This window comes from Chiloscyllium plagiosum, chromosome 6, assembly GCF_004010195.1.
Source record: "Chiloscyllium plagiosum isolate BGI_BamShark_2017 chromosome 6, ASM401019v2, whole genome shotgun sequence".
Taxonomy (NCBI): Eukaryota; Metazoa; Chordata; class Chondrichthyes; order Orectolobiformes; family Hemiscylliidae; genus Chiloscyllium; species Chiloscyllium plagiosum.
Window position 1 is genome coordinate 65677615 of NC_057715.1, and position 115143 is coordinate 65792757.

The 115143-nt window shown below is 41.9% G+C and overlaps 1 protein-coding gene across 1 annotated transcript; it reads left to right on the forward strand.

The window, feature by feature from the left end:
• Positions 1-26139: 26139 nt before the first annotated feature.
• Positions 26140-90247, forward strand: LOC122550660 (transmembrane protein 182-like). The gene is made up of 6 exons (XM_043691742.1): positions 26140-26353; positions 45772-45942; positions 58698-58794; positions 73320-73415; positions 82913-83050; positions 89186-90247. Exons 1-6 carry the CDS (start codon positions 26213-26215, stop codon positions 89425-89427), a joined length of 885 nt encoding a protein of 294 aa, XP_043547677.1. The 5' UTR covers positions 26140-26212; the 3' UTR covers positions 89428-90247.
• Positions 90248-115143: the final 24896 nt, after the last annotated feature.

A 115143-nucleotide genomic window follows, 5' to 3' on the forward strand; every position in this document is an offset into this window, starting at 1 on the left:
AATGACGGCGGATGATACGTTGTACATGGCGGTTGGTGGGGTGGTAGGGGGGGACCAGTGGGGTTCTGTCCTGGTGGCGGTTGGAGGGGCGGGGCTCAAGGGCGGAGGAGCGGGAAGTGGAAGAGATGCGGTGGAGGGCATCGTTGACTACGTCTGGCGGGAAATTGCGGTCCTTGAAGAAGGAGGCCATCTGGGTTGTACGGTTTTGGAACTTATTTATTAAGTTCATCAGGTATTTCCTTATCTCCCATCACTAGCCTTCCTGCATCAATTTGGAGCGGCCCAATTTCTACTTTTGCCTCTCGTTTGTTTCTTATGTATTGAAAGAAACTTTTACTATCATTTCTAATATTACTGGCCAGTCATAATTGATTCTCTCCTTCCTTATTTCTCTCTTTGTTATCCTCTGTTTGTTTTTGTAGTCTTCCCAATCTTCTGATTTCCTAGTGCTCTTGGCCACTTTATAGGCTCTCTCTTTTTCTTTGATACATTTTCTGACTTCCTTTGTCAGCCATGGCTGTCTAATTCCATAAGCCCTCCCCTCCCTGTCGCCCCCATCCCCCCACAAGATTTTGCCTTCTCTCTTTCAAACTGCAGACTGAACTCTACTATATTGTGATCGCTGCCTCCTAAGTGTTGCCTTACTTTAAGATTGCTTATAAAGTCCAGAATAGCCTGCTCCCTTGTGGACTCAATCACAAAATGTTCCAAAAAGCCATCCTGTAAGCATTCCATGAATTCCTTTTTTTGGATCCACTGGCAACATTATTCACCCAGTCCACCTGCACATTGAAGTCCCCCATAACCACCATGACCTTACCTTTCTGGCATGCCCAAGCTCTTTCCTGGTATATCTTACACTCCTGGTCCTGACCACTGTTGGGAGGTCTCTACATAACTCCCATTATGTTTTTTTTGCCTTTGTGGTTCCTCAACTCCACCCACAAAGACTCCACATCATCTGACCCTATATCATTCAGCGCCATAGATTTAATTTCATTCTCAACTAACAAGACAACCCTGCTCCCTCTGCCCACCTCCCTGTCATTTTGACAACTTGTAAATCCTTGGATGTTTAACTGCCAGTCCTGAACTCCCTGCAACCATGTCTTTATGATTCCAACCACATCATAATCTTTCCCGATGATTTCTGCCGTTAATTCATCTACTTTGTTACGAATACTATGACCATTCAGGTAAAGCACTTTAATGCTAATTTTCTTATCCTCAGGATTTCCATCATCTCCACTAGTATGTCCTAAGTTACCCTTCCTTTTTCCTTCAGTCCTAGCCTGTCTTGAACTTAAACTCTGCACAAATGCCAACCTGCTGCTTATCTTTCTACTTTGACTCCATACTCCCTGATGTTTTCCTTTTCCCTTCTCCCCAACTCACAAGTTTAAAGTTCTAGTGATGACCCTATTTATCCTTTTCACCAGAACACTGGTTCCAGATCGGTTCAGGTGGAGGCTGTCCCATCGGTACAGATTGCCCTGGTTCCAAAACTGATGCCAATGCCCCATGAAATGGAATCCCACTTTCCCATCAATATCTTAGCCACATGTTTGCTTCCCTAGTTTTCTAATCCCTATGCCAATCAGCACCTGGCTCAGGCAGTAATTCAGACATTATGACCCTCGAGTACCTCTTCTTCAATTTCCTTCCTAGTGCTTGATACTCCCCAAACAGGTGCTCCTTCCTAGCCTTGCCTATGTTGTTAGTGCCAACGTAGACCACAACAACTGGCTCTTCTCCCTTTCGCTCCAATATCCTTTCAAGCCGGTCGGAGATGTCCTGCACCCTGACATTGGGCAGGTAATACACCATGCGGGACTCCGAATCTGGCTCACAAAGGATACTATCTGTCCCCCTAATTATAGAAGCCCCTACAACAACTACTTGTCTTTTTGCTCCCTCCTCTTGAATAGCCTTCTGCACCATGGTGCCGTGGTCAGCTGGCTCATCCTGTCCACAGCCCTTTCCCTCATCCATACAGGGAGCAAACATCTCATACCTGTTGGACAAGGACAAGGGCTGAGGCTCCTCCACTCCTGAACTCAGAATCCCCCTACCTGTCTCACTTACAGTCACGCACTGTTGTTCCTGATCACTAACTAAATTTGAATTACTTAATCTACTGGGTGTGACTGCCTCCTGAAAGAAAGCGTCCAGGTAACCCTCCCCCTCACAGATGTGCCTCCCGAATGATTAGATAGGGTGGGCAGTGAGAGTCTTTTTCAGAGGATAATGATGTTGGCTTGTATGAGGGGGCATAGCTTCAAATTGAGGGGTAATAGATTTAAGACAGATGCCAGAGGCAGGTTCTCAGAGAATGCTAAGGGTGTGGAATGCCCTGCCTGCAAGTATAGTTAACTCAGCCACATTAGGGGCATTTAAACAGTCCTTGGTTAAGCATATGGATGATGATGGGATAGTGTAGGAAGATGGGCCTAGATTAGTTCACAGGACAGCGTAACATCGAGGGCCGAAGGGCCTGTTCTGCGTTGTATTGTTCTATGTTCCATGTTCAAACATTTCTCAAGTAACTATTCAGGTACATATGTAGGAATGTCCAAAGTCTCTAAATAATAGTACAGGAATAACAGGATGTGAAATAATATGAACCCATGCAGCAGTGTATACAGCAGATACTCCCATGAGTAATAAACAAACAGAATAAACATACTCTGGAATCATGGCCAGGGTAATTGCTAAATTGAATTGAGAGGCTGAACTTGCTTACATGTAAACTGTAACTCAGAGCTGGAAACTTTTTCAGAAGGTTCTAGGGAACAAAGGAATTGTCTAGTGGAAGTTCATACTTCACAGCTAATACCTACCATCTCTGTAGGTCCAGAATTGCAAAGGTCCCAACATGTATCCTGGGTTGTATGATGATCTGGGATAACGTCTAAGGATGGAGGAGTTAGGGGTGATCACTTCCAACAGGTTGTGCTCTGTTTCTTCTTGTTGGAGATTGTACCAGCAGCACCTTCTTTCAGAGAGAGTGCATGGGTCAGTGTTGTACATCTACTTCCCTTGCCTGTACCTCACTTCCTAATGATATCTCTGTGAACAAAAATCCTTTACAATGGATTCAGGTAAAGAGAAGTGATTTGAGAAAGATGTTTCAAAATAGTTTGTTGTCAGACTCTACCATCACTTCCTCTCTCCCGAACTGGTACTGGTACTGGTTTAATAGAATCACAGAATTGAATCCCTATAGCGTGGAAACAGGCCCTTTGGCCCTACAAGTCCACAATGACCCTGCAAGGAGTATCCCACCCAAACCTATTCTCCATTACTCTACATTTACCCCTAACCTACACATCCATGCACACAATGGATAATTTAGTATGGCCAATTCACCTAACCTGCACATCTTTGGATTCTGGAAGGAAATCGTAGCATCCGGAGGAAACCCTCGCAGACACGGGGAGGAAGTGCAAACTCCACTCAGACAATTGCCCAAGGCTGGAATCAAGCCCAGGTTCCTAGTGCTGTGAGGCTGCAGTGCTAACTACTGAGCCACGGTGCCGCCCTGAACAGTTGAAAAGTTCACAAGCAAACATAATATCTGGAGTCGCTCTCTCAATCTGTGTACAATGTTATTCAGTCTGTGTTAAATTTCTGATTACAAATCACAAGTTAACTTTAATTTGGCTACTTAAGAAATCTCATAGACATACAAGTATTGAAACAATGGTTTAAACTTTATTGAACATAGCAACCAAAATAAGAACCCTCAAGTGAACAAGTTAAGCCTCACAACACAACTTGGCGATTACCTAATTAATGGTGGAATTTAGCTATGATTCCAACCAACAGTGTCTGTCTTTGGGTGTGTCCTTGGTTCAAACCTTATGGAGTATTGTTCTCCAGAGTTATGCTAAAGGTGGAGTTCTGGTGTTTGATTATTATGCAGGGTTTTTTTTTGTTTATGTAACCTCCACTCCTTATTTTCCCGGATATTGTTATTTGTTTTTAATCCCTATGTAACAACTTGTCTTTGTCCTTGAATAGTTTATTCCAGGCAGAGTTACTGCTACAGCTTTCTATATCTAACAGTCTATCTTTGTTGACTGAAGAATTATTAAAGTTCCGAAGTCTATAATATCACAGGATCTCCTCTTTGTTCATTACTTTTAATATGATGAACAAATACTAGCAATTAGCCATATCCCACCATATTGATTCATATTCCAAGCTGAGTTACTGCACTATACACTTTAAAAATGCACCATTTCATTTTACAGTACAGTTAAACGCAAATCAATAATCAATCAATGAATTACAGAATAATGATCAGTAAATAAATCACGAGTAATAAACATACACAAAACAAAAATAGAGTAACAAATATGCATATTCTCCATCCATTGCAGCTTTAAGATTCTCATTCTTAAGAACACTAATTCCCATTCCAACTGCTACATGTGTTACTGACACCAATGTTGAATCAAGTGTAGAAACAAGTTTCAGCTTTGATCTCCAGCGTCTGCAGACCTCACTTTCTCCTAGAAACAAGATAGACACAAGTAAACAAAATAATAATAAGATAGGGGTCACCTAATAAAGGTTTATGAAATTATGAGGGGCATGGATTGGGGTAAATAGACAAGGTGTTTCCCCTGGGTTAGGTGAGTCCAGGTATGGAGGGTATAGGTTTAGGGTGAGAGGGAAAAATTTAAAGGAGACCTAAGGGGCAGATTTTTCATGCAAAGGGTGGTGGAGGCTGGTACAATTACAATATTTAAAAGGCATCTCTATGAGTATATAAATAGGAAGGGTTTAGAGGGTTGTGGCAAATGGGACTAGATTAATTTAGAATATCTGATCAGCATGGACAAGTTGGACTGAAGGATCTGTTTCCATGCTGTACATTTCTGTAACTCTATGATTCTAAGTCCCCAACGTCACAGATATCAGTTTTCAGCCAATGCAATTAAATTCATATGACACCCAAGAAAGAGCCAAAGACTCTGAACACTACAAAGACGATGGGCCCTGACAACATTCTGGCAATGACAATAAAGACCTGTTCTCTGGAATTAGTCTTGCCCTCGCAAAGCTATTCCAGTACAACTACAATACTGGCAACAACCAGGCAATGGGGAAGATTTCTCAGGCATGTCCTCCCCAGAGAAAGCAGGGCAAAGCAAGCCAAGTAATTACTGCCCCATCAGTCTACTTCAATCATCCAAAAAGTGATGGAAAACCTCATCAACATACAATTTGTGGTTAGCACTGCTGTCTCACTGCTCCAGGGTCCCAGGTTTGATTCCAGATTCAGGTGACTGTGTGGAGTTTACACATTCTCCCTGTGTCTGTGTGGGTTTCCTCTGGGTGTTCTGGCTTCCTCTCACAGTCCAAAGATGTGCAGGTTAGGTCGGGTTACCTATGGTAATAGGAAAGTTACAGGGACAGGGTTGGGGGGGGGGAAAGCTCTGTGTGGGATGCTCTTCAGAGCATCGGTCCAGACCAATGGGCTGAATGGCCTCTTTCTGTAGGTATTCTATGATTCCTTCACCTTAGTGGGTAGAGTAAGACTGCGCTCATATTCTGGTGAGTACGGGCCGATAGCCAGAGGAGGAAGAAACGCCCGGGTCTTTGATGCTCAAGGGCTGCTACAAAACGGTCCCAATAATAAGCTGATGGAGCTGCATAGGTAATCAGAAGGGATCTAGCAGAGTCAGGCAAAATGTCTGTCTGGTATTGTTGCTATAGATTGCAATCCCATGGTTGCCTCCACTGAATCTGTATTAGTTACTTTGGACAGCTAGATCCAGTTGGCATTTGCAGGACAGACATGGGAATACTCATTCCATCGCTTAAACCAAGGATTCCTTTACTCATTGGCTTTGTGAGGGGGGGCTGTTAAACCCAGAGACCCAAGTAATGTTCTAGTGGTTGGTGGAAATAATCCAAGATGGAGGATGGGAAAATTTCAGGCTGTAACAGCTCCTCCTTTTTTGAGGTATTTTAGGTGTTGGAGGTGATTTCCTTGAATTCCAGGAGCAGCAATTACTGTTTTATATGCTGTTGCATTGTTTTGGAACTTCGGGGAAAAAAAAAGTCAAAACAACAGCAGTTTTAAAAGGGAAAAGAACAGACAAAGGAAGCACATGGTGAGGTCAGTGCAGGAGAGAGAGAGAAAGAAAGAAACTGATAGAGCAGTGAACCTGCACAGTTACTACTGCCTTTGCTGTTTGAATTCATGTATCGCTGGACATCAGAGTACGGCTGGGAAAATTAAAAAAACAGTGAAATTCACAACTGATCTTGGAGGAACCTGTCTGGGACAGGTAACAGCACAGAAGCAGAAAAGTAGATTTTAAGCGCGGCCTTACAATAAGTCTGCTGTCGTGCGTAGAGTGGGTTCTTTCTTGATTATATGTTTTATTGAACTATGTCTCTTGATTAAACTTAATATATAAGCCATTAGTACTAATTTAATCTGGAGCAATGTTTTGTAGAGGAATAAGACAGTGCTATTTTCTGGGTCTGTAGATTGAAAGAAGCAAAAATGGGCCTTAGTAGACTGATATGCTCTTCTTGTCAGATGCGGGAGGTTAGGGAGAATTTATGAGTTACTGAGGATTATGTCGGCAGTAAATGCCGTTGGTTGTGAATCCTATCAGATCGAATGGATCAGTTGGAGAGGCAGTTAGAGGCAATGAGAAATTTACAAGAGCAAGGGGATGTGATGGATAGCAGTCATAGGAGGGGGTGAAAGTCTCAGATACAGTCACATAGATGGGTTAACTCCAGGAAAAGCAAGCGAGGTAGGCAGGTAGTACAGGGGTCTTCCGTGGCTATCCCCATTTCAAGCAAGTATGCTGATTTGGAAAATGTAGGGGGTGATGGATTTTCAGGGGAATGTAGCATGAACAGCCAAGTATTGAGACCGGCTCTAATGTAATGAGAGGTACATTGGGTTCCAAGCGATTGACTGTGTTAGGGGAGTCTCTAATCTGAAGTACAGACAGACCTTTCTGTGGCCAGCAGCGGAAAATCAGAATCGTGTGTTGCTTCCCTGGTGCCAGGATCCTGGATGTCACAGAGAGGGTGCAGAATGTTCTCAAGAGCGAGAGGGGGCAGCAGGAGATCATTGTCCACATTGGAACCAATGACATAGGAAGGGAAAAGTTTGAGATTCTGAAGGGAGATTACAGAGAGTTAGGCAGGAATTTAAAAAGGAGGTCCTCGAGAGTAGTAATATCTGGATTACTCCCGATGCTATGAGCCAGTGAAGGCAGGAATAGGAAGATAGAGCAGATGAATGCATGGCTGAGGAGCTGGTGTACAGGAGAAGGATTCACATTTTTGGATCATTGGAAGCTGTTTTGGGGTAGAAGTGACCTGTACAGGAAGGGCAGATTGCACCTAAATTGGAAAGGGACTAATATACTGGCAAGGAGATTTGCTAGAGCTACTCAGGAGGATTTAAACTAGTAAGGTGGGGGGGAGGATGTGGTGGGACCCAGGGAGATAGTGAGGAAAGATTTCAATCTGAGACTGAGAACAAAGGCCAGTCAAACTGTCAGGGCAGGCAGGGACAAGGCAGAGAACAAGGTAGGATTAATAAATTAAACTGCATTTATTTCAATGCAAGAGGCCTAACATGGAAGGCAGTTGAAGTCAGGGAATGGTTAGGAATATGGGACTGGGATATCATAGCAATTACAGAAATGTGGCTCAGGGATGGACAGAACTGGCAGCTTTATGTTCCAGGATACAAATGCTACAGGAAGGATAGAAAGGGAGGCAAGAGAGGAGGTTGCATGGCGTTTTTGATAAGGGATAGCATTACAGCTGTAATTAGGGAGGATATTTTTGGAAATACATCCAGGGAAGCTGTTTGGGTGGAACTGAGAAATACGAAAGGGATGATCACCTTATTGGGATTGCATTCAGAGTCAGAGGGAAATTGAGAAATAAATTTGTAAGGAGATCTCAGTTATCTGGAAGAATAATAAGGTGGTTATGGTAGGGAATTTTAACTTCTCAAACATAGACTGAGACTGCCATAGTGTTAAGGGTTTAGATGGAGAGGAATTTGTTAAGTGCATACAAGAAAATGTTCTAATTCAGTATGTGGATGTACCTACTAGAGAAGGTGCAAAACTTTGCCTACTCTTGGGAAATAAGGCAGGGTAGGCAACTGAGGTGTCAGTGGAGGAGCACTTTGGGGCCAACAGCCATAATTCTTTTAGATTTAAAATAGTGATGAAAAAGGATAGACCAGATCTAAAACTTGAAGTTCTAAATAGGAGAAAAGTCAATTTTGACGGTATTAGGCAAGAACTTTCAAAAGCTGATTGGGGGCAGATGTACGGAGGTAAAAGAGACGGCTGGAAAATGGGAAGCCTTCAGAAATGAGATAACGAGAAAGTATGTTCCTGTTAAAGAGAAAGGGAAGGCTAGTAGGTATAGGGAATGCTGGATGACTAAAGAAATTGAGGGTTTGGTTAAGAAAAAGAAGGAAGCATATGTCAGGTACAGACAGGATAGATCAGGTAAATCCTTAGAAGAGTATAAAGGCAGTAGGAGTATATTTAAGAGAGAAATCTGGAGGGAAAAAAGGGGACATGACATAGCTTTGGTAAATGGAATTCACGAGAATCCAAAGGGTTTTTACAAATACATTAAGGTCAAAATGGGAAATAGGGAGAGAATAGGGCCCCTCAAAGATCAGCAAGACTGCCTTTGTGTGGAGCTGCAGGAAATGGGGCAGATACCACACGAGCATTTTGTATCAGTATTTACTGTGGAAAAGAACATGGAAGGTATAGAATGTAGGGACATAGATGGTGATATCTTAAAAAATGTCCATATTACAGAAGAGGAAATGCTGGATAAAATGCATAGGGAAGTGATTGCTGGGCCTCTTAGTAAGATATTTGTATCATCAGTAGTCACAGGTGAGGTGCCAGAAGACTGGAGGTTGACTAATGTGGTGCCACTGTTTAAGAAGGGCGGTAAGGACAAGCTAGGGAACTATAGACCAGTGAGCCCGACGCTGTGGTGGGCAAGCTGTTGGAGGGAATACTAAGGGACAAGGATGTACATGTATTTGGAAAGGCAAGGACTGATTAGGGATAGTCAACATGGCTTTGTGCGTGGTAAATCATGTCTCACAAACTTGATTGAATTTTTCAAAGAAGTAACATAGAAGATTGATGAGGGCAGAGTGGTAGATGTGATCTATATGGACTTCAGTAAGGCGTTCGACAAGGTTCGCAATGGTAGACTGGCCAGCAAGGTTAGGTCTCATGGAATAGAGGGAAACCTAGCCATTTGGATACAGAATTGGCTCAAAGGTAGAAGACAGGGTGGTGGTGGATAGTTGTTTTTCAGACTGGAGGCCTGTGACTAGTGGAGTGCCACAAGCATCAGTGCTGGGTCCTCTACTTTTCATCATTTATATAAATGACTTGGATGGGAGCATAAGAGGTATAGTTAGTAAGTTTGCAGATGACATCAAAATTTGAAGTGTAGTGAACAGTGAAGAAGGTTACCTCAGATTACAACAGGATCTTGAACAGATTGGCCAATGGGCTGAGAAGTGGTAGATGGAGTTTAATTCAGATAAATGCGAGGTGCTGCATTTTGGGAAAGTAAATCTTAGCAGGACATATACATTTAATGGTATGGTCCTAGGGAGTGTTGCTGAACAAAGAGACCTTGGAGTGCAGGTTCATAGTTCCTTCAAAGTGGAGTCGCAGGTAGATAGGATATGAAGAAGGCGTTTGGTGTGCTTTCCTTTATTGGTCAGAGTATTGAGTACAGCAGTTGGGAGGTCATGTTGTGGCTGTACAGGACATTATTTAGGCCACTATTGGAATATTGCTTGCAATTCTGGTGTCCTTCCTATTGAAAAGATGTTGTGAAACTTGAAAGGGTTCAGAAAAGATTTACAAGGATGTTGCCAGGGCTGGAGGATCTGAGCTATAGGGAGAGGCTGAACAGGCTGGGGCTATTTTCCCTGGAGCATCGGAGGCTGAGAGGTGACCTTATAGAAGTTTACAAAATTATGAGGGGCATGGTTAGGATAAATAGGCAAAGTCTTTTCCCTAGGGTCGGGGAGTCCAAAACTAGAAGGTATAGGTTTAGGGTGAGAGGGGAAAGATATAAAAGAGACCTAAGGGGCAACTTTTTCACGCAGAGGGTGGTGCGTGTATGGAATGAGCTGCCAGAGGATGTGGTGGAGGTTGGTACAATTGCAACATTTAAAAGGCATTTGGATGGGTATATAAATAGGAAGGATTTGGAGGGATATGGGCTGGGTACTGGCAGGTGGGACTAGATTGGGTTGGGATATCCGGTCAGCATGGATGGGTTGGACCGAAGCGTCTGTTTCCATGCTGTACATCTCTATGACTCTACGACTCTAACTTAACAGTTAAAAATGCCATCCTGTTTTTCCAACCCATTGTCATAACAAGTTTTTGCTCTCCTGCATTTATTAATGACCTTCTATAATTTCTTGCAGCCCTCCAATTCAACTGGAACTAACCAGCAATACATCAGTGGAGAAAGGAATTCAGTTGGATCAAATCAAGATTATTTCACTGGGATGGAGAATTCAACCAGAACAAATCAACCACCTGACCATAAACAATTTTCAAATGGCAGAAGAGTATTCAAAAACACAGAGTCTTAACTGTGGTAAGTTGTACATTCAGACAACTTAAAATTTCCTTTTATTACTTACCCTTGAATGTACTCAACTTTGGTCTCCTAGACTGCGTGTTAGTACTGAACATCTAAAATTTCCATAAGTTATGATGAGTTGAAATTGTTGGTACGTATGCATGAATGTGCCAGGTAAAGGCTCCATTTCCTCATTGGCTTCCTACTTGTGATCATGTTCCTTGGTTCCATGTTGCCCAAAAGCATCAGCACAATCAAGCAGGTGGGACTAGATTGGGCTAGGATATCTGGTCAGCATGGACGAGTTGGACCGAAGGGTCTGTTTCCGTGCTGTACATCTCTATGACTCTTTGACTCTATAAGTGTCTAATGATGACCATGAAGCGAGGTCGCTTGTTGGCAATGACCTATCTACTTCACCAACATCCTTTAGGGAAGGAAACTGTCATCCTTACCTGGTCTGGCCGACATGTGACTCTAGACTCTTAACTCCTCTCTGGGCAATTTGGGATAGGTAATAAATACTGGTCTAGCCAGCAACTCCATCATCCCATGAATGAATAAAAAAATTTGATGAAAGGATCTAGCATTTTAAGAGGTTTTTGGTATTCTAATAAATCGTGTGATTCTCCTATGATTTAGGGATTAAAAGGTTAACTGTTGTGTTCATCTTGGCAAGGAAATGACTGGAAATAAGCCCATTTCCTATCTACTGTGATACATTTTATTCATATTGTTCTTTAATTCCTTAATATAACGTAGCTTGCTTTGAAACAGAAATTTGCTTTTGAAAATTTTCAATACTCAGTAGATCCCCGGTGGGAAACAATATTATTTACTATTTATTCCTCTCCAGGGCAAGTTTGCAAACAGAATAATGGCAGAACCCATGACTTATGAGGAAGGTTAGAGGTAGTATTTAATGCAAAAAAAAAACAAATTAGTAAGAATAAAGAATAGACCTAAGAATTGGGAATACTTATAAGTTAGTAAAAGAAAGCCAAGGAATTGATTAAGAAGAAAAATAATAGGAAACATAACTGGCTGTAAAAGTTTCTCTAGGCATGTGAAGAGAAACAGATTGTTGAAAGTTAATGTAGATCTCTTACAGTCAGAAATGGGGAGGTTCATAATGGGAAGCAAAGAATTGGCTGATGAACTAAATGCATACTTCCCTTCTGTCTTAACATAGGAAGACACAATAATGTTCTAGAAGTGATGGGGAACATGGAGATTTACGAGAGGTAAGAGCTGAAGCGAAACTGAGTAGTAGAGAAATGCTTTTGGAGAAATTGATAGAATTGAAGGCTGATAAATCTCCATGGCCTGATAATCTACATGTCAGATTCCTTAAGTAAGTGGCCTTAGAGATAGTAGGTGCTTTGGTGATCATCTTCCAAGATTCTTTGGATTCTCGGACAGTTCCTACGGATTGAATGCTCGCTAATGTAACTCCAGTATTTGAAAAGGGAACTAGAAGGTGAACAAGAAATTATAGACCAGTGAGTCTGACACTAGTAGTGGGGAAGATGCTACGATCAAGGATGTTATAGCAGAAGACTTAGAAACTAGTGGTAAAATCAGATACAGCCTGTATTTATTTATAAAGGGAAATTATACTTGACAAACTACTGGAATCTTTCAAGGATGTTACAAATAAAGTTGATCAGAGAGAGCCGGTGGATGGCGATTTATATAGACTTTAAAAGTTTTGCGACAGTACCACCTAAGAATAATGTGTAAAATTAAAGCACAGGGGACGGGAGGTAATGAACTGAGGTGCTTAGAATATTGGTTTGCACTCAGGAAACAAAGAATAGAAATAAATGGATCTTTTTATGAATGGCTGGCAGTGACTAGTAGAGCACCTCAGGAATTGGCACTAGGACTCCAGCTATTCCCAACATATGTTAATGATTTAGATGAGGGAACTAAGTGTAATATCTACAATCCACAGATGACACAAAGCTGGATGGAAGGGTGAGCTGTGAGCCAGTTGCAGAAATATTGCAGTGTGATTTGGACAGGCTGAGTGGGCAACTGCAAAGTAGGTACAGCATAATGTGGATATATGTGAGAGAATAGGAAGGTTGTTTATGAGTTGAATGGCTGTAAATTGAGAGAGGGAGATGTTCAATGAGATCTAGGAGTCTTTGTGCACCAATCTCTGAAAGTAAATAAGTGCAGCAGGCTGCAAAGAAGGCAAGTGATGTACAGTATTGACCTTCAATTTGAGAGGCTTCGAGTACAGGAACAAAAATACTTTACTGAAAATATACAAGACATTTGTGAAACCCACCTGTAATATTACGTGTAGTTTTGGTTTCTTTATTTGAAGGATGATGATCTTGCTATGGAAGGACTACAGTGAAGGATTAACAGGTTGATTCCTGGGATGGCAGGACTGAAGTATTGAGTTGGTTAGGATTATATTCACTGGAATTTCAAAGAATGGGGCGGGATGGGGGGGAATCTCATAAAACCTATAAACTTTGAACAAGATTAAATAAGTTAGATGGAGGAAGGAAGTTCCCAATAGTGGTGGAGTCCAGAAGCTGAGGGGCCATAATTTAAGGATAAGGGGTATATATTTTGGACTAAGATGAGGAGATTTTTTTTTACCTAAGAGTGGTGAATCTATGGAATCCATGCTGCAGAAAGAGATTGAGATCAAAACATAATGTGCTTGCAAGAAGGAAGTAGGGGTGGCTCTTCTGACTGAATGGATCAACCATCATAGGAAGGGCAGGATTAGGGCATTGAACTTGATGATCAGCCATGATTGTACTGAATGGTGGAGAAACCCAAGGCCTACTCCCACTCCTATCATCTGTGTTTCTATGTTTATATAGGCCCAAAACAGATGAGCAATTCTACTTTCCAAAAACATTCTTCTAAATCACTTAATCTAGACAGCTGAGTCCTAATCAAAGAGTGTGTTGCTGGAAAAGCACAGCCGGTCAGGCAGCATCTGAGGAGCAACAAAATCGACATTTTGAGCATAGGGCCTTCATCAGGAATGAGGCTTGTGGTCCAAGGGGGTTGAGAGATAAATGGGAGGTGGGGGGCTGGAGGGAAGGTAACTGGGAATGCAATAGATAGATGAAGGTGGGGGTGAAGGTGATAGGTAGGAGAGGAGAGTGGAGCAGATAGGTAGGAAGGGACTCTGGACAGGTAGGACAGTTCAAGAAGGTGGTGCTGAGTTGGAATATTGTATCTGGGATAATGTGGGGGGAGGGGAAATGAGGAAACTGGTGAAATCCACATTGATCCCACATGGTTGGAGGGTCCTAAGGCAGAAGATGACGCGTTCTTCCTCTAGGCATCAAATGGTTAGGGTTTGGCTGTGGGGAGGCCTAGGACTTGCATATCCTTGGTGGTGTGGGAGGAGAGTTAACATGTTCAGCCGCACTTGGGGTGGGGTTGTTTTGTGTGTCTATCCTGGAGATGATGCCTGAAATGTTCCGCAAGTTGTTGTCCTGTTTCCCCAATGTAGAGGGAACCACATCAGGAGCAATAGACACAGTAGATGACGCGTTTGGAAGTACAGGTCTCCTCTACATTAGGAAGACAGGACACCAACTTGCGGAACATTTCAGAGAACACCTCTGGGACACACGCAATGAACATCCCCACCACCCTGTGGCCAAACACTTTAACTCCCCTTCCCACTCCACCAAGGACATGCCAATGCTGGGCCTCCTCCACTGCCAAATCCTTGCCACCTGATACCTGGAGGAAGAATGCCTCATCTTGCACCTTGGAACCCTCCAACCACATGTGATTTCACTAGTTTCCGCAATTCCTCTCACCTCACCTTATCCCAGATCCAACCTTCCAACTTGGAACCACCCTCTTGAATTGTCCTACCTATCCGTCTTCCTTCCCGCTTTTCCATGCCATCTCAGCCCCCTTGGGTCACAAGCCTCATTCATGACGACAAGCTTATGCTCGAAATGTCGATTCTCCTGCACTTCAGATGCTGCCTGACCAGCAGAACCATACCTTTCCAACACCATACTCTTCGACTCTGATCTTCAGCATCTGCAATCCTCAGTTTCTCCTAACTGAGTCCTAATGTTAAGTGACGATTCTCTAACAAAGAAGTCACCACTAGATTCATCTCTTTGTCATCTGTTCGTTCAGATCATGTTGACTAGCACACATGATATTAGGTTTCTTGCTGGTTCAGCTATTCTACTAGAATACATATTGGAATCACATCAGGGATTGTGGAATTCACTGGATTCACTCCATCATCTTTTATGGTTAAAGAACTGTTACAGTGGTGTACAACCGTTAGATCTCCCCTTGACCGAAAGATTTCTTACTAAATTCTGTAGCTGTCTACTCAGAGACTTAAAATAAATTCTGCTGTCTCAAATAACTCTTTTGTATATTAAGTTAGTTTGGATTCTCTGTTAGAAAGAATAATTAATGTTCTTTTCCTGGAACAAATGGGGTTGTGACTGACTTGTTACCCACCATAATTTAAATGTTTGGTTCTTTAATAAACTGCTAGGTAATTTGAAAATGTAGCTTTTGTAAGCAAACTCAGGGACCCATCTCCCTGCACACTTCAATGGTGGATAAATTGTTGAGATGCTGGGAACCTTACGAAATCTGAGTTATTACAATCTGGCTAACATTCACCAAAAAGGCTATCTGGAGCAAGGCAATCTTCTTTGCTGGTTCCTTTCTTTCAACAAGAAGTAGAATCTATTCTTCAGAATGATTCAAGCATCAGTAAGGTCTGTTATTCGGAACCTTAAGTGAGAGGGATCACCCATCGGGCATATACGCATAATCCTGAATAGTATCAATAAAAGGGCTAAAGTTATTGTTCGCTTTATGTCAAGTGGATCAAGTGCCATTGAAGGGACAGTGTTCAGAATCTTATAAATTTTAGATTATCAATGGAAAAGAATAAGGTAAAAATCTAGAATAAAAATATTTAATTGGAGGCTAAACTGTAATGGAATTGGGATATGCTTTTGAAACAAAATATGGTTCAATAGCAGTTCATGAATGTATAGTTCAGCAAGGGGAAAATATTATGGTATATAAAGCCAGAACTATTTAGATGACAGTAAAGATAGTATTGTGAAGCAGAAAAAGATGCATACAACAGATATCAGTGAAATGAGTCGAATCGGAGGGGACCTGTCGACAAGTTAGTGCAAAGCAGATCTTCGAGATAACAGAGTAAGCCCCTATGTTAGGTTGTAAGTCATCTCCAAGATGTCTTTGATGCATGGTAATGTGGCTAGAGTTTCTGGGTGTGTTGCAGCTACTTGTTTGGGCTTGGTGTTAAGGAATCAGCGGATTGTGTTTATCGGGTACCCGTTATTCTTGAATATGCTGTATAGGTATTTTTCTTCTGCTGCTCGTAGTTCCTGGGTGCTGCAGTGTGATATAGCCTGTTTAAACAATGTCCTGATGCAGCTCTGTATTGAGGTATTGGGATGATTGCTCCTATAGTTGAGTATCTGGTCTGTGAGTGTTGCTTTCCTATAGACGCTGGTCTGCAGCTCTCCATTAACTGTTCGTTCCACTGTGACACCTGGGAAGGGGAGTGTTGTTATTCTCCTCCTCTTTTGTGAATTTTATGCCAGTAAGGATGTTGTTGATGATGTTGTAGGTTTTCTCTAATTTGTTCCATTTTGTGATGACAAAGGTATCATCCATGTAATGGACCCAAAGTTTGGGTTGGATCATGGGGAGGTTTGGTTGTTTGAGTCTCTGCATTACTACTTCTGCTAAGGAGCCTGATATTGGTGATTCCGTTGAAGAATGGATACCCGATAAATACAATCCGTCGATTCTTAAACAATAAACCTAAACAAGTCAACACAACATGCCCAAAAACTCTAAACACACTACGATACATCAAAGATATGTTGGAGATAAATACCAGACTACTCTGACTCCTTGGCATCATGGTAGCCCACAAACCTACCACCACACTGAAACAGCAGCTATTGAACCTAAAGCATCCTATACCAACAACCAGCAAAATGAATGTCATTCACAAAATGCCATGCAAAGATTGTAACAAACACTATATCGGACAGACAGGTAGAAAACTAGCCACCAAGATACATGAATACCAACTAGCCACCAAAAGGAATAACCCTCTCTCACTAATATCTTTACACAGAGACAATGAAGGACACCACTTCGACTGGGATAACACATCCATCCTTGGCGCGCATGGGAATACCTAGAGGCCTGGCATTCAAACCGAAACTCCATCAAGAAAAATGTCGATTTGGACACAATTTACCAACCTCTCAGAAAAAGAACTGCAAGTCATATCACCCACTACAACAGATCAAGACAGATAAATAGCAAATGGGACAGAACACCAGCCCTTCACTGGAGACTCACTGATGATGCTACCGAGCACGGTGACGAAACATCTGAAAACAAACCTGCCAGCTCAATGAGCAAACTTACAACCTGAACCTCAGCCTGAGCTACAAATCTTCTCAAAAATCACAAGCCCTTATATTACTTGATTCACCTACAAACCTGCTCTATCTTAAGAAAACATTAAAATGCAGTGAAGCAGTATATATGTAAAATATGTTCTTTCAAATTGGTTAAACCTTACAATGGCTTGCATTGTACAGTAAAAGACATTGAAAAAGTTTTGGGAGTCAGCTCTGGAAAGAAAAACGTTTTTCTCTGCTTTGAATGCTGTTTTCAGAGAAGTGATAACAGTCCACTTCGTTGTTAATGCAGTCATGCATGATATGTTTTCGTGCTGCAATGTGAACTCTTTCCACTGTCTTTGTGACTTCAGCTGAAGTTCACCATGGCATGAAGTCAGTTAAATATTTGCAGACAGTCGTGTTGTCCAAGAATGTGTTTGCTGGTGGGCAAGATTTTTCATGCTGGCTCACCATACTGGTACAGCTGCTAACTTAGCGGCCTGAGTGCTCAGTTTGTTGGAGAGCTTTAGTGTTAATTCTATTAAGAGTAACCATTGTGGTTCCATCAACAAATATTCAGCCAGGAGATCTCTCTGCCACTTCCCAGGCTCCCTTGGGTCTTCACCCATTTTGGTTTTAGCATAAATTGTCCATAAGGACTTTTGTTGCCATCCAACTGACCCTCATGAGGTTCCCTTCTATAGCTCAAATTGTCAGCAAGGAAAGTAAGTACTTTGAATCATTTGACCATACTTTCACAGCCCATAAACATTAACACCAAGCGAGCTGTGCCATTTGGCTGACTATACAGTCTTTAATCCTGCAATCCCGTAACAGCTGAATGAGGGAGTGTTCATCATAATGGTTCGGGGTTCAGGCTAATAATGTGGCGAAAGCACTGTAGGACTAACAAGTGCTTCTCACACACAGAGATGTCCTGCTCTAATGGTGAAAGAATCTGGGAGGCATAAGCTACTGGTCTGAGTTGATTGTGCTAATCTTGGAGAGGTACTTATGGCTGCAACTCCCAAGGTGAAGGGACGTTCTGGTTCAGGAACCTCAGGCTGGAGGCCTGCACTAGGACAGCAGTATCCATGTACTGCTCTGTCCACTTCCACAGGACATCCTTTTTAAGGGGTTTTAAGGTTAGCCAAAATAGGTACTGTACTGTGAAGAAGGTTATCTTAGAGTACAACAGGACTTTGATCAGCTGGGTCGAAGAGTGTGTTGCTGGAAAAGCACAGCCAGTCAGACAACATCTGAGGTGTAGGAGAATCAATGTTTTGGGCATAGGCCCTGCATCAGGAATGGCCATTCCCAATGAAGAACTTATGCCCAAAACGTCGACTCTCTTGCTTCTCGCATGCTGCCTGACTGGCTGTGCTTTCCCAGCACCACACTCTTCAACTCTGATATCCAGCGTCTGCAGTCCTCACTTTCTCCTACTTGATCAGAAGGGCCAATGGGCCGAGAAGTGGCCAATGGAGTTTAATTTAGATAAAGGCAAGGTGCTGCATTTTGGAAAAGACAAACCAGGGCAGGACTTATATACTTAATGGTCGGGTCCTGGGGCGTGCTGCCAAACAAAGAGACATAGGGATGCAGGTTCATCGTTCCTTGACAGTGGAGTTGCATTAAACAGGGTGATGAAGAAGGCACTTGGCACCCTCGCCTTTACTCATCAGTGCATTGAGTATAGGAGTTGAGATGTCATGTTGTGCCTATACAGGACATTGGTTAGGCCATTTTTAGAATACAGCCTACAATTCAGGTTGCCTTTCTATAGGAAGGATGTTGTGAAACCTGAAAGGATGCAGAAAGAATTTACAAGCATGTTGCCTGGACTGGAGAGTTTGAGCTACAGAGAAAGGCTAAAAAGGCTGGGGTTTTTTCCTGGAGCATCGGAGACTGGGGTTAAGGGGGGGGGGGGGGGGGGTGTTCAAGGTCCTGTTGTACTCTAAGATAACCTTCTTCACTGTACAGTACCTATTTTGGCTAACCTTAAAACCCCTTAAAAAGGATGTCCTGTGGAAATGGACAGAGCAGTACATGGATACAGCTGTCCTAGTGCAGGCCTCCAGCCTGAGGTTCCTGAACCAGAACGTCCCTTCACCTTGGGAGTTGCAGCCATAAGAAGTTATAGAAGTTTATAAAATCATGAGGGGCATTGATAGGATGATTGGCCAAAGTCTTTTTCCTAGGTTGGGGAGTCCAAAACTTTAGGGCATAGGTTTAAGGTGAGAAGGATAAAATTTAAAAAGGACTTGAGAGGTAACATTTTCACATAGAAGGTGATGCACATATGGAAACGAGCTGCTAGAGGAAGTGATGGAGACAGGTACAATTAGAAAAGTTAAAAGGCATCTGGATGGGTAAATGAATAGGAAAGGTTTGGAGGGATATGGGCCAAATGCTGGCTAATGGGACAAGGTCAGATTGAGATGTCTGGTCATTGTGGATGAGGTGAACCAAAGTGTGTGTTTCCTTGCTGAGTGACTCTATGATGCTTTGGCTATAAGTTGGAGAGTGGGGTGGCTGTAATGGAGAAACCATCAATGTAGTTCTGTTAGTATCCCACTAAACTCGGACAGAATCACCTGAGCTCACCATCTGGGGTGAGGCAAACTGGCTCTGGCCACGATGTTGTTCTCTTCTTTATTATGTTACCCTGAGTTCTCCCAAGTTTGAGACTCTTCTTGGTGTTAACTTCCAGTCCTAGCATGGTAAGGAGAGATAACAGCTCCTTCAACTGTGTCAAATATTCAGTCCTTGTCTCTTTCTGCAGGAGGAGGTTGTCCACATACCATACCAAGCAGTCCGGTTCAGAAAATCTCTCCAGTTCTTTAGCCAGCTTCTGCAGAAGTATTGATGGAGAATTGTGAAGACACTGGGTCAAGCAAGTCCATGTGTATTGCTGACCCTGAAATGTGAGGGTGAATTTATATTGGCAGTGTCAGTGGAGGGGCATGGACCAAAGTCCATTGCTACTTTATGGGTAGCATGGTGGCACAGTGGCACAGTGGTTAGCACTGCTGCCTCACAGCACCAGGGACCCGGGTTCAATTCCCACCTCAGGCAACTGTCTGTGTGGAGTTTGCACATTCTCTGCATGTCTGCGTGGGTTTCCTCCAGGTGCTCTGGTTTCCTCCCAAGTCTAATAATGTGCAGGTTAGGTGAATTGGCCATGCTAAATTGCTCACAGTGTTCGGTGAAGGGGTAAATGTAGTGTGGGTTGCTCTTCGGAGGGTTGGTGTGGACTTGTTGGGCTGAAGGGCCTGTTTCCACACTGTAAGTAATTTAATCTAAAAAAAACTACTGCCCAATACAGTGAATACATTTTGCTCATGGCCTGTCTTGACATGGTTTCAGGGCTAGTCACTGCCATTAGTGCCGTGATTCAGATAATTTTATTTGGTTTCCTGCAATCGATGATGGGCTGCCATCCAGTTTCTTAATAGACCATGTTGGTGAGTTATTGATAGATGCTACGGGACGTAGGACTCCTGCTAATGATCTTGGCCCACCTTGCTCTTCGCCTTATTTGGGAAAGTCGATTGTCTTTGTGGATTTGGCTCTGGTTGTTTATCACTGCCACTAATCATCTGCAGTCAATCTTGTGACTGAGTGAATGCACGCTTGTGCTCCACCAGGATTCCTTGCGCTTCTGGTTTCTCAGTCATTTCGGTGGGTCTCATCCACAATTCCCCCATGGACACACTCCCTGTGTATATGTGCCTGTCACAATCTCTGTTGGGGCCTCAATGAGGTCGGGCATTTGCCAATTGTTATTTGCCAGTAACAACAATTGACCAAGTCAAATGTTTCCCTCATAAAGAACCAAGCTTAAAATGTGCATAGTTTCTGTCTGGAGAACGACTCAGACTGCTGGGTGATGACAGACTAGGTTCCCGGTTTAGATTCCATAGGGTCTGCTGTCCCATCCTGTGAAACTGCCCAGGACAATCTTCCTACAGGTGCACCATGTATTATCTAAATGGTGGGATGCATTAAGAGAAGTTCTGGATCCCCCTCAGTCCTACAGGAACATGATGGGACAACCTCTGACCTCGCCTTGCCCTTGGATTACCCTTCACTATCCCACTTGGCACAGCACACTCACTGTGGAGGGGCCTGGTACCACCACGCTCTGGACTGAGTGTCTAATTGAGGATACATGGGGCTGGAGTGAGCCACCTCCCCCAATATATTTACGGCCCTTACTTTGTCAGTCCCTCTAGTAGCAAGGGTTAGGGTGGCATTTGCTGACGGGGTTGCCCTACAATATTGAACAAAGTGGCCTGTGTGCACACAATTAGAACACTTGCCTTGCAACATCGATGGCTGCTGCCTTGAACCTCCCTGCTGCTGATGCCTGTCTTTCACTGTGAGGTGGAGGGGCTCACTCAGATAATAACTCCTTTGCTTCGGTCACCCTCCTTGTTTGTCTGCACAGGACTGGGGTTTGGGACTTTTATGGGTGGTCAGTGCCTTGCCTGATTTGGAGTGCTCTGATTCATGAATCTCTTTCTCCCAAGCCTGCACCATCCTCCTTATCACCCAGTTTTCTGTGTAGGTGCTGTCCATGGGATCAAATTTTGCAGAAGCTTTCCCCACTGCCTCAGTGACATATAAGACAAGCATTTAGGTCAAATTTGCCCTGCTGTGCAGTGACTACTCAGTCCGAGGTAGATTATCACATACTTGTGTGAACCATGTCCACAGGCTCCTGGTAAATAGTCGGGTGCTCTCCCTCTTACTACTTTCACTTATTTAATCCCATCATGAGCTCTCCCCTGTTGTAGCCTACAGAGCTAGCATTGCTGTTTTCATGTCCTGCAGCTCCCCTCCTCCCACATTTTGAGGATTCGGGAAGGCAGAGTGGATCACGCGGCTCAGGCACATTGACAATAATTTTACCTCCACAACATTGTGGGGCCTGTGGAGAGGCCTTTGTTGGTGTGTGCTATGGAAAAGATACATGAGTCAGCTGTGGGATCAAATTTGGGGATTTTTTTTGCTAGCTCTGCCAATTGGGCCACTGCAAGTGGGGTTGTACAAGTAATTGGATTATTGTTCTGGCCATTCTGATGGGTTGTGGTCACTGGGTTCATTGGGCCAGGGTAAGATGGAGTGCCGAAGGATCTACTGCCATCAAAATGGGAGTTGGAATTCCCCAGTCCTCACCACTCTCAGCGTTTCTACAGGCTTGTTTTTTCATTTCCTCCCAGTCTGTCGCGTAAACACTGCCCTCATCTGATTCTATTACCCTAAATGCATATATTTCCTAATTAAAGTTAGGGCTTTAATTCTTCAATCTTGTCCTGGCATTTTGAGACACCTGCAGTGTGGGCTCTGTTTTTGTAGCCTGTTGGGTGTAGAACTGTGGGAAAAGATCTGCCGCCCTGCTTACCCATACTAAGCCCACACAGAACATAGGAAAGCAAACTTGGCCAAACTATACCAGAAAAACCCAGAATGCCTCAGCAGTGACCAAACAGGCTGACAAGTGACACCAGACAGCACTCACAGACAAGGGAATACACTTCCTAAAACACACTAACAATAGCAGATCAACACAGCTGTCCCAAAGTCCCAAGGGCAGTCTCATAACACAGCAATAGCAAAGCCACACAAAGAATAGGTCAGACGGAGAGACACCACCAAGAACTTCACTCCCAGGACAGGCACATTCTCACCTACCCGCAAAGAGAACTGGAATTCCCTGATCCCTTTGATACTGTCAGGATGTATCAAAAATCAGGACAATTATCCAATAACTGTTTCTCAATTATTATCAGTGTAAATGGATTACTCCATTTCCAGATACATTGTATCTTTCCCCATTTCTAATTAACCTTATGATACAAGATTCCTACAAAACCTGGCTTCTTCCTCACCTCGGGGATGAGAACCCTTGATCTACCTGTACAGATTGTCAGTCCTGTGTCAGCCTAGTCAATTTCTCTTCCAGTTTGTCAATTTCATCCGATCTGGTTTGTATGATCTCTGCTTTATTGGGCTAATTTCTCTGATAAGAACTCTAAATATAATCTTTGCATTTCTCAATCTGATCGTCCACGGCTTCTTTGGGCTGTGTCTCGATCACTGACTGCACGCTATGGCTCCTGGTATGTTTTCTAGCAGTGAGTCTGAAACTGTTCTCTGTGTATCACATTCACCTGGATCCTCTACTCCTACTCTGCTGCTTTGAATCTTACTTTCTCCAGTTCCTATTTCATGTCCCCCAGCTTCTTACTGAACTTCACTTTCTCCCATTCTCTACCTCTCAGTTTCTCCAGCCAGCTGGCTATTACTGTAGCCTGTTGCTGAATTTCCCTTCAGCTTTCCATCCCGCCACCAGCAGGTCAGTGCTGTGGGTTCCAATACCAATATTTACTCACTCTAATGGTTGACCCATTTGGGCCACTTGTTATTGAGGTTCTTTCTACTTTGAGCACTGTGCCATTTCTCCTGTTGTTTCCTTTCAACTTACTGCTGTCACTCTCTCTCATGGGCACCTGACATAACATTAACTGCTTTTCACCTCTCTGTGATGCTGACCTGGATCCTTTTCACTATTACCTTGTGGGTCCCTGAACCTACTTGCACTTCTCTGTATTCTCATGGGTCACTAACCCTGTATGCGGCTTCCTTGCTTCTGTTTTCTGCATGTCCCTGACCCTGTACTAGCCTATGCTAGATGTTGTTATGATAAGTCACTCTGGTTCAGTCTGCTCACTCTCTGTCTCCCATGAGGATTCACCCCGGGTCAAAGAATGGGTCCTGTGTTCTTGCTAAATTCCCTCCTGATGGCACCTGCTCTCTGGACTATCCGAGGTCTGAAGACTAACTGTTTGACTGCCTCACGTTACAAGTACTTGGTTTATGGCCCAATCACTGGTCAGAAACCTTCATTCTCTTTCACCCACTCCAACCCTGGCCATCATGTGGGGCAGCTCTCACATAATCCAGGCTCAGGCTGGACGTCTGAGAATTCAAGGTTGGTGGGAATTGACATTGGTAGGTATACAAGCACTTCTCACCAATGCCCACTCAGGGAGGCCAATGTTGTCCATGTTTCCCACATCTTGACCAGTTTATGTATGAACAAATTCTTACCCTTGTTGGCGAGGCAGGCAAAGGGACTCATAATATGGTTTTTGGTTCAACTTAATTTTATTGACAATATATTCCTTATTAAGAACATCATGTGAGCATTTCCCAATTTCCCACAATATTTACTCCCTGTCTGCCTACCTCAACTCAATTTTTTTAAGATCATGACATAGGAGTGGAAGTAAGGCCATTCGGCCCATCAGGTCCACTCCGCCATTCAATCATAGCAGATGGACTTTCACCTCCACTTACTACACTCTCTCCATAGTCTTATTTCCTAGCAAGATCAAGAATTTATCAATCTCTGCCTTGAAGACATTTAACATCCTGGCCTCCACTGCGCTCTGTGGCAATGAATTCCACAGGCCCACCACTCTCTGGCTGAAGAAATGTCTCCTCATTTCCATTCTAATTTGAATCCCTCTAATTTTAAGGCTGTGCCCACGGGTCCTAGTCTCCCTGCCAAACGGAAACAACTTCCCAGCATCCATCCTTTCTAAGCCATGCATTATCTTGTACGTTTCTATTCGATCTCCCCATAATCTTCTAAACTCTAATGAATACAATCTCATGATCCTCAGCTATTCATCGTATGTTAGGTCTACCATTCCAGGGATCATCCGTGTGAATCTCCACTGGACACGCTGGCCAGATGAAAGGCTTAACAGACAATCAATTTTTCAATGTATAATTTCAGTTACATCACACTGCAAATTTTTGCTATAAATTCTGTGTTACGATCAAGCCCTTCACTATCACCTGATGAAGGAGCATCGCTCCGAAAGCTAGTGTGCTTCCAATTAAACCTGTTGGACTATAACCTGATGTTGTGTGATTTTTAACTTTGTACACCCCAGTCCAACACCGGCATCTCCAAATTATGCCAAATAAACGTGTTGGATTATAACATGGTGTTGTGTGATTTTTAACTTTGCCTGGAAACAGAGATGGTTTGTGTTCTGGAAGGTGCAGCAGGGCATGCTCACCCTCCCTGACCACCTTTTTGTTTCCAAAAATAAATCTTTGTATATGTACATAGTCACAAACGCAGTTTGGTTCTGTGCAGTAGCTTATCAGGGAAACAAACATTGGAGTTTGTCTCAATCCAAACAAATCAAAGGCACATCTTATTTGAACCATGCTCTATTTACATGCATTTGAGGCACTAGAATGATCTGATAACTGAATGTACCCCCATTTAGCTTCACTTCTCTTTCAATTTTGAGAGGATGGTGTCTATGGGCATGCAGTGGGGATGTTGGGGTTGGGGAGTGAGGGGGAGAGAATGTGGTGAAGGTGGGAGTTGGCTGAAGGCCCAGATCAGTAAGTGTAGGGGTTGCTGTTGCCAGGTAACTCGCCTGACTCTCATGTTGGAAATGTGTTGCTGGAAAAGCGCAGCAGGTCAGGCAGCATCCAAGGAGCAGGAGAATCGACGTTTCGGGCATGAGCCTTTCTTCAGGAATGCTCATGCCCGAAACGTCGACCGTCCTGCTCCTTGAATGCTGCCTGACCTGCTGCGCTTTTCCAGCAACACATTTTCAGCTCTGATCTCCAGCATCTGCAGTCCTCACTTTCTCATATTGGAAATGACACGTGTCCAGTCTCTGAGGGGAGGAGTGAAGTGGAAAACAGTGCACAAATGAGGTGATTTGAAGGAGCCCTATAATTCCACCCACATTTTCTCTTGAATAATTTCTAACTATCTAACATTCTGGTCTTAGATCCTCATACCTGTAGGAGGATGGTTTATTTTGGGAATCTTAGAGATAATGTACATATTTCCTTTGAGGCAAAAATACAGTTGTGTGGTTTATAGCACACTCGTGTTGAGGCTTTTCAAATGAAACTTATTCCGGACTGAATGCGGAAGCGAAGGATTTTCAGGAATTTCCCACGCAGATTGGGTTTGGGCGGAACACGTTGTCGGTGAGGTCCAGAGTGTTTGAGGGGGGGGGGGGAAGCTCAGACACACACAGACATACAGCAGCAGTATCTCTTCCACCATGAACAACCTTCGAGTGAGACTGAACTGTGCAAGGCTCTTCGCTGCCGGGGGCTTGTTTCTCTTCTTTGTAACTTCGTGCACCAACTATTGGCTGCATGCTGTGACCTACCCGAGTCTGAACACCAGTGAGCTGGAGCAGGTTAGTGTCAGTGCTCCTCAGGGAGCCCACAGCTTCCAGCACGCTGCCCGATTCCCTATCGCTCGCAGGGGGGTGGGCTCTCTCTGACTGAGGGTGGGCTGGTATGGTTGCTGCCTCTTTCTGCCCCTTCTTGCCTCTTCCCCCATCCCTTTCTGCCCCCTCTCCTCAATTTACCCGTTGTTTCGCTTCCCCCCTGCCCCGCTTTGCCTCCTGTCCCCCCCTCTGCGTTGCGCCCACCCTCATGTTTTCCTTCACAAATAAAACTTTCGAACATGGGAATGGACGGCGAGGATTTAACTAACGAGTCATTTTGTGAGTTTTCGGGAGGTTTATTTTGAGTTTCAGAACCGTGGGTTTTTTTTTCTGATTTACGTGGCGTCGCCCTGGAGACTGAGGTGATTTGTATCCTGGAAGGTGTAGGACAAACTCACCGTCCCCGCTCACCTTTTTTAAAAAAAAACCAAAAGAAATGTTTGTTCCGTACATAGTCAGTTCGGTTCAGGGCAGTAGCATATCAGGGAAACAAACAAACATTGGAGTTTGTATCCAAACCAACCAAAGTCACCTCTTATTTGAACCAGACTCTATTTATATGCATTTGAGGCACTAGGATGATCTGATAAGTGAATGGACCTCCATTTAGCTTCACGCTGTCTCACCATTAGCGGGTCTGTGAGTGTGCACAGCCCCGATGTGCGTATTGCTTCTCCCGGAAACTGCTCTCCCACCCACACCCACACCCACAGGATCATTGCCAAAGAGATCGCGATTCGACGCCACAGAACGTGTCAGTGACCGAGAGTTTTTTCAGACAGCGGAATGTCCTAAGAAATAGTACAATGGGGCAATTTGTTAAAAGCCCTTAACTGTGTGAAGAGAAAGTGAGGTCTGCAGATGCTGGAGATCAGAGCTGAAAATGTGTTGCTGGAAAAGCGCAACAGGTCAGGCAGCATCCAGGGAACAGGAGAATCAACGTTTCAGGCATAAGCCTGAAGAAGGGTTTATGCCCGAAACGTCGATTCTCCTGTTCCCTGGATGCTGCCTGACCTGCTGCGCTTTTCCACCATAACTGTATGAAACAATGCAACTACCAAACTTAGGGCAAGGGCACAATAACACATAGCTCTCAGCTAAAAATCACACAACATCAGGATGTAGTCCAAAAGGCTAATTTGGAGACACTAGCTTTCGAAGTGCTGCTTCTTCATCAGGTGCTCTCAGAAATCCTAAAATCAGTAGACTCCACCAGGAGGGTTGTAGGAAAACCTACAGGAAAGATGGTCAACCCCCCCTTCCCCCCCATCCCCATTGTCCACACCGATCAGATCAGCACACAAAGTGTCTGATTGTGTGCTTACTTTTATCCATTATATTGTTTATTACTCATTTATTTTTATTTCAAAAATATACCCTATTCATGAAAAAATCTAGAAGTACACACAAATGTTCAAAATCTGTTTTGTACTGTTTGTGAAAACATTGAAATGTTGCCATTTCTCAAATCTCCGATTCCTGAAGAAGGGCTTATGCCCAAAATGTCGATTCTCCTGCTCCTCGGATGCTGCCTGGCCTGCTGTGTTTTTCCAGCACCACATTTTTCAACTTATTTCTCAGATCTCCTCTATCATTGCAAAAATCAAAGACATTTTCATCTTATGCTGTAAACTATGTGCATTTGGAGGCACTGGGAGGATCTGACAACTGAACAGATCCTCATGTACTTTGGCAGAGAGATATTAGATTGTGGACTTTGCTCATTGCTCCTTGCCAGCAGCTGTCCCAGGCTTCATTGTGTCCCTCAGCACATAGTCCTGGACCTTGGAATGTGCCAGTCTGCAACACTTGGTCAAGGTCAACTATTTACATTGGAAGTCCAACACATTTTGGGCAGACCAAAGAGCATCTTTTGCTGAGTTTGATGGTTCTTCAGGTGCAGTCAATATTTGTCTCGGTATCTCTGCCAGGGAACAGACAGTAGAATAGAGTCCTGTGTCAAGGAGCCGCTCAGGATAAACCTCACCAAAACCACTGCAACTCTCTGTAGACCTCCTTTACAAAGACACATTCCAGATGGAGATGTGCGACAGTCTTTGCTGTCACCCCCGCAGCTGCTTCAAGGACAACAGGCAGTGGTGGTCAGAGTCCAGGCGTACATGAAGGATCTGATGGGTCAATGCCCTTCTCACAACCAGCCAAGCGACATCTTGGTGCTTGTTGGAAAGTCTGGCAAAGAGGCATTCTGCCAAATAACTTTGACATTCTGCTCAGGGAACCGCCTGACAGGATCCGCCCTCTCCTTTCCCCACAGGGTCTTGAGAAGGTTATGTGCTGATCACTTCCTGATGGACTTGTATTCAAAGGTGTTTTTCTTTATAAATTTCTCCATGAAGTACAGGTAATACTGAATGGTCAAACTGCTTGGAGCGTCCTGTGGCAAAGAGGCCAGTCCATCCTTCGCAACACTGGGGACAGGTAGAAGATCAGTAAATAATGACACTTGGTATTTACATACTGAGGACCTACACACAGCTTGATGCAGCCACACACAAAGGAGGTGATCAGGTTGAGGGCAGTGTTGGGTATACTCTTTCCCCTCCCCTTATCTAGGGCTTTGCACATGGTGCCCCTGCAGACACAGAACATTTTTTTCTTCCAGATGAAGAGGAGGATTAGATTACTTACAGTGTGGAAACAGGCCCTTCGGCCCAACAAGTCCAAACCCACCCGCCGAAGCGCAACCCACCCAGACCCATTCCCCTACATTTACCCCTTCACCTAACACTACGGGCAATTTAGCATGGCCAATTCACCTAACCTGCACATTTTTGGATTGTGGGAGGAAACTGGAGCACCCGGAAGAAACCCACGTAGACACTGGGAGAATGTGCAAACTCCACACAAGAGTCACCTGAGGCGGGAATTGAACCCTGGTCTCTGGCGCTGTGAGGCAGCAGTGCTAACCACTGGCTCGGGTGACTGCAGTGTTAAATGGTTCTGGGAATGGGCCAGAATGCACCATGTACAACAACTCCAAGAGTACCTCACACCTGATGACCAGAGTTTTCCCTGCAGCGGAGAGGCCCAGGTTCTGCCTCCCCTTGGTGATATGCTCCTCTCAAATTCTGGTACACAGTCTAGCTCCTTTGAACCATATTCCCAGCACCTTCAGATAATCTGCTCTGATGGTGAAGGGGATAAAGGATCAGTCGGCCAGTTCCCAAAGAACATGGCCACACTCTCATCTTGATTTTTCCTGGCTGCCCAAGGCCAGTTTGAATTGGTTGCAGATGCTCATGAGACTGATCAGTGACAGTGGATCGGAGCAGAAAACACTAATCCCATTTATGTATGGGAGGATTTGACCTACAGGCCTTCGCTGCCTGGAAATTGTCACCCCTCTCAGGATCGTATTCTTCCTGATGGACTCAGCAAATGCTTCTGTACAACAACAAACAAGGCAGGTGAGAGTGGGCAGCTCTGCTTGAGTCCAGATCTGATCAAGAAGCTTTCTGATACCCTCCCATTGAATGAGACTGCGCTAACGAAGTAAAGCAGTTGGATCCAATTATGGATTCCCTCCCCAAAGCCCATTCTGGACAGTACATCCCACATGTAGATGTGTAATATCCCATCAAAGATCTTCTCCTGGTCCAAGCTGAAGAGGCACGTGTCCACCCCCCTGTCCTGTACGTAGGCAACCATATCCTTGAGGAGGGTGAGGCTCTCAGAGATTGTCTTGCCTGGTACAGCACAGGTTTGGTCAGGGTGAATCACAGATTGGTGATGATCTTACACAGGATTTTGTAATCTGCATTCAACAGAGAAATTGCTCTCCAATTTCTAATTTCTTCCTTCTTCCCCTTCTGCTTGTAGATGAGGATGATAAATATTTTTCCTCATGGATTCACACATATTCTCTGCTAGAAATATACCGGTGTACTCCTCCTGCAGGTCCTGGCCTATCAAGTCCCATACTTGCTGAAATAAAAGGATTTGCTGAGATGACGTTACCAAGCCATCTTCCTCCTTCAGGCTGCGGATTGCAGAGCTTTCTTTGTGTACCTTCTGGAAGAAGAAACACGATCACATCTCTGCCTGCTCCGAGGGGGTAAGATTATCTCTGAGGCCCCTTAGGCAAAGAGTGAGGCTTGCTGGCTCTTCACATCCCAGAAATCCTCATTGATGTCAACCCTCATTGTGTGCAGCAGGTGCATGTTCTGAATGTCTTTTTTCTGGAGTTTGGACAGTTTTGCCTGTCTCTTTGTCTCTCTGAACATCTTTGAGGATGAAAAGTGTCTCGATGTTCCCTTTGTCTGTTTCCTACCAGTTTCATAGTTCTCCAACCACTGTAATCCCTTTTGAGTTCCTCAGTGTTTTCTGGGGTCAAAAGTTTCTCATTCAGCCTCCACCTTTGCTTGCCGGCCTACTGGTTGTCCCCTGTAGTTAACAGTCAGCCAGCAGGAGGCAGTGGACCGAGAACACGACCAGCACAATGTTACTGGATTTGACTGAGACCATTCGAGACGCAAACAGAAAGTTTATTCTTGAGTGGATAGACCTACCTGGCAGTGACCAGGTCTGTGGTCCATCTGTAGGTGTGCTGACGCATTCTGCAGCTTGCCAATTTTTAACTGGCTTCCGTCAGGAATCCGGACATGGTGTCCAGTTTGCTGTCAGCCACTCCGGATCATCCATCCGTGTCGATGATGCTGCTGGGAGCTGCTGCTGGACAGCCAGTCGCTCATTCTTTACCTTTGGGGCATACACGTTAATTAGTCTCTGGAGTATTTCCGTACCTAATGCCTGCTGTGAGGATGCACCTGCCCACCACCACGTTAACCTCTGAGATGGCTAAGTTGCCTTGCCACAGAAAAATACCCAAGCTGTGGAACGGCCACCATTGCTACCCAATCAAATCGAAGGCCCATTGGCTCAACGCCCTTGACCACTTCCTGTAGCTATTGAGGTGTGGTATCCCACACACTTGCAGAAAAAGGAAGTCGACTTTGATATTGGCTAGGTAAGCCGACGTAGAAACTCATATGCGTATCAGCTTTTACGCTGCATGTTTTTATGTTAGCAAATTTCAAATCCATTTCAACGCAACTTGGTGCCAGGTACGGCATTGTTGCTTGAATAAATTGCATAGCAGTGGGTTCCTTGTTTACTCTGCTTGAGGTTGCTTGTTGGTTGTGGTGTATATCAATATTTATACTTGAATGCAAAGGATTAGGAAGTTTCTGGGTGACAGAAAAATTGGTTGTCTGGTTGTAAGGGAGGATAAACCTGTAGCTTTCGACAGAAGATCTAAGTGTCTCTGGTTCAATCCCATATTTCGAAAAAAAGAGCGCTTCCTGACAGCTCAACCTTTGTTTCATGGGTGGCCCCATGGCTCAGTGGTTAGCACTGCTGCCTCATAGCACCAGGGACCTGGGTTCGATTCCAGCCTCTGTCTGTATGGAGTTTACACATTCTCTCCATGTCTATGTGAGTTTCCTTCCACAATCCAAAGATGTACGGGTTAAATGAGTTGGCTATGCTAAATTGCCCATAGTGTTCAGGAATGTATAGATTAGGTGCATTATTCGGGGGTAAATGTGGAGAAATAGGGTAGGAGAATGGGTCTGGGTGGGTTACTTTTTGGAAGTTCGGTGTGGATTTGTTGAGCCAAAAAGCCTGTTTCCACATGGTAGGGATTCTATTTTATGACTACAGGAAGATATCAATGGACTAGACAGCTGGGTGGAACAGTAGAAAATGGTTCAAAATTTGAAGGGGAAATCATATTAAGTGTCTGGAGGCTTGCCTATTTCTCTACATTTCTCAGCATCTAGACATTTAATATGTAGAGAAATAGGTAACCTTGAGTGTTTTTTGATAGATCCTTGAAGTTGATTGGTGTAATTATATGTACGCTCTAAGAATAACAACTGAGCATAAGCCATAGGAGCAGAAGTAAGCCATTCAGTCTATCAAGCCTGCTCTGCTGTTCAGTGAGATCATAGCTGATCTGACACTTCTCAACTCAATTTTCCTGCCTTTTCCTTTGAATTCGTGATTCTCTTCCTGATTCAGAATTAAACCTTGAATGTGCTTAATGATCCAATCTTGACAGCGGTAAAGAATTCCACAGATTTTCTACCTCCATGGAAGCAGAAATTCCTCCTCATTTCTGTCTTAAATATTCTCTGTCCTTAACTCCCACAAGGGGAAACTAGCTTTCCATATCTAAGTCCCCAAAAATTTCAATAAGGTTGCCTCTCATTCTGTTCAATTCCAATGAGTACAAGCAAACTACTCTTCTTAAGAAAATGCTTCTCTACCTGGTGTTAGCCTACTGAGCCTTCTTTGGACTGCCTCCAATGCCAATATATCTTCACTGAGAATAGGAGTCCAAAACCATTCAAGTGCCTTGTATAATTTTCGCAAATCCTCCCTACTTTCATACTTATTTCCCTTTGAAATGAAGCCAAATTTTTATCAGCTTTCTTGTTGAACTTGAACTTGCTGAATTGACTGCTTTTGTGATTAATAAATGAGGACTCCCAAATCCTTTTGATCTATAGCTTTCCTTCTCCAATTAAATAGTACTCAACTCTTCTTCCTGCTGCAGTTCGGAACATCTCATACTCCCACATGCTGCCTGCCAAGTACTTTGCCCATTCGCTTAATCTGTCTATATCTCTGCAGAATCTTTGTGTCATCTCACCATTTGCCTTCCCACTGTTAATTTTTGTGTCATCCACAAACTTGGCTATAGTCCAATTACTTTTCCTTATCCAAGTCATTATATTATGAATAACTGGCAGCAGCACTGAATTTTATGGCACTTCATTAGTTTTAGGTTGCTAAGGTAAAAATGCCCCTTTACCCAGCTCTGTTGGGAATCTGTTGGTGCAAAGTAATGTCCTTATTTCTGAATCAGGAGACCTTGATTCAAGTCCAACCTACTTCAGAGATGTGCAATAACATCTCCGAGCAGGTTGATCAGAAACGTACCTAACCTAACTCTGCTTTCTATTAGTTAGCCAATCTTCTATCCATTCTGATATACTGCCTTCAAGACTGTGGGCTCGTTCATTATTAAGTGGCCTAATGTGTGGTACTTAACCAAATGCCTTTGATCAAGTTTTATAACATCTGAGGCTTCACCTTTATATATCCTGGTGTTACCTTGTCAAATAATTCTAGAACATTTTTCAGGCATGACTTACCATTCATGAAGTCAATACTGACTGTGCTTGACCATTATTATATACTTCTAAGTGCTTTGCTATCACATCCTTCATATTAAAGGATAACATTCTCCCAGTAACAGTTGTTTAGTTATTTTGCTTATTTGTTTCCTTCCCATTTAAATAAAGGTGTTACGTTGGTAGTTTACTGATCATCTGGGACTTTCCCAGAATCTAACGATAAAATAAGTGTTTTGGATGAAAAGGTAAGTGGTCTGATTAGTAATTTTGCAGACAACACAAAAACTGGTAGAGTTGTGGAAAACAAGGAAGGTTATCAAAGGATACACAGGATATAGATCAGTTATGTTGTGTGCAAGTTACCACAAGTTACCTATAATTCAGCTACTTGTAAAGAATTCTCACAACTAATGAAATACTAACATAATTATTTAAACTTTACTGCATGTAGCAGCTAAAATAAGACCCTCAAGTAAGCATGTTAAGCCTCACAACACGTGAGCTGATTGGAATTTAAACGACTCCAATCAACAGCTTTTGTCTCTGGGTATGTCCAGGTTGAGATCCTTGTGCAGTGTTGTTCTCCAGAGATCAGCATATCCAAATCTATTTATGTTTTTCTGAGTGGTGCTTGACATTTTGAAAATGCAGTTAACTGTTGCATTACCATTAGAATCAAAACCATATTTGGCTTCTCCCATTGTATAGATGGGATAGGACAAGCAAAATTTGATCAGTCTGTTGGCATTCCTGACGTGCTGCCTCTTCAAGAAATGACAGATTTGGTTTAATCTGGAAAAGTGTGAGGCGATCCATTTTGGGAAGTCCAGAGCAAGAGGAAATTATATAGTAAATAGCAGGACCCTTAGGAGCACTGATATAGAGAGAGATCTTGGGGTCTTAGTTCATAGCTCCCTGCAAGTGGTAACATAAGTGATAAGGTGGTAAAGAAGGTAGGTAGAAGGTGGTATGCACACTTGCATTCATCAGTTGGGGAAACAAGTATAAAAGTTGGGAAGTCACGTTGCAGCTTTATGAAACATTAGTTTGGCCTCATTTAGAGTGTTGTGTGCACTTGTGGTCCCCACACTGCAGGAAGGATGTGGAGGCTTTGGAGAGGGTGCAAAAGAGGTTTGCCATGTTGTTGCCTGGATTGAAGTGTATTAACTATAAGAAGAGATTAGACAAACTTGGACTGTTTTCGATAGAGTGTCGGAGGCTATACTTGTTATATAGAAATATATAAAATGATGAGAAGCATGGATAGAGAGGATAGTTGGAGTCTTCTTCCTAGGGTGGAAACGTCAAATCCTAATGGGCATAGGTTTAAGGTAAGAGGGGGAAAGGAGATGGTTGCGGACTGCCACGGGAGATGGTAGAAGTAGATACTAAAGTAATGTTTAAGACGCATTCAGACATGAGCAGGCAGGGAACAGAGGAATATGGTCCATGTGCCGACAGATGGAACTAGTTTAGAATTGTAGACTTGAAGGTCTGATGAGCCTGTTCCTGCGCTGTACTGTTTTATGTTCTATGTTGCTGCAAGATTACACCAGTGCGGCCGCTATCTTTCTGGCTACTTTCTTTAATATTGTACGATGCAACCTTTCCGGTCCAGGGGATTTATTAGTCATTACCCTTAGTAGTTTCCCTCACACTTTTTCTCTAGTGACAGTTATTGTAGATATTTACTCTCCCCCTATTGTTCCTTGACCATTTACAAAATTTGAAATGTTATTAGTATTTTCTACTGTGAAGATTCCCAATATCATTTCTCCAGCCTCATTCTCTAAATGACGTATGTTCACTTTGGCATTTCTCTTCCTTTTTGTATATTTAATGACTTTGCTGCTGTGCATTTTGATGTTATTTACAAGCTTATTTTTGTTATTAATGTTTATTTTCTCCCTCTTTAATTATTTTGGATAATCTTTTGTTGATTTATAAAATTTTCTCAATTCTCATCTTTGATATATTTTCTGTTTGTTTTCTTCCAATGTGTTGCTTTATTTAATTTCTCTGTTTAATCCTGTTTGGGTTATCCCTTGAACATATCTTTGCTATGATCAATCAACTATTTTCTTAAATAGTTGCTATTTTCCCTAAACCATCTTTGTTACTTAACTGCTTTCCCAGTCCACTCCAGCTAGCTCTGCCTTCATTTCTTTATCAGAAAAACTCATCTTGTTCACTAATGTCCTTTAAAGAAGGATTCTGCTATCCTTAACTATTCTGGCATACATGTGACTGCAGACCCACAACAATGTGGTTGACTTTCAGCTGCCTTGTGGGTAATTAGAGATGGACAATAGAAACTGGCCTGGCAACCATGTCTATGTCCTGTGAATGAATTAAAAAAACTAAAGTTAGCACAGCTGTGTTTGACCCAAGTTCCTCCTTCACAAACTGAAAGCTAAATTCTACCATGTTGTGTTCACTGTTTTTTGAGGAGATTAGATTAGATTACTTACAGTGTGGAAACAGGCCCTTCGGCCCAACAAGTCCACACCGACCCGCCGAAGCGCAACCCACCCATACCCCTACATTTACCCCTTATCTAACACTACGGGCAATTTAGCATGGCCAATTCACCTGACCTGCACATCTTTGGACTATGGGAGGAAACCAGAGCACCCGGAGGAAACCCACGCAGACACGGGGAGAATGTGCAAATTCCACACAGTCAGTCGCCTGAGGTGGGAATTGAACCCAGGTCTCTGGCGCTGTGAGGCAGCAGTGCTAACCACTGTGCCACCGTGCCGCCCAATCTTTTAATCCATCATCTAACAGATCCAAAAGAGCCTGAACCCTAACCCTAATCTGTTCCGAATACATTCTGTGAATTCTTTCTCTTTTTCTTTTATTTTCTCCTTTTCTGGAGTGTTTTGCCAAACTTTTAACTTTAAAATTACTCGGAGGGGAATGGAGGAGGCGAGTCCCGGACCAGAGGGCATCACAGGCGAATCCTGGACCTGTCCAGTGCGGGAGACAAATCCCTGACCAGAGACTGGGGCAGGAGGTGAGTCCTGGATGTGAGTTCCGGAGCAGAGGCCATCGCAGGCGAGTCCCAGACAAAGCCGGTGCAGGAGGAGAACCTTGGAGGCGAGAGGCGAATCCCGGACCAGATGTCAGTGCGGGGAGGCAAGTGCTGGTCGTGAGTCCTAGACCAGAGACTGATGCAGGAGGTGAGTCGTGGACCACGGGCCAGCTAGGGGAGGCCCATCCTGGTTGTGAGTCCTAGACTGGAGACCAATGTGGGAGGTGAGTCCTGGACTGGAGGCCGTCACTGGGAGGCATGGCTCTTGCAGACTGGAAGCTCGACGCTGACACAGATTTGGGTGAAAAGGACTGAAATTTGAGTACTTCTTTTTTCCTTTTCATTCTTACGCTGGACTTCTATTTGTTATTCTTTTAATTTTGTACCAAATGCTTAAGTATCTGTGCCTAGGTATAAGTGGCATCATTGCAAACCTTTCACTGCACTCACTCCAGTGCATGTGACAATAAAGCTAATTCAGTTCAGTTCCATCTACATGAAGCTACAGCCACTATGATTAATGTCTTGCCTTTGTTACATGCCATTCTCTGTCCCACTGTGTAATTACTTTTGCGGGGCCTATAAAACATTCCTCCTAGTGTCCATGATCCCTTTTTTTTAAACCCACCTCCACCCATATGGACATCTTCCAAACCAAATAATTTCTTACTGTAATAATTAGTCTGTATCCCATTGATAATGCATCACATCACCTTTTGCTTCCTGACTGACCTTCCGTATTTTGGAACATCTAACCATATCTTCATTATGATGCAAAATCCTACTCGTTAACTGTTTTTGTGCTATTGATTTATTTCTCTTATTCCAAATACTATACTCATTCAAATAAAGAGCCATTAATTTTGACTTTTCCCATCTTTGCTGCTTCAAACTGTATTTACTGCTGTTTTTCAATGTTGTATACTCTTGTGAATTATTTTCCCTGCTTGACTATTATTATGCAAATAGCTGTTCCGTCATGCTGCCATATTCTCTTGCTTTGTAAGCCTACATTTCACCTCTCCCAAAAGCTCTCCTCTCTAATTTAGTTTGAAGCCCTCTCTACAGCTCTAGTATTTGACCAGGATATTGGTCCCAGCAGAGTTCAAATAAAGCCCAACCCACCCTTCTCTCCCAGTACTGATGTCAGTACCCCACACAGTGAAAGCCATTCCTCCCACACAAATCTTCCAGCCACTCATTTAACTCCTTGACTTTATTTACCTATTTGCCTGTGGCTCAGGAAGCAACCCAGAGATTATAATATTGGAAGTTTGGATTCATAATTTAGTTTCAAACCTCTCCAAATCTTCCAGTGAAAGCTTTTATCCGGTCCGACCAATGTCGTTGGTACTGATGTGGACAGTGACAAGTGGATCCCTCATCTCCATCTCCAAGTTCTCCTTCAGCTCTAAGGACATGTTCTTAACTGTGGCACCGGGCAGGCAATGTAGCCTCTGGGACTCTTGCGCATGACTGCAGAGAAGAGCATCTATCTCCTTAATTGTATTGTTTCCCACCAACCCTTCATTCCTAATTCCTCTTCTCCCCAATCTCCATTTGAATGTCTCCCTGTACCAAGGTGCCATGATCAGTTTGCTCATCTGCTGTACAGTCCCCATTCTTAGCCACACAACTTGCAAAAAGCTTGAAACCTTTGCCAATTGTTTAATAGAAGGCTCACATCATTGTGATGTCAGAGCTCTTGGATCTGGACCGTGAGGCTGCAAGAGCATGTTCCCTCTCACCATCCCTTGCAAATAGTTATATTAATCACAGGACTGTAAGATGCATCTTTCACAGTGGTGGCAAAGATGATTAGATCCATGTAATTGGAGGAAAGTGGTTTAAGGTTCTATCGTGACATAGGTGAACAGTTTAAGGACGGTTCAGTGATTCAACTCCAAGAGTGGAGAAAATGATGAAAAGATCTGCAGCAAAAGTGACCAGTAAGCAACAGGCTTCAAGATCGATCTAGGCACTAAAGCACAGGGAAGAAAGGTCCTTTGCAAAATCTGAAAGATGCCTAACAACAGAGAAAAGGCAAAATGAAGTAACAAAATGCTAAAAAAAATTATCAGCCACAGTTAATAAAATACTTTTGAATTTCTTTATTTTACAAGAAACAAATACTCAGAACGTTTACCAGCGGCAAGTGTGTAAGGTAACAGGGCACGGTTCGTGTCATGAAAATAACTCCCTGTTCATGAACCCAAACCAGGCAGTTTTACTGAGACTAGGTCAAGCTGCAATAGCAGAACAGAAAATTATGACGCTACACGCTGCTGCAATTGAGCGTTGATGGCGGGAATGAATAGTTTGGATATGGTGCCAACCAAGCAGGATGCTTTGCACTTGATGGTGTCAAACTTCTTGAGTGTTGTTGGAGCTTTACTGTAACGCTAACTGCACTCTTCCCAGACTGCTTCATTGTGTCATCATTTATGTTGATATCAATCATGATTTGGAGATGCCGGTGTTGGACTGGGGTGTACAAAGTTAAAAATCACCTGATGAAGGAGCGTCGCTCCGAAAGCTAGTGTGCTTCCAATTAAACCTGTTGGACTATAACCTGGTGTTGTGTGATTTTTAACATTGATATCAATGATATTGCAAGGACTAGAACTGCTGAAAAAAATTCAAACAATGAGGAGCTAATTTAAAAAGCAGAACCTCCAAGGTGGTAACCTTACGATTATTACCTGAACAATAGGCTACATGGCATGGGGAAATAGAGTCAGGAAATAAATGCCTGACTCAAAGATTGTGGATAGAATGGTTTCCAGATCAAGAGGCTTTTGTTTAAAAGAGAGGTTGCAGTGTGATGACTTCAATTGTACTGTTTTCTGGCGGATTGAATAACTAGGGCTGTAACAAGGGCTTTATATGAGTGGAGAGGTGAAGGATGGGCGAGGAGAAATATAGGCTTCTGGAAAATAATTGACAAACTGCCAATGTTATACTCTTATTCAAAAAAGGGAAAGAAACAAAAAACAGATAACTACAGGCCAGTTAGTTTAATATCTTCCATTGGGACATATTAAAATTTATGATAAAGCACATAGAATTCCTCTAGTGTGGAATCAGGTTATTCGGCCCTTCGAGTCCAGAGCAACTCTGAAAAGCATCCCAACCAAACCCACCCCCTACCCTGACCCTGTAACCCTGCATTTCCCATGGCTAATCCACATATCCTGCACAACCCTGGACACTATGGGAATTAACCATGACCAATCCACCTAACCTGCACGTCATTGGACTGAGAGACGAAACCCACGCAGACGCAGTGAAAATGTGCAAACTCCACACAGTCACTTGAAGGTAGAATCAAACACTGGTCCCTGGCACTGTGATGCAGCAGTGCTAACCACTTAGTGAGTAAGGCATCCATATGATAACAGAGCATTTAGAAAAACATAATCAGCTTCATGAAGGGGAAATCATGCCTGAAAAACTTAATAAAATTCATTGAGAAGGTGACAAGGAGTATGGATGTAAAAGAAAATTGGAATTCTAAAACGCTCAGAGATCAGTTTTATATGGAGCAGATGACAAATATAGTTTCACAGCAGTCAGACTAAGAAATTGCACAATGGCTCTGGAGATTAGGTTTCACTAAAATAACAAACAAGCAGTACAGTTTGTCACTGGAGTGGGAGGTCTAATTTCCAGCTTCATGTGCATCTACAGAGATATGGTAAAAAAAATCATTGCTTGAAATGCCAAGTGAAGAGGACATCTTTGGTTTTTGAGCCGTATTTGGTGTTAAGACTAATACAACTTCTAAAGGTTAATACATTTAAAAGACACCTGGATGAGTATATGAATAGGAAGGGTTTAGAGGAATATGGGCCAAATGCTGGCAAATAGGACTAGGTCAGATTGGGGTGTCTGGTCAGCGTGGTTGAGTTGGACCGAAGGGTCTGTTTCCATGCTGTATAACTCTATGACTTTGAGAAAGGAACAAACATCCGGCAACTTAATGACATAAGGACTTATGATGTTGGGGTGGCAAATGAGCATGGAGAGAGGATTGGCCAACTAATACAAGACACATGGTTGGATTAAGGGAGGCATTCTCTGAATGGCACCCTGAAACCATTGAAGTGCCTGGGATCAGTGCTGGGGCCACAATAATTTATAATATACAGTCTATTGATGGCTTGGGTGAGCTATATGTAGTAAAGCCAGGTTTGCAGATTACACAAAAAAAAGGTAACAAGGCAAGATATGAAAGCTAAATAGGCAGGTTAAGTGAGTAGGCAAAACCTGGCAGCTGGAATATAATGTGGGGAGTTGGTGTTATGCACGTAGGTAGGAAGAATAGATGAGTTGAATACTGTTTCGCTAAGAAAGGACTGCAGAAAGCTTGGGAGGAGTCCTGTATAATTCACACAATGTTAGCATATATCAAGCAAGTATTAAGGAAGGTGAATAGAATGTTGGCATTTGTTTCATTGGGGATGAAGTATGAAAATATGGACATTTTTCTAAAATTATACAAAGTACATGTTAGACCACAGCTAGAACCCTGTGAACATTTTTCCTCCCAAGGAAAGATATAGTGGCATTGCAGGCAGTTCACAGAGGGTTCATTAGGTTGGTCCTGGGTATTGAAGGATTTTATTCTGAGAAGAGGTCGAGTAGATTGGGCTTGCACTTTAGAAGAGTTGAGAGGAATGAAAGGCAATTAGATTACTTACAGTGTGGAAACAGGCCCTTCGGCCCAACAAGTCCACACCGACCCGCCGAAGCACAACCCACCCAGACCCATTACCCTGCACTTATCCCTTCACTTAACACTACGGGCAATTTAGCACGGCCAATTCACCTAACCTGCACATTTTTGGACTGTGGGAGGAAACCGGAGCAAACCCACAGAGACATGGGGAGAATGTGCAAACTCCACACAGTCAGTCGCCTGAGGCAGGAATTGAACCTGGGTTTCTTACATTGTGAGGCAGCAGTGCTAACCACTGTGCCACCGTGCCGCCCAAACTTCCTTGAAACCCACAAGATTCCTAGTGTGCATGGCAAGTAGATGCTGAGGTGTTGTTACCCTTTGTGGGTGAGTCTAGCATCAGAGGACATAATCTCGGAGTAAGTAGTCATACAGTTACGATAAAAGAAGAGGAATTTCGTCTTAAGGATTGTGAATCTGTGGAATTATATACTGCAGAGAGCTGTAGAGATTGTGTCATTAAGTGTATTCAAGGCTCATATAAGCAAATATTTAGTCAATAAAGGAATTGAGAGTTTTGGGGATGAGGCAGGAAAGTGAAGTTGAGAATTATCAGACCAGGTACGATCACACTAAATGGCGGAGCAGACTTGATGGGCCACATCACTTACTTCTGCTCCGATGTCTCATGGTCTGTTTCATGAGCAGAAAATAAATCTATGTAAGAATAGACTTATTTTTTAAATTTCCAATAATACTACCAACAGCTTGCTGATCTTTTCAACCTGGAATTTCACTGCCATTAGGCATCTTTCCCTCCATTTTTCCTACTGGCTCTGACACCCTCTGAGGCTTGTGTGTGACAACAACTTCCAGAATTGCTCAGAGACACACATTCAGTTCATGGAGTGGGCAGGCTACATCTCCAGTCTGTTTGCTTGCTGGCATAGTGTTCATTCACTGTGAGGATCCCTGGCATGTCTGATCCTTTTGCAATTTTCCCCCTCAGTTAGACTCACAAGGCTCACATTGTTTCTGTCTTGCATTGCCATTTCAAGCAGAGACAAAGCCAGGGAGCATGTCATGGTTGTCTGTGTTCCGCATTCAAATTGAGAGAGTCCCTTCAGTCAAGGCCCCTGGCCCAGTAAATCAAGGGCAGCCTCTGATATCAGCCTAAGATCCTGGACACAGTGAAGTCAGGATGCTCTCCATGGAGATGAGCTGGAATGTTGGGCAGCCCATTGCCTGTCTTAACTATTTCTGCCCTGCAGAGGGGCAATTTCTCCCATGGAACGAGAGAGAGAGGCAGTTATTAGACAGACAAGTGTAGGTAGCATAAACTTCTAACTTTAGTACAGGCAGCACCGAGTAACGCAAAGTTAGTAATGTCAAAGACTTGGGTGGATGGGTGACAGAGGGAGGACATTGCAGCAAGATGGGGAAGATTTTGCAGTAAGTGTGAGCTGTTGGAGAGAAGGCAGTGGTATATATGCTTGCAGGGTGGAGAAGGTCCTTGATCTTTTTCCTATACTGCTGTGCATTCTTCCAGACGGCTGAGAATGCACTGACGCAGTTGACAAAGCTTGGTCTGAGCTGGCATTGCCTAGTGTCATAGCTTCCACTACTGGTCCTGGAGGACAAAGACATCCCATTTGTGCATCACCCATCCAATGGGACTTCCAAGTGCCTGCCCACGAAGAAGGGTGCTAATTTCTCCTTGTTTGCATGTTCAATGCATTTGTCAGGAACAGTGCAGGGCAGAACAGTGATGGGGCTAGACCAGATGCATAATGGGTTTCTAAAGTAGTCTTAGTGCCAGGGATATCGGCCAATTATGGGATACCCGGTAAGTGGCAAGTTATTTTAGGACCAGTGCATGGTAAAATGGAGCTAAAATTAGACCGGGGATGCCAAAACAGTGGACAGGTGTGTTTGGTAAGATATGGCAAGAGGGCTTGCACAAACCCATGATTTAAAATCCTGCAGAAAACATGATTCAACTTGCACTTAGCAGAAAAATTATCAAGATTCAGCCCATTATCATGATTTACATGAATCTCATTATACCATACTTGCTTCATATTCACAAAGGACGCACTCTAACAATTGGCAATGCCTGGCTGGACTTCAACTTCTAAGTCTTGTTTGAAGAAGCTATTTCTTAGTCTTGTGAACATTTGCACATTTTTCTAAACTACTGTAACTTGTCTGTCAAAACCGTCTATTTTCCACGTCAAGACCAGAATAAGGAATGGAACATTTAATAATCTCAGGTATGAGTTCCCAAATTACATTCAATAATAATTGTAAGTGAATGTGTAAATTTCAAATAGATTAAATCCAGATTTCTTTTTTAGGAATGCTTAAATAAGATACAAAACTAATTGGATTATATTGGATATACGACACTGAAACAAACTAATTGTTTCTATGTTACATTTATGCACTATCGAATTTCCTATGTCCATAATATATTTTCCTGAGTCTCAAAGAAATGGTTGTCTAAAACCCTCTTAAATGCAGCTATACTATAGAGTCTATCCATATTATTAGACTCAACCACTCCCTCTGGTAACTAGTTATATTTTTACTTTTCTTTGGAAAGAAGTTTTTTCAGAATTCCTGATCTGGTTCCTTGGTGACTGCCCTATATTAATGGCTGCTACCTATGTTCTTCCTTACAAGTGGAAACATTCTCTTTCGATCCACTGTATCGAAGTCTTCCATAATTTTGAAGACCTCCACTAAATTACCGCTCAGTTTGTTTCTTTAAAGGGACAAATGATCTATTCTGTCAATCTTACCCTATAAATATATTTCTGATACCATCCTGATAAATCTTCTCAGCATTTCTCTGGTGCTACTTTATTCTTTTAAATGATAGCAAAAAGAATTACATGCATATCTTTTAATTGTGGACTAATCTGGGTTCCATACAGGTTTAATTGAACTTCCTTTCTTTCCAATTCTAGCACTTTAGAAATAAAGCTCAGTGCTTAGTTAGTTTTCATTTGACCTTGCTAAACTCAGACACAGAATTTAATGAGTTCACAAAATATGAGTTTATTCATTACAAATCATGAGAAAACTTATTTTATTACTTTCTTTGTGACCAAACATGACAAGATGTATACTGATAACAAGTGACTAAAAAATGAAAACATTTCCAAATAGTTACACGGACAATTTCTGAAGAGCAGATAAGATGATATTATGGTTATTATGGAGTTGTCCCAGTACCTTTGCCAGTGGCATAGGGTCATAGAGATGTACAGCATGGCAACAGGTCCAACTTGTCCATGCTGACCAGATATCGTAAATTAAACTGGTCCCATTTGCTAGCACTTGGCTTAGATCTGTCTTAACCCTTCCTATTCATCTATCCATCCATATGCCTTTTGAATGGTATAACTGTAGTAGCCTTCACCACTTCTTCTGACACCTCATTCCATACACACATCACCCTGTCTGTGAAAAAGTTGTCCCTTTTATATCTTTCCCCTCTCCCCTTAAATTTATTCCCCTCTAGGTTTGATCTCAGGTATGAGTTCCCAAATTACATTCAATAATAATTGTAAGTGTATGTGTAAATTTCAAATAGATTAAATCCAGGTTTCTTTTTTAGGAATGCTTAAATAAGATACAAAACTAATTGGATTATATTGGACTCCCCTATCCTGGAAAAGGACCCTGGCTATTCATCCTATCCATGTCCCTCATGATTTTATAAACCTCCGTAAGGTCACCCCCTCAGTCTCTGATGCTCCAGGGAAAATAGCCCCAGCCTATTCAACCTCTCCCTGTAGTTCAAACCCTCCAACCCTTGCAACATCCTTGTAAATAATTTCTGAACACTTTCAAGTTTCACAACATCAGGCAGTTGAACAATTTTTTGAGATTCTTGGCTTTATAGGCTTATGAAAGTTTTTTAGTTCTGACTCCCTTTTTAACTGGTTTGCAGTATTTCACATGAGATAGGGGCTTTATCTGAAGCACATTGATAACTAAGAGAGAGTTATGTGAACTTTTCAGCAGGCCAGCACTCAAACTGAGTGTGGTACACACAACAGCCTTCAGTTCCACTAATCCACTCCAGTAGAGTTGAAACTAACATTTTAATCTTTGCCTTCTTCTGTTTTCCCTTGGAAGAATACATAATGTATCTGTACTTCAGGCATAATCCACCTCAACAGTAAATCAGTGATTTGCTGTTGAGCAGGGAATGGTCAACTCCCCTTTATCTTTGTAGTCACCAGAGATCACAGTCCAGTTTGTTTGAAGATTGTTGACCCTTTAGGTGTTGTTGACCCTTTAGTTCTTCAGGGTGTCTCTATAGATTATCACTTAATTTATATCTGTAGCCATTTCTGGCTGTATTAGCTGTCTTTTAAAAAATGCATTTTAAATTTAACAACTAAAAATGCCATCCTGTTTTTCCAACCCATCGTCATAACAATGTTTTGCCCTCCTGCATTTATTATTCGCCTTCTGTAATTTCTTGCAGCCCTCCTATTCAAATGGAACTAACCAGCAAAACACCAATGGAGAAAGGAATTCAGTTGGATCAAATGAAAACTATTTCACTGGGAATTCAACCAGAACAAATCAACCACTTGTCCTTAAACATTCTTCAAACAGCCGAAAACGATTCAATAAATACAGAATCTTAGCTGTGGTGAGTTCTACATTCAGACAACTTAAAATTTCCTTTATTACTGACACTTTAGTGTATGCACATTTGCTCTCCCAGACTGTGTGTTAGTACTGAACATCTAAAATTTCCATAAGTTACAATGAGTTGAGATTTTTGGTATGTAGCATGAATGTGCCAGGTAAAGGCTCCATTTCCTCATTGGCTTCCTACTTGTGATCATGTTCCCTGGCTCCAAGTTGCCCGAAAGCATCAGCATAATTAACAATCTAGTAGCAAGAGACCTTAAGACCACTTCCTCTGACTACTTGCACCTTGTTTTAGAGGCATAGAGCTGAACAGCATGGAAACAGACCAAATGGTTCATCCTGTCCATGCCAACTGAATATTCTAAATTAATCTAGTCCCATTTGCCAGCATTTGGCCCAAATCCCTCTGAACCCTTCCTATTCATATACCATTCAGGTGTCTTTTAAATGTTGTTATTATACCAGCATTCACCACTAGCTCGAGCCATACGCATGTCACCCTCTGTGTGAAAATGTTACCCCTTAGGTCTATTTTAAATCTTTCCCCTCTCATCTTAAAGCTATGCCCTCTAGTTTTGGATTCCCCTATCCTGGAGAAATATGTATCTTCACTATTCACCCTATCCATGCTCCTCGTGGATTATAAACTTCCAGAAGGTCACCGCAGAGCCTTCAATGCTTGAGGGAAAATAGCCCCAGCCTATTCAGCCTCTCCTTATAGCGCAAGCCCTCCTAACCCTGGCAACATCCTTGTAAGTCTTTTCTGAATATTCTCAAGATTTGCAACACCTTTCCTGTGGCGGAATTGAACACAATATTGTAAAAGTGGCCTAACAGATGTCATTTACAGCCATAACTTGACCTCCTAACCCCTGTACTCAATGCACTGACCAATGAATAGCAGTTGCTTCACCTGTGCAATTTTGTCCTACACCACCTTGAAAGTGGTTAAGAACATAGATAAGAGCAAGAGTAGATTATATGGCCCAGAATCAGCTTCACCATTCAATACAGTCATTGCCCATCATTGGCCTTAACTTCACTTTCCTGACTGCCCTCCATACCTGTTCATTACCTGAGAATCCAAATATCTGTCTCATCATTTAATATACCCTTTAAAATAATTAATACACAATCCTTTGGATCAGAAAAGACTCATAACCCTTTGATTGAAGTACTTTCCTAATCTTACTCCTAAATGATGTACCCTTTATCATGAGATCTTGTTTTAGATCCTGCAGACAGAGTAAACAACCTCTTGTATTTATGCTAGTTTGTGTCCTATCAAAATCTTCTAAATTCTACAGAGTAAGGCTTGATTTACATAGGTTCTCATCTTGGGACATTCCTTCCAACTCCATGAACAAACTAGTAGACCTTCACTGCATTATCTCTGATACAGATTTATCATTCCTTAAATATGGAGACCAAAACTGCATAATTTTCCAGGTATGGTTTTGTCACAATCCTGTACAGTTTAAGGAAAAAACTTCCTTATTCTTATACTCCAGGCCTCTTGCAATAAAATCAAAATGCCATTTCCTTCCTAGTTGCTTACTGTAGCCGCATGTAAACTTTGAGTTCCGCAAACAAACGGTACTCCTGAGTGAAGAAATTTCTCTTCATCTTGGTCCTCAATAATTAGTTCTTGTCCTCAGACTCTGAACAGTCTTTGTTCTACATTTCACAGCTTGGGAAATCAACTTCGCCATATCTGTGAGTACACTCAAGTCCATCTGATCATTAGCATTTGTAAGCTTTTGCTAGTTAATACAGAACTTGAGTATTGCTGAAGGAAAAAAAGAGACATGCCGTTAAACCTTTTCATCTTGCACTCATTCGGACTAACATAAAATCTAAATCTAAAGGGAACACCAATTTACATTGTATGATGAAAGGTTGAAGCTTGTTTGGAAAGTGAACTTTGGTAAGACATTGCAATGAAGAATACAACAGGGAATAACTGTTCCTGGAGCTTTTGTCTAATTAAAAATACATTTTCAACAGCGTTTTAGAAATACAGATGTAATATACCCACTGTTCACTCCCCTGTATCTACCCAGGCAGTTAAACTTTAGAAAAATCTCTAATAAATTTGTCAAGCATGATCTATCTTTAGTAAGTTGACTTTATCTGATCATACTATGGTTTGAAGCTAACTTGCCAATATATCGCTGTTTTTTTCTCCCTCCCTCTCCTGTCTTGAATAGCAGAGTCACATTTGCTAACTTCCAATCTGTTGGGCTCATCTGGACTGTAGAATGTGTTAGAAAATTATAATAGTTATATTTAAGGCTTTGAGGAATTCTTGATCAGTAGCGGAATCAAGATATGTGGGAAATGAGCTGGAAAGTGGACCTGAGGAGCATTGGGTCAATCATGATTCTATTGAATAGTGGAAAAGGCTTGAGGGGCCGAACAGCATACTCTTGGTCCTATTTCTTATGTTCTAATGGCATCCATTATCTCAGTCAATCAAAACCAAAGGGCAGAGGTGAGGCAAGAGAGAAAGGTATTAATATAGGAAATGATAAACCGACTTTGTCAGTAAGGGATACTGAGCACACATCTAAGTCTCTTTTGTTCATGGCATGTGGGAGTCATTGGCTGGGCTAGCAGTTATTTCCAATCGCTAATTGTGTCTGGAGTCAAGTGACTCACTACCATTTCAGGGGGTAGTTATGAGTCAACCTCATATCTGTGGATCTGGAGTTACAAGTTATGGGAAGGATACTATTAAGTTGGAGAGGGTTCAGAAGAGATTTATCAGGTTGTTGCCAGGTAAAGAAGGTCTGAGTTATAAAGAAAGGCTGGATAGACTGGGACTTTTTTTCACTGGAGCATTGAAGGTTGTAAGGTGACCTTCTAGAGGTTTATAAAATCATGAGGGGTTTAGATAGGGTTAATGGTGGATTTCTTTTCCCTAGGATGGGAGATTTCATCAGTAAGGGGAGATTCTTAAGGTGAGAGGAGAGAGATTTAAAAAAAAAGACATGAGGTGAAAATGTTTTACACAGAGGGTGGTTCGTGTTTGGAATGAACTGGTTGAGGGATGGGGGCACAGTTACAACATTTGAAAGACTTTTGGAGAAGTACATGAATAGGAAAAGTTTGGAGCAGGAGCAGCCAGATGAGACTAGTTTAGTTTGGGATCATGTTTGGCATGGACTAGTTGGACTGAAGGGTCTGTTTCTGATTTGCATGACGCCCCGTAGACCAGACCAGGTATGGAAAGCGGACTCCCTTTCCTAGAAGACAGTAGTGAACCTGACGGATTTATTTTTATGACAATTGACAGTGGTAACGTGATTGCCATTAGACTAGCTTCCAATCCCATATTTCTATTGAATTAGCCCATGTCCCAGACCATTTGTATAGTGACATTACCACTTGCCATGAGATCTCCATTAACAAATACAGAGGTAAGCAGATAATGCTAAAATAATAATTAGTAAATAAAGTAACAAAAATATTAAAAGAGTTTAAAAAGGCTCTGTATCTAAACAGCCGATTTTCAATACAAAATATGAACTGATAAGAGAAAATAGAAGCAAATGGGTGGCACGGTGGCACAGTGGTTAGCACTGCTGCCTCACAGCGCCAGAGACCCGGGTTCAATTCCCACCTCAGGCGACTGACTGTGTGGAGTTTGCACGTTCTCCCCGTGTCTGCGTGGGGTTCCTCCGGGTGCTTCGGTTTCCTCCCACAGTTCCAAAGATGTGCGGGTCAGGTGAATTGGCCATGCTAAATTCCCCGTAGTGTTAGGTTAAAGGGGTAAATGTAGGGGTATGGGTGGGTTGCGCTTCGGCGGGTCGGTGTGGACTTGTTGGGCCGAAGGGCCTGTTTCCACACTGTAAGTAATCTAATCAAATAAAAAGAGTCTGATGATAATTATAGAGGCATAGTGGCACAATTGCATAGCGTGGGACGTAACTAGTGAAGGGTATGTTACATTTAGGAAAGATCAGAAGCTATGAAAGGGTGGAGAGGTTCGTGTTAATTAATGATGGTATCAGCAGAGTAGAGAGGGATCACAACTTTAGGAAACCAGGAAGCAGTGAAAAATGGTAAAGGCAAGAATTCCCTTGTGGGAGTGGTTTGTGGATCCCTCAACTGTAAGCATGTGCTAGAATAAACTATAAAGGAGGAATTTATTAGATAAGAAAAACTAAATGCTGAAGAAACTCAGCGGTTCTGTGGTGAGAGAAACAAAGTCAATATTTCAAGTTCAATATATTTGCCGTACCTGCTGAGTTTCTCCAGCACTTTGTCTTTTTACTTCAGAGCTCCAGTATCCACTACACCTTGTTTTTATTTTAGTAAGACATTTGTCAGAAAGGCATAGTGATAATCATGGGGGATTTTATATGACATTATAAAATGTTTTCAGGATACTTAGACCAGCAGTGAGGGAGACAGAAAGCAAGAAACGAGAGCGGTTAGGTTAACATTTGTCATGGAAAGGGTGGACAGACATCAGAGGTTCTTGCATTCATTTTCCAATCCTCGCTGGCGACAGAGGGAGTGCCGGAGTACTGGAAGAAGCTAACATTTTCCTTTTAGTAAAGTGTGGAGGATGGGATAGACCGGGAAATCATTCGGTTTAACCTCAGTGATGGAGACATTATTATAAATCATTTCGAGGGTCAGAATATATCTAGATTAGAGAAACACTGGTTAATCATGGATTGTGTAAGGTGTGGTCACATTTGAAAATATTTATCAACTGTTTTGAGGAGTGGTAGTGAGGCTAATGTATTTTATATGGTCTACAGTGACTTTAGGAAGGCTTTTTATAATGTCCCTCATGGTAGAATGATTAAATAAAAAGCCTATGTGGCATATTGGATTCAAACTTGACTGAAAGGCAGAGGATGTGTGGAGGCTGGTACAGTTACGCACTTAAAAGACATTTGGACAGGTACATGAATAGGAAAAGTTTGGGTGGATATGGGCCAAGTGCAGGCTAGTTTAGATTGGGATACCTGGTCAGCACGGATGAGTTGGACCAAAGGGTCTGTTTCTGTGGCCTATGACTATGTGCCATCCTAGTATGCAGGTACAGCAGATAATAAGGAAGGCAAATGGAATTTTGGCATTTATTTCTAAAGGAATAGAGTATAAAAGTGGGGAAGTGTTGTTGCAATTGTACAAGGCAGTAGTGACACTGCACTGGGAGTATTTGTGTACAGTTTTGGTGGGATTTTCTGTACATATTAACTGAAACACTATATGGTTTTGAGTGCTGGCCCATTGACTGTAATTTAGGGAGCTATTATGATGGATGATCACACGATTTCCAGAACTGCTCGATGACATTTCTATTTGGAAGTCTATGGTAAACTTTCTACTTATAAGTCTGAAACATGGTGATGGTAGATGGATATTGTTGCAATTGGACATTGGTTGCAAGTGGGGTTTCACAGGGTTCAGTGCTGGAGCCATTTTTTGTCACTATATATTTAAGTTCAGATCATTAATGTAGCAGTATGATCAAGTTTGCAGATGACAAAAATTTGTAACATAAATGGTGAGGAAGATGACCATAAACTGCAGGAGGATAGCAATGGACTGGTAAGGTGGGCAAAGCAGTGATGCATTTGGGGTAGATTGGCAAGAAAAGAGATTTCACTATAATGGTAGGATCTTGGAAAGTACAGAGGAATCTTGGTGTGTCTATCCACAGCTTCCTGAAGGTGGTTAAGGCATTTGGAATCCTTGCCTTCATTAGCAGAGGGATAGAATACAAGAGTCGGAATGTTCAGCTGAAACTATATAAAATACTGGTTAGGCCTCAACTGGAGTACTTCATGTAGTTCTGGTCCCTAACCTAATAGGAGGGATGTGGTTTTACGAGAGAGAGTCCAGAGAAGCTTTACCATAATGCTGTCTGGGGTGAAGGGTCCGCCTTGTGTGGAGATGTGCTGTGGTTGGTGTCCTTGGAGCAGTGAAGCTTGAGAAAGGACCTGATAATGTGTGTAAGATTATGCGGGACATAGCTGAGTGGATAGGAAGGCACCTATTTTGGGAGGAGAGTAGTCAGTCACCAGGGGGCAAAGATTTAGGGTAATAACAGAGTTAAATATGGACGTTTTCATGCAGAGGGTTGTGAGGATCTGGAACTGAACAGGGAAAGTGGTGTTGAGTATTATCAGATCATCTATGATCTCATTGAATGGTGGAGCAGACTCAATGGATTTCTGCTCCTCTGTCTTATGATCAAGTCTGAAACTTTTGTAACACTTGAAGTGGTATTTAGATATTCAATTGTGTTGTCATATCCCATAGGACTAGGAACCAAGAGCTGGAAATTGGATCAGTGTAGTCTGATCTTTGAAGAGAAAATGAGGTCTGCAGATGCTGGAGATCAGAGATGGAAATGTGTTGCTGGAGAAGCGCAGCAGGTCAGGCAGCATCTAGGGAACAGGAGAATCGACGTTTCGGGCATTAGAAGAAGGGCTACACATTTCCATCCGTAGTCTGATCTTTGTTGGCTGACAGACACGATGGGTCAAAAGGCTTCCTACTGTGATGTCAACATTGGAGTCCAAAACAAACTATGCACAGACAATACTGAGAGGCCAATGGAAATGAACTGTGACCATTGCATTGTACATATTATGTAGCGTGATGTTAACTGAAACATTATATGGTTTTGAATGACTGTAATTTAGGGAGCTGTTATGATTATCTGTCACATGATTTCCAGATATGCTCGATGACGTTTCTACTTGGAAGTCTGGAGTATGCTTTCTACTTAGAAGTTCTAGATACGTGAAGAGATGATGTTCAGTAATAGTAATGTTGACTGACAACCAGAGCTCCTCCCATCTTAATCAAATCACTGCAGAATGTAACTAAAAATCAATCACAGATAATAACACATTAATTGCATATCCTTGGTGAAAGTACCAGTTTTTTCTATGTCCATTATTCGAAGCCAACGTTTCCTCTAGCCTAACCTTTGGCAGTATTTTATTTTGCTTTTTACCCCTCAACATCACTGCCTTTCTGTTCAATGAGATTCCCTGCTTTCCAGGGCAGCCTTTTCCCCACTTGGAATGTTTTACTACATTAAAGAAATCAGGTAACTTGTATGTTGCAGAAGATGTAAGATATTGAAATAGGTCTCACAGTCCCATGATCTTGGCTGCAGCATTTAGTAAAGTCACAGTTGAAACTGAAACAAGAACTGCACTTTTCTGCCCTATCCCCACATTGTACAAATGTTCTTACAGTCTACAAATCCGATGACCTCAGCTTCAAATATGCTATTGACTGAGCAGATAATTGTAAAGATTCACATTCCCTCAATTAAACAAATTTATTCTCCGCTCAGTCCTTTATTGAATATGGCATTTAGTTCTGGACTCCATAAGCTGGGGAAAACAGATTTTCAGAATCGGTCCTGCCAAGCCACCAAAACACTCAAGGTCACTCTTCATTCTTGCCAACTCCAGAGAATATGGGAAAGAGAAGAAATACAAAATAATTATATCCTTGTTAGACTCATGCTGTACCATTGCATTCAGGTCTAGCTATTGCAGCTCAGAAACATGCCCCTTGTAGGGTGCAGTGAAAAGTAAGAAGAATGTGGTTGGGTGTCACAGATTTAAAGCATAGGACAGCTTACATAAACTTGTAATGTGCAAATAAAATGGACAAATGTTCTTTTTGAGGCATTTAAAATGTTAAACAGAGTTTATTTCCATTAACTTAGATCAGGAGGGCATAATCTTAAACAGTAGTCAAATTGTTCAAAAGTAACTTCAGAAGTACTTTGGTCTCAAAAGGCAGCAACATTCTGGAACTCCAATCTGCCAGCTCCTATTCTTCCAACATGTTGTGGATGCTATCTCATATAGAAGAGAGGGATCAATAGGTAAGAGCTAGAATGAGTCTGCATGTTGAGGCACGGACAAATCTTGATTGAACTGAGTATTGGAACACGCTTGAAGGACTGAAACGTCTGCAGTATCTAACCTCTGGAATGTTTCATGTGACTGAGTGAGTGAAAGTGAGAAAAACATAACAGGAAGAGGAAGGAGCATTCCATTCCTAGTTCCCCAGTAACCTCCTCAACCACCCATAACATGCCTTTCCTTTCCCAGGGCAAACTCTTGTACATTACCTATTTTTTCATTGTCCCTGGCCCCAATTCCTCCTTCAAAGTATAATCTGGATTGGATCTTATCATGTCAAATTGCTAAACTGAAAATTTGTTTTGCTCTGCTGTACATTGAGAAGATTGAACAGATATTGGATAATTGCTTTGTGGAATAGTGTTGTGCATTCAGTCTGCAAATGTGACCCTAAGATTTCAAAGGCCTGCCATTTGAATTCTTCATCTTGCTCCCAACTTGTCCTTTATGTTTGTCACAATGATCCAGTGAACTGCAGTACAAGTTTGAGGAACAATATTTCAGTTGCTGATTAAGTAATTTACAGATCTAGACTCAAGAAAACAGACTGTGACCTTTTGCCCTTTTTTTCCTTCCTTTTACTTCTTTGGTTTTGAATTCACTATCATTTTATTATCTTTATTTGCTTTTAAATAACAGCTTTTTATTGTTCTGCTATTTGCACCTCTTCCAGCAATATTTTTGTTTATTCGCTTTGTTCTATCAATGCTTTGCCATTTAATCTCTCTACTCTTTCCCACAGCAGACCTTTTTCCTTTTTCCCATTTTCTTTTTCACTCACTTAAACCCCATTACAATTTATTACAAAGCTAAAACATTTGCCAGTTCTGATTTTGCCTGAAACGTCGATTTCGAAGCTCCTTGGATGCTGCCTGAACTGCTGTGCTCTTCCAGCACCACTAATTCAGATACCAGCCGTAGCTGTTGTACCAGATTTTTGAGGGAAATGCAGTCTGCACTCAGAAGTCTGGAATGCATCCAACATCGCAAATTTATTTTTAGTTAATAAGACTTTGAGATTTTTGTTCTGGATAGGCAGAGGCTGGATGGACTTGCTGCCAAGTGGACTGGTTCAAGGCAACAATCGAGACAGGAGCAGTTTGGAGAATTTGCCTCCATTTACTGGATCTTGACCCAGTTGCAATGACGAATATCAGCCCTTCAAACCCACACCTCCTCATTCCCTCACTCGCCTCTCCATGCACCTTCATAATCTCCATGCCTCTGTTATGCCCTTCATGAACCTTACATTCTAACTTTTCCAGGAGTCACAATGTACTAAATCAATGAGCCATTGACAAGGTCCCACATGAGAAACTGTTAAAAAAGGTAAAGCTCATTAGATCCAGGGTAACTCGACAAGATGGATTCAAAATGAGCTTAATGACAGGAGACAGTGGGTGTTGGTAGAAGGCTGTTGGGTGACTGGAGCCTGGTGTGCATTAGTGTATCACAGTGATCAGGGCTGGATTCCTTATTGTTTGTGATAATCATAAATTATGAGGATGAGAATGTACAAGGGATGATAAGTAAGTTTTTGGATGACACAAAGATTTGCTGAGTGGTTGACAATGAGAAGGAAGATGCAAGGTTACAGGAAAATATAAAACAGATTGACAGATGGAATTTAAACCTGATATGTGAGGTGATGCACTTTGGAAGAAGGAATAAGGCAAGGGAGTACTCGATGAGTGGCAGCACCCTAGAAAGCTCAGTGGAACAGAGGGATCTTAGAGTGCTTGTGGACAAGTCCCCGATTGTGGCAGGACAGGTTAATCGGACAATTAAGAAGGCATACAGTATGCTTACCTTTATCAGATTATAATAGTAGGCAGATCATGTTGGAGCTGTACAGGACTTTGGTTAGGCCACTAGGTAAAAGCTGCAGATGCTGGAAACCAGATTCTGGATTAGAGTGGTGCTGGAAAAGCACAGCAGTTCAGGCAGCATCCGAGGAGCAGGAAAATCGACGTTTCGGGCAAAAGCCCTTCATCCTGAAACGTCGATTTTCCTGCTCCTTGGATGTTGCCTGGACTGCTTTGCTTTTCCAGCACCACTCTAATCCAGAATTTGGTTAGGCCACAGTTGGAGTACTGTGTGCAGTTCTGGTCACAATACTATCGGAAGGATGTGCTTGCATTGTAGGGGGTACAGAGGAGATTTACTAGGATGTTGCCTGGAATGGAACATTTCAGCTATGAATAGAGGCTGGATAAGTTCAGACTGTTTTCTTTGGAGCAGAGAGGGTTGTAGGGGAGACCTGATAGATGTGTATAAAATAATGAGGGATATGGACAGGGTGAATAGAAAGAAGCTGTTCTCCTTAATTGAGGTTTACAAAATTATGAGGGGCATGGATAGGATAATTAGACAAAGTCTTTTCCCTGGGATCAGGGAGTCCAGAACTCGAGGGCATAGGTTTAGGGTGAGAAGGGAAAGATATAAAAGAGACCTAAGGGGCAACTTTTTCATGCAGAAGGTGGTACATGTATGGATTGAGCTGCCAGAGGAAGTGGTAGAGGCTGGTATAATTGCAACATTTAAGAGGCATTTGGATGGTTATATGAAGAGGAAGGGTTTGGAGGGATATGGGCCAGGTGCTGGCAGGTGGGACTAGATTGGGTTGGGATATCTGGTCGGTGTGGACAGGTTGGACCAAAGGGTCTGTTTCCACGCTGTACATCTCTATGACTCTATGAGGACTTAAACACCAGAGAGAATTCCCTTCTCCCTCATATCTACGAGGCTTCGCTTAATAGATGTTTCAACTCGATAATTTTTGCGTATGTGATAGCCTCTTCCCTGAGTTTCATTATGAATGTCTGGCAAAGCTCCAAGATTGAATCATGTATTTATCACTCAACATGCAGTGCTAATACAGCTGTAGAAAGGAGCAAAAGCATTGTTTCATTTACAACTCTGCTATCTTGCAACAACCTACATTTTATTGAAAGATGTTTTAAAATTGCACAATTTCTTTTGCTTTTATCTATGTAAGATTAATAGGTCTGAAGTGGATACAAACTTCTAGAATCTCGAAGGAGAGGTCATAGCTTCAGAATAAGGGGTAGCATATTTAAAACTGAGATGAGAAAAATTACTTCTCTCAGAGAATCTGTGGAATTCACTACCCCAGAGCGTGGTGGATGTTAGGACATTGAGTAAATTTAAGGAGGAGGTAACCAGACTTTAATTATGAGTGGTTTGGCTGCTTATGGAGAGCAAGCAGGAAAGTAGAGTTGAAGCCAAGTTGCGATCAGCTGTGATCATATTAAACGCCTGAGCTGGCTCAAGGGGCGAAATTGCCTCCTCCTGCTCTGACTTCTTATTACATGTGATGTTCTAAAATTGATAATATGTATCTATGTAATTAATTGACAACATTTAAAAAAGGCAGGAGCACCAGTTTATTTAAAGAGGATTTGTTGTGTTTTTGTATTGATGACTTGAGACTGGATTTCCCCTGCAGTTCAATGGAATGCAATTGATTCTCAGAAATCTGAAAGGAAGGCTAGACCCTCCCAAGTCTGCAATGGAGCCAGCAAGGCTAGAAACGCTCTTATCCAGAGCTGGGGCAAATTGCGGGAGATTTGAATAGGGGTGGCAGAGTGGCTTGATGGTTAGCACTGCTTCCTCACAGCGCCACAGACCTGGGTTCAATCCCTTGGGTGATTGTCTGAGTAGAGTTTGCATATTCTACCTGTGTCTGTGTGGGTTTCCTCTGGGTGCCCAGGTTTCCTCCCACAGTCCAAACATGTGCAGCTTTGGTGGATTGGCCATGGTAAAATTGTCCTGGGATGTGTAGGCTAGGTGGGTTAGCCATGGTAAATGTGGGATTCGCCAGGTCTGGCTGGAATGCTGTTCGGAGGGTTGGTGTGGTCTTGATGGGCTGAATAGTCTCTTTGCACTGTAGGGATTCTATGGAATGAGAGTGGGATTCCCAGAATGTGGTCTCGTCTGCTAGCTTTTCAAGTCAGCCTGACTCAGCAAAATTCATTTCACTCTGCACACCTGCTGTTTAATCTGAGTACTCCAGTTTGTTTTTTCTTTCAAGTATTGGGAATATTTTCCTTTCGTAGAAAAAAGGATAGTTCTTGCTGTGAAACTGAAGAGACCTATTGCTTCATATGATTATGCACTGCTGTCTGATAGCTAAGTTCATAGAATGTTATTTTCAAAAAGTGAAGTTCTAAAATTGAAGAGACATCTCTTCTGAGGATTTTCTTTTTTCTATTATTTAGCTTCCTGCTCTAAACCCATTACATTAATGTGTCGCGCAAAGTACCCCTCAACCCTTGCTCCCTAGCTCCTGGCCACATCTTTCCATAACTCCGACCACAAGAAATCCTACCTGCCTAGAAACACTAATTATCTTTCTCAGCATTTCTGGACTCCAGGTATTGCTGTTCCCAAAGTAGCCATAGCCTCCATTGATGCTGTGTTATGTCGGTCACGGTGTTGCTAGTCTCAGATTGCCTGTGGTAGACAGGAACTTTGCCGTTTGGGTCTTGATTTCTGAGGAAGGCTCACTGGTGGCCTCACACCTGCCTGCTTGGGGGAAGATCCAGTGAGAATTTCTGGGGAAGGACAGTGTGAATGTTTTACTAACACTTCAGCCAGCAGGCAAGGTCCTTGCTGCCACCAGCAGAAGATTCCATCCTGGATGTGTACTGACCTAAACTTTACAATTATAATGGTAACCTTCAAAAAATGAATCAATCATTATGAATAAAATAATCAATATATATAATGTAATTGCCTCATAAATTTGAGTTCTGAGTTTTGATCTAGTAAATAATGTTTTATTTTCTTCTGGATGCATTTACAGAAACAACCGACTCTGATTTATTATCATGAAGGGTTCTTCTGGAAATGCTGGTTTACTGACCAATGGACAGAAGATACAATTTTAAAATTTATCTTCAGTAAGTGAGAACTCATTTTTTGATGTTATAATACTCTTCCTTCAGTTGTGGATGAACTGTGTCAAATTTGTACTTGTGTTACCTCGCTTGTTATATGTGATAATGACTTTTCATTATTATCTGAGTTTTATTTCCAGCACATAGCATGTGGAGGACTGGGAGTATCATGCAGGCTGGTATGTCAAGTGACAAGTTGTTGTTATGTTGCCATAAATTGCTATTGGCCCATGGCTATCTGCCTGGGTATTGTTGTGTCCAGCTGTGCTCAGGGTGCAATTTGAATGGAGTCCACCTGCCAGATGGTAGTTCTGGGTATAATCTGTGTCCTCAGAAATTCTTCCCATTTTTGGTGACCAGGTAAATTCTAGTGGGGCTGAGGGTGTATCTTCTGTCTGTTACTTCTTCCATACCAAAGTCAGGCTGACTTGAAAAGCTAGCAGACTGGGAAGTAATATGATTGACTACACTGACAATTCTGTGCAATGTACCCACTAAAGCCTAAACAGACCTGTTTCTGTGGAACTTTGGAAGAGGGTCCAAACTTGTAACTGTTCCAGAAGGGAAAGAGTTATTATCTTTAATCAATCTTCTGTGGTGAAAAGCACGTTGCAAACTGCTTCTGTTCCCTGACACTTCAACCAATTCTTATTCCGTCAGATTGGCTTGGATGCGCTCTGAGTTTGTGCATTATTATGAGGATGTTTTGAGGTGATGTTATGGGTTCTGTCAAGCAACTCTTGACCACTAGCAGACTCATAAGGGGCCTTTCACTGAGTGTTCACATATGCAGCTTGAATATCTTCATTCTGGTAGGGACTGTCCACAGAAGATTGAGGACCTAAGGATCCCTTCCTCAATGTGACCGTCAAAGGGTAACGATAATGGATAATGTTCTGAATTTGGAATTAGGTCATTCAAAAACAAAAAATATCTCTCTGTAGATTTCCAGAATTCATTACTTTAAATGTGCTTAGCATCTGGAGTGTCACAAGGTCTGAATGAGTCTTATACATATATCGTTATCTGACCCTGTTATGTTGGCTAGTCATGTTGTGTGCGCAAAGTGCTTTGCGCCTGTGTTGTGACTTGACCTGCAAGTCTTAATGCCATCATCTCACACTCCTTAATGTAACATGTCTAGATAATCATATTATTGCCCTCCTGTATGTTTTTCTTTATGTAATGTAAATGTGACTTTCCTTAAATATGGAGTCCAAAATTACACAAAGCACACAGGGTACAGTGTAACTAATAACCTGCTCAGTTGTGAAGATTTTTTGTCAAGATTTTTACTCAATATCTCTTGCAATAAAGTCCAATATTCCATTTGCGTTCTGAATTATTTATAGTACTTGCCATTAACTTTGTGTGATTCACACAGGCCCTTCACCACAATAGCATTCTGGAGTGTTTCTCCATGTTTTTTTCCATATGTTTATTGAAAAATCTTTCACTCTTTTACAAAAAAGCCAAAATGTTATGAAAGTACAAAAGTACAGAAAAGTAGAAATAACATTGTACAATTATATAACAGTAACGTTAACAATAAACTGCCTACTACTCTTCAAGATACAGTTGTCTCATATTTACTTTACTTAACCCAAATTAGAATAAGCTCAAATAAAATGGCATTAAATTAAATTATAATGCACTAAAATTAAATTAAACTACATTACATTACTCCACTTGCAGCACCTCCATCGAAGCTCCAGTTCACGGGAGCAATAGTTATTATGCCCGTATTTACTAGGCCACCCCGTCACCCCCTCCCGGGGGCCCCCGGACCACCATATATGACCCTCGTGGCTGTACAAAGGCCCTAATCTGTACTGCCGACAGATTCACGTCTGTGTAATTTAGAAAGGGCCGCCCTGTCTTATAAAATTGCTCTGTTCTGTGACGCACCATTCTGGTCAGATAATCATGAGAGGTGCTCCATCACAAGTCTGTGCTATCCTGCAAGACCTGGAGGCTTTTCTGATATCCAATTCATTAAGATGTTCTTCCTCACACGGTGTGTAAGAATATTGAATAACCTCTTCCTGTGCTTACCCAAAGAGCCCAGATTTGGTAGTCACAAAAGGAGGAACACTGGATCTCCCTTAACTTCCATGCCCAGGATCTTCTCCAGCTCATTCACTATGACACCCCAATATCCACAGATCTTGTAACAGGACCGAAAGCAATGTGTAAGGGTGCTTTATGCTGATTTTACATTTGGGACATTTCAGAGAAGATCCTTTAAATTTTACTAACCTCTCTGGCGGCATATGGGGCCTGTGGAGGATCATCAATTGCATCGCTTGTGCCTTATTGTAAATCAACATTTTCTTTACATTCCCCCATATATCCTCCCATGTTTCTGATGAGATTTTTTTGCCCTAACTCCTGATTCCAAATGTCATGGAGTCTCTCCATATCCCTAAGGTGTTCCCTCTCAGCAGATGATATATGGTACTAACTGAGAGAGCACCCCCACATCGGAGCACTCTTTGTTCTATATCTGACTTGTAGGGCTGGGCCAAAAGCATGGTCACCTTCGTATATGATCCCTAACCTGAAAATATCGGAAAAGGTCCCTATTAGGTATTTCGTATTTCTGACCGAGTCAAGACCCCTCTCTCTAATGAATCTTCCAGACAGAAGGTTCCCTTACCTACCCAAGCTCTGAAGCCAGAGTTCATTGACCCCTGTCCAAATCCTGGGGCTCCCACTAATGGGGTGAACAGCGAAGTCTTAAGCAAATTGCCCTTACCCTACCACATTATCCTCCATGCTTTCACCATATTTATAATAATCAGACTGTCACAGTGCTCAACCACAGATCTCATCTTATCCATAAACAGTAAGTTTATGAGGTGACTTCTCGCCTGCGAGGCCTCAACATCAAGCCATATCGACTTCGAATCATTGCGCACACATTTGCCTACATATGAAAACATGGCACCTATTTGGTATCTCTTGAGATCTGGGAGGTCCACCCTTCCCCCCATATCCTGCGGAAGTTGCAGCTTGGTGAATTTAATTAGGGGCACCTAAAGCGCCAAATAAATGATCCAAACCACCCAGCAAACCTCCCCAGTGCTTGTATGGGTAATAACGATGGGAGTATCTTCATGGGATATAACAACCGACAAAGAACATTCATTTTAATCAAGGCTATACAGCCTAACCATGATATGAGTAGTCCCTCCCACCACTGCAAGTCCTGCTTTTTTCTCTCAAACAACTGTACAAAGTTAGCTCCGTACAGTTGCCAGAAGATAGGGATAATAAAAATTCCCAGATGGAGGAAACCTTTCTGTGACCATCTAAAAAGAAATTCCATTCCGTGCTCCAGCTTCGGTACTTCCAGCGACTCCGGAATCCACCTCCCGAGAAATTCGAGTATGAAATAATCAGACCCCTTAAGAATGCTTTCGTGGTCTTTCAGAGCACTGACGGATTACTGGCCGTACCCCGATTGATGTCCCAAAAAGCCTTGAACTCCCTTGTGATATATTGAACAAAGTTGTCATCCTCCATAAATAGGGCGGCACGGTGGCACAGTGGTTAGCACTGTGTTAGCACTGTTGCCTCACAGCACCAGAGACCCGGGTTCAATTCCCGCCTCAGGCGACTGACTGTGTGGAGTTTGCACATTCTCCCCGTGTCTGCGTGGGTTTCCTCCGGGTACTCCGGTTTCCTCCCACAGTCCAAAAAGAAATGTGCAGGTCAGGTGAATTGGCCATGCTAAATTGCCCGTAGTGTTAGGTGCAGGGGTAAATGTAGGGGAATGGGTCTGGGTGGGTTGCGCTTCGGCGGGTCGGTGTGGACTTGTTGGGCCGAAGGGCCTGTTTCCACACTGTAAGTAATCTAATCTAATCTAATCTAATCTAATCTAATCTAATCTTCAACAGAAATGGAACCATGTGCCACTGCCGCATGCCTCCTCCACTACCTTTGGTCTTAATATCTAAACATGCTGCCACATGGTCCAAAATAGTTAGTCTCCCAGTTCTGCAGGCTAACACAAAGTCCAAACAAACTGATGGAACAAAGAATATATCAATTCTCATGTGTAACTTTTGGGGGTTGGAATAGAAGGTAATGTCCCCCCCATTGGATGGGGGCACCTCCACACATTCACTAGCCCCAGCTCCTCACACAAGTTCACTAACTGTCTGGACTGCCGTGGTGTACCTGACAGCCCTCTTGGCATCCTGTCTACCCCAGGGTCCATGAGACAAAAAAGGCTCCTTCTATAATCGTATGGTGCATCCCAAAAGCTATTAACTTAGAGACTGCATCAACCAAAAATTTGAGAGGATGCACTGGGGGACAGTAAATAGTCAGCATGCTATACTCTTCTCCGTGCATCAGCCCCTTGAGAATAATGAACCGTCCGTACTCACCCTGAAATAAACGGTTCCTTTGTACCAGTGTGGGCACTCCTCTGTTTTTGGAATTAAAGGGGGAAAGGAATACCCTATCATAACCCCCATGCTGTAACTTTTGGTGTTCCCTATAGGTTAAGTGTGTCTCTTGCAACACAGCGATGTCAACCCTTCTTAAGATTTGAAAGCACCTTTTTCCTCTTAATGGAGGAATGGCTCCCCTTTATATTCTAGGTGCATCACCTGAACAGATCGCTAGCCATGACCGCACACTACAGCCCACAGTTCCCTGAGAAGGTGAAGCCCAATCAATGTGCAGCGAGTGGAGAAAATACAGACTTCATCAAATCTAAAGACTATTCCTACAAACACTACTAAAACCACAAAAACTATTAAAACTAAGAAACTAACCACTACTCCTAACTTGAGCAAATAAGTACAAAAAGCCCAAAACTCCAGAGATCTCCCCCCTCACCCATAGGCGCACTCACTTCCATCCTTACAGCCATCCTGGCTCCTTCCAGTTAAGGCAGTGGAAAAAAACATGTTATTTATACTCCTGCAAATTAACCCCACCCCTCCCCTCCACATCTCAACCTCACACATCTTTACATCAAAGAAGTAACCACCCCTCAGCCAAAAAAAAACAGAACACTGGAAGAATAGATAACTACCAAATGGATATAATATAAAACATAGCGGATTTTACACCAAAGCAATACCAAGCCTATAAGGCCTGAGACCCCAAAAGAGAAGAGAATAAAGAGAGAGAAGATAAAAAAAATTATACCATTGTTTGCACACATCTTTTCCTCTTTCCCCTCAGTCAAAGTCTATTATTTCAGCGAGTTCAAAAATTCTTTTACTTTTGAATGTTTAAATCTTTTAATTTCTTTCTTTACATCATCAAAGCTCTTCCTTTTCTTAAGTATGGCCCCAGAAATATCATGAAACAACATTATCCTCAAACCTTTATAAACCAAAACCTGTGAATCTTCTCCCAGTCTTCTGGCTGTTTCTACTATTAATTGCTTTTCTTTATAATGCTGGGACCAGGCGGGGGCGCGGAGCTAGCCCGGACCTCTGCATTGCGATCCAGGTGGGTCCGCTTCACACCCACCTGGCCAGACTCGATCTCCAACCCCAGCAACTCCGGAATCCATCTGTCGAGGAATTCAGCAAGGGTTTCGACCGCGTCATGCTCCGGAAGGCCCATGTTCTGTAAATTTTTTTCTCCGTCTTCCGTTTTCGAGGTCGTCTACTAGTTCCTTCAGGGCCTGAATTTGGCCTTCCAAGGTTCAAACCCACCCCTTGGAGCTCTACATCGCAGCCTCTGAGGCTGCACTTCTTTGTTCAACCCCTTCTACGCGCCGATCAAAAGCCCAGGGCTTTAAGTGCTCTACCTATTTTACACTACAAACCCTCCTTGGGGTGACTAATGGAAGGTGCACAGGAGCCCAGCTTGCCTGGGGTATGGCACAGAGCCCAATACAGCAGACTGTACAGACTGCCGCCATCTTGAATCTCTGTGTTTCTCCATTTAAATAATATTCTGGTTTCTTCTTCCTGTCGAAGTGGATAACCTCACATTTATCCACATTATATTTCATTGACAACTATTTGCCCACTCATTTAACCTATTTATATCACCTTCCAGACTCTTTGATCATTCTTATTTATTGCTTTCCTATGCTTCTATTTATAAGAGAAGCAGAGGGACCTTGAAGTCTGTGTCACAGGTTTCTAAGTCTGCATAATAATTGAGACGGAATATGAAGTACATTACTCTGTACGCTAGAATGTAACAGCATCATAACAATTAAAGTAGAACTTCATGAAACACTAGTTTAGTCATAGGTAGAGAATAGTGTATAGTTCTGGTCATGATATCATATGAAGGATGTGATTGCCTTTCAGCTGGAGTAAAGGAAATTTATGGAAATTGGACCAGGAATGTTTTAGTTATGAAGAAAGACTGGATAGACTGGAGATGTTTTCTTTTGACCAGATAGACTTAAGGCAGATTTAATTGAGGTGTAAAAAATTGAGGAGCTTTAGAGTGGGTAGGATTGTACTTCTGAATTTGAATACTAAGAATATTTTATTTTCTCCTGAAGAGAGAGACCTGAGAAGCCATATGTCCTTTTGCTAATTCGATAACATTCAGAAAAACATCATTCCTTACAGCAAACAAAAATATTTCTTTCATATGTAGAAGATAGATACTGCAGAACACTTGGCCAAAATTGTTAAATGTTTTTGGCACATCTTACTTGAAACATTATTATTGTATATAATAATGCTTTGTCACTTGAGTCTAATAATCTGAATCTTATGTTGGACATTGGAGTACATACAATATTCCCTGAATTAAGGAGACTAATAGCAGAAAGCGTATTAATTTGAAGTAATTGGTAGAAGGCTTAGAGAGTGGATTAGGATATGGAGCACTGCTACAAAGAAAGGTAGAAATCCACAGCCCATTTAAAACATATGCAGATATGCACTTAAGGTGTTGTTAATTGCATTCAGATTGCATTCTCTTTCACTGGCTCCTGTGTAAAGAGCTGGATGACTGTCTCCTGTGTCATAAATTTCCACAAACCTAGTAAATATCAGATTTTTCCCCCCAGTTAACTTCATGCAAGACTCACAATGTTCTATCCCCGCCATCACTCTGGTAGGGTAGAAACATTCCATCTTGTGCAATCACAATGAATTGTAGATGTTTTGATGCCGTGCTGTCAAATCTTTGAGACAATAAAAAGTCACAAAGAAATTGGATGTATTCCAATTTCCAGAATGATACTTATCCAGATTTATTTGACTCAAGTGACAGAGCACCATTAAATAGGCCAACAAATATTTGAAGTAGGATGTGCCAGAAGGATTTGAAATTTTTTGGCTTGTGTGTTCTGTGATATCTATCTTCCGTGCATGAAAAGAAATACTTTTATTTGCTGTAAGAAATTATATTTGTATGAATATTATAGAATTAGGACTGTTATGAACACTTAGCAGAAGGAGCCTTTCTCAGGATTCTCACTTCAGGGGAAAATAAAATATTCTTAGCATCCGGGTTCAGATATAGACAAACACAATAGCTGAAGAGAAAAGTGCTCTCAGGGGATCTTACGTTGAGGTTGCCTGGTTCATGCTTCAATAGGGTGTAGGTTTGCTCGCTGAGCTGTAGGTTTGATATCCAGATGTTTAGTTACCTGGCTAGGTAACAGCATCAGTGGCCACCTCCAAGTGAAGCGAAGCTGTTGTCTCCTGCTTTCTATTTATATCTTTCTCCTGGGTGGGGTTCCTGGGGTTTGTGGTGATGTCATTTCCTGTTCGTTTTCTGAGGGGTAGATAGATGGCATCTAGATCTATGTGTTTGTTTATGGCATTATGGTTGGAGTCCCAGGCCTCTAGGAATTTTCTGGCATGTCATGCTTCAATGTTGACATTTCTAATTGATTCGAGCAGCATCTTGTCGTGACCCCCTAATTTGCACAAGTCTCTAACAAGAATTACCAATTGACACTGAGCATAAGACTAGCTAAAGAACTATCTTTGACCAAGTGGTGAAAAGAAGAAGGTTGTATATTGGGTAATAGTCATTTTATCATTAGCAAGACCTACCCAAAAACATGATTGAGGTAGTACTGCTGAAGAAGATACAATTTATGAAAGATTTTCATCTTGCATTCTTCAGGATATTTCTATGGAAATAAATTCAACTGGAAAAACACAATTTCTACTGTATGATTGGTTGATATGCAAATTCCAATGGAATCATCATGGAGAATACACCCATTAGTGCTGAATGACAGTTAATATCAGGCTGTCTTCAAATCAAAGACTGGCAGATCATATCAAGCAGCGTGTCCCTAGGCTATTCTCAACAAGCAAAGCAGTGACTGTACTCAACCAGGCAACCCTTACAAAACTTGAAATGCAGTATTCAGCATTGAATGTGATTCTGCAATTGTCAGCATTTATTCAATAACCGAATTATACTAACAACCAGTTCAGGATTATCAGTTAGACTAGCGATGTGACATGCTTTAGTGTACTGGAAGATTAGATTAGATTCCCTACAGTATGGAAACAGTCCCTTCGGCCCAACAAGTCCACACTGACCCTCCGAAGAGTAACCCACCCAGACCCATTCGCCACATTTACCCCGAACTAATGCATCTAACACTATGGGCAATTTAGCATGGCCAGTTCACCTGATCTGCACATCTTTGGACTGTGGGAGGAAACCAGTGCACCCAGAGGAATCCCACGCAGACACGGGGAGAATGTTCAAAGTCCACACAGACAGTCACCCGAGACAGAAATCAAACCCGCGTCCCTGGCGCTGTGAGGCAGCATTGAGCCAACATGCCGCCCCAAAGCTACATATATTAATATACAAGGCTGTGTTCTTTGCATACAGAAAGAAGAGGTACACATACTGCATCTATTTCAACTTTGCAAAATAGATGACAGCTGTTGGGGAAAGATGTCAAAGAGTAGCCTCGAGTTTGTGTTCAGAAGTACAATTGATCTTTATTCAAGTTCTTTACCACATGTGTGAGAGAGGCCAGAGACCACTCTGAGCCTGGCCTATATGTGGGTTCCAGTCTCCAATAGTTGGCTTAGCTTGGATGAGAGATCAACCAACGATGCTGTGATTTCCACAGTGGGATACTGCATTTTTATACATTTTGTGTTACAATAATTACATGCAACGTTGTCATTGTTCCTTCCTCGTTAATCTATACATCCAAGTTTTATGTAACATCTACTTTAGAATTCATTAGCACCTTTGGTCCCATCTGACCTTGGAGGCTCAGTCAGACACTCTCCACTCTGTCTTGCAACTACATTATAACTCATTTTAGTCACATACTATCTTCTGGGATGAAATTTACTTCCTTGCTCTGACTAACACTTTTTACCTAATGAAACAACATCTTTCTCATTGATCCAAAAACTCAATCACTTTCACAGCACAATGAATTTTATGAGCCATAATCCTAACCTTATCATCTGTGTGTTATTGTGGGATCCTACTTTTCTTTTTAATGCTTGCTACACATGTCAGTTTTTACACATTTCTTAGCAAACTGTCTCCTACAGACCTCTGCAGCTGCTGGATGCGCAGAACTCCCTGTATATTAATTTGTAAGATTCTTTGTTCAAAGTAGACTGTGTTATCTTGAGGTAACCCCATTGTGCTAATTTATTATCTCATTTAAATGCTGGAGCAAGCATGCACATTCTCTTACTCCAGTCAGATTTATGCCAATGACAGGCACTTTTGTCAGTCTGATCGGGGTTACCTCAACAACAGCCATTTACTGATTCATATCTCAAGTCTACACCCTGACCAATCAGTGTCAACTTACTTGGTTTAAAATTTAAACAGCCTGTCTGTTAACTGCCAATCTTTATTGATGTGTGCATTCTCCACGACAATACCTCAACCAATCTGAGTCCACTTGTGAACCAATCAACACTTCTCTCATGTTGAATAAATATTAGATTTTCCCTTGAATTTGTAGTCTTACAAAATGCTCTGATGAATACAAGATAAAAAAAATGACAAAATGTGTCTTTTCAGTAATGCTCATTTTTGTACTACCAACCAACGAACTGATTGACAGAGGATAAATAAAGGAATGCAATGGCTTTAGCTTCAAAGGCTCTAGCTAAGTGGTGAGACAACTTTAAAAAAAAAATCCATTCCTGTCGCATTCTCAGATTGAAAAACAATGTTAAGAAATTTTATTGTGAAGATACATATACTTTATGTCACGTTGCATGTGTGGGTCATACCTCAGACATAGGTAATGTGCTGAGGAACCAAGTTCACATCATGCTCTGGCAGATGGTAGAATTTGAATTTAATAAAACTCTGGAATTAGGGATCTAATGATGTGGAGGTCTTGGTATTGGGCTGGGGTGGACAGTTAAAAACAGGTAAACCTGTTGGACTATAACCTGGTGTCGTATGACTTTTAACTGGATCTAATGATGACCTTATAGATTGTCAGGAAAAATCTGTCTGGTTCACTAATATCCTTTCTTATCTGGTCTGATTTATGTGTGATTCCACACCCACAGCAATGTGGTTGACTCTTACCTGTCCCTCTGGAAAATGAGGGATGGGCCAAAAAAAACTGATCCCTAAAGAAATGACACGTAAGGTGAGTCGACCAATTTCATCAGGCAGATGGAGGAAGACAAAAAATAGTGAAGACAACTTTGGGAAGAGATTCTCAAACCTTCAGCAAAAGCACAGTCAACAGTTATGATCCCATCTGATGTTATTACTGGACAAATCTGATCCCAAGTTGAAATCTGGCTTGATAGATCATGTTTTTTGTTTTGTTTTGTTTTACTAAGATATTCTTTCACTGAAACACAATGCTAAAAACTTGATTTCACAATAAGAAAGAAGTTTATTAAGCAAAAGAAATGAAAAATAAAATAAACATAATTATTTACAAATAACACAAGTTTAATTCTAACAAGTATTCAAATACCAGAGAGATTTCCCTTCTCTATCAGATCTACAAGACCTAATTTAGCTAATGCATCAATTCTTGGTCTTGAGAATTTGATTGTCTCTCCCTTGAGTCTTCATACAATTAAGCTTAGACTTTATCAATTTTAATTAACCCCATCAACATTTTAACCAAACACTTCTGTTCTGCAACATTCAAGCTAAACTCCTTCCACTGAGGTAACCTCATTTTGGTGCATCTTGAGACACTGTTGTACTACATTATTTATTCTGTTGGGAAGTAGCTGGTAAAATTAGAACTAAGTAATGAGGGAACTGAAAAAATTACCAGCCATTCCTGTGTCATTCCTAGATTGAAAATCATTGTTAAGAAATTGCATTATAAAAGTACAATTATTTCATGTTACACTGCATGTTGGTCATACTCAGATAAACTGGTAACAGTTATACCATAATTGTTGTTTCTCAGGGCATTTGTTAAAACTAAACGATTATTCAACAGACAAAAAATATTGCTGGCAGTTGTGTGGAATCTTAAGGGTCTAAGTCACATGGGCTATGGTAAGATTTGTGATAGAATGGATACAAAGTATGATGTGGCTGACCTTAATGGGTCAGGAGCATCTCACTCCATCTGTTATGCTTTTGACAAGCAGTGCGCCGACACTTCTGCTTCGGCAGTGGCAAATTGTCAGTTAAAGGCGCTTATTACTTGTTAAACAATTTATTCATGTCATAAACCAACCTCATTAATATTCAGCTTACTATCTTATCAAACACACCAAACAAACTAGGTATTGGGAATTCCTGACTTGAAAGATAGAGTGGGTAAGTGGTGACTTTGTCTTGCCTCTTGCTGTATATTGAAGTATGTATGCATGTAGTTTTGGTGTTTAAAGGGGTAAAGATTTATATTTCCATGATATAAATATTGTGTGAACCACTTCTTGCATCTTCATTGAATGTGCTTTGGGTATTATAATAAATCAATGATTTTGCTTGTTGATTAACCTGGTTGATGGATCTTTTAATTCTAGGTCTTTAGTATACGATTGGTTGTATTGGGACTTGATTTAATCATTTAAAGTTATGGCCATTTGAGTAGTGGGTCTAGAAAGTGACAGTATGTTTCTCGAACTCCAGTTGTAACAAGATCACCACAGTTCAGACAGTGCATCTAAGGACTTGACGTGTGTATCATAATCTAATCAAACAGAGTTAGCATGGCTGCCTGAAGAAGGGCTTATGCCTGAAACATCGATTCTCCTGCTCCTTGGATGCTGCCTGGCCTGCTGTGTTTTTCCAGCACCACATTTTTCAACTCATGCATGAAAGGAAAATCAAGTCCAACTAATTTATTAGAATTCTTTGAGAAAGTCCCAGTAGAATGGATCGAGGGGAACCAGTAGATATGTTGTAGTTAGACTTCAAGAAGACATTCAACAAGGTACCTCGTTAAAGATTAAGTTAAAAGACAAGAGCCCACAGTATTGGAAGTAGTATATTAGCATGGATATAGAATTGGCTAATGTGCAGGCAACAGCAGGAGGGTATAGGACATTTTTTCAGGCTAATGATCTGTAATCGGAAGTTCCACAGGGATCAGAGCAGATACAGCAACTGTTTACAATAGATATTAATGGCTTTGATGAAGGAAGGGAATGTACTGTTGCCAAATTTGCAGACAACAGAAAAATAGATAGGCAGGTTATGAGAGGAATACAAGTAGTTTACAGAAACATTGATAGGTTAAGTAAGTGTGAAACACATTGGTAATTGGTGTATTAGTGGTAAACAGTGAAGTTGTTCACTTTGGAAGGGAGAACAAAGGAAGGGTATTTTTTAAATAGAGAAATAGTGCAGAAAACACAAGGGACTTCTGTAGTTCCCTCATGAAACACCAAGTTAGCACAAAGTGCAGCAGGTAATCAGAAAAACTAATTCAATGTTGGCCCTTGTTTTAATGGGGATGGAGTATAAGAGTAGGGAAGTCTTAGTAGAACTGCACAAGGTGCTGGTGAATCCATGTCTGGAAGTTCTGTGAGCAGTTTTGGTTCCTTTATTAAGGAAAGATATTGTTTCATTGGAGGCAATTCAGAGAAAGTTCACTAGGATCATCAACATTTTGGAGGGATTGTCTTTTGAGCAAAGTTAAACAAGTTGGCACGCCACTGACTGGCATTAAGAAGAATGAGAGGTGATCCCATTGAAACACATAGAGTTCTTAAGGCGCTTGGCTGGGTAAATGCAGGGAGGATGTTTTCCCTCATGGAGAAGTCTAGGATCAGAGTGCTTAGTCTCAGAATAAAGGGAAAGCATTATAAGACTGAGATGAGAAGAATTTCTTCTCCGAGGTTGAGAATTTTTAATCTCCTTGCTCAGAGTACTTTGGTATACAGTATTTAAGGCTGAGACAGATTCTTTATCATTAGGGGAATCGAGAGTTATAGAGTCATAGTCATACAATTGTACAGCATGGAAACAGACCCTGCGGTCCCACTCGTGCATGCCCACCAGTTAGCCGAAACTAATCTTGTCCCATTTTCCAACATTTGGCCTATATCCCTCCCTCTAAACCCTTCCTATTCATGTACCCATTCAGATGCCTTTTAAATGTTGTAATTGTACTAGCCTCACCACTTCCTCTGGCAGCTCATTCCGTACATGCAGTACCCTGAGTAATAAAGTTGCCCCTTAGGTCCCTTTTAAAGCTTTCCCCTCTCACCTTAAACCTATTCCTTCTAGTTTTGGACCACACCCTGGGGAAAAGACTTGGCCATTCACCCTATCTATGCTCCTCATGATTTTATAAACCACTATAAGGTGACCCCTCAGCCTCTGACCCTCTAGGGAAAGTAACCCTAGTCTATTCAGCCTCTCCCTGAAGCTCAAACCCTCTAACCTGACAACATTCTTATAAATCTTTTCTGGACCTTCCAAGTTTTACAACATTCTTCCTGTAGCAGGGAGACCAGAATTGAATGCAGTATTCCAAAAATGGCCTAACTGATGTCCTGTGTAGCAAAATGACCTCCCAACTCCTATACTCAATGCACTGACTAATAAAGGCAAGAATGCCAAATGCCTTCTTGACTGTCTTATCTACCTATGACTCCACTTCCAAGACACCGTGATCCGGCACTCCAAGATCTCTTTATTCAGAAACATTCCCCAGGGCCCTACCATTAAATGTATAAGTTCTGCCCTGATTTACCTTTCCAAAATGCAGCACCTCATATTTATCTAAATAAAACTCATACTGCCACTGCCTTGGCCCAGTGACCCATCTGATCAAGGTACCGTTGTACTCCCTGGTAACCTTCTTGGCTGTCCACTACACCATCAATTTTGGTTGTGGAGAAAGGGTAGGAAAATGGACGTGAGGAATGTTGGGATTTGCTATGATCCTGTTGAATGGTGGAGCAGCCTCGAGATGCTGAATGGCCTACACTTGTTCTTATTTCTTAGTCTTATAAATTCCCGGAACATCTGATTTGGTCCCTCTTGTGATCATGTCTAAGAAAACCTGACCCACATGTCAAATTCCAATTCATTTATTTTTAAAGTTGAAATTCTGCTCATGTTGATAATGTGTTGTTCAGTTATATTTGGTATTAATGTGTCATTCCTTCTCGGTGCAGTTAACCAACCACCTTCAAAGTGCTGTGTCCATGCTTATTCTTCCCCGTTTCCAAGCAGCAATGGGGAAACCTCCATCGAATTTGAATCTGCATTAGGTAAGCACTTGAGGTACCATTGAAACAATTATAAAATTAAAAATATTTTATTAAAATTAGCTGCTATAAGAATGTGTTAATTTCAATTTTTGCAGTTGGAACTACATTTAAGGAATTTACACTGTAGATTTCTGTTTTCGAATTTTTTTAATAAAATAAGCTTCATTTAATTGTATTATTGGTAGAGACTGGTCAACTACCAAATGAATTATCTCTGAGTTATTACATGAAAAGATATGAATCAATGTATCATATTTTTACTGACAAATGAGAAAGAACAAGCACAAACTGAAAATTACACCTTAGATAGACTCATAGTGATGTACAGCACAGAAACAGACCCTTTGGTCCATCTCGTCCATGCTGACCAGATATCCTAAGTCAATCTAGTCCCATTTGCCAACACTTGGCCCATATCTCTCCAAACCCTTCCTATTTATATACCAATCCAAATACCTTTTTAATTGTTGTATTTGTACCAGCCTCCACCACTTCCTCTGGCAGACCATTCCATACACACACACCACCCTGTGTGAAAAAGTTGCCCCTTCAGACTCTTTTAAATCTTACCCCTCTCACCCTAAACCTATGCCCTCTAGTTCTGGATGCCCCCACCCCAGGGAAAAGACCCTATCCATGCCCCTCATGTTTTTATAAACCTCTGTGAAGGTCATCCTTCAGTCTCTGAAACTCCATGGAAAACAGCCCCAGCCTATTCTGCTTCTCCCTAAAGTTCAAACCCTCCAACCCTCGCAACATCCTTGTAAGTCTTTTCTGAACCTTTTCAAGTTTCACAACATCCTTCCCAAAGTAGGGAGACCAGAATTGCGGACAAAATTCCAACAATGGACTAACCAAAGTCCTGTACAGCTGCAATCTGACCTCCCAACTCCTTTACTCAAGGCTCTGACCAATAAATGAAAGCATACCAAACACCTTCTTCACTATCCTATCTACCTGCGACTCCAGTTTTAAGGAACTATGAACCTGCACTCCAACATCTCTTTGTTCACTAGCACTCCCCAGGGCCTTTCCAAAATTCAGCACCTTGCATTTATCTAAATTATACTCCACCACCACTTTCGCCCATCTAATCAAGATCTCATTGTACTCTGAGGAAACTTTCTTCACTGTCTCCTATACCTACAGTTTTGGTACCATCTGCAAACTTACTAACTATCCTCCTATGTTCACATCCAAATCATTTATATAAAATGACAAAAAGCAGTGGCCCAGCACCAATCCTTGTGGCATGCCACTGGTTGCAGGCTTCCAGTCTGAAAAGCAACCCTCCACCACCACCCTCTGACTTCTACTTTCGAACCAGTTCTGTATCCAAAAGGTTAGTTCTCCCTGTAATCCATGTTATCTAATCTTGATAACCAGTCTATCATGAGGAACCTTGTTGAACGCCTTACTAAAGCCCATATAGATCGTGTCCACCTGCCCTCAACAATCCTCTTAGTTACTTCTTCAAAAAACTCTTGTCAAGTTTGTGAGACATGATTTCCTACGCACAAAGCCATGCTGACTGTCCTTAATCAGTACTTGCTCGCCTTTCCAAATACATGTAAATCCTGTCCATTAGAATTCCCTCCAACAACTTGTCCACCACTGATGTCAGGCTTGCCCGTCTTTCGTTCCCTGGCTTTTCGTTATCACCTTTCCTAAATAGTGGCACCCCGTTAGCCAAACTCCTGGCAAATCACCTGTGACAATCGATGATCCAAATATCTCAGCAAGGGGCCCAGCAATCACTTCCCACAGAGTTTTTGGTTACACCTGATCAGTCCTGGAGATTTATCCTCCTTTATCAGTTTTAAGACATCCAGCACCACCACCTCTATAATATGGATGTTTTTCAAGATGTCACCATCTATTTTCCCACATTCTGTATCTTCCATGTCCTTTTCCACAGTAAACACTGATGCAAAATACTCATTTAGTGTCTTCCCCATCTCCTGAAGTTGTACACATAGACTGCCTTGATGATCTTCGAGAGCCCCTATTCTCTCTCTAGTTACCCTTTTATCCTTTATGTAGTTATGTGGATTCTCCTTAACCCTGTATGCCAAATCTATCTCATGTCCCCTTTTTGTCTGCCTGATTTCCCTCTTAAATATACTCCTACTGCCTTTATATTCGAAGGATTCAATTGATCTATCCTGTCTATACCTGACGTATGCTTCCTTCTTTTTCTTGACCAAAACCTCAATTTCTCTAGTCATCCAGCATTGCTTACACCTACCAGCCTTGCCTTTCACCGTAAAAGGAACATACTGTCTCTGGACTCTCAGTTCATTTTTGATGGGTTCCCATTTTGTAATACTTTAAACGGAAAATTCATATGGAACATTCCCTGTTCACGTCAACTGAGAATTCCCTTTATTATATTAGATCCTCAAATGTTCATTTAAATTATCTGGAGCCAAGCAAATGTGTGTTTCAGATCCAGGGATTCATTATGATTCTCCTTTTTGTCCCAGTCTAGCAGACAATACACTTTCTGTGAGCATTCCACTGTTGATCTCTTCTACTAGTATTTCTCGAAACCTGACTGGCTGTAATTCTTTGTGAATTTAAATTTTTCTTCCCAAGCAATTCCTGTGCTGTCAGTCTAAGCCAGAAATTCCTCTGGATCAAGTCAATGATCCTGCTGCTTGACTTTGCTTTTGGAAGCTATCATGCCTTCACACAGAGCACTCCCAGCATGACTCCATTCCTGGGCTGCTGCCAAATTCAGGCTGACTAAACAGCCAAAATACATCAAAACAAAATAACCTTCCCAACCTTTACAGGCCAGTCTCATGGCAATCTGACGTATTTAGCCTTTTCCAGGTAAAAGTGCAATGTCTTTATTTTTAAACCTGCCTGTTTGTATGGATATGTTAAAATCTTCAATTTTTCCCCAGTTGCTTTCAACCCCCTTTTGATCCAATAAATTATGAGAATTTTTCAAACCCTCCAGTTTATTTCTTAACTTCAGTCTCTCTTGAGATGCCTACAAACAAGCTGTCTCCTCAAGAAATAATTAACAAGATTCCCATTGCTTAAATTTAAACATATCACATCTTGGATTCACTAGCATAAAGACTATATTCGTCATTTCTAGTGCACAGTGACAGCTATATGTACCACATGCAATATAACCTGTCAAAGCTCCTTTGACATCAGCTTCCAAACCACTGACTTCAGTCACCCAGAAGCACAAGATGAGCAAATGGAAATTCCACCAGTGGGTGTGTCACAATCCACACTGGGAACTCTATCATCATTCCTTCCAAGTTACTGGGTCAAAGTCCTGGAACTCTCTTCCTAACAGCACAGTTTATGTTCCTAGACCATGTGGACTCCTGTGGTACAAGAAGGTAATTTAACATCATCTTCCCAAAGGCAATTAGAGATGAGCAATAAATGCTGGTCTCGGCAACAAGAATTTTTTTTCAACTCCTTGAAAAGTAAGAAAAAAAATTGAAAAAAATAACATTGGCCTCACTTTGATCTTTATTTATCTGGGTCTGGTCTGCCAGCACCTCAGGTCAGGCATTCTTTGATTTATACTGCATTTGCAAATTATAATTTTCGAACTAAAAGTAATCTTCTGGATCCAAACGTGAATTAAAATTGCTGTACAGCTATGTCTCTTAGCAGTCTAATCAAATATAAGTCAAATCAAAAGCTTTTTTGCATTACTTATCTTTACAATGATGTCTTGCTCTATAATTTACAAATGACAACTGACTTGACAAATTCATACCTAATTCCTTCCTGTATAGCTATGGGAGTGAAACTGAGCTCTTTATAACTTGTTTTGTGGGTGCAGTGAATCTAGTAAACCTACCCAGCATGACATTTGTGACGTCTGCGCACTCATTTTTAATTTGTCTGTAGAATGAGTGTGGCTGACTAGGCCAATATATTATTGCCCTTGAACAGAATGGCTTACTAGGCCTTTTCAAATGCCAGATTGGATTAACTGTGGAGCTGGAAAAACCCCAGCAGGTCAAGCAGCAGCAGAAGAGAAGGGGAATCGGCGGTTCAAGTCAGAACCCCACAATTCAAATGCCATTTAAGCATCAGCCATATTTCTGTGGGTCTGGAGTAACATGTAAACCATGGATGTGAGATTTACTTCCCTCAAGAACATGAATGGACCAGATGGGGTTTTAAGCAGTCAACAGTAGTTACATGATCATCATTAGACTAGCTTTTAATTCCAGAATTTAAAAATATTCAACTTCAACACTGTTGGATTTGAATCCATGGGGGACTCCAGACTGTACTTCAGTGACAGTACCATCATTACTGCCCAAACATCAGCCTTGGAAAGGCTGTTTAGCATAAACACACTTAGCAATTGCTAGCTCTGCTATTCTGAAGCCCCATGCTACATCCTATCCCTCTCTAAGGTTCCAAGTCATGAAGGCCCTAGCCCACATTCTGCCCTATATTAAGGGAAGATCAGTGGCTGGATTACTTCTCCTGGTTATTGCTGGAAATAGGTGTTTATTATAATTGATTCATTGAATGAGAACCTCACTGGCATTTATTATCCATCACTAATTGCCCAGGAGGCAGTTATAGATCTATTGAGTTATGCTGCACAGAAACAGACCCTTTGGTCACCTCATCCATGCCGACCAAGTTTTCCAAACTAAACTAGTCCCACTTGCCTGTGTTTGGACTGTATCCCACTAATCCTTTCCTATTCATGTACCTATCATCTATATAAATAAAAATGCATATGATAGAGAGAGAAGGTCAACCACATTGCTATGGGTCTGGAGTCACATGTAAGCCAGACCAGGTAAGGACAGTACATTCCCTTCCCTAAAGGATAGATGGGGTTTTCCTGACAATCAACAATGGGTTTCATGGCTATCATTAGATTCTTATTGAAATCAAATTCCAATATTTGCTTGGGTGGGATTTGAACCCAGGTCCCCAGAACATTTTCTGGGTTTCTGGATTAATAGTCTAATGATCATACCACTAGGCCACTGCCTACCCTTGAACTTGTTCTAATGCATTTACATCCTGCCTTAAATAAGGAGACCAGACTGCACACAATATTTAAGAATGTGGTCTCCCCAATGTCCTGCATGACTGAAGTATTTCATCCTTACAATGCAATTTAAAAGAATGTAGTTTGGTAACCAGAGAATCCCTACAGCCCAACAAGTCCACACTGACACTCTGAACAGTAACCCATTCCCATGCCCTATATTTACCCCTGACTGATGCACCTAACCTACATATCCCTGAATGCCAAGGACAGTTTAGCATGGCCAATTCAGCTAAGCTGCACATCTTTTTGGATTGTGGGAGAAAACATGAGCACCAAGGAGGAAATCCACGTAGACACGTGGGCGGCATGGTGGCACAGTGGTTAGCACTGCTGCCTCACAGCGCCAGAGACCCAGGTTCAATTCCCGCCTCAGGCGACTGACTGTGTGGAGTTTGCACGTTCTCCCCGTGTCTGCGTGGGTTTCCTCCGGGTGCTCCGGTTTCCTCCCACAGTCCAAAGATGTGCAGGTCAGGTGAATTGGCCATGCTAAATTGCCTGTAGTGTTAGGTAAGGGGTAAATGTAGGGGTATGGGTGGGTTGCGCTTCGGTGGGTCGGTGTGGACTTGTTGAGCCGAAGGGCCTGTTTCCACACTGTGAGTAATCTAATCTAATCTTGACAAGGAGAATGTGCAAACCCCACACAGACAGACAGTTGCCCAAGGCTGGATTCAAACCCAGGTCCTTGGTGCTGTGAGGCAGCAGTGCTAAGCACTGAGTCGCCATGCTCCCTTTCACAGCCTGACGATATCAATTGTGTTTCAGAAACAGTCTGTCCTATTTTGCTGTATTTGCTTTGATGGACTTTACTTCTCCTGTGTACATCAGTGTAGTGGCAACATAACAAGATCTTATCTGTTAAGTTTCTTCTACTGTTTGCTATTTTTAAAGGTTGAGTCTCCAAATGACTGCTCAGATGTTTGAGAACAGATTGATTTCTTCAGTGAAAGTGGGCACTGCAAGTGTTGGGAGATCAGAGTCAAAACATGTGCTGGAAAAGCACAGCAGGTCAGGTAGCATCCGAGGAGCAGGAGAGTTGACGGTTTGGGTGTGAGTCCTTCATCAAGTATGTCCATCCTATTCCTAATGAAGGGCTTTTGCCCAAAACATCGACTCTCCTGCTCCTCAGACGCTGCCTGACCTGCTGTGCTTTTCCAGCACCACACGTTTTGACTCTGATTTGTTTAAGACTTTGGTTCAAACTTACATAGACAGGTAAATCATCTTGGAATCACTCCCACTTTTGTTTAGGTTCTCTTGTATCCCCTCAGGGTGATTCCTCTTTATCTTCATTAGGTGAACAACAGATTCTAGAACATTCTCATGAGTAGCAGGCTCATTATCCTACAAGCCACATCATAGACGCAAAATATTATGACAACACTGAGTTAGTGTCACATACTTCCTCTCTATTAAAACTTTCAAAAACCCTCTTGAATAGAGCAAGATTTGCCAGCATCGAATACCATATCACACCAGATTGCCCATTTTTCTCAATGGTGGATAAAACATTACTAAAGACCCAGTGACTTCACCAACAACATATCATCTTCAACAAGGAACAATTATTAGTTGAAAAACCTAAAACAGGCACTCCAGCCTATTTCTTGCATTTCTCTTTGTCATAACTGAAGAAACTTGGAAGCAACTGAAACTCTAAGCAAACAAACCCTCCTTCTATCATTTTTGATTTGACACAGTTGCAGACAATAGATTGAACAGATGACAGTGAACAACAACCAAACTTTACTCTTGTTTGAAGAGAGTTAGCCTCAATGTGACTCTTATCCATCTTTACACAAATCTGTCAGTAGGAGTAGGAATTGTGGACATACTCTAATATTGGACTCTGTAATCCAAGCTTCATTAATTGGGGCATAGAGTATGAAAGCAGGAATGTAATGCAGCTTAGACCTCTGCTGGAGTATTGTGTGCAAGGATCAGGGTGTCTTCATGCATGAGTTGCAGAAAACTGGTATGTGGCTACAACAAGTAATAAGGAAGGTAAATGGCATTTTGACATTTGTTGCTAAAGGAAAAGTTATTACAATTCAAGACATCAGTGAGACTCCACCTGGAGTATTGTGTATAATTTTAGTCCCCTTGCTTGAGGAATGATATAATTTCATTGGAGGCAGCTCAGAGCAGGTTTGTAGATTAATTCCAGAGATGAGGAAATTACCTTATGAGAAAGGATTGTTCAATTTAGGCCTATACTCTTTGGAGTTTATAAGAACGAGGTGTATAATTGAGGTGTATAAGGTACTAAGTGGGATTGACAATGTATATGTAGAGAGAATGTTTCCACACATGGGACAATCTAGAATAAGAGGTTATTTCTGTCAGTGGGCCATGAATTTGTGAAATTCACTACCCCAGAGTATGGTGGATGCTGGGTCACTGACTAAATTTAAGGGGGAGACAGACAGATTTTTAATGAGTAATGGGTTGGAGGTTATCGGGCACTGGCAAGAAAGTGGAGTTGAGACCGAGATGAGATCAACCATGATTATATAATATGACAGAGCAGCTGACGTACCTACTCCTGTTTCTAGCTTTGTTCAAGTCACCACACTTTCGGAAGGATAGAAATGCATTGGAGAGAGTGCAGAAAAAGTTTACGTGAGTAGTTCCAGGGATGAGACACTTCAGTTATAGGGATAGATTGGAGAAGTTTGGGCTACTTTCCTGAGAGAGAAGGCAGCTGAGGGGAGTTTTGATAGAGGTTTTTGAAATCATAAGCAGTCTGCCAGAGAGAACCTGCACCCTCTCAAAAAATGATGATGAATGAGAGGGCAGAGCTTTAAAGTCCTACTTGAGGCATTCAAGAGGGTATTAGATGATGTGCAGGGTTACAGGGAAATGACAAGACTTTGACACTAAGTTAATATGTCAAGAGGGATGATCCAGACATGATGGCACTAATTGCATCCGCTGCACCCCAACTTGATAAGTGGGGTTAATTAGTGATAATTGAACAGCTTCCAACTTCTTAGACAGATGAGGGGGACCTGTGCTCAATAAAAGCAAGTTTCCAATAAATCTTAGTGTCCCACAATAGCACAAAAGCTAAAGTAACCAATGATCAGGTGCAAACACACTGACTGGGACTTTCCAAAGCATATACTGGAATTGCACACGGGGACCCTGCAGGTTCCCTGACATGACAAACACTGAGGGAATTGTCCACAAGATTGTGATCCCAGTGGTACCGAATCTCCCAAAACTATCCATTCAAATTGGAGAATTTGGCCAGTTCTGCTGCAGTCAAGTAAATAACTGGTCTAACTATAAAACTGACCCTGAAATGACCACCTCCTATTATATCTTCCCCCAGTCCCCTGGTACAGCATCTTCTACCTCCAGGACCCAATATCATTACCTATCTGTTTGATCTGACCACTTCCATCCTGGCACTGGACCAGATCTGTCACCCTCTCACCTTGCCACCATGCCCATTAAGCTGCACCATCCCAGGGCCTGACATCCCTCCTTTGCCACGAGGGCTGAACCCCCTCCCCCGCCACTGGATCTGATGCCCTCCTGAGACCCGAGACACCCGATTTCATCTATCATTAGACTTGCCCATCCCGACTAACACTCCATCACTTAGTTGGCCCCTTTACCACCTTGTATTCTGCCCATCTGGAAACCTATTTTGGCACTGTACCTACCTGACATCCTGGTGCCTTACCCCTAGCCATGTGGCACCCGTGCTACACACCTGGCATCCTAACTCTCACTTTATATGCTTACCATTTCACAACAGCTGCCAAGGTTACAGTGGTGCCAGACCTCTTAAGTCACAGAAGAGGGCGACTGACTATTGTTAATAAAAGGGAGCAGGGTTTGCCATCTCCTGACAATACTGCACTACTGAGGACCGGTCAGAATTACATCCAGTTCTACACTTTTAATCGGAATCTTCTTTCAGAAATGCCTATTCACACTTCATATAGAAAAAACAAGCAGAGGGGCAATCCTTTGAAAACCCACCCCAATATCAAGGATGCTGCCTGCATTGAGTTTTACATGAGCCTTGCAGCTTGGAGACAGAATTCAGCCATTTACGCTATTTAATAGCCCCATCTGATCTAAACCCTTCCGTTTTTGTGGTTAATATTCTCCGCATAAAATATGTTTATGGTATAACACTTTTTCTATGCTTTCAAAGGTATTATTGTTCAGAGGGGATAGTTCTGGAAGCAAAGGAATGTTAAATCAAACTGCTGCACATACTGTAAGAAAAAGACTTGCAGAATTGGTGAATTAATCTATTTTTCTATTCATTCGATGTTCAGGTAATTTGTAGAGGCCATCTTCAACAGCGTTATTGTTAGATCAATCCCTTCAGTTTATTCAGAATGAAGAGCTATGTTTATATACGAAATAAAATTGTTACATGTGATCAATTTGTACTCTCTGTTTCTAGTTTATCGTCAATGCTGGAGTGCATTCATGTTCTTGGCAGTGATAGTTATTACAATTGGATCTATTGTCATCATTTTTAAAACATTTTGGAACAATCATGAGAAGAATAAAATTGTGGGAGGCATAATGTTTCTGTGTGGTAAGTGAAGATTTTTTAATTAGTGTTTTATTTGAACTCTCCCTATTGCACTTTATTTCTTCCCATTGCTTATCATTGATGGCATTTTTTTTTCTTGGGCTGAATGGGGTTTATAGATCCAGGAATACCATCTAAAGGTCATTATTAACAACATCTGACTTTTTATAACTTTGCATGTAATTTGTGAAATTGTATTAAGTGGTAGTGGTGGTGGGGTAGGGGGTAGGGTGGGTTAGTGGAAGATGTAGTGGAAATTTAGGGGTGTGATTGAGAGAGGCACTGTTACTGGTATAAACATTTAGAAACCCAAGGTAACATTCTGTTGCTACAAATTCAAGTCCCACCATGCCATTTAAATACAAAATCTTAAATCTGGAAATCTAGGAACAAAATCTGCTGTCCTTGCTTGGATGGTCCACATGTGACTCCGGAGTCTCAGTAATGTGGATGTGCAATCATCAGTGAACAATATTCAGCACGCTTTGCAATGACTTAGATACTGAAACCAGGGACTCGGGTTCGATTCCAACCTCAGGTGACTGTGTGACGTTTGCACATTATCCCCGTGTCTGCGTGGGTTTCCTCTGGGTGCTCCGGTTTCCTCCCATAATCCAAAGATATGCAGGTTAGGTGAATTGACCATGCTAAATTGCCCATAGTGTTCAGGGATGTGTAGGTTAGATGCATTAGTCAGGGGTAAATGTAGAGTAATAGGGTAGGGAAATGGGTCTGGATGGGTTACTCTTCAAAGGGTTGGTGTGGACTTGTTGGGCTAAATGGCCTGTTTCCACACTATAAGGATTCTGTAGGGATTCTGTGAAGCAGTCCACTGAAGCCAAAATGTAACAAAACCTGAACAACATCCAGGTTTGGGTTGACCAGCTTGATGTAGTGTTCACATCACACAAGTGCCAGACAATGGCCTTTTCCAATAAGAGACAATCTAACCATTATCCTTAACATTCATCACCATCATGGAATCCTGTGCTGTCAGCAACCATGGAAACTAAACTGAACTGGACAAATAAATGTTGTGGCTACAAGAACAGTTCAGGGGCTAGGAATCCTGCAGCAAGTGACTCACCTCCTGACTCCCCAGGCCTGTCCACAATCTGCAAGGCACAAGTCAGGAGTGTGATGGAATTCTCTCCAGTTGCTTGTATGATTGTAGCTTCAGCAACACTCAAGAAGCTTGACACCATCCAGGACAAAGCTGCCCGCTTGATTAGCACCACAGTCACATTCACTTCCTTTAGCATAGGCCCTTAGTAGTAAGTGTGTACTATCCACAAAATGCACTGCAGAAATTCATCAAGGCTCTTTAGACAAGTATCTTCCAAATCCATAACTACAACCATCTAGAAGGACAAAGGCATCAGGTACATGGGCACATCATCATCTCCAAGTTAGGGGAGTAACTGGCTTGGAGGCTGTCTTGGAGATATATCAGCATTCCTTCAGTGTCACCCACCCCAGAGTGTTGTGGGTCTACCTACAGCATATGGACTGCTGTAGTTCACCACCACCTTCTCGAGGGCATCTAGGGATGGGCAATAAAAATGCTCACCCAGCCAGTGATGTCCACATTCTGTGAGTGAGTAAAAAAAAATCTCTCAGCTGCCCTCTGGAATGTGTATACAGTTAGTACAGAAGAACAGATTAAAAAAAAACAGATGGATGACACTGCATTAACCTGTGTACCTGAAATAACTCTGCAGTATACTTTGTGGTCTTGTACCAAGACTGGGAAGCTGTCCACAAACTAATTAAGCAACTGCTTGACAGCCTCAACATTTTATACCTCACTGATAATATCCCAGACCCCATCCTTCACTTGGGATTGTCCTGTCCTTCCGTTAGGAAACAATGAAGTTTTATCCTTGGACAGGGAAATCATCAATTAGTTTCACTCTGTACTCTTTCATGTTGAACAACCTTTGGAACAAACACAACATGCACACTGAATGGGTGGGTGGGGTGGCCTTCAATGTCCATGACCAAGCGTGCCTCAAGAACCCCACTACTAATTATGTTGGCCAAGTCCTGAATAGCATGTCTGCTGAACTGGGCCTGAGAGAACTGACAACTGGGGGAAACATGGTCGGTGTTGTTTTCCACCAATCTACCTGTCACTTGTTCATGACTGTACTGGTAGGAGTGATCACTACAAAGCTCTATCTGGAATTCTGTGTTGTGTTGCAATGTGCTAAATGAAACAGATTCATAACAGACCTTTCAACTAAAAACTGGGCATCCATTGGTAAAACTATTTGGTAATCTCATGGCATGGCATATAATCCACTTTACTAATATCATCAAGTGAGGGATTAACTCTGGTTTAGTGAAGAGAGCAAGCAAGCAATATCAGGTATCAGCTATATCTCATGCTTTGTACATCATAAGATACAGTATATCAGTATATTTTTAAGAGAAATGTTCATGATATCAGCACTATTGTGCCATGAAACCTGAGGCTGGGATCACTTAAAGCATGACATGCCACTTAAAGTATATTTTTCTGTAATCTCATAGTTTAGTCTTAGCTCAGCACATGTGGGCGGCACGGTGGCACGGTGGTTAGCACTGCTGCCTCACAGCGCCAGAGACCCGGGTTCAATTCCCACCTCAGGCGACTGACTGTGTGGAGTTTGCACGTTCTCCCAGTGTCTGCGTGGGTTTCCTCCGGGTGCTCCAGTTTCCTCCCACAGTCCAAAGATGTGCAGGTCAGGTGAATTGGCCATGCTAAATTGCCTGTAGTGTTAGGTAAGGGGTAAATGTAGGGGTATGGGTGGGTTGCGCTTCGGCGGGTCAGTGTGGACTTGTTGGGCCGAAGGGCCTGTTTCCACACTGTAATGTAATCTAATTTAATCTAAACCACATGATGTACCTTTCAATGTAATGTTTGTATATAACAGCAAGTTATCAACCCATAGAGTCATGGAGATGTATAACACAGAAACAGACCCTTTGGACCAATTCGTCCATGCCGAATAGATAACCTAAATTAATCTAGTCCCATTTGCCAACACTTGGCCCATATTCCTCTAAATGCTTCCGATTCATGTACCCAACCAGTTACTTTTAAATGTTATAATTGTACCAGCCTCCACCACTTCCTTTGGCAGCTTATTCCACACATGCACCATCCTATGCATGAAAAAGTGCCCCTTAGATCCCTTTTAAATCTTTCCCCTCTCATCCTAAACCCATGCCGTCTAGTTTTGGACTCCCCTATCCCAGAGAAAAGATCTTGTCCATTTATCCAATCCATGCCCCTCATGATTTTATAAACCTCTATAAGGTCACAATTCAGCCTCTGATGCTCCAGGGAAAACAGCCCCAGCCCATTCAGCTTCTTCTTATAGCTCAAACCCTCCAACACTGGCATCATCCTTGTAAATCCATTCCGTAACCCTTTCAAGTTTCGCAATATCCTTCCTATGGGGGGGGAGACCAGAATTGCACACAATATTCAAAGTGACCCAATGTCTTGTACAACCGCAACATGACCTCCCAACTCCAAAACACAATGGTCTGACCAGCAATGGGCAGCATACCAAACACCACCTTCACTATCCTAGCTACATGAGACCTCACTTTCAAGGAACTATGAACCTGCATTCTAGTTTTCTTAATGTTATATGGGATAACATAGATATTGTTGCACCAAGTAGAATTATCTGTTGGAGGCAAAACTTATAACACCAGGCACACCTGTCAATGAGGTGCATTTTATGAAGTTACAATGTGAGGTTGTGTTCATTTTAAACAGTAAAAACAGTATACATGCTAAGCAATGCCACAAAAAGCAGATCAGAAAAAAACTTTGCAGTCCAGTCATGAATGGTGGACAGTTAAATTACTAACAGAAGAAAGAAGATCATTAAGGAAGGCCTTTCAATGATAAGACTGCTCAGAGACAAGGTTAAAGCATTTGCAACAATCTGCTGCCAAAAATGTCAAGTGGTGAAAACATCCTGACTTCTTCTAAAGGCCCTACCATCACAGATTTCCTTCTTCAGCCAATTTAACTCACTGCATGTGATATCAAGAAGCAATTGGAGGCTCTGGATATTAAACGCTTTGGGTCCTAACAACGTTCCAGTGGTAGTGAAGACTTGTACACCCCAACAAGCCACAGCCTGAGTCAGCGTGTTCCAGAACAGCTACAATGCTGCCATCAACCCGACATTTTGGAAGAATGCCCCAGGTATATCTAATGTGCAAAGTATAGGGCAAATTCCATTTGATTAATTGCTGCTGTACCAGTCTACTTTTGAACATCAGCCAAGCGAGAAGATGCAGAGACATCTATACTCTGGTATTTTGTTCATTGATGCTTTGGTTCAAACATACGCAAATAATTTGAATCCAATAGGTGAGAGGTCGTTGGGATTCAGGACAAAATCTCTGCTTGTTGGAAATATGTCTCATCCAAAGGAAAATAGTTGCGGTTTTTAGAGGCCAACCATCTCAGTCCCAAGATTTCCTCAGGGTGGTCTTCCAAACCATATTTTTTCAGTTGCTTTATACAGACACATGAATTAGGTGCAGGTGTAGGACTCTTGAAACTGCTCAGCCATTTAATAAGATCATTGTTGATATGATCACTTTACAATCTGCCCTATTCTGGTAACCCTTCACACCCCTTATCAAAAATCTATTTACTGTGAATATTTAAGTATTCAAATTTCGTCATCTTTTGAAGCTGGGAGTTGCAAAGAACTTCTGTGACAAAATAAATTCTCCCAATCTCTTTGTTAAATGGGGCAATTTAAATTTCATATTAAAATTTAAAATTACCTTCCTCAATGACTTTACCCCCATGATAAGGTCAGAAGTGAAGATGTTTGCTGATGATAACCTCATGTTTAGCATCATTCAATTGAAGCAGACTCTGTCTACATGCAGCAAGACATGACAACATTCAGGCTTGGGCTAAGCAGTGATGAGTAACATTTGTGCCATAAGTGCCAGGCTCATTACCACCTTCTCAAGGTTAGTTAAGGATCGTTACTGGCCTTGCCAGCAAAACCAACATCTCATGAATGTATAATTTTTTTATAAATACTGTTGCCACCCTAATCCACAGTGGGTGAATAATGTATTTTGTCCTCTCTCTTGGCTCCAGTTCTCTAAAACCTCCATTGTAACATTCTTATGCTTGTACTGAAACCTCTTCCTTAACCTGTACCCCCTTCCAGTGTTACTACTGAAATTTTCAAATTTGAGATCAATAGATTTTTGAAGGTACACACGTTGAGGGATTCAGAAAAGGTGGGTTACTGGAACTGTGGTATAGACCATTTATGGTTTACTGAAATGGTGAAATAAGCTTGAAAGATAGTTTCTATCCTTGAATGAAGTTAAATTTTCATACTCAGCAACACTCCCACAAAAAAAACTTTTTACACCAACATCAGTTACCCAGTCTTCAGCCACTGAGGCTGTACAGTCTGGACTTCAATAAATACATCTTGCGTTCTCTGTCAGTCCATGTTTAAAATCAGTTTCTTCTACCAAAGTTCTCATAAATTCTCATCTTTTCACCTTTGGTTGGATGTGCATGATTTCCATCAGCCTCTGAAAATCTATGGAATGCAAGTTGCTATTCTGTAGAAACAGTTTAAAAAATAATGTGCTAGTATTCGAAATAAACTCAATGTGGAAAATTTATTTGCTGTACATGGGGGAGCACAGTGGCTCAGTGGTTAGCACTGCTGCCTCAGAGCACCAGGGGACCTGGGTTTGATTTCACCCTCAGGCAACTGTCTGTGTCATTCTCCCCATGTCTACGTGGGTTTCTTCAGGTTGCTCTGGTTTCCTCCCGCAGTCCAAAGTTGTGTGTGTTGGATGCATTGGCCATGGTAAATTGCCCATAGCGTCCAGGCAAAGTGGATTAGCCATGGGAAATGCAGGAATAGAATGGAAAGATGCTTTTTGGAGGATCCGTGTGGACTCAATGGGATTCTGTATACATTATCAATCCATTTTATTAATAAACAATCGCTTTCAGCGAAAATGTCGACTAGATCAGCCAAAATTGATTAATTAAAATTTATTTGAAGGCAAAACACACTTTTAAGATCAGAGTAAATGTTTTGATCTAACTCTAATCCTCACTCTTTTCCTTAGGTGGTCTTTACATTGCGTCTATTGTCATGTATGTCTGCTGGATATCAGCTGTATATCAAATGGTGAACCAAGACGTTACATTTCTAAATGTTGATGAGACGGTAGTGACATATGGTTGGTCTTTCATGGCAGCTCCTGTTGGAATACTGCTGTCTTTGATTTCAGGCTTGTTGTTCTGTAATCTCTCTGGTACTGCGAGCAATAGAAAGGACATAAATGTGAATTCAAAGTTTGATTGGTAAATTCAATTTAAATGTACAGGCAATAACAAAATCTGAAATGTATCATTGTATTTTATCCTGTCAAGATATCAAAATATTCTGCTTGTATTCAATAATAATTCTTGCTATATAGCTTTAGAATTTTATCTTAACATCTTCAGTTTTGAATGCTTAGTATGGTAAAAGTGAGATGAAATGGTTTAAAGAAAAAATAAATGTGAGAGTATTTTCTTTAGTTCCAGAAAAAAAATATAGAAGCTATCTGTTTGGGATTAATTTTGATGCAAATTTTATACAGATGAGGAACTTCAGAAAGGTTTGGTTGATGAATATCCAAGCTGTATGGAATAATATACATTCAACAAAAGCTGACCCTAAAAAATAGCTGAGGATTGACCTTGCTGATATAAAGGAACTGTGAAAAAAATATCTAAGATAAAGTGAGTTGATGAAAGATGCCAATTATCAAGCTGTTTTACAAAAAGCAAAATGCTTGCTTGAAGAAATTCTGTGAAGTAGTATGTCTTGTACTGCGAAGGTTTATATGGAAAATGCTAATCAATATTTTCTTTAATTTTTCTTTGTGAGTAAAAATTTTTGTTTAAAAGAAAATGAAAGTGTTTAACTTTTTTTTTCTGCAGGTTACAGTGTGTGTTAGTTATTTGTTAGTTATGTCTTAGTTATGTGTTGGTTATGTGTTACTTTATTTTAATAACATGGTAAAATGTATCCTTTAATTACCTTGAGCACTTAGGGAGAGATTGCTGGCACATATAAGTATACAACATAAAACAGGCATGTGTAATGTTTCAAATTCCAAATAAAGTTATTGCAAAGAAAAGTACTGGTGTCTAGTCTAATGTTTGACCAGTTTACTTAAAATCAATTTAACAGAATGATACAGAGCTTGATTTTCCCCTTTGCAGTCTCTACTGTAAATTTAATAAAAATAAGAAAAGCTACAAGTTGAACAGTCATTCCATTATCATGATTAAATGTCATTGAAATAATTTGACCATCTCATGTATTGGAACAGTAACAATAATGATGAAGTATAGAACTTATTGCTGCATCAAGCATACTGACCAATTTTTGATTGTTGTAACATTGGGATTAGGGAAAATGAAGGCTGAATTAGATTCGGGAATTTTTAAAAACCTCTGAAGTAAGTAAAAACTGAGTTGTACCACACTGAACTCATCTGCCATCCATTTGCCTTGTTCTTTCTGTGCTTTTAAGCAGCCAATTGCAAATGTTGATGGCATGTTAATTTTAAACATTTAGCTAATGGTTGTTGCTATTGTGATTATGTTACAGTTTGTTTTAATTCATAGAAGGTAAAAATGCCAATCCAGGATTGGATAATTACCAAAGTATGAAAGAAATAAAGCACAAAGCCTAGAATCTGGTCCACTTTCAATATTTTGAGAGGGAGTGTCTTTATTTTCAGGTCCTGATGCTTCTATAAGCTGTAGTCCATCTACCAGCATGGTCTTACAGGTGTTGGTCATTTAAAAGGCCATTCCCTCATTTCCCCCCCCCCCACACACACACAGACCCCACATCTGATCATCAGTTAGGGATGGTGGATAACACGTGGATGACACTGGGTAATCAGAAGGGTAGAGGGGAGACTTGGCTGGCTGTTACAGTGGGCAAAAATGAGCACTTCTCAGGCAGTCAGTCCCAAGAGTGCCACAAGATGGAGTCACTCACCTCAAAAAATCCTTTAAATAATGACCAGAGACATTTCAGGGATCAATGTATGAGAGGAACTACTCCAAAAGCATAAAGGTTAGTTGCTTACAGTGTTGTCACTCATCTTAATACTGAACACTTGGACTCTGCACACTGATCTTTTGAAGTCAGGTTGCCTCTGGTGAATTGCCAGTGGTGGGCCTGTGTATTCTTGGCAAAGTTTCAATGCATTATTGGAAAAGGGGCTAATTGCCTTATTAAATGTTTGAATATCATGACCAAAATCTGAATGCTTTTGTCAAATGAGAACTGGAAACCATACTAATACAAATTAAAGAACATTTATTAACTGTTTACAATATTGACAGAGACCTGGCTCATTAGAATGTTCTTCAAATGGGTCCTAGTTTCATGTGATCTGATATCATATAGCTATTTGCATAATAGCTATTAATCCCTACACTAATCCTCCTCAAAATATTTCAAGAAGGTCGCCTAGACCCTAACTTTTTCTTACTTTAAAGGTAGATGTGAAGTGAGTGTTCCAGCTCTGGTGCAGCTGGTCAAACCATTCGACTTTAGACAGAACAGAATTTATTTCAATACTGCACTTGAGACACGAACAAAAGAAATCAGAACTTAAATAATTTAATTATTTGAAAACTTAACCGACTCAATGCTGCAACTTAATAATGAGCTGTTCCAATTTTTGTAACATCCATCAACACTGTAAGCAACTAACCTTTATGCTTTTGGAGTAGTTGCTCTCATACATTGATCCCTGAAATGTTTCTGGTCATTATTTAAAGGATTTTTTGAGGTGAGTGACTCCATTTTGTGGCACTCTTGGGACTGACTGCCGGAGAAGTGCTCATTTTTGCCCACTAACAGTCAGAAAAAGTACATTTAAACACTCGTTCTTACAGGCTGGAGAGATTTCAGAGAGAAAAGTCAGCCAGGGATCATCTGCTGAAGTCTAGAACCTACTTGCACTGCAACAGCTTCTGACTGACTGCTAACAGCAGCTTCTCTGCTACAACTAAACCAAACTAGAATGAAACCTGAACTGGGAGAACTGGCCACTTCCCTGCCATCATTAAACTAGGCTCTTTACGAGGCAGACATTTTGGCACCTCTGCCTTTATGACCACGCCTAAAAGGAGACCCAAGGACAAAATAACCTTGTTAAAGTGACAACATTGTCAAACTATACTCACCCTGCCGTCATTCAACTCATAAATTATGTACATCATAAACTGATCACATTCTTATGTTTTTATCTTACTCCCCATGAAGACATGTTGGGACCTCTAAGAGGGAAGGACGCTATGGTAATTTGCCTGACTCACTTCATTTCTCTGAGTAGCAATTGAAATGAAGATATGCATCTGGAAGAAGAGGATGTACAGTTTCTACAGGGATTATTGAGATGTCTTTCAGTTCATTTGGGCAGTTCATCCAGGTCGATAAAAGGCTGGTTGCTGGTAAACATCAACTCTTTTGTGCCTGAGGATACCATGGTCAGTGTTGACTAAGTGAGACTGAGGTCAAAGGACTCTCAACTCAGCCAAGTCAGCTCTGGGCCTAGATCTAGGCAGCTTCCCCAGGGCAGCATGCTGGCAGCTCTCATACGTTATGGTGGTGGTTGAAGGAATTGGCCTGGTTTAAATCACAGTGATCCTCCTTCTAAGGCCAAGACATAGGAGCAGAAATACATTATGCCTATTCCACCAATGAGATTGTGGATGATCTGATAATGCTCAACTCCACTTTCCTGTCTTTTCCCTGCAACCCTGAATGAAAGTCTGACCAGCCCTAGTTGTTCTTGAAGGAGAGTGATTTTTCCAAGATTTTGACCCAGTAATACTGAAGCAATAGATTTCCAAGTCAGCATGGTGACTGGCTAGATGGGGATTTTGGAGGTGATGTTGTTCTCATGTATCTGCCACCTTATCATTCTAAATGGTAGTGCTCGTAGATTTAGAAGATGGTGTTTGTAGATCGTGATCAAGATCTTGCTGTTACTGAGCAGCAGTGATGGAAGGAATGAATAACAATTAAACATGTTGCTTTGCCCTGCAATAGTGTTAAGATTCTTGACTTTTAGTGGAACTACATTCATCCAGGCAATTTGAGAGTATTCCATCTGGACTCAAAGGTTACTTCAAGTGTCGTGGTCTCCAAAAGAATAGAGATCCCTCTCCTGTCATCAATTAAACATGTCAGAAGTCCAAAATTGCACTTTGGATTCCTTGACCTCATATAAAAAGTATTTGAGATTCTCAAGTGTCCCCTAGTTAGAAGCTGATGTGAGCGGCAGTGTATGTTTAAGTTTTCAAGTTGGGGCTGAAAGCTGCCCACAATGGCATTCTTATTCAAAATGCCCCTTCCTGTGGCAGAAGTGGCACTGCGTATCAATTGCTAGACAGCTTGGCAGTAATATGGTGTTTTCCTGGCACAACAGAAACATTGATTAAGGCCAACAATTGCACTGTCTACTCTCCATCCCTGTCTCTTAGCCCTTTCCAACTTAGTCCTTAGCTGGTGCCTGATACAGAAAATTAGCAAAAGAATGAAAATTTCTTGCAGAGCCTTATTATCTGTGCTAAAATTTTCTAAGCCTACAAAAATTAAAGGTTTTAATCTCCTAATTTTTAAAAAGATTTTTTAAAAATCAAGCCATTGTGTTTTTAAATTATTGTTGTTGCAACTGCTGTTTGTATACAGGAGGACATTGACCTGATTCTTTTCTACCTTCTGTGTTGAGTCTGAGAGTGGTTGGTATCAATTGAATCCACAAAACTATTTTTCCAATGCATAGTTTGGCTGAGATTTTGTGAGGTTCAGGGTGGAGATGGAGGTAAGACATTCTCCATAGCTCTGTGCACTTTCTCAATGAGCTGTACTAATGATCAGTCACTCTAATCATCTTGCGAGTGTTTTCTCAAGTGTCTCTGTCATGTGATGAACATTAGCAGCAAATTTCAAAATTGTACGTAATTTACATTTAATGGAAATTTCTAAGGAAAAATGTTAATGAAATATTGAAGAATATGGGTTACAAACCTCTTTTTTGCCTAACAATTGTTTCAGAATATGATTCACCAAGACATAAAAATCAGTTAAGTGTCATTTTCGGGGAATTTCATGGAGGATTTGTCTTCATTTGCTCTAACAAGTTTTTGCATGTAATTCTCCGCTGCTCACCACATTCAATATGCAGCATGCCTCTGTGTCACCATTCTGTGGCCAAAAACTGAACTGGATGGGCTATATAGATATTGTGGCAACAAGATCATGTCAGAGACGAGGAATCCTGCAGGGAGTAACTTATCTCCTGACTCCCCAAGTTTCATCCACCACATAAAGCACACATAAGGAGTGTGATGGAATACAGCTCACTTACCTGGATGAATGCAGTTCCCAACAAAGCTCACAGAATTTGATACCATCCAGGTTAAAACACTTCCCCTTACTCCTGATTCACCCTTTCTGATCCTGAGTTTCATTCCTCAGATGCGCAAAAGCAACTGTCGCATACCACCTTGAAATGAAGATGAATTAATGCCATAAGATTCTCAAGTGCCATTGAAGGCAGGATATTTTACAAAATGTTTTAATAAATGAGTATTCATAGCATGCAAATGTATTTTGTGTAGAAAAGAACAACTTGATGTGAGGGGTTGGAGTGTGACATAGTGTGAAGGACCACGAATATGCCACTGACATATTCTGTAAATTTGAACCCATCATTAGGAATCAAAATTTAGCTCCTGTCTAATTAAGTCAACCCACTCTTACATTTTCCATTCTGACAGACGTGATCAAATTTTCAATCATTGTGATGAGATTTTAAGTGCATTCAAGTAGAGGAAAGGAATTGAGGGCTGCTCATGAAAGTACTCGAAGAGAAAGGTAAATGTGGTCAGAGAAATCAATAAATTCTATAACTAAGTAGGTGTTATCTTTAGTTGAAGCAAAGTCATCTTTTTGAGTCTTTAAGGAAGAGATATGTTTAAGCCTTTATTTCTTTCAAATCCTGGTGACAGCTAAGTGACTGATCAGAAAATTTATTTGAGTTGAACAAAATCAAATGTTGGTAGATGAAAGCTATTGACAAGTTTGAAGAGGTTTTAACGAGGTTAACTTTTAATCTTGGTAATTTAAATTGTCAATGTGAATCAACAAACATGGTAAACACTGCCATCTATAGCTTGGGTCTGCCAGGTCAGAATACAGATTCATTCACAACCTAACCACTGAAGCATTATTCAGGTAGATGCTGACAATTCTGACATAGTTGCCCTAACACCAAAAAGTGATGACAGGTTGTCCGCAAGGACACAAATGTTGGTGTAATATAAAATCACAATCCATCAATTAAACAGTTTCCAGTTGCCAACAGACATAGCCACTTATGTCTTCCACAATGAAATGGTGACTGACCCAGAAGAAGCCCACTCGTAATTTGCTCATCCATTCACTCACTGCTACACACCAGCAATACCTTCACAACAAACTTAATTTGTGTTGCATTAAGCCTGTCAAACATAATTGTTGTGTAGCAAGTTATAAAGAAAGACTAATTTGGACCAATCAAGATTTAACAATTTAACATGCTGTCAATTAACCTGTATGTCATAAGTCTTTTATAATTTAAACAAAAAATCCTGACAAGAAATCGCAATGGCAGACAATGTATGGCAATGTTTTCCTCTGTGGGGAAAATTTAACATATGATTTACAGGTGAGCAAGACTAATAGAAAAATTATAATGTAATGTCTTTCGACTTTATCACAATTCAGTGTTGCTTCCATTATAAAACTTACTCATGAAGCCTACCAGGAAGTAAATACTTTTGGTTGTTTGATTATTGTTGAAAAGCAATTTTATCTGTTTTGCTCACATGAGATAAATATTAAGATTGAGTTCATTGTTGCTGCCTTATCAGCAAAGGCAAGAGTGCTTTTGTTTAATTTTAACTTGATTTGATGAAAAGCTATAGTACTGCTTGGGGTATTCTCAAGTCATCAGATCAACATTAAGATTTTTATCAATACTTTGATTCAGAGCCACAATTAGAAATTTCTCAAAATTCAAGCAGTTAAATGTTAGTTTTCATCTTCAGGAAAATAGCTTCCACTAATTTAGCTGAATTAAAACTCAACTCTTACCATGTCCAGTGTGTTACATAATGAGTGGCAAATTTCAAGTTTCAATACTTTATATCTTGTCTCTATATTTGCATTTAATGGAAATTTCCAGGGCTAAGTGCAATTGAATTGTTGAAGAAAATGAATTTACCTCTGTCTTGCTTGGCTATTGTGTTAGAATCATGATTCATCAAAACATAATCAGTTAAGTGTTAATGTCTGGGAATTCATGGAGGAATTCTCTTCATTTGCGAGCCATGTCATGCAATTCTCTGCTGCTCACTGCATCAAATATGCAGCATGTCGCTGTGGCACACTCTCTGGCTATCCTGTGCTTCCCAGTTATGAAAATACTTGCCAATACCAGGAGCTGCCAGAATTCATGCCACTGACACTAAATGTGTGCCCAAATGTGCACCAGGTCAAATGTTGCCAGCCACCAATAGTCTTTCACAGAATACAGAGAAGGAAACAATGAAGGAATGTTGCTCAGGGCACATTTAAGGCAAAGGTGATTTACTTTGGAAAGAGAATCTCGACTGTCATAGCAGTCGCAGCTGCAAGAATGACGCTATTGAGACTACTTTTCCTACCCACAAGTTACATGGCACTCTTGTCTCCCACCCACCTGCCATCCCTGATCACACCATTGGGAACTCTTTGCCTTCCTCTTGGCACATTTACCTCCCCTTCCCCCAACTCACAAAGTCACTGGGGCAGCACAGTGGCTTAGTGGTTAGCACTGCTGCCTCACTGGGCCAGGAATTTGGGTTCGATTTCCACCTCTGGCGACTGTCTGCGTGGCGATTGCACATTCCTCCTGTGTCTGTGTGGGTTTCCTCCCACAGTCCAAAGATGTACAGATTAGGTGAATTGGTCATGCTAAATTGCCCATAGTGTTCTGGGATGTGTAGGTTAGATGCATTAGTTAAGGGAAGGGTGGGGGAATGGGTCTGGGTGGGTTACTCTTTGGTGGTTGGTGTAGACTTGTTGGGCAAAATGGCCTGTTTCCACATTATAGGGATTCTATGACAACCAGACTTTGTGAATTAATTTATTTAGAAAAGGATTTAAATGCCTATTGTAACAATTCTATTTATAGCCATGAGAGGGCATCCACGCCATGTATTTGAAAAGAATAAGGTCAGATAAATAGGAGCAAATTACTGCAGATGCTGGAATCTGTACTGAAAACGACAAATGCTGAGGATCACAGTGGGTCAGACAGTTTCCATGGAGAGAGAGAAAGCTAATGTTTCGAGTCTTGGGGGAGCACAGTGGCTCAGTGGTTAGTACTGCTGCCTCACAGCGCCAGGGTCCCGGTTTCGATCCACCCTCGGGCAAACTGTCCGTGTGGAGTTTGCACATTCTCTTCGTGTCTGCGTGGGTGTCCCCCGGGTGCTCTGATTTCCTCCCACAGTCCAAAGATATGCAGCTTAGGTGAATTAGCTATGCTAAATTTGCTCATATTGTTCAGGGATGTGGAGGTTAGGTGCATTAGTCAGGAGTCAATGTTTGGGTGGGTTGCTCTTTGGAGGGTTGGTGTGGACTTGTTGGACTGAAAGGCCTGTTTCCACACTGTAGGGGTTCTATGATTCAATGATCTATGAATCCCGATGCGTCTTCATCACGAAACGTTAGCTTGCTCTGTCTCCATGAATGCTGTCTGATGTGCGGTGCTGTGATCTGCAGCAAGGTTATGTGTTATGTGATCATCCTGGAATTTTAATTCTGCCAAAAAAAAAGTGCCCTGGGGAAACAATGGTAGTGGCTAGAATGCATTCTGCAACTGCCTGTTATTATGGACTTAGGACAACATCACATTTGGTCAGCACATTCTAATAGCATAGTGTTATACTGCTCATCTTTTTGTAATTGGAAAATCAAGCTTCATGATTAGCTTTTAGTGGCAAATAATGGGTCTTATGGTGCAATATTAATCTCCCTACATCTGGTCTGGTAGGCCTAGGTTCAAGTCCCACCAGAGGTGTGCCATAACATGCCTGAACAGGTTGATTAAAAATGTCTTCAGTTGTCCCCTTAAATTTTAAAGTGGAAGAGCATTCCAGTTACAGATATCAAGAACAATTGCAGCTAGGAGAAAATGCTGAATTTTCTGATGCAACTTAGAATCCCTTAATCACAGAGAAGACCGAAGAAGCAGAAAATAAACCTGTTTCCATGGCACGGGATGGGAAGGGTGGATTACACACATTCAGTGTAACACCATCACCAGTGGAAAGAAATTACTGAAGAGATCAGTTATGAAGCTTAGCTCCTGAAATGCGGGTCCATGCACTACAGCACACTCCATTCCAATGTCTGTTCCCCCTGCCCACAGAATCTGAACTTCTTATTCTCATCACAGCACTCACCTTCTCAAATTGTATTTAAAACATATAAGTTACTTGGTCATGATGAGCACATTCTAAAACATCATTCACAGGGCTATCACTGACATTGTACTTTCCTGTAGGAGAGTATTGCAAACGTGTTGAGACAGCAGAAAAATTCTAGGCCCTCCCTTCAAAATCAGTCAACAATATGTCTTAATATAAATTTAAGTATTAATTTAGAAGGAAGCGGGCTCATGCCTATAATCCAAAGAATCTCATTCATTTCATCAAAGTAAAGGGTTCCATACAAAGCTAATTCCACTGGGCCTTGTGACATAACCAAGTGAATCTAAAGGAACGTTTACAACAATTAAATCTTGACATAATGTGTGATGTGCTGTGGCATCGGAGATTCAATGAAAAAGTGATAAAGATTTCCTCGTTAAATTCCATGTAAATTAATCAAAATGATTGACATATAAGTAAACATCAGCAAAACAAAACTGTAAGAAGTACATAGGAATTATGTTTTTCAAAGTAATTTTGAGATAGTTTGAGCGCCAGATTTATTAGATGCTGGAGACTTTGCATATAACAGGTTTGTGGTTCATAGAAGCAGCAACCCATATAATCATGTCTGATTTTCATCAGCAAAGAATGAGAAACACCCCTATAGGGAACAGATTTGATAGTAGCAGGTCTTGTCTTTGTGAATTTGCTTGGAAAGGTAAGGTTCCCCTCTGACAGTGGATCCTGTTGGTTATGGTCCAGAATACATTTGGGAGAGACTCAGTGGCATTTGTGATGTTAAAAGTGACATGAATATGTAATAAAAGGGTATAAATGCAGCAGAACTGTCAAACTCATTGGAATTGTCAAAGGAGCTGTCAAAGTGAACTGAGAAGAGCAGTTGTCAAGCTCTCAAGACATTATAAACTTGTGCACACTAAATATTTGAACATAAAAATGCAGTGTTCAAACACCACTGTTCGCTGTCAATTGACACTAACCTGAGAGGTGCCATTATTGGATTTGGTCATTGGATTTCACAGCCTTCCATTATCATGCTGGGGTGCTTTTTGTTCACAGTTTGATTGACAATTCAAATGACTATAGAAACTTTGAAGTGGAAATATGAATTCCAATGATTTTTAATACGGGATTAAAGAAAGTTAGATGCAGTGAATGTTTCTTTATATCAAAAGAGGTGATTATTTTGAAATTGCGATTCTTCAATAATAGAAAACGTTATTTAATCTCAGTGTGATTCCTGAGATTTTCAGGCACTGGATGAGTTAGCATGGAGTGCATCATGGCAAAACATGACCAGTATGGGATCATGGATTAACGCTACAAAAGAAGCTAAGATAAAGGACATGGACAGAGGGGCATATGTTCAAAGAGAGTCTATAATAGGCTAATGAAGTGGCTATAGGGGTACAGCTTGTTATGGTGGGCAAAATAGATCAAAGAGATTGGGTTAGAATAAGTTATCTTGGAGGGTCTGGAAGGTTATGGGGTTGGCTGAACAACATGAGGTGGCATTGAAGAAGCCTAGGGGAATGTGGGAGGGGAAGGGCTGAGGGCTGAAGGGAGGCTTAATGTTATATTCTTAATAATATAATCTTTGACAAACTGCTGGTGCAACGAGGCAGGCATCCAGCTCGCCCTGTTCCACACCCAATAACCTCTGCACTGTTTCTTGGGTCACCCACAACATTTCTGAGAGAAACCAAGCTCCAAAACTTTAAAATAGAAACCTGTAGATCAGGACATTTTCTCCCAGATCGGATTTGTGGAGCCAGAAAATGGACTTATCCACTGTCCTGATTTGGAAGCAGAGACTCTGGTTTGTTTGCACAACTTTGATAATATTCATTCAAACTGCATTAAATAGTGAAGCAGTACACTGAGCCTAGGAGACTGCAAATGTTATGCCCCTGTTCAAAAAGGGCTAGTCAGTCTACCAACAATAATAGAAAAAATGGCTAGACTATTGTTTACTTGGACTTCAGCAAGATTTTTGATAAGATCCTGCATGGGAGATTAATAACAAAGGTAAGAACCTATAGCATTCAAGGAAATTTAGCAGATGGGATCCAGAACTGGCTGAGTGGCAGGAAGCAGAGGGTAATGGCAGAGGGTGTTTCAATAAAAAGAAGCCTATATACAGGTGGGTTCCCCACAGATCAGTATCTGGGTCCTATCTGTATCAATTCAGACTTGAAAGTAAGAGAGTTGATCAATAATTCTGTAAACGAACAAAAATTGATAAATAATGAGGAGATTAATGTTAGTTTACAGGGGGACCTAGATGGACTGTTCACATGGGCAGATCAGTAGCAAACTGAATTCAGTCCAGGTAAGTGCAAGGTGGGGCACATGGACAGGACAAACAAGGCAAAGGAATACTTGATTAATGGTAGGACCATGGAAAGCACTGAGAATCAGAGGAACCTTTGTGTGCATGTCCACTGTCCTTTAAGGTAGAAGGACAGGAGATAAAGTGATAAAGAAAGCTCATAGAATATTTCCCTTTTTAGCTGAGGTATAGGGTTTAAAAACAGGAAAGTGATTCTGGAACTGTATAAAAACATTGGTTAAGCCACAGCTAGAGTATTGAATGTAGTTCTGAAATTCACATTATAGAGAGGGTGTGATTGCACTGGAGAGGGTGCTGAGGAGATTTACCAGGATGTTGACTGGGCTGGAGAGTCTCAGTTATGAAGAGAGATTGGATAGACTGGAGTTGCTTTCTCTTGCAGTATGGGATACTGAGGGGGTAGAAGCATAGTTGAGATGCATGAGGGGCATGAAGAGGGTAGACAGGAAGAAACTTGGTGGAGGGATCAATGCCTGGTGCTAGAAGGGGCAAGATGTTTAGAGGGGATGTGAGGAAATATTTTGTTACTCATAGGTTGGTGGGAATCTGGAACTCACTGCACGTAAGGGTGGTGGAGACAGAAATTATCATAACATTTCAGAAGTGTTTATTGTGGGCGGCACGGTGGCACAGTGGTTAGCACTGCTGCCTCACAGCGCCAGAGACATGGGTTCAATTCCCGTCTCAGGCGACAGTGTGGAGTTTGCACATTCCAGTGGGTTGCACATTCTGCGTGGGTTTCCTCCGTGTGCTCCGGTTTCCTCCCACATACCAAAAGATGTGCAGGTCAGGTGAATTGGCCATGCTAAATTGCCCGTAGTGTTAGGTGAAGGGGGGAATGGGTTTGGGTGGGTTGCGCTTCGGCGGGTCAGTGTGGACTTGTTGGGCCGAAGGGCCTGTTTCCACACTCTATGTAATCTAATCTAAAAAATGTACAGAAAATGAACTGCAGCAATTCAAGAAAGCAGCTCACCACCACCTTCCCAAAAGCAGCTAAGCACAGGCAATAAATGCTGGCCCAGCCAGTGACACATTTCATGAATGAATAAATCAAATGTAATCCATAAAAAACTTATTCAGAAAATAGAAGCATGTGTGATTAAACAGTAACTTGGGTAAATAATTGCTAAAGAATCGGAACTGAAGATAGATCATCATTAATGTTTTTCTGATTTAATTATATTTATTGTTATCTATGAATAAAACATCAAATTTGGGAGGACATAGAAATATGGGAAATAGGAGCGGGAATAGACAATTTAACCATTTGTACCTGATCTGCTATTTAACTTGACCATCGCTGAATTTTTGACTCAAAACCATTTTCCTGCTTTATATCGTATTGATGTCTTTAAAATGTAAAAACCAACAATTTCTGTCTTGGATATACTCAATGATTGAGCCTCCACAGCCTTCTGGTATAGAGATTCATCACTCTCCCAGTGATGAACTCCTTCCTACACTCCCTCCTAAATGGCTAGCCCCTATCCAGAGATATTTTTGAAGTTTGCAGATGGTATGAAATTTGACAACATAATAAGGAGTGAGGAAGATTGAATACTGCTTTAAATGGATACAGGCAGATGGATGAAACAATGATAGATGTTATTTAATACGGATAAATATGAGAAGGAAGAAACTGTTCCTTCTGGCACATTGGACCTAACGAACAAGTCAAACAACTGCATCTCCTTAAGCAGTCAGTTTGAAGAATAATTAATGAGCATCACACAGACTGGAGCAGGAACTGTCATAAACTTAAAATAATTGGCAAAGGAACTAGAGAGGAAATGACAAGATTTTTCTCTTAGACAGTAAATGACTATACATTATCAACGCAGGTTCTGAGTGGGCTTCCTAAAGGCAACTGGGCGCATAGAATTGAGGAAGACTGATTTGCAAGGTCATGGGGAAAACATGATGATGGCGTGAGATCAAACTGATTTGTATTTGCATCATATTATTTCCAGGCCTTAATATCATAGCAATTGTTCCAAAAACAGAACAGAAGCAAATTACAAGATTATGCTGATGTAAGACAACACAGGCTGAAATTTCCCATCCCATGACAATGGGCTGAGGGTTGGGAAAGATAGGCAAAAGTGAGGACTGTAGATGCTGGAAATCAGAGTCTGAATTAGAATGGTGCTGGAAAAGCACAGCAGGTCAGGTAGCAATGAGGAGCAGGAAAATCAGCGTTTTGGGCAAAAGCCCTTCATCAGGACTGAAGGCAGGGAGCTTTCAGGGTGGAGAGATAAATGGGAGAGGGGTTGGGCTGGGGAGAAGGTAGCAAAGAGTACTCCACCCCCATTCCTTCCACCACCACACCCACTCCACTCAATGGCTCCACACCCACTCCCAGCTCCACACATACCCAGGTCCTAGCTCACTGCCCTGCCGAGTTTTCACCATCCCCCCAGATCTCCCCCTCACTGAGGATGAACGATCAGTCCTCAGTAAAGGTCTTACCTTTATCCCCCTCCGTCCACGCATCAACGAATTTAATACACATCGTGACATCGAACACTTCTTCTGCCGCCTTCACCTCCGAGCTTACTTTATCAATCAGGACTCTCACCCACCTCCAACACACACCATCCACCTGGACACCCCGCGCTGGCCTCCCGGCCTCGACTTCTTCATTTCCTACTGCCGCTGGGACATTAACTGCCTCAACCTGTCTTCCCCCCTCCCCCACTCCAACCTCTCACCCTCACAACGCGCAGCCCTCCAATCCCTCTGCTCCAATCCCAACCTCACCATCAAGCCAGCAGATAAAGGGAGTGCAGTGGTAGTTTGGTGCACTGACCTCTATACCGCTGAAGCCAGGCGCCAACTCGAAGGCACCTCCTCCTACTGCCCCCTCGACCATGACCCCAACCCCCATCACCAAACTATCATCCCCCAGACCATACAGAACCTCAGGAGATCCCCCACCCACAGCTTCCAACTTCATAGTCCGGGAACCCCACACCGCCCGATTCTACCTCATTCCCAAGATCCACAAGCCTGACCACCCTGGCCGACCCATTGTCTCAGCATGCTCCTGCCCTACTGAACTCATGTCCACCTACCTCGATATTGTCCTATCCCCCCCAATCCTGGAACTCCCCACATACGTTCGAGACACCACCTACGCCCTCCACCTCCTCCAAGACTTCTGTTCCCTGGCCCCCAACACCTCATCTTTACCATGGACATCCAATCCCTCTACACCTCCATCCGCCATGACCAGGGCCTCCAAGCCCACCGTTTGTTCCTCTCCCGATGTTCCCAACAGTACCCTTCCACTGACACTCTCATTTGTTTGGCTGAACAGGTCCTCACCCCTAACAATTTCTCCTTTAAATCCTCCCACTTCCTCCAGACCAAAGAGGTAGCCATGGACACCCGTATGGGCCCCAGCTTTGCCTGTCTCTTTGTCAGCTACGTAGAACAGTCCATCTTCCGTAATTACACGGGCACCACTCCCAATCTCTTCCTCCGCTACATTGATGACCGCATTGGCGCCACCTCATGCTCCCGTGAGGAGGTTGAGCAGTTCATCAACTTCACCAACACATTCCACCCTGACCTTAAATTTACCTGGACCATCTCTGACACCTCCCTTCCCTTCCTGGACCACTCCATCTCCATCAATGACGACCGACTTGACACTGACATTTTTTACAAGCCCACTGACTCCCACAGCTACCTGGATTGCACCTCTTCCCACCCTACCTCCTGCAAAAATGCTATCCCATATCCCCAGTTCCTCCGTCTCTGCCGTATCTGCTCCCAGGAGGACCAGTTCCACCACAGAACACACCAGATGGCCTCCTTCTTTAAAGATCGCAATTTCCCTTCCCATGTGGTTGAAGATGCCCTCCAATGCATTTCATCCACATCCCACACCTCCACCCTCAGACCCCACCCCTCCAACTGTAACAAGGACAGAAGCCCCCTGGTCCTCACCTTCCACCCTACCAACCTTCACATAAACCACATCATCCGCCGATATTTCTGCCTCCTCCAAACAGACCCCACTACCAGGGATATATTTCCCTTCCCACCTCTTTCCACATTCCGCAAAGACCGTTCCCTCCATGACTACCTGGTTATGTTAAGGCCCCGCCCCCCAACAACCCACCCTCCCATCCTGGCACCTTCCCCTGCACCCAAACCTTCTCCCTCACCTCCATCCAAGGGAACACTTTAGGGAACATCTCCAGGACACCCACATGAATCAACCCCACTGCCCCATGGCCCAACATTTCAACTTCCCCGAGGACATACAAGTCTTGGATGTCCTCCACCACCATTCCCTCACCACCCGATGCCTGGAGAAAGAACGCCCCATCTTCCGCCTCGGAACACTTCAACCCCAGGGCATCAATTTGGACTTCACCAGTTTCCACATTTCCCCTCCCCCCACCTTACCCCAGTTCCAATCTTCCAGCTCAGCACCATCCTCTTGACCTGTCCTACCGGCCAATCTTCCTTCTCACCTATCCGCTCCACCCTCCTTTCTGAACTATCACCTTCATCCCATCCCCATCCACCCATTATACTCTTGGCTAGCTTCTCCCCAGCCCCACCTGCCTCCCATTTATCTCTCCACCCTGGAGGCTCCCGGCCTTCACTCCTGATGAAGGGTTTTTGCCTGAAACGTCGATTTTCCTGCTCCTCGGATACTGCCTGACCTGCTGTGCTTTTCCAGCACCACTCTAATCTAGGTTGGGAAAGATAGGCAGGGGGAAGGCACAAGAGGATGATTTCTCAATCAATCAATTTCCACCACCAGCGAACTTTCCGAGGATAGCCTGGGATGCAGGTTGTTGTCGACAGGTGAGGCCTCAGTTGGGGCTGATATTACACAAGCTGGCATTTTGCTGGAGCTGGACTGGTCTCCCACCTTGTGGAAAGAGGTGCAAGGGGAACTTTTTACAGCATGGAGTCATACAGCACAGAAACAGACCCTTTGGTCTAACTTGTCCATGCTGACCAGGTTTCCCAGACTAAGTTAGTTCCATTTGCTGCATTTAGCCCATATCCCTCTAAACCTTTCCTGTTTCATGCACTAGTACAAATCTCTTTTAAATGTAACTGTACCTGCAGCTTAAATGATGGTTCCAGTCTGCAAGAGCGGGAGGGGGTGCAGACTGTGTTTATAAAGGGCCCCAGCAAGGCTTATACCAATACAAGTAAGGGTTTCACCCTCACCCCATTTGATCCAACTGCCTGGATCTTATTTTGTTTTTATTATTGAATGCTGGGTGAAGACGCCTCCATGCTGAGGTATGTACGCATTTAACAACCTGCATTTGCACTGACAGTCTCTGCCAATAGACTGCCAAGGTTTCTGAGGGTCCCATCATCGTATTAGGCTAATGGCATTAAAAGCCCACTTCCTGTTCACTGCAGGACACTGATGGTTAAGGTATTTAACTAGGAGGCTGCCTCTGGGTGAAAGCTCTGCTGGTCTTGGTCAGGGATGGGGGCGGGGTGGGTCAGGTGCATGAGAAAATAAGGGAAAGGTTCAAGGTGGGGAGCTCTCAGCGGAGGTTATTGAAGTTTCCAGATCAAGTAATAGGCAGAGGGTATGGAAAGGGTCAGGAGTCTAACTTCAGGCATAGCAGATAAGGGGACAGCGATAAGAAGGGGTGAGGTCAATGCAGGACTGAGGGTGATGTATTTAAATGCGCACAATATGCAAACAAGGTAAGTGAGTGAGGTTGTAGTACAGATTAAAATTGAAAGGTATGATGTGGGTATGACAGAGGATGCAAGGGAATCAGAGCTGGGAATTAAAAATGAAAGGATACACATCCTATCGAGGTGACAAGCAGATGGGCAGAGGGGAAGGGTTACGTTGTTGCTAAGTAATGAAATGAAATCAATAACAAGTTGTAAGGAGTAGAATGTGTCTGTGGGTAGAGTTGAGGAGCCACAAAGGTAAAAAAAAAACACCCTGTTGGGTGTTATGCACTTGGACGCCAGCAGTAGTAAATCAATAACAAGTTGGAAGGAGTAGAATGTGTCTGTGGGTAGAGTTGAGGAGCCACAAAGGTTAAAAAAAAAACACCCTGTTGGGTGTTATGCACTTGGACGCCAGCAGTAGTCAAGATGTGGAGCAGAAAATAAATCGGAAGATAGAAAAGGCATGTGAGAAAGGCACTATTACAATAGCTATGGGTGACTTCAAATGCAGGTGGACTGGGAAAACCAGGTTGAAAATGGATCCCAAGAAAAGGAATTTGTGAAATGCCTACGAGATGTTTTTTTTGGAGCAGCTTGTGTTATAGCCCATTAGGGAACAGGCCATTCTGGATGTGGTGATGTGTAATGAAACAGGTTTGATCAGGAAGCTTAAGACGAAGGAAGCCCAAGGGGACAGTAACCATTATATGATAGAATTCAGCCTGCAGTTTGAGAGGGAGAAACTGGAATCCGATTTACCAGTATTACAATTGAGTTAAGGTAATGACAAAGGCATGAAGGAGGAGATGGCCAGAGTTGATTGGGTGAGGAGCATAGAAGCAAAGATGGTGGATAAGCAATGGCAGGATTTTCTGTGGGTAATCCAGAATGTACAGCAGAAATTCATCCCAAGAAAGAAAACAAAACAGAGGACGAGGCAACTGTGGCTGACAAGGTAAGTGAGGGATAGCCAACAAAGCAAAACAGAAAGCATACAACATGGTGAAGGTTAGTGGGTTTATAAAACAGCAGAGAATATTTAAAAAACATCAATAAGGGGCAAGAAGATGAAATATGAAGATAGTTATTAATTTAAAAGAAGATTGCAAGAATATTTAGATATATAAAAGGTAAGAGAGAAGCAAGAATAGACATTAGAAGACTGGAAAATGAGACTGGAGAGGTAACAATGGGGTACAAAGAAATGACTGAGGAAGTTAACAGTATTTTGTATCCGTCTTTACAGTGGTAGACACCAGTAGAGTCTCAAAACTTCAAAGAATTGGGGACAGGAATGTCGTGGCCATCTCTAAGGAGAAGATGCTGAGGAAGCTGGAAGGTCTGAAGATGGATAAATCATGTGGACCAGATGGGCTGCGCCCATGGGTTCTGAAGAAGATAGTTGAAGAGATTGTAGAGAGATTGATGGCAATCTTTCAGTAAACACTGAATTAAGTAGGATCCTGTCGGACTTGAAAGTAGCTAATGTAAATTCCTGTTGAAAGAAGGGATGCAGAAGACTGGAAACTATAGGCCAGTTAGCCTGACCTTGGTCATTGGTAAGATTTTAGAGTATATTATTAAGAATGAGATTGCAGAGCACTTGGAAGTGAATGATAAACTAGGGCTAAATCAAAACGGCAAAAGTAGGTCATGCCTGAAACATCTCTTAGGATTCTTGGAGGAGGAGGTAAAGAGCAAGTTAGACAAAGGAACGCCAATGGGCATGATCTATTTGGACTTCCAGAAGAGCTTTGGCAAGGTGCTGCACAGGAGACAGCTAATTAGGGTAAGAGCCCATGGTGCTTGGGGCAAGGTAATGGCACGCATAGAGGATTGGCTGACTGGCAGAAGACGGAGAGTGGGGCGACAAGGATCTTTTTAAGGATGGCAGTCAGTGACTAGTGGAGTTCCACTGGGGTCAGTTTTGGGATCATGAATATTGACATTTTAGGTTAAGGATCGGGATGACCAAACTGAGAGCATTGTTGCTAAGTTTACAGATGACACAGAGATAGGTGGTGGGACAGATAGTGTTGAGGAAGCATCAAGGCTACAAAAGGATTTGTGAAGTTATGTACTTTGGGGGGAAGAATAGGGACATGGACTATTTTCTAAATGGGGGAAGGCTCTGGAAATCTGAAGTACAAAGGGACTTAGGAATCCTAGTTCAGAATTCTGTTAAGGTTAGTACGCAGGTTCAACTGGCAGTTAGGAAGGCAAATGCATTCTTAGCATTCATTTCAAGGGGGCTAGAATACATGAAAACAAGGATTTACTGCTAAAACTAAATAAGGGTCTAATCAAACTACATTTGGAATATTGTGAGCAGTTTTGGGGCCTGTATCTAAGGAAGAATGTGTTGGCACTGGATAGGGTCCACAGTAGGTTTCCAAGAATGATCCTGGGGATGAAGGGCTTGTTAAATGAGGAGCAGTTGAGGACTCTGCATCAGTACTTGTTGGTGTTTAGAGGGATGAGAGAGAATATCATTGAAACTTACAGAATGCTGAGAGGTATGGATAGTGTGGAGATGGAGAAGATGTCTCCATTAGTAGTAGAGACCAGGAACTGAGGGCACAGTTTGTGAGTGAGGGGATGACTTTTTAAGAACTGAGATAAGGAGGAATTTCTTTGCATCATCCTGAACACTTGCGTTTTCATTTGTTCATAGAATCCCTACAGTGTAGAAACAGACCTTTTGGCCCAACAAGCCCACAACGACCCTCTGAAGAGTACCCCACCCAGGCCCATTCCCTTGCCCGATTACTCTACATTTACCCCGATTAATGCACTTAACCTACACATCCCTGAACACTATGGGCAATTTAACTTGGCCAATTCACCTAGCCTGCACATCTTTGGATTGTGGGAGGAAACTGGAGCACCCGGAGGAAACCCATACAGACACAGGGAGAGTGTGCAAACTCCATACAGAGAGTTGCCCGAGGCTGGAATCGAACCCAGGTCCCTGGTGCCGTGAGGCAGCAGTGCTAACCACTGGGCCACCGTGCCGCTCAAGGATGATCCTGAGGATGAAATCTGTGTTTGCATCATTTGATTGTAATTTTCTTCATCCAAATAATGAATCCATATTGTAAATAACCCAGCACTGATCGCTGTGGCACTCCACTAATCACAGGTTGCCATCCCTGAAAATGACCCTCTATCCAATTTCCTGTTTGATATTAGCTAGCCTATCCTTTCTGCATGCTGATATATAACATCCAACACCATGGCCTCTTACCTGAATTAATAGCCTACCATGATCAACTTTATTGAAATAATTCCACAGAGGCTGATATTCCATCACCAAGTCACCCTTTATTTACATACGGAGAGGCCTTGATAATGATCCAACTCCCTCAGAGCCAGATCTCAGAGTGAACAGAACCTCTGACACTTCTATTTATCTCTGACAGCCAAAACTCCCTGATTGGACCTGATTAACAGCCCCAATCAGGAAACTCATACTCTATGAGGTCTACCCGGCTGACCACATTACAATCACTACATCCCTTCCCCTCAGAGACCAAGGACATAGGTCAGTTATTTTATTTGTGGCTCCTTCTAGTGTGTTTTAGCACCAGGTCAGGTTCCTCTAACTCTGCCTCAGTTACGGGCAATGTGAAACACACAATAGCTAGCTCCCTGTGCCCGGAGTGTTTCGGACAAAATTCATTCTCTTCTTCAGTTGGCAAAGGTGCCGAGTTGGCAATATTCACGTGTCCATCTCAGGTACTGCTCAATTTAGGTCTCTTTGGATGCTGTTTGTGTCATGAGTCTGCTTACAGTCAGCAACTATAATTGCTTGCTGGCCTGGACCCTGAAGAATATGTTAACCGTTTGGCCAAGGCTTGGCTTTGTTTTGGGGTTTGGCTGTGGGCTGACCGAGAGTCTCTCTCTTCAGGATATGTCCTAAGTGAGGCTGTGCAATTGCTTTCACTCAAGTGGTGTTCCCCAAGCTCAGTCAGATTAACGAGTGTGTCCACTTCCATCTGAATACACTGCAACTCATATGTTCCACTTACCACATTTTCCAATGTGGAGGAGAAAGTGAGAACTGTAGATGCTGATGATCAGAGTTGAAAAATGTAGTGCTGGGAAAGCACAGCATGTCAGGCAGCATCCAAGGAGATGGAGAATCGATGTTTTGGGAATAAACCTTTCATCAGGAATGACCCTAGTAAAGTCAGATGTAGTGCCTGTTTGAACTCATGTTGGGCTTTAGTTAGTAGATGCTTTTGCATAGTTACATCATTACTCTCACATACCAAACAGTCTCTCAGCATCTCACTAAGGGTTAAGTCAAAGTCTCATGCCTCTGCCAGTCATCTTAACCTCATCAAAAATCCCAATATAGAGTCCACTGGATATTGAATTGCCAAGTAAAACTGACAGCATCTCAGAATTAGCGGAGGCTTGGGGTCTTGATATTACTTAACTAAATCTGTCAACACTGGAAAGGTTTTAGTATCTGGTGCCTCAAGGAAATTTAAGCTCTTAATCACCAAATAAGTTGCAGCTCCACAAGCTGTCAGGAGAATTATCAATTGCTTTTCATCTTCCCCAATGCCATTTGCCTGGAAAAAAAAACATTCCTTCCACAAACTGGGCCCGGTCTTTGTCGGCAGGACTGAACATGACACGCTTTCCATATAATGGCATGATGCCAAAAAGGTTTATCCTAACTGTAAGATTCCTGATGAAGGGCTTTTCCCGCTCCTTGGATGCTGCCTGACCTGCTGTGCTTTTCCAGCATTCTCTAATCTTGACTCTAATTTCCAGCATCTGAATACCCACTTTTGCCCTGGAAGATGAGTGTTGCAAGCGAATTTCTTTAAGAGTGTGTTTTACTTTGTTTGCTGCTGAAATAACTCCATAGAGCCCACATCCTGACAGTAAGTCACCCTTTATGTACACGTGGAAAATCCTTGACACTGATCTAGTTCCCTCAGAGCCAGCTCTTAGAATGAGCATGATGTCTGACACTCCTTTGTTTTTAATCTGTCAGCCAGGGCTCCCTGATGGGACCAGGTTAATAGCCCTAATCAGGGAACTCATATTCTATGAGATCCAACTAGCTGACCTTGTTACGATCACTGCACTTATAAAAAGCCTTCTGGAAATCCAAATAAATTACATCCACTAATTCCCCTTTATCTATCAGGCAGGAAAATGGTCTTGAGGCCAAGATGAGACCAGCCACGATTGCATTCAATGGCACAGTAGTATCGAGGGGCTGAATTCCCTACTCTTGCTGCTAATCTTTAGGCCACAGTTTCTAAGGAGACTTTCACAAGATGATGAGATTACAAAAGAGGCTATCCTCAGTGCCAGAAGCTATTCTTCTCAAAACTCCTAAAACCCTTCAAAGTGCCTGAGCAAATTGTGACAGTCAGGGAAAGCAAAGTATTTGAATGAGGGCTTGAAATATCTACATCATGAACTTGTAGAACCAAGGTCAACAAAAATAGATCTTCTATTAAAGGTTGAAGCATCGGAAGGATCTATGCAGAATCGTGGAAACACCTTGAACAGGAAAAGGAATCACTGAAGAATCAGAACAGTTGGTTGAACACACAAATAAAAACCAAGTCTGACAATCTATTGGAACTTTATTGTGAAAGGGGTAATGAAGGCCTTGAACTGTAATGTGTTCTGGTGAAAGGAAAGATGAGATGTGCAGCCAAGAAGAACTGTTGCAGTGTTAGCAGTCCATAAAAGTCCATTTGAAGCCTGAAGAAGATTGGGAGGATGCTGTTATTGAATTGAGTGGGAGAAAGGAAAACAAAAGTCCATAATGAGGAAGCCATGGATGTTGCTCAGGAAAAAAACTAAATGAGGCATATTTGGAATAAGATTAGGAAAAAAAATGAAAGATCACAAAGTGTTTGGAGGCCAAAGCCAACTGGAATATAATAGACTTTCATCTGAATATGTAAGCATCTCAATAATATTCTGAAAAAAAGCCAAAAGGCACTTTGATCACAAAACAGATGAGTTGTTGGCATACATAAGTTAACTTATCCCTATAAATTCTCATTTTGAGACAATATGTTTGAGTATGGAAAAAGGAAGGATTAAATAATGGAATTACACCTACTGCTGCTGAAAGAAGTGATAATTAGGCTGTGGACATAACTCCACAATGAATATTTCATTTAAAGTAAAGGGGTAGGAGAAATGCTGGCACTAAGTTGTGTTAATGCTATAATGTTTAAACCTTGCTAATCCTACTTATATATGCAGTTGCTTTGGTTTGAGTTAAGTTTAGATAGGTTTATTAATATAATAGGCAAAAGTGCTTTTCTAGCACCACTCTAATCTAGACACTTATTAATATGATATATGCAAGTATGTAAATGGAAAGATTATCTGCAAACTATGTAAAAAGCTAGAAGTCTATGGTGATAAGAACTTGAATTTTCAAAGTCATTGAAACGAAACCTTTTTTGATCTCAACCTATTTTGAAACTTCATTTCCTTCATTAAAAGACCTATGATGAAGATATGTAATGTCAGATTATGAATTTTTTTATTCATTAAATGTAGCACTATCTGGGCCGACATTAATTTCCTATCCCTAATTGCCTTTGAGAAGGTGGTAGATGAGCTGCCTTCTTGAATTCTGTCTGTACATCTCTGTGACTCTATTCATAAATAGGAAAGGTTTAGAAGGATACAGGCCAAATGCTGGCAAATGGGACTAGATTAATTTAGGATGTCTGGTAGGCATGGATGAGTTGGACCGAAGGGTCTACTTGCATGCTGTACATCTCTATGACCTTATGACTCTATAGCTGCTTTTCTTGTAGGCAGGTGAAGCCTTAGTTGATCTAGGTGGTCAGTCTGGTTTTCTTTTCTCTCCTATCTAGTAGTTGATACAACTGAGTGCTTTACTAGGCCATTACAGACGGTAGTTAAGAGTCAATCCCATCATTGTGGTCTTGGAGTCACATGCAGACCAGGCCATGTAAGGACAGCAATTCCTTCCCCAAGGATGTTTGTGAACTAGATGGGTTTTCACAACAATGGTAATCAACTTTTAATAGCTGAATTAAATTTTACCATCTGCCATGCCAGGATTCAAACTCAAGTCCCCAGAACATTACTTAGGCCTTTGGATCACCTTCCCATGGCTCACCGATTGGACATCTATACATCTTCAATGTCTTGAAAATAATACTTTAATAAAAGGCTCAAGTTACAATAACAAATATGTCTCACTTGCACAGGACACAAGAGTCACTGAATCTGGAACACTTCCACAGTCACATGATTACTCAACAAACCCATGATAAAAGGGGCCTCCAGGATATGCTGCTCACAATACGATAGAACATCATGTTCAGTTTAAAAGGGAAAAGTTTGGATCTATGACTAGTACCAATGAGTTCCACTATTTCTAGATCATAAGGGTAACTAACCATGTTGTTATTCCTATTACAACATTCAGCTCCTTAAATCAAGGTGACTACAAATTGTATTTTGAGTAAGATGCACTGTCAAAAGATGTTGGTCTGAATTTCACTGACCCCAGGATAGAAGGAGATAGCTTTGTTGGGGGTTTCTCTCCAATCAGTGGAACATGTTGGTAAGTGTGGACTCAGACCCAGATTTGATCCTGATATCAAAGTCCTGAGGCTTGCAGAAAGATACAACTCATCACTTTTTGTGTGAAAGGGTTTGAGGACTGGGAAATCTATATAAAACATAGGAGTGATTTCTCTTTCTAATTGATATTATCGATCAGTCATAAACTACTTCTATATTATCATTAATATTAGGATATCTTACATCCCATTTCTGCGCTGTGTTTAGACAAGGAAAAGAATTAAGAGCAGAAGTGTCTCACATGCCCAACTCTTGAATTTTCACAGGAATGCCCATGTGATTAAGTGAATCCATAATTCTGCAGAGCTCCTGGACACAGACCCTAAAAGCTCTTGCATTGGTTTAGCCTTGTTTAAGGTTAATCTTTGAAGTACCATGGGCAAAATGTTCAAAAATATTCCTCTGGTGTAAGAGCTGTAGATGTGATCTATATGGACTTCGGTAAGGCGTTCGACAAGGTTCCCCATGGGAAACTGATTAGCAAGATTACATCTCATGGAATACAGGGAGAACTAGCCATTTGGGTACAGAACCAGCTCAAAGGTAGAAGACAGAGGGTGGTGGTGGAGGGTTGTTTTTCAGACTGGAGGCCTGTGACCAATGGAGTGCCACAGGAATCGGTGCTGGGCCGTCTACTTTTTGTCATTTACATAAATGATTTGGATGCGAGCATAAGAGGTACAGTTAGTAAGTTTGCAGATGATACCAAAATTGGAGGTGTAGTGGACAGTGAAGAGGGTTACCTCAGATGACAACAGGATCTGGACCAGATGGGCCAATGGGCTGAGAAGTGGCAGATGGAGTTTAATTCAGATAAATGCGAGGTGCCGCAGTTTGGGAAAGCAAATCTTAGCAGGACTTATACACTTA

What these genes read in the sequence shown, in the direction of transcription:
- LOC122550660 (XM_043691742.1), top strand. Translation starts at nt 26,213, where the DNA reads ATGAACAACCTTCGAGTGAGACTGAACTGTGCAAGGCTCTTCGCTGCC. An exon ending in AATTTTAAAATTTATCTTCA is followed by an intron (nt 58,795 to 73,319) that starts GTAAGTGAGAAC and finishes TTCTCGGTGCAG; the next exon opens with TTAACCAACCACCTTCAAAG. An exon ending in AGGCATAATGTTTCTGTGTG is followed by an intron (nt 83,051 to 89,185) that starts GTAAGTGAAGAT and finishes TCTTTTCCTTAG; the next exon opens with GTGGTCTTTACATTGCGTCT.